Source organism: Amphiura filiformis, chromosome 3 (genome assembly GCF_039555335.1).
Source record: "Amphiura filiformis chromosome 3, Afil_fr2py, whole genome shotgun sequence".
Taxonomy (NCBI): Eukaryota; Metazoa; Echinodermata; class Ophiuroidea; order Amphilepidida; family Amphiuridae; genus Amphiura; species Amphiura filiformis.
Genome location: NC_092630.1, coordinates 65,630,550 through 65,768,951, shown reverse-complemented (window position 1 = coordinate 65,768,951; position 138,402 = coordinate 65,630,550). Strand labels below are relative to the sequence as shown.

The 138,402-nt window shown below is 33.9% G+C and overlaps 3 protein-coding genes across 4 annotated transcripts in view; 2 read left to right on the top strand and 1 right to left on the bottom strand.

Moving 5' to 3' along the window:
- The window catches only part of LOC140148987 (ribitol-5-phosphate xylosyltransferase 1-like), an 11,254-nt gene extending 24 nt beyond the window's left edge, over nt 1-11,230 (top strand). The window contains 7 exon segments of the mRNA XM_072171114.1: nt 1-117; nt 6,377-6,691; nt 7,490-7,589; nt 8,177-8,482; nt 9,261-9,431; nt 10,177-10,376; nt 10,379-11,230. The exon segment at nt 1-117 is cut by the window's left edge and continues 24 nt beyond it. Coding sequence (XP_072027215.1) covers nt 3-117; nt 6,377-6,691; nt 7,490-7,589; nt 8,177-8,482; nt 9,261-9,431; nt 10,177-10,376; nt 10,379-10,566 — 1,395 coding nt within the window. The 5' untranslated portion in view covers nt 1-2 and the 3' untranslated portion in view covers nt 10,567-11,230.
- A 48,094-nt stretch (nt 11,231-59,324) lies between these two features.
- LOC140148983 (protein FAM72B-like) lies at nt 59,325-65,707 on the bottom strand. The gene is given in 5 exon segments (XM_072171109.1): nt 59,325-60,078; nt 60,422-60,546; nt 60,996-61,073; nt 65,448-65,520; nt 65,523-65,707. Coding segments are annotated over 5 exon segments (441 nt in total). The 5' UTR covers nt 65,590-65,707; the 3' UTR covers nt 59,325-59,980.
- A 23,688-nt stretch (nt 65,708-89,395) lies between these two features.
- LOC140148982 (SLIT-ROBO Rho GTPase-activating protein 3-like) lies at nt 89,396-138,048 on the top strand. 2 transcript variants are annotated; one of them, XM_072171108.1, is made up of 21 exons: nt 89,396-89,582; nt 91,508-91,691; nt 98,878-99,052; nt 107,011-107,073; nt 109,263-109,400; nt 110,505-110,633; nt 112,291-112,512; nt 117,341-117,442; nt 122,036-122,239; nt 123,074-123,158; nt 123,815-123,868; nt 126,615-126,636; nt 127,291-127,387; nt 128,150-128,210; nt 129,053-129,130; nt 129,761-129,895; nt 130,301-130,406; nt 131,120-131,344; nt 131,847-131,875; nt 133,327-133,489; nt 137,105-137,712. In XM_072171108.1, exons 1-21 carry the CDS (start codon nt 89,516-89,518, stop codon nt 137,499-137,501), a joined length of 2,736 nt encoding a protein of 911 aa, XP_072027209.1. In that variant the 5' UTR covers nt 89,396-89,515; the 3' UTR covers nt 137,502-137,712. The 2 variants fall into 2 exon arrangements, with proteins under 2 accessions (XP_072027209.1, XP_072027208.1); XM_072171107.1 differs by having other exon boundaries at nt 89,398-89,582; nt 137,571-138,048.
- Nucleotides 138,049-138,402: the final 354 nt, after the last annotated feature.

The window sequence follows — 138,402 nt, the reverse complement described above, 5'->3', positions numbered from 1 at the left end:
ACATGCGGGTGACATTGAAGAAGGTCGCGTTATTTGTGATGGTTGTTTATCTTATTTTAACCTGTTATGCAGCGTATTTTTTATTCTCGGATAAACTTGGTAAAATCAAACCAACTGGTAAGAGAACAGATTTTGAAAATATGACTTGTTGTAATATTCAAGACTCTGAATATCTGAATTATTAATTTAAGTTAATTTTAAGCTTACTTGATTTATGAATCAATTCAAGCATTGTCCTTGATTCTGTTACGTTCACTTTAGTCTCAGCTAGCTCGAGATACTCTAGCTAAAATACAGGTTTACATTTACTATCTTACATTATCTTGCTGTATTTCAGCTAGAGCTCCAAACGCACAAGCTTCCGGGTTTTTTGGAGAACAATACTGTTACTTAAGATGAAGAAGAAACCCGCCTCGGAGCCCGCCCTACTCATTATTTCATTGTACTTATTGCAATTTGCCTCACACATTACGTAATCAACACAAAGCTTTTGTGAGGATTAGTGAGTGGATAAGAAATTGACAGTGGAGGATACGAAGGACACGCCGATTGTTAGTTGTCAATCATGAATTGCCGCACCGTATTAATATTTTACTGCATGGCATTCCGCAAACACCAAGACAAATTATGCCGTATTTTTCCAAAGATCATCTCATATGAAGTAAGCTGAATGCGATCTGTACTTTTGTAACATTCCGATCGCTTTTGATCACCTATTATCGGCGAATTTGCTTGAAAACACGTGAGTTCATGTTGTGTAAACATATTGCATAGACACAAATGAAATTACGATGCAATACAATGCAATTTGAATGCGCAGCAGATCTATAGAAATAACGTTGCCCGGTTTTATGCAGAATTAGACCCTGTCTGGTCTCAGCCTCAGGATCATCAATAACTCATTAAGTCCGATTCAGACTCCACATCGCAGTGTGATGCGATGCTTTTAAAACATTGAAGTATCGCGCGATTAAATTAAAATGTACACTTTAATTTCAGTGTGCGATGCACAGCCACAGGCTAACACCCTATATTATAAATATTTGTTTCATACAGCTCCATACTCTGTTGGTGAAATCAATATTCTATTATTGACATAGATAAAGAAAGTTTACATATGCATTGTGATATACACGTGTGATCGAATATTTATATAATACAAACACCTGGATCTTAGGTAGTCCTGCCAGCAAGACTTCAGTCTTTATCATAAACATAATGACATCTACTGACCTGAAGTCTTGCAGCGGTACATAGGGATGCACTGTACGTTTAAGAAATCCAAACTTCAACTTCAAGCATCAAGAAATATACCTTGTATCAGAGATGTAGACTTGAGTTGTGTGACTATTTTTGGGACTTGTGACTTGACTTGCAACTTTTGCAAAATGACTTCATTGACTTGACTTACTTGTGACTTAGACAAAATGACTTGGACTTGGACTTGGACTTGAAAAAATTGACTTGTTACCAACGCAAGTCTGAGGTTACTTTCCTGTAAATTGAAATTTATGGATAGAATTTATGAATATTAATAGGCCTACAATTACATTAATGAATTATCCGCTGGCGAGCCTCGCCTCGTGTCCGGCATAACCTGAACTGGAAATAAATAAATACATAAATATATAGTGCCCTCAATCAGCGACACGGGCTCGGCGTGTGGCGTGGGAAGTAAAAGTATGTCGGGTTGAAAACTCGGGAGTCCTGTCCCAGCAAACACAAAACTGGTGAATAGACTTGTAGTGACTTGTGACAAGTTGTGACTTACTTGCGACTTGACTTGTGATTTGATGACTTGTGACTTGACTTGACTTGCAACTTTTTCAAAATGACTTGACTTACTTGGGACTTGGACAAAAGGACTTGTGACTTGGACTTGACTTGCAAAAAAGGACTTGTTGACATCTCTGCCTTGTATTTGTCAGTTTTACCTCAGAGATGCTGTAGACCCTCTCTACACAGTGTAGAAACATCACAAGTAGAATGCTGCTCAATATGATAAATCCAAATCATGAAAATCAAGACATTTTGCAGAGCAATATTTTGACCACTTTTGCACTAAGTAAATTACTCCCATGAAGATTGCAGGTTTTGCCAACCCTGGGAATTTTGAACCCACCCAAAAGATGAGATCAATGTTGATCAATTACCTCAACTTTGGGAGTATAGACTAGTACAGTGGGATTAAAATCATCCAAGCACGCCCAAACCCTGGTACAATGGGATTAAAATCGTCAGTGCATGCCCAAACTGTCCTTGAGAGAGTTCCTCAGCTGCATCCTTAGAGCCCAAAATGAGCCCACATATTGTGATGTTTCTTATTTGTGGAAAAGATAATAATAGAGTGAACTGTAACTCTAGGTACGACGAGTTACAGTTACTGGAACTAGGATCTTAGGTGGTGAATGGGCTAAATGTGTTCCTTTATATACCGTATTCATTCCAATAAGCGCCCATGCCCCAATAAGCGCCCACCCAGGGTATATTCAATTTGAAGTGACAGATAGATGTTGATATAGTGAAATAGCTGGAGGACTACACATTCGGTGTAAACTTGCAATACATTTTCTACATGGCCATGTGTCTTGAACTCGCCCCATTTTGCGTTGCGCAGCCTTTTTGAGCTTATTTACGTCTTCCGAGGTTTAAATTGACATAAAATTTTAAATATGCACTCCACCCTATACAAACTATACATTTCCTGAAAGGAAATTGCATGGGCAATCCAAATATGCCATTAAAAAAATTGTAGGGGGTATTGTTAAGTTGTCCAGACTGAAATTGTCAGCTAAAATTTAACTTTTTCATTTTTTTTTTTTCAAGACATATTTTTTTAACCTCTGCCCCTATCTTTAATTGCTCATCATATTTGAACTCCCCATGAAATTTCCCTTCAGAAAATGTATACTTGTATAGGGGTTGGGCATATATACCTATTTTCTTACTCTTTTGGAAAATGACCTTAAATGACCTTTGACCTGTGACCTTTGACCCCGCCTTTGACCTAAAACATAGTTTATCTAGTACCTCTTTACTTATGGACACTTGGGTCCAAGTTACATGGAGAGGGGCCTAATAATTTGCAAATGGGAGCAATTTAAAAATATAACTGACAATGCTCATGATGCTGTGCCTTCCATAGGAATTGTACAGCCCGCTTCCTCAGCCACCGCTTCCTCAGCCACCGCCACCCTAAATAATCCAAAAACTTATGGACATATCTCCAACACCCTAAAACACACATTAATGAATTTCGCACAGCATGTAGTATGGAGTTTCAGCTAATAAATTGACACCAAACTTATGTCTATAACTCATGTGGTTGTCAAGTTATAAACATTTTTAGCGAAAGGATCTGGAAAAATGCAACGTCGCCACCTTTTTTGCGTGGCGAGTTCAAAACACATGGCCACATCAGAAAAGCCACTAGAACGTCTCAGGACCCTTTTATAACATACATAAATTCATCTCTAATAATCGCCCCTCACAAAAAAATAGGTAAACCAGGTAAAAAAATAAGCGCCCACCCAAAATGACTTTGTTAAGCGCCCTGGGCGCTTATTGGAATGAATACGGTAATTGTAATTCTCAAAATTAAATCACAATTTTAACTTACGATTTAAAAATCGTTACGCCAAAAATGCAGTAAAAATGTATCCAGAGCAAACAGCAATGGCCGCTAATTAGTGTATTTAATTTCAAGTTAGTGTATTAAAAACAAAACCAAAAAACAAATTTCCTTTAGCAACACCATGTATGGGATACTAGAGCATGCGCAAATCGTAATAACGTGTAGAATAGAACTTGGTGGTATCTCATATGATAGTCGTACTATGCTTAGCCTGAGTCGCTCGGCCTATCTCGAACAAAATCACCATGCGTAGCTATTGAAAAACGAGAGGATTCGCCGTACTATCACGGCAATTTTTGACACGAAGATATAGGGATGATGACGCTGTGCGATGCTACATGTAGTTGCTACATGGATTGAATCCATGGGTTCCTACAGTCTGAGGGCCGATGACACACATGGGTGTAGTGCGATGCTGTGATTAGTGAGGAACACCCCACCTTTACATCCTTTATGGGTGTTCTATTGCGCTACCTACAGGCAATGGTTTTGTTTGTGTGGAGGGAGCGGAACCAAACTGACAGCTGCGGAGAGACTACTTTGACCCATCTGTGTGAAAATTGTAATTTTGCTTGAGCCGGAGACTTCATAGGGCCGTATTTCTTTTCAAAATATCTCATTTGCAAGGATTTTTTAAACAAATGGAATCGGATGATGACGTTTACAATGTAGTAAAGGATTATTACATGGGACCTGAAATTCATCTTGTGCATTTGCCCAAGAGAATTTACGGCAGGTTATTATACAACTTTGTGGAGAGCAGTATTTGTTTTAAGAAATGTCAGTAATACAGTCAATGTCTGTGCTGACGAAACAAAGTTGGATGTGGGCAATTAGCTGTGATGTTTTAAAAGCAAGTGGGGTCTGCATCTCCTTTTATGGTCATTCTGCCACCTTGATTATCCCGCAGCCAATCACAAGCTTGCACGGTCGCGCAGCGCGATGCAAAGAAATTTCCACATACAGTGCGATGAGAATTTTCACTGAGCTTGTAATTGTAAAAACCTGGCTCAGATTTCAGTTTTCAAAGCATCGCATTGCGCTGCGATGTGGAGTCTGAGTCGGACTTTACTCATAGTCCATTTGTTGGCTTCCTCGACTTGAGGCAGCAGTGCATGAGTGGCAGAGTGCATTGGCTCACCATTAAAAATTATGTTGTTAAAATTGCATTTCAATTGAATTTTAGACTCTTCATAATTAAAATAAGCAACCTTTGCTCTGAAAGGCTTTTAGTCAACTCATCAAAATACATTTTAAACAACACATGCATTGCAAAAAATATCAATGTCGATCTATGTTGTTCAGGTATGTGAGGGTGCTTGACCAGATATAATACAAAAAAAGCCCCAAAACGATAGCTTATAGTTTGATCAGCTCGTAATCAGCTCATAATTTACCACTATGCCGAAAAGTAGACCTACGTTAAGATAGAGTGATAGAGTTGATAAGAGTCGAAATAAAATATATTGATATCAATCTGTGATGTTACTAGGCCCGCCCATTACGAGCTGCTCAAACTATAGGCTAAAGGCAGGATTCTAGACTAGAATTTGGGTTCTCGAATATTAAACCAATGCCTGATGGCACAAGGGCTTGTATTCAAAAAGTGTAAATTAGGATCCTATGGTCTAAAGTACATGTAAATGATCAAAGAAATACATAATTAACTTGCAGTAAGGGATTATCATTTGTATGTGTACATAGGAGCAAAAGCCTTGGTGTGCTAATTAACCTGAATGACCAAATTACAGTATTTAATCATGCACATATTTACTAAATATGCATGCAAAAAAAAAAGCCTCAATCCATTGACGTTACTGACAAGGGCCAAGAGTAAAAATAAGACTACCGGTATATAGAGTTTTCTTATAGCTTAATTCCAGCTGCTGATGACATTTTGGTTCTCCAATATCAGGCCAGAAGTATAGTGAAGCCGAAAACTGAAAGCAAGGATGATTGTGTAGCTGGGTACACAATGATCATCGCTGTCTGCATTCCGCTTCACCAATTCCGGCCTGATTGGAGTAAGACGAGCCAAAATGCCATCAACGGTTGAGGGGCCACTTTCTATCTTTGCATCTAGAAAGGAAGGAAGTGTGTAGTGGATGATGCCATTCACATCACTCCAGCTCAGGTTTGAATTTTGATTCCTTGCAGTGCTAGGTACAATTTATACCAAATAGGGTGCAACTTGCTAGACTTGAGTCCAGTCCTCGTTTACGGAGTTTAGGGTTAGGGTTTAGGGTTGGGGTAGGGCAGTCTTGTAATAAGACTAGTAGAGTTGCACCCTATTCGGCAATCGCTCCCAGTGCTATATATAGCCTTAGTGACTGAAGGAAGATGGTTGCTGATCCACAACAATTATCACAGGTTTTTGTGCATGTACTCCCTCAGAAAGTGCATTGTAAAATCTAACTTTTTCTCATAATCCTGTTCTGTTTTTCATTGTGTTGTAGCTGCATTAAAGCTTTTACATAAATCTGACATCACAGTTGGATTTGTAAAGTTTTTCTATTCTTATTTCTAAATATTACATGTATTACTTTTATGTTAGACCCACAATTTAGCAGTAATGAGTCCCAAAAGTTTCATAATTCTAGTCTTTATACCAACCTTAAATTGTGCTCCACCGCAGTACCTTTAACCCAGTTGCTGAACAGGCTCTTACTGAGATATATTGGAAGTAGAAAATCCATTTGTTTTACAATAAGTTCCCAATTTATATTTCCACTTGAAATTCAGGTGCACAGCAAGATAAAGATAGACCAGTGAAGAAATTCAGACAAAGACCATCCCACCATGCTATGACACCTAGGGTACAAGTGAAAGACACACCCATCATCAATAAGCCACCAGAACAGGTAGCTAAAAACAATACACTTATTCAACCACCACCTCCAGCAGAACAGCAGCTTGTAAATTTTCAACCCGTAAGAGAAGAACAACCTGAAGTAGTGGGAGCAAGAGGAAAGGGAGACATAGGATTAAGGCTAGATCAGTTACGACCTGTGAAGGAGAATTTGATAGATATTGAAATATGGAGCAGAGCTGGTGTAGGTATGTATTAAATATCATTGCATTTAAAAAGCAGCTTACATGGAAGCGCATTTGTTTGGAATGAAGTTAATTGGTGCCTATACCCAATTTATGAGCCAGTCTAATTGGTAACAAATTATATATGGATCTGTTTTATGCTGTCCAGGGCCAGGTGTATAAACTTGCAAATGATGTACTTCGAGCCCTTTTACCCATAGGGGGCGATTGCACGAAGTCGAAAGGTCATTAGTTCAAATTGTCTCCCAGAAGACATGCAAATGCATGGAGTACAATTATTATACCAGTCACCTGTTAAAGTGGTATTGATTCTTTTGTACTCCCATGGATTTGCATGTCTTCTGGAGGACAGATTTGAACTAATGACCTTCCGTGCAACCACCCTATTGAAAAACATTAAGTCATCGAACAGTAAACATCTCTTGAAAATTAAGGTATGGATAAATAACCACATATGTTAAAAATATATACCCTGATGCTGTCATGACATTATTTTTTTCAAAATTTGTCAAAATATGGGTGTTATTTCCATGGAATTGAGGATTTACTTACCCTCTGAACCACTATTGGTGGCTTGGAACCACACCTTGGCTAGAAAGTTGAACATGGAGATTTATGTGATGGGTAGGTGCTGGAACACATGATCTCAATTGATACATGTAGCAGAGTGTGCTGGTCAAATTTTAATTAACCAAGTACATCATTTGTTGTTTTTGTTATTGTTGTTATTGACATCGCATTATGTAACTTGTTTCTTTGACTCACCTCAAACCCATTTTTTCATTATATCATTACATTAAGGTCAATACACGTGGCAGCACCTACTTGGGGGATCTCTAGAGTCCAGACTTGGTGGAATATGGAGCTATGGTGTAAAGAAAGAAAGGAATATGAAATTTCAGTAAGTACAAAGACTCTTGCATTATTTAGTTGTTTGCATTTCCTATAACTTCTTTAGGATTCTAAATGTTTCTTTATTTTGCTCTAGCCCTTTTGTTTATTTCTCCAAGTAAAATTTTGTAAATGATTCTCTTTTGTATAACAATATATGTCTTAAATGGCATCAAATGTGTGCTTTTAGCATACCAAAATGCAAATGAATTAAAAACTTGCATGATATTTTGACTGAATCTTTGTTTTTATATACACCACATTTTGCTGTTGTTACGATACAGCAAATACAACTGATTGTGAGTTGCCCCTATGTGCATGTTTGCCCAGCGTCATGCAACATGAATTGCACATTCTGGAAACGTATTGTCCCACCATTTTGCTATAGCTGTCTTGAGCCGTGTGACCTTTTCCCCCTCAAAAGGCCATAAGTGGGAGAAAATATTGAGTTACCAGAAATCACTCAAACTGAAAAAACTCCACATATTTATGTACTAATAATTATTCTTAAAATGCAGATTTCTCCTGATATAAAAATAATGTCTTTGATTTACACCACCCTTAAAGCAAAATGTTCACCACACTTTCTAATTGTAGATTCCGTATGGGCCCAGGTGTACATCAAAGCAAGACGCCACATGATGTTGAAAATCTAATCTTAGTTCTCAATGGAAGAGCTCCTGACAAAGTGGATTTTGCAAGATCTTGGCTGGACTATTTAGATAACTACAAAAATTTGCAAAATGTAGCTCTTATGATTATAGGCAGTGAAATTTGTGACAATGACTGGGTGCTTCCTTATATGACAAGTCATGGTGGACCTGTGAAAATACTTTTCATTGTGTATGATGGTACCATTGTCAATGGCAAGGATATACTACAATGGCCTCTGGGTGTTGCTACGTAAGTCATACTTAATACTTTGTATTGTATACATGTTATATTAACTTTTACCCTGTTCATGCTATTCAAATTGCTTCAATTCAATGAATCAGATCTACCTTACGTGGATGCACCCCTCTTCATTTGACAAAGATTAAAATTTCTTCATTGGACAAAGCTAAACAGGTTCTTTCCATTTTAAAACATTTTCTTATTTTGACAAAGCATCTTTCATATTGTTAATGCATGCTTTGTTTGATGAAGCAAAGTGCTACATAATGATTGACCTGCTGGCTGTGTGTTTTCAGTTGGAGTACTCTTATCACTAGGCATTTGCACAAGAACACTGTTTTCATCATTGTCAATTTGTCTTTCAATTAATTCTCTGATAATTGAAAGGAAATATAGGTATCATCATAATTTTGTAATTTGCTAACAGCTCCTTTCAATGGTTTTAAATTATCCTGAAATGGAACAAAACAGCAAACAAAAACAAAAAAAGTAAAATGTGGAAACAAAACAAAGATAATCATGATAATGAAAAAGTGCAAAAATAATCTGGGGGTAAATTAAAACTATTTCGTAGCAGTGTATAACTCCCTGGTCTAACTCTATGGATTTTCGTTACACATGCTGGAAGTTGATGTATCCTAAAATGAATTTCCATCACTAGATAAAAACGTAACATTTACTTAGTAAAGTGTGTTGACAAAGTAGACAAATGCAGTGGCTCATTAAGATTCACAATTGCATTTTGAAGTTCTTTTATTTCAAATACACATACTATTTGATGTTTTAGGTATCGAGGGTTCCCAGTGGTTGAGAGCAGCACCCTGGCATTACACATGCCTAGACCATATCGATGTAACTTCCTGGGTACAGTCTACCAGAATTCTACCAGAGAAGATTTGCTGAGAGTAATATGGCAGAACCATCTCATTGATGTGTGTTATGTGAAAACAAGAGCAAGGTAACACTTTCATCATTATTAATGTTATAGAATTATAAAGGAAGACATTTCAAGATTGATTTTCTGTAAATATGTTATTTCCATTAGAGTAAAATCATCAATCATGGAAACATCTTTTGGTGTCTTTCCATTTTGATAAACTAATTGTCAGTAAAGTTCAGGAAAGATTGAAACTTCAAAATTATGTAAGACAAAACCACACATAAAATTAATGTAGCAATTTGAACACCAACTGGTAAATGAGTGTACTGTATTCATTCCAATAAGCGCCCAGGGCGCTTAACAAAGTCATTTTGCGTGGGCGCTTATTTTAACCTGGTTTACCTAATTTTTTCGTAAGGGGCGTTTATTAGAGACAAATTGATGTAGGTTATAAAAGGGTCCTGAGACGTTCTAGTAGCTTTTCTGATGCAGAAAATGTTTTACAAGTTTACACAGGACTTGTAGTCCTCCAGCTATTTCACTGTATCGACGTCTATCTGTCACTTTAACATTAATGGTACCCTTTAGCAATTTATACCCTGGGTGGGTGCTTATTGGGGCATGGGCGCTTATTGGAATGAATACGGTACATCTGCAGAGTTAAATGCATGCTCAAATACTTCAAATTATGAACTTTTACTGTTTGCTGTACATGTATATTAAACAGCCAAAATTAATTCCATTTATTCATGATGTCAAATATTAATAATAATATTAATTCTGATAGAATAAGCTTTGCTTGATTTTGTTTCTTCTTCCATAGTTGGGAGCCATCAGAAAAGACTGAAACTCGTGAGGAATACCAGCGCATTCTGTCTCAAAGTGACTTAACTCTGAGCCCCATTGGGACCAACACAGAATGTTACAGGTTGTATGAGGCATGTGCATATGGATCCATACCTGTTATAGAAGATGTCAGAACTCCAGGCAATTGTGCTAAAGAGCCTCTTAGATTACTCAAACAAATGGGGCACCATTTATATATGTCAAGGACTGGAGTGAATTACCAAAGATTTTAGAAACTGAGGCTAAGAAAACGCCAGGGGAACTTGTGCAAAGGAGAACAGAATTGGTGTTATGGTACGATAAGTTTAAAAGCCAATTGAAGGAAATATTTTTGGACAAAGTTCAAGGAACATTTTTCCCTAAATAGTGAGAGCTTGGCTTCATTTTGATAATCTGATAGATTTGTGTATTCTTCTTACTGCTCAGATATGCTATAACCTATCACCTATGCTAATTTCTGTTGGGTTTACAGATCTCCACACTTGCTGATGTACGCTTTTGATTATCAACAACTTTGGTCAACCAAAGGAATACCAAATATGCTAATATAATTGGCCACATACACTTTTTTGCAAAGACCTTTTGCAGTGGCCAATACATGTAGATCGTGTAATTTCATGCCTGCGTCACACGATGATATGCAGATTCTTTAGTGATTGAGACGTGCTGATATGATTGATGACATGATTCAATTAGCTAATCAGAACCCGTAAACTGTGCCAAATCTGACAGTGCGAAAGGTCTTTGCAAATACGTGTAAGACCCCATCTGTTTTTATTACTGAAGCACTATGTCTACAAAATAGTGCAAAGACAGTAAGTGAAACTGAACTTTCTGTATTCTGAGTTTGCTATTGTAAGAATTTCTCTGTATACCTCTTGGCCAATGTTCCTCATGGAAGAACATTTATACTGCTCCCTGTAAGGAAATATTATACTATTATAAAAAAAAATAGTCTGTCCACATAGAAGTACAAAGTAAATAGACCTCGGAAACTGGAGGTATGAGCATAATTATTTCAGCACAATGCTTCTTTGCGCGCCAACTGCTGCTGTGATTTGTACACCACGCTCTTTACGCGTCGCGTCGCGTGTGACGCAAAGCATCGACCCCCAATGCCACAGATTTGGTTTGTACTGTACATTATAGTGGAAATAGGGCAAACTTTTTTTCCTGAGGTACTGGCTATACAGGCCTATCAACTCCATTCCCGGATATTGTTTGGGAGCATGTGTGGCAGAGTGGATAAGGCGCCCGACTCATAATCCATAGGTTGTGAGTTGAGCCCGCTTGTGCCAACGTGTTGTGTGCTTGGGCAAGGCACTTTATCCTCATTGCCTACTGGGGGATGTGGTTGAGTTGGATTGGATGTTTGTATAGTTGTTTGTTTCAATGTTGCAATATTGGCGCTGATTAAGCTGCTGCCTGCAAATTGCATTGTGTCTTGTTTAGGTGTGTTTAATGTACAATTCTAGCAATTCGACCTGTAGGTCACCATTAGAGTTTGAAATAAAAACCTTCCTTTTTTATATTGAGGGGTGATCAGTACTGAGGAAAAATAGTTGCTCTATTTCCTGATATAAACCATGTAGTATTTGTTTTTATATCACTCATACATAAATTCTACACACTTCATTGGTTGATTGCCATTTATCATTTTTACTATCAGCCTCTCCGTGTGATAGTATTTACCATCATCGTGCTGTGCCGTAGTGCGCCTGCGCCAAGCCGTGCGCTGACTCTTAGACTCGCCGATTTAGTTATGGGGTGGACCCCAAAATGTGAAGTATATCACGGCAAAACATGGTATTATGTTGATGAAAAAATGTATTTCCGACCTTAAATAGTATTTTAGTAATAGAATTTATGTACGAGTGATATAAAACAAATATTAACTGTCTTACATTCATGTAATGGTTGAAAATATAATAACTTGGTGAAAGATGTATTGTTCCATTCCACTCGCCGTTCCGGCTCGTGCAATGGAACAATCCATCTTTCACCTCGTGATTATATTTCGACCATCACACTCATAGACAGTTAATATTTGTATAATTACACCTCATTGTGATCGCGATACTCTGTGGTAGTAGGGGTGTGGAAGATTTTACTACTTCCCTGCTTCTGCATGATTATGTGCATGCGGGAAGTAGTCAAAATACATAATTGACCAATTCAATTTCAGGATTATCTAATTAATATTTATGAGGTATAATAATTGAGGTTATCACACAATAGCTATGACAGGACCAAATATGTAGGTATTGATAAAAATAGAAAAAAAGCAATAGTGCAATGTCTATGGGCATTTAAAGTAGAAGAGTCCTATTTTGTACCTGCCTATATTGATGATGTAATACATGTTCAAGTGTACATAAAGTAAATTTTGTTTTTGAAACATATTTCGAAGCTTTCGTATGAACCTTAAGTTAAGACATTTTAGGCAGAATTAAACTTTTGTTCTTGGTGCTGATTTACACTAGATATTTTATTTACTCAATTAGTCTTTGATGCATTGAATGCCATTTTATGTACATGTGTAATATTTATTAGAATTAATTTTACATTTCAAATGTATTTATTGAGGATGACAGTTAGGAATGGTTTTGTGTTCTCCATTTTTCAAAATGTGAAATGTGACTGAAGGTACTTTGTGCAGGTGTAAGATCTTTAAGTAATAGATGTTAACTTGTGTCCCTATAGAAATATGTGACACGATCTGGTCCATTGAGGCCAAAGGAGGTATTTTTGACAATTGAGTTACTATAATTATTACCTTATACAAACGATAGGTTATCTAATACTGAAAACATCCAAGGTCTAGCATACTTGGTTCTAAAGTTATGAAGTTTTGTGATGTCATGTCTATTTTCTTATGTATATTATTGTTTTTAATCCATATTTTTGCCTCTATCTCAATTTCAAATTTGCCGACTTGACCTCCATGGACCAGATTGTGTCACATAATAGCTATTACATATTGCTTATATATACCGTAACCAACCGGGTATAAGCCCACCTTCCGCTATAAGCCCACCCCCTATTTTTCAAAGCATTCTATGAACAAGGGTGCACTCAGGTATTTATAAGCCAAGTACTAAATTTTGGCCAAGTTCTTAAATCAAATCAATGCTTTGCTCTCATATTTAAGAACAAATATAAAAAAATGTCCGTTGATAATTAACATTCCACACCTATAATTTTTAGAAATTGACATAGATGATAGAAATAACTGGTACATTGGGCATTTACAAATGCGGGGTGATTGTTCTTATTTTTAAATTCAAGCACTAGCCCTTCCCGGTTATAAGCCCACCCCCATTTTTGAAGTGAAATCTGCCATCTAGGGGGTGGGCTTATACCGAGTGGTTACTGGTATTTGTTAATTTCAAATAGCTACTACTAGTATTTAATTAATATATGTCTTGAATAATGTAAGCATTATACTAACTGACTGAAATGGTGATTGTAAATGTATCCTTATGATACATTGTAGCTGTATTTCTTTTTCAATGTTTTGGCATTTGTAATGTTTTGTAATTTGTAATTTTTAACAGATGAATATGCAATGCAGTGATATGTATCCAGCTTTGTATTAATTATAATAAAAATAAAATAATTATGATCATGAAAGGTGATTAAACCCCAAAACAAACACACATCCAACATACCACCATTACTAACAAACAAGCATTACATAAAATCAAAGTTTGCTGAGTGCACAATGAAACACTTACATGTAGGTATCTCTTCTTTAACAAAAATCAAATTAGTTAATTTGCACAATTGGTATAGAACTGGGAAGTGAACTCAACACAGCTTTATTCTAAAGCAAATCTGTTACCATTACACTAGCGAGGGATGGGTGGCTAAGGTTGCAATTGAATTTACCTACATGTAAGAGGAAGAAGGGCCCAACTCCATCAAAACTGAGATATTAAGAAAAAATCCATGGAGTTGGGCCTTTCTTTGCAAACCATGATTTAAATGTGCTTGGAATACTATTTAGAGAGTGGATTTTGGGCTCTTCTTTCACACACAATAAAGAACAGTCTGCTGGCGATAATATATGCTGGGTCTAACTCATTTTTGTATGAAAGTGGAGTTGTGTCCTTCTTCCACTCAGGCATTCATTTTAAATAGCATACATGTATGTATGTTATCTGTATTATTATAGAAACACTGCATGTGACATCATATCCTGGGCTTCATATTCAGTATACAATGGCACAGGCTAAATGATTCTACAACAGAGCATGTAATTAAAGGCCCACTCAGTGATTTGCTCATCTGGACGATTGTAAAAATCATCAAAATTCAGATTTTGGTACCTTTGTCATTGTCATAGATGTGCTAACATAGCCTGTTAGTGATTCAGCTGAAAGTTGAGATAAAATAAGGCATTTTACATGAATCTGTAATTTTCTTCTTCAATACTGTTGTTTTCTTCGTTTTTTGCCAAATTTTTCATTTCAAAATACCAAATGACAATTTGAATGACTTACCTTCACTTTTATGCAATTTATAAACAATTCTATTTTTTTTTACACTTTCGCTGGGATCACTGAATGGGACTTTAAATCGGTTCCCACGATAATGACCACCTCACTATACTCTTACTGCCCTTCCATGAGCTCACCTTCCATGAAACCATGGTGGAGAGTTATGGTTAATTTTATAGAGTGATTGGGTGTCTGTTTTTAACAATTAGGGCAATTAGATTTATCCTGTGCCATAACCTATTTCTCACTAGTTTCCAGTAATACATAATTCCATCTAGTATAAATGGTGCTGTCATTAATGTTTTAGTGTATAGCTTTTTTATGTATGTACATTCTGCATTAACTATTTTTGAATAAGTGTTTTGTAACAAACTCTACCAAACAGTATTTTAGTGGATGTAATTGAATCATGACTAAAAAGTGTAAATTGTAATGTAAATAAATGACTCAGTAATGTCAGTTTACAACTTTCAAAATCTATGTCTTTTTTATCTAGATTAACACGATTGTCTCCCCTCCCCATTCCCCCAAGATATATTATTGGTTATAATTAAAGAACTCCAAGACTTACAGAAATATAAATTGTGATTATTGGCTTCCATGACTTATTTCCTATAAGATAATGTAGTAATATTAAGAATTAAAGGCACATTAGGGACTACAAATTTCACTAAACCAATGTATCAAAAAGTCAATAAACCAAAAATAGGGACTACAAATTTCACTAAACCAAAAATATGAATAAAAAAGTCAATAAACCAAAAATAGGGACTACAAATTTCACTAAACCAAAAATATGCATCAAAAAGTCAATAAACCAAAAATAGGGACTACAAATTTCACTAAACCAAAAATATGAATAAAAAAGTCAATAAACCAAAAATAGGGACTACAAATTTCACTAAACCAAAAATATGCATCAAAAAGTCAATAAATCAAAAATAGGGACTACAAATTTCACTATATGTTTCTCTTATCAAGTGTAATTGCTTTATAATGTTTCTAATGTGTTTTCTATAATTAATTTGTATTGGTTGTATTATGCCTTATAGAATATGTACTTTTGTAGTTTTTGCATAATGTATTAGTAAGTTTAGTTCTCTGTTCAGCGCATTGAGGCCTGGCATAATGCGCTTTATAAATTTCTTTATTTATTTATTTATTTATATCAAATATAGGGACTACAAATTTCACTAAATCAAAATTATGCATCAAAAAGTCAATAAATCCAAAATAGGGACTAAAAATTTCACTATATCAAAAATAGGGACTCCAAATTTCACTAAATCAAAAATATGCATCAAAAAGTCAATAAATCCAAAATAGGGACTACAAATTTCACTAAATCAAAAATATGCATCAAAAAGTCAATAAATCCAAAATAGGGCCTACAAATTTCACTAAATCAAAAATATGCATCAAAAAGTCAATAACTCCAAAATAGGGACTAAAAATTTCACTATATCAAAAATATGAATCAAAAAGTCAATAAATCCAAAATAGGGACTAAAATTTCACCAAATCAAAAATACGGACTAAAAAGTTCACTAAATCAAAAATAGGGCTAAAAATTTCAATAAACCAAAAATAGGAACTACAAATTTCACTAAACCAAAAAAAAACTTGACTACAAATTTCACTAAATAAATCAAAAATAGGGACTACAAATTTCACTAAATCCAAAATAGGGACTACAAATTTCACTAAATCAAAAATATGTATCAAAAGTAATAAATCCAAAATAGGGACTACAAATTTCACTAAATCAAAAATATGCATCAAAAAGTCAATAAATCCAAAATAGGGACTACAAATTTCACTAAATCAAAAATATGTATCAAAAAGTCAATAAATCCAAAACAGGGACTAAAAATTTCACTATATCAAAAATATGCATCAAAAAGTCAATAAATCCAAAATAGGGCCTACAAATTTCACTAAATCAAAAATATGCATCAAAAAGTCAATAAATCCAAAATAGGGACTAAAAATGTCACTATATCAAAAATAGTTTTGAATTATTGACTTTCACTAAATCAAAAATATGCATCAAAAAGTCAATAAATCCAAAATAGGGACTAAAAATTTCACTATTCTGTCGGTCCGTGCCACGTCACTTCCGGTTGATGATGCGACTCACGGTCGAGTGAAAACATTCGATTTTTGTTGATGATTTCTGTCATTGGTGTTATGTAAATTTCGATCGCAAATAGTCAGTGGAATCAAACAACCGTTTCTAAGTCTTCAGAGTGGAAGAAACTTACTTGATTTACCGTTTATATACTGACAGACTTAAAATTAAATTCAATGGTCGAGTGTCGTTTTCTCCTAAATTGAGGGTCACTCCAGCAACATCGCTATGTAGCCTCCTTCACAGCCGGTTTCTGTTGTTCACAACAAACCGTGAGCCACATGCAGTTTGGGCCCGAGACTACCCTTACCAAAGGTCGAGGCCTTATCTAAGCCTCGACTTAGCCTCAGAAAATAAGCCTCATGAATAGCCTCATATCCTTAGCCTCGTCTTAGCCTTACCTTAGCCTCACCTTAGCCTGAAAATTAGCCTAATTATGCAAATTAGATAAGCCTCAAATAATTAGCCTCAAATAATTAGCCTCAAATAATTAGCCTCAAATCATTAGCCTCAAATCATTAGCCTCGCATTATTAGCCTCGTAATATTAGCCTCGTAAATAACTAGCCTCGTCTTAGCCTTACCTTAGCCTCACCTTAGCCTTAAAATTAGCCTAATTATGCAAATTAGATAAGCCTCAAATAATTAGCCTCAAATAATTAGCCTCGTAATATTAGCCTCGTAAATAACTAGCCTCGTCTTAGCCTTATCTTAGCCTCGTCTTAGCCTGAAAATTAGCCTAATTATTTAAATTAGTTAAGCCTTAATATTTAGAGGCTAAGCTAAGACAAGGCTAATAATTTGAGGCTATTTTACGAGGCTAAACATTACATGCATGCAGGGACGGTTGGGCTATTTATTGATCCAGCTAGGTGATAAGTGATTACTGATATTTTTGGGGTGTTATGAAGTGGGAGTAGGGTTATTTGGTGAGTTGCATTTGGAGAGTTCCAATATGGTGAGTCGTCAATTGGAAAATCCAACTATGGTGAGTTGTCATTTGGTAAGAGTTCCAATATGGTGCAAGTTGTCACCTTGAGCATACTAGTATTGGAAAGTTTTGTTTGTAAAGTTGGGATATGGTGTGCTGTCAATGTTACGGGACAGTTGTATTTTGAAGTGGGGAGGGGGTAATTTGTAGAGTTGTCACCTTTAGCGTATTGGAAGAGTTTATCTTTATGACACGTACACCATATCCCAATGTCACCAAACAACTCTTTTAATATGCTGAAGGTGACAACTCACCATAAGAACTCTCAAAATGACCATCCCCACTTAAAAGTACAAACATCCCCATATACCACATGTCCACATCTCAACTTTTACCAAATAGAACTCCCAAGATATAACTCTTTCAAATCGGGTGTAGGTGAAAACTCACCACACTTGAACTCTCCAGATGACCCTCCCCACTTCAAAGTAGAAACATCTCCAATACATTGACTATATTGCATGCACACCACTTCATCCCAACTTAACATAACACTTCCAATATGACAACCTATCATATTTCATTATTTGAACTTTCCCAACAACATTAACTCACCATATTTGAACTCTCTAAATAACCCACCCCCAATTTAAAGTACAAACATCCCCAAACATCAATTAACATAACACCCTAAGAACATCAGTGCAGTAACACGTTTTCACCAGGGTCAGCCAGCATCAAACTGCAGTATACATGTCTGCAGACTACAATACATGCATGTCTGCTGAAAAAAAAAAAAACAAAAAGGCCATATTTCCTGATGAAAAAGAAGCAATAAAATACATACTTTGAAACTTACGAAAAGCTGATTTTTCTTCCAGAGACATGGTTGCCATGCTCCCCATGAACTAGGCACCAGTAAAAAGCCTAAAATACCCTTTAAACTGTTAATTTTTCAAAATTATTGGCAATTCTGAGCAGCATACAGTAGTCTGCTCCTGACAGTTGGTGACCTCTGACCTATCATGTGACCATATTTTTGAGGCTAATAATAGCCTCAAAAAGTTGAGGTTAATTTTAGCCTCAAAATTAAAGCAGGCCAAGACGAGGTTAATTTTTTAGCCTCAAAAACATTTCAGGCTAAGACGAGGTTAATTTCTTAGCCTTGTCACCGATAAGGTTAATTTCTTAGCCTCGATGGCTAAGTTGAGGTTAATTTTTAGCCTCAAAAGATATCGAGGCCAAGTTGAGGCTAAGGTAAGGCTTATTTAGCCTCGACTTATGGTAAGGGTAGAGATAGCCCGGATTACAAATTTCACTAAATCAAAAATATGCATCAAAAAGTCAATAAATCCAAAAATAGGGACTACAAATTTCACTAAATCAAAAATATGCATCAAAAAGTCAATAAATCCAAAATAGGGCCTACAAATTTCACTAAATCAAAAATATGCATCAAAAAGTCAATAAATCCAAAATAGGGAATACAAATTTCACTAAATCAAAAATATGTATCAAAAGTCAATAAATTCAAAATAGGGACTACAAATTTCACTATACCAAAAATATGCATCAAAAAGTCAATAAATCCAAAATAGGAACTACAAATTTCACTAAATCAAAAATATGCATCAAAAAGTCAATAAATCCAAAATAGGGACTAAAAATTTCATTATATCAAAAATAGGGACTACAAATTTCACTAAATCAAAAATATGAATCAAAAAGTCAATAAATCCAAAATAGGGACTAAAAATGTCAATAAATCCAAAATAGGGACTAAAAATTTCACTAAATCAAAAATATGAATCAAAAAGTCAATAAATGCAAAATAGGGACTACAAATTTCACTAAATCAAAAATATGCATCAAAAAGTCAATAAATCCAAAATAGGGAATACAAATTTCACTAAATCAAAAATATGCATCAAAAAGTCAATAAATCCAAAATAGGGACTAAAAATTTCATTATATCAAAAATAGGGACTACAAATTTCTAAAAAAATATGAATCAAAAAGTCAATAAATCCAAAATAGGGACTACAAATTTCACTAAATCAAAAATATGCATCAAAAGTCAATAAATCCAAAATAGGGACTAAAAATGTCAATAAATCCAAAATAGGGACTAAAAATTTCACTATCAAAAATAGGGACTACAAATTTCACTAAATCAAAATTATGCATCAAAAAGTCAATAAATCCAAAATAGGGATTACAAATTTCAGTATTATTTCACTAAACCAAAAATATATATCAAAAACTCAATAAATCCAAAATAGGACCTACAAATTTCACTAAACCAAAAAAGGGACTACAAATTTCACTAAATCAAAAATTTGCATCAAAAAGTCAATAAATCCAAAATAGGGACTAAAAATTTCACCAAATCAAAAATACGGACTAAAAAGTTCACTAAATCAAAAATAGGGCTAAAAATTTCAATAAACCAAAAATAGGAACTACAAATTTCATTAAACCAAAAAAAAAAGGACTACAAATTTCACTAAATCAAAAATAGGGACTACAAATTTCACTAAATCCAAAATAGGGACTACAAATTTCACTAAATCAAAAATATGCATCAAAAAGTCAATAAATCCAAAAATAGGGACTACAAATTTCACTAAATCAAAAATATGCATCAAAAAGTCAATAAATCCAAAATAGGGCCTACAAATTTCACTAAATCAAAAATATGTATCAAAAGTAATAAATCCAAAATAGGGACTACAAATTTCACTAAACCAAAAATATGCATCAAAAAGTCAATAAATCCAAAATAGGAACTACAAATTTCACTAAATCAAAAATATGCATCAAAAAGTCCAATAAATCCAAAATAGGGACTAAAAATGTCATTATATCAAAAATAGGGACTACAAATTTCACTAAATCAAAAATATGAATCAAAAAGTCAATAAATCCAAAATAGGGACTACAAATTTCACTAAATCAAAAATATGCATCAAAAAGTCAATAAATCCAAAATAGGGACTACAAATTTCACTATATCAAAAATATGAATCAAAAAGTCAATAAATCAAAAATAGGGACTACAAATTTCACTAAACCAAAAATAGGGACTACTGACAAATTCCACTAAACATGCTAAACCAAAATATGCATCAAAAAGTCAATAAATCCAAAATAGGGCCTACAAATTTCACTAAATCAAAAATATGCATCAAAAAGTCAATAAATCCAAAATAGGGACTACAAATTTCACTAAACCAAAAATATGTATCAAAAAGTCAATAAATCAAAAATAGGGAATACAAATTTCACTAAATCAAAAATATGTATCAAAAAGTCAATAAACCAAAAATAGGGACTACAAATTTCACTAAATCAAAAATTTGAATAAAAAAGTCAATAAATCCAAAATAGGGAATACAAATTTCACTAAATCCAAAATATGCATCAAAAAGTCAATAAATCCAAAATAGGGACTACAAATTTCACTAAACCAAAAATATGCATCAAAAAGTCAATAAATCCAAAATAGGAACTACAAATTTCACTAAATCAAAAATATGCATCAAAAAGTCAATAAATCCAAAATAGGGACTAAAAATTTCATTATATCAAAAATAGGGACTACAAATTTCACTAAATCAAAAATATGAATCAAAAAGTCAATAAATCCAAAATAGGGCCTACAAATTTCACTAAATCAAAAATATGCATCAAAAAGTCAATAAATCCAAAATAGGGACTACAAATTTCACTAAACCAAAAATATGCATCAAAAAGTCAATAAATCCAAAATAGGGCCTACAAATTTCACTAAATCAAAAATATGCATCAAAAAGTCAATAAATCCAAAATAGGGACTAAAAATTTCACTAAATCAAAAATATGCATCAAAAAGTCAATAAATCCAAAATAGGGCCTACAAATTTCACTAAATCAAAAATATGAATCAAAAAGTCAATAAATCCAAAATAGGGCCTACAAATTTCACTAAATCAAAAATATGCATCAAAAAGTCAATAAATCCAAAATAGGGACTACAAATTTCACTAAATCAAAAATATGAATCAAAAAGTCAATAAATCCAAAATAGGGCCTACAAATTTCACTAAATCAAAAATATGCATCAAAAAGTCAATAAATCCAAAATAGGGACTACAAATTTCACTAAACCAAAAATATGCATCAAAAAGTCAATAAATCCAAAATAGGGCCTACAAATTTCACTAAATCAAAAATATGCATCAAAAAGTCAATAAATCCAAAATAGGGACTACAAATTTCACTAAATCAAAAATATGCATCAAAAAGTCAATAAATCCAAAATAGGGACTACAAATTTCACTATATCAAAAATATGAATCAAAAAGTCAATAAATCAAAAATAGGGACAACAAATTTCACTATATCAAAAATATGCATCAAAAAGTCAATAAATCAGAAATAGGGACTACAAATTTCACTAAACCAAAAATATGCATCAAAAAGTCAATAAATCAAAAATAGGGACTACAAATTTCACTAAATCAAAAATAGCGACTGCAAATTTCACTAAATCAAAAATATGGATCAAAAAGTCAATAAACCAAAAAAAGGGACTACAAATTTTACTAAACCAAAATATGCATCAAAAAGTCAATAAATCCAAAATAGGGACTACAAATTTCACTAAATCAAAAATATGCATCAAAAAGTCAATAAATCCAAAATAGGGACTAAAAATTTCACTAAATCAAAAATATGAATCAAAAAGTCAATAAATCAAAAATAGGGACTACAAATTTCACTAAATCAAAAATATGCATCAAAAAGTCAATAAATCCAAAATAGGGCCTACAAATTTCACTAAATCAAAATATGCATCAAAAAGTCAATAAATCCAAAATAGGGACTAAAAATTTCACTAAATCAAAAATATGCATCAAAAAGTCAATAAATCCAAAATAGGGCCTACAAATTTCACTAAATCAAAAATATGAATCAAAAAGTCAATAAATCCAAAATAGGGCCTACAAATTTCACTAAATCAAAAATATGCATCAAAAAGTCAATAAATCCAAAATAGGGACTACAAATTTCACTAAATCAAAAATATGAATCAAAAAGTCAATAAATCCAAAATAGGGCCTACAAATTTCACTAAATCAAAAATATGCATCAAAAAGTCAATAAATCCAAAATAGGGACTACAAATTTCACTAAACCAAAAATATGCATCAAAAGTCAATAAATCCAAAATAGGGCCTACAAATTTCACTAAATCAAAAATATGCATCAAAAAGTCAATAAATCCAAAATAGGGACTACAAATTTCACTAAATCAAAAATATGCATCAAAAAGTCAATAAATCCAAAATAGGGACTACAAATTTCACTATATCAAAAATATGAATCAAAAAGTCAATAAATCAAAAATAGGGACAACAAATTTCACTATATCAAAAATATGCATCAAAAAGTCAATAAATCAGAAATAGGGACTACAAATTTCACTAAACCAAAAATATGCATCAAAAAGTCAATAAATCAAAAATAGGGACTACAAATTTCACTAAATCAAAAATAGCGACTGCAAATTTCATTAAATCAAAAATATGGATCAAAAAGTCAATAAAAAAAAAAAAGGGACTACAAATTTTACTAAACCAAAAATATGCATCAAAAAGTCAATAAATCCAAAATAGGGACTACAAATTTCACTAAATCAAAAATATGCATCAAAAAGTCAATAAATCCAAAATAGGGACTAAAAATTTCACTAAATCAAAAATATGAATCAAAAAGTCAATAAATCAAAAATAGGGACTACAAATTTCACTAAACCAAAAATAAGGAACAATAAATTTCACTAAACATGCTAAACCAAAATATGCATCAAAAAGTCAATAAACCAAAAATAGGGACTACAAATTTCACTAAATCAAAAATTTGAATAAAAAAGTCAATAAATCCAAAATAGGGAATACAAATTTCACTAAATCCAAAATATGCATCAAAAAGTCAATAAATCCAAAATAGGGACTACAAATTTCACTAAACCAAAAATATGCATCAAAAAGTCAATAAATCCAAAATAGGAACTACAAATTTCACTAAATCAAAAATATGCATCAAAAAGTCAATAAATCCAAAATAGGGACTAAAAATTTCATTATATCAAAAATAGGGACTACAAATTTCACTAAATCAAAAATATGAATCAAAAAGTCAATAAATCCAAAATAGGGCCTACAAATTTCACTAAATCAAAAATATGCATCAAAAAGTCAATAAATCCAAAATAGGGACTACAAATTTCACTAAACCAAAAATATGCATCAAAAAGTCAATAAATCCAAAATAGGGCCTACAAATTTCACTAAATCAAAAATATGCATCAAAAAGTCAATAAATCCAAAATAGGGACTAAAAATTTCACTAAATCAAAAATATGCATCAAAAAGTCAATAAATCCAAAATAGGGCCTACAAATTTCACTAAATCAAAAATATGAATCAAAAAGTCAATAAATCCAAAATAGGGCCTACAAATTTCACTAAATCAAAAATATGCATCAAAAAGTCAATAAATCCAAAATAGGGACTACAAATTTCACTAAATCAAAAATATGAATCAAAAAGTCAATAAATCCAAAATAGGGCCTACAAATTTCACTAAATCAAAAATATGCATCAAAAAGTCAATAAATCCAAAATAGGGACTACAAATTTCACTAAACCAAAAATATGCATCAAAAGTCAATAAATCCAAAATAGGGCCTACAAATTTCACTAAATCAAAAATATGCATCAAAAAGTCAATAAATCCAAAATAGGGACTACAAATTTCACTAAATCAAAAATATGCATCAAAAAGTCAATAAATCCAAAATAGGGACTACAAATTTCACTATATCAAAAATATGAATCAAAAAGTCAATAAATCAAAAATAGGGACAACAAATTTCACTATATCAAAAATATGCATCAAAAAGTCAATAAATCAGAAATAGGGACTACAAATTTCACTAAACCAAAAATATGCATCAAAAAGTCAATAAATCAAAAATAGGGACTACAAATTTCACTAAATCAAAAATAGCGACTGCAAATTTCACTAAATCAAAATATGGATCAAAAAGTCAATAAATCAAAAAAAGGGACTACAAATTTTACTAAACCAAAAATATGCATCAAAAAGTCAATAAATCCAAAATAGGGACTACAAATTTCACTAAATCAAAAATATGCATCAAAAAGTCAATAAATCCAAAATAGGGACTAAAAATTTCACTAAATCAAAAATATGAATCAAAAAGTCAATAAATCAAAAATAGGGACTACAAATTTCACTAAATCAAAAATATGCATCAAAAAGTCAATAAATCCAAAATAGGGACTACAAATTTCACTAAATCAAAAATATGCATCAAAAAGTCAATAAATCCAAAATAGGGACTAAAAATTTCACTAAATCAAAAATATGCATCAAAAAGTCAATAAATCCAAAATAGGGCCTACAAATTTCACTAAATCAAAAATATGAATCAAAAAGTCAATAAATCCAAAATAGGGCCTACAAATTTCACTAAATCAAAAATATGCATCAAAAAGTCAATAAATCCAAAATAGGGACTACAAATTTCACTAAATCAAAAATATGAATCAAAAAGTCAATAAATCCAAAATAGGGCCTACAAATTTCACTAAATCAAAAATATGCATCAAAAAGTCAATAAATCCAAAATAGGGACTACAAATTTCACTAAACCAAAAATATGCATCAAAAAGTCAATAAATCCAAAATAGGGCCTACAAATTTCACTAAATCAAAAATATGCATCAAAAAGTCAATAAATCCAAAATAGGGACTACAAATTTCACTAAATCAAAAATATGCATCAAAAAGTCAATAAATCCAAAATAGGGACTACAAATTTCACTAAATCAAAAATATGAATCAAAAAGTCAATAAATCAAAAATAGGGACAACAAATTTCACTAAATCAAAAATATGCATCAAAAAGTCAATAAATCAAAAATAGGGACTACAAATTTCACTAAACCAAAAATATGCATCAAAAAGTCAATAAATCAAAACTAGGGACTACAAATTTCACTAAATCAAAAATAGCGACTGCAAATTTCATTAAATCAAAAATATGGATCAAAAAGTCAATAAACCAAAAAAGGGACTACAAATTTTACTAAACCAAAAATATGCATCAAAAAGTCAATAAATCCAAAATAGGGACTACAAATTTCACTAAATCAAAAATATGCATCAAAAAGTCAATAAATCCAAAATAGGGACTAAAAATTTCACTAAATCAAAAATATGAATCAAAAAGTCAATAAATCAAAAATAGGGACTACAAATTTCACTAAACCAAAAATAAGGAACAATAAATTTCACTAAACATGCTAAACCAAAATATGCATCAAAAAGTCAATAAATCCAAAATAGGGCCTACAAATTTCACTAAATCAAAAATATGCATCAAAAAGTCAATAAATCCAAAATAGGGACTAAAAATGTCAATAAATCAAAAATATGGACTAAAAATTTCACTAAATCAAAAATATGAATAAAAAAGTCAATAAATCCAAAATAGGAATACAAATTGCACTAAATCCAAAATATGCATCAAAAAGTCAATAAATCCAAAATAGGGACTACAAATTTCACTAAATCAAAAATATGCATCAAAAAGTCAATAAATCCAAAATAGGGACTACAAATTTCACTAAACCAAAAATATGTATCAAAAAGTCAATAAATCCAAAATAGGGACTACAAATTTCACTATATCAAAAATATGCATCAAAAAGTCAATAAATCCAAAATAGGAATACAAATTTCACTAAACCAAAAATATGTATCAAAAGTCAATAAATCCAAAATAGGGACTACAAATTTCACTATATCAAAAATATGCATCAAAAAGTCAATAAATCCAAAATAGGAATACAAATTTCACTAAATCAAAAATATGCATCAAAAAGTCAATAAATCCAAAACTAGGGCCTACAAATTAAATCAAAAATACTAAATCAAAAATATGAATACAAATTTCACTAAATCAAAAATATGTATCAAAAAGTCAATAAATCCAAAATAGGGACTACAAATTTCACTAAATCAAAAATATGCATCAAAAAGTCAATAAATCCAAAATAGGGACTACAAATTTCACTAAATCAAAAATATACATCAAAAAGTCAATAAATCCAAAATAGGGACTACAAATTTCACTTAATCAAAAATATGTATCAAAAAGTCAATAAATCCAAAATAGGGACTAAAAATTTCACTATATCAAAAATATACATCAAAAAGTCAATAAATCCAAAATAGGGCCTACAAATTTCACTAAATCAAAAATATGCATCAAAAAGTCAATAAATCCAAAATAGGGACTAAAAATTTCACTAAATCAAAAATATGCATCAAAAAGTCAATAAATCCAAAATAGGGACTACAAATTTCACTAAACCAAAAATATGCATCAACTCAGTCAATAAATCCAAAATAGGGCCTACAAATTTCACTAAATCAAAAATATGCATCAAAAAGTCAATAAATCCAAAATAGGGACTACAAATTTCACTAAATCAAAAATATGTATCAAAAAGTCAATAAATCAAAAATAGGAATATAAATTTCACTATATCAAAAATATGCATCAAAAAGTCAATAAATCCAAAATAGGGACTACAAATTTCACTATATCAAAAATATGAATCAAAAAGTCAATAAATCAAAAATAGGGACAACAAATTTCACTATATCAAAAATATGCATCAAAAAGTCAATAAATCAAAAATAGGGACTACAAATTTCACTAAACCAAAAATATGCATCAAAAAGTCAATAAATCAAAAACAGGGACTACAAATTTCACTAAATCAAAAATAGCGACTGCAAATTTCACTAAATCAAAAATATGGATCAAAAAGTCAATAAACCAAAAAAGGGACTACAAATTTTACTAAACCAAAAATATGCATCAAAAAGTCAATAAATCCAAAATAGGGACTACAAATTTCACTAAATCAAAAATATGCATCAAAAAGTCAATAAATCCAAAATAGGGACCAAAAATTTCACTAAATCAAAAATATGAATCAAAAAGTCAATAAATCAAAAATAGGGACTACAAATTTCACTAAACCAAAAATAAGGAACAATAAATTTCACTAAACATGCTAAACCAAAATATGCATCAAAAAGTCAATAAATCCAAAATAGGGCCTACAAATTTCACTAAATCAAAAATATGCATCAAAAAGTCAATAAATCCAAAATAGGGACTACAAATTTCACTAAACCAAAAATATGTATCAAAAAGTCAATAAACCAAAAATAGGGACTACAAATTTCACTAAATCAAAAATATGAATAAAAAAGTCAATAAATCCAAAATAGGAATACAAATTGCACTAAATCCAAAATATGCATCAAAAAGTCAATAAATCCAAAATAGGGACTACAAATTTCACTAAATCAAAAATATGCATCAAAAAGTCAATAAATCCAAAATAGGGACTACAAATTTCACTAAACCAAAAATATGTATCAAAAAGTCAATAAATCCAAAATAGGGACTACAAATTTCACTAAACCAAAAATATGTACAAATCAAAACCAAAAATATGCATCAAAAAGTCAATAAATCCAAAATAGGGACTACAAATTTCACTATATCAAAAATATGCATCAAAAAGTCAATAAATCCAAAATAGGAATACAAATTTCACTAAATCAAAAATATGCATCAAAAAGTCAATAAATCCAAAATAGGGCCTACAAATTTCACTAAATCAAAAATATGCATCAAAAAGTCAATAAATCCAAAATAGGGAATACAAATGTCACTAAATCAAAAATATGTATCAAAAAGTCAATAAATCCAAAATAGGGACTACAAATTTCACTAAATCAAAAATATGCATCAAAAAGTCAATAAATCCAAAATAGGGACTACAAATTTCACTAAATCAAAAATATGCATCAAAAAGTCAATAAATCCAAAATAGGGACTAAAAATTTCATTATATCAAAAATAGGGACTACAAATTTCACTAAATCAAAAATATGAATCAAAAAGTCAATAAATCCAAAATAGGGACTAAAAATGTCAATAAATCCAAAATAGGGACTAAAAATTTCACTAAATCAAAAATATGAATCAAAAAGTCAATAAATGCAAAATAGGGACTACAAATTTCACTAAATCAAAAATATGCATCAAAAAGTCAATAAATCCAAAATAGGGCCTACAAATTTCACTAAATCAAAAATATGCATCAAAAAGTCAATAAATCCAAAATAGGGACTAAAAATTTCATTATATCAAAAATAGGGACTACAAATTTCACTAAATCAAAAATATGAATCAAAAAGTCAATAAATCCAAAATAGGGACTACAAATTTCACTAAATCAAAAATATGCATCAAAAAGTCAATAAATCCAAAATAGGGACTAAAAATGTCAATAAATCCAAAATAGGGACTAAAAATTTCACTATCAAAAATAGGGACTACAAATTTCACTAAATCAAAATTATGCATCAAAAAGTCAATAAATCCAAAATAGGGATTACAAATTTCAGTATTATTTCACTAAACCAAAAATATATATCAAAAACTCAATAAATCCAAAATAGGACCTACAAAACTAGGGACTACAAATTTCACTAAATCAAAAATATGCATCAAAAAGTCAATAAATCCAAAATAGGGACTAAAAATTTCACCAAATCAAAAATACGGACTAAAAAGTTCACTAAATCAAAAATAGGGCTAAAAATTTCAATAAACCAAAAATAGGAACTACAAATTTCATTAAACCAAAAAAAAAAGGACTACAAATTTCACTAAATCAAAAATAGGGACTACAAATTTCACTAAATCCAAAATAGGGACTACAAATTTCACTAAATCAAAAATATGCATCAAAAAGTCAATAAATCCAAAAATAGGGACTACAAATTTCACTAAATCAAAAATATGCATCAAAAAGTCAATAAATCCAAAATAGGGCCTACAAATTTCACTAAATCAAAAATATGTATCAAAAGTAATAAATCCAAAATAGGGACTACAAATTTCACTAAACCAAAAATATGCATCAAAAAGTCAATAAATCCAAAATAGGAACTACAAATTTCACTAAATCAAAAATATGCATCAAAAAGTCAATAAATCCAAAATAGGGACTAAAAATGTCATTATATCAAAAATAGGGACTACAAATTTCACTAAATCAAAAATATGAATCAAAAAGTCAATAAATCCAAAATAGGGACTACAAATTTCACTAAATCAAAAATATGCATCAAAAAGTCAATAAATCCAAAATAGGGACTACAAATTTCACTATATCAAAAATATGAATCAAAAAGTCAATAAATCAAAAATAGGGACTACAAATTTCACTAAACCAAAAATAGGGACTACTGACAAATTCCACTAAACATGCTAAACCAAAATATGCATCAAAAAGTCAATAAATCCAAAATAGGGCCTACAAATTTCACTAAATCAAAAATATGCATCAAAAAGTCAATAAATCCAAAATAGGGACTACAAATTTCACTAAATCAAAAATAATCAAAAAGGGAATACAAATTTCACTAAATCAAAAAATATGTATCAAAAAGTCAATAAACCAAAAATAGGGACTACAAATTTCACTAAATCAAAAATTTGAATAAAAAAGTCAATAAATCCAAAATAGGGAATACAAATTTCACTAAATCCAAAATATGCATCAAAAAGTCAATAAATCCAAAATAGGGACTACAAATTTCACTAAACCAAAAATATGCATCAAAAAGTCAATAAATCCAAAATAGGAACTACAAATTTCACTAAATCAAAAATATGCATCAAAAAGTCAATAAATCCAAAATAGGGACTAAAAATTTCATTATATCAAAAATAGGGACTACAAATTTCACTAAATCAAAAATATGAATCAAAAAGTCAATAAATCCAAAATAGGGCCTACAACAAATTTCACTAAATCAAAAATATGCATCAAAAAGTCAATAAATCCAAAATAGGGACTACAAATTTCACTAAACCAAAAATATGCATCAAAAAGTCAATAAATCCAAAATAGGGCCTACAAATTTCACTAAATCAAAAATATGCATCAAAAAGTCAATAAATCCAAAATAGGGACTAAAAATTTCACTAAATCAAAAATATGCATCAAAAAGTCAATAAATCCAAAATAGGGCCTACAAATTTCACTAAATCAAAAATATGAATCAAAAAGTCAATAAATCAAAATAGGGCCTACAAATTTCACTAAATCAAAAATATGCATCAAAAAGTCAATAAATCCAAAATAGGGACTACAAATTTCACTAAATCAAAAATATGAATCAAAAAGTCAATAAATCCAAAATAGGGCCTACAAATTTCACTAAATCAAAAATATGCATCAAAAAGTCAATAAATCCAAAATAGGGACTACAAATTTCACTAAACCAAAAATATGCATCAAAAAGTCAATAAATCCAAAATAGGGCCTACAAATTTCACTAAATCAAAATATGCATCAAAAAGTCAATAAATCCAAAATAGGGACTACAAATTTCACTAAATCAAAAATATGCATCAAAAAGTCAATAAATCCAAAATAGGGACAACAAATTTCACTATATCAAAAATATGCATCAAAAAGTCAATAAATCAGAAATAGGGACTACAAATTTCACTAAACCAAAAATATGCATCAAAAAGTCAATAAATCAAAAAATAGGGACTACAAATTTCACTAAATCAAAAATAGCGACTGCAAATTTCACTAAATCAAAAATATGGATCAAAAAGTCAATAAACCAAAAAAAGGGACTACAAATTTTACTAAACCAAAAATATGCATCAAAAAGTCAATAAATCCAAAATAGGGACTACAAATTTCACTAAATCAAAAATATGCATCAAAAAGTCAATAAATCCAAAATAGGGACTAAAAATTTCACTAAATCAAAAATATGAATCAAAAAGTCAATAAATCAAAAATAGGGACTACAAATTTCACTAAATCAAAATATGCATCAAAAAGTCAATAAATCCAAAATAGGGCCTACAAATTTCACTAAATCAAAAATATGCATCAAAAAGTCAATAAATCCAAAATAGGGACTAAAAATTTCACTAAATCAAAAATATGCATCAAAAAGTCAATAAATCCAAAATAGGGCCTACAAATTTCACTAAATCAAAAATATGAATCAAAAAGTCAATAAATCCAAAATAGGGCCTACAAATTTCACTAAATCAAAAATATGCATCAAAAAGTCAATAAATCCAAAATAGGGACTACAAATTTCACTAAATCAAAAATATGCATTAAAAATTTCACTAAATCAAAAATATGCATCAAAAAGTCAATAAATCCAAAATAGGGACTACAAATTTCACTAAACCAAAAATATGCATCAAAAAGTCAATAAATCCAAAATAGGGCCTACAAATTTCACTAAATCAAAAATATGCATCAAAAAGTCAATAAATCCAAAATAGGGACTACAAATTTCACATCAAAATATGCATCAAAAATAATTCAAAATAGGGACTACAAATTTCACTATATCAAAAATATGAATCAAAAAGTCAATAAATCAAAAATAGGGACAACAAATTTCACTATATCAAAAATATGCATCAAAAAGTCAATAAATCAGAAATAGGGACTACAAATTTCACTAAACCAAAAATATGCATCAAAAAGTCAATAAATCAAAAATAGGGACTACAAATTTCACTAAATCAAAAATAGCGACTGCAAATTTCACTAAATCAAAAATATGGATCAAAAAGTCAATAAAACAAAAAAAGGGACTACAAATTTTACTAAACCAAAAATATGCATCAAAAAGTCAATAAATCCAAAATAGGGACTACAAATTTCACTAAATCAAAAATATGCATCAAAAAGTCAATAAATCCAAAATAGGGACTAAAAATTTCACTAAATCAAAAATATGAATCAAAAAGTCAATAAATCAAAAATAGGGACTACAAATTTCACTAAACCAAAAATAAGGAACAATAAATTTCACTAAACATGCTAAACCAAAATATGCATCAAAAAGTCAATAAATCCAAAATAGGGCCTACAAATTTCACTAAATCAAAAATATGCATCAAAAAGTCAATAAATCCAAAATAGGGACTACAAATTTCACTAAACCAAAAATATGTATCAAAAAGTCAATAAACCAAAAATAGGGACTACAAATTTCACTAAATCAAAAATATGAATAAAAAAGTCAATAAATCCAAAATAGGAATACAAATTGCACTAAATCCAAAATATGCATCAAAAAGTCAATAAATCCAAAATAGGGACTACAAATTTCACTAAATCAAAAATATGCATCAAAAAGTCAATAAATCCAAAATAGGGACTACAAATTTCACTAAACCAAAAATATGTATCAAAAAGTCAATAAATCCAAAATAGGGACTACAAATTTCACTATATCAAAAATATGCATCAAAAAGTCAATAAATCCAAAATAGGGAATACAAATTTCACTAAACCAAAAATATGTATCAAAAAGTCAATAAATCCAAAATAGGGACTACAAATTTCACTATATCAAAAATATGCATCAAAAAGTCAATAAATCCTACAAATTTCACTAAATCAAAAATATGCATCAAAAAGTCAATAAATCCAAAATAGGGCCTACAAATTTCACTAAATCAAAAATATGCATCAAAAAGTCAATAAATCCAAAATAGGGAATACAAATTTCACTAAATCAAAAATATGTATCAAAAAGTCAATAAATCCAAAATAGGGACTACAAATTTCACTAAATCAAAAATATGCATCAAAAAGTCAATAAATCCAAAATAGGGACTACAAATTTCACTAAATCAAAAATATGCATCAAAAAGTCAATAAATCCAAAATAGGGACTACAAATTTCACTATATCAAAAATATGCATCAAAAAGTCAATAAATCCAAAATAGGGAATAAAAATTTCACTATATCAAAAATATACATCAAAAAGTCAATAAATCCAAAATAGGGACTACAAATTTCACTAAATCAAAAATATGCATCAAAAAGTCAATAAATCCAAAATAGGGACTAAAAATTTCACTAAATCAAAAATATGCATCAAAAAGTCAATAAATCCAAAATAGGGACTACAAATTTCACTAAACCAAAAATATGCATCAAAAAGTCAATAAATCCAAAATAGGGCCTACAAATTTCACTAAATCAAAAATATGCATCAAAAAGTCAATAAATCCAAAATAGGGACTACAAATTTCACTAAATCAAAAATATGTATCAAAAAGTCAATAAATCAAAAATAGGAATATAAATTTCACTATATCAAAAATATGCATCAAAAAGTCAATAAATCCAAAATAGGGACTACAAATTTCACTATATCAAAAATATGAATCAAAAAGTCAATAAATCAAAAATAGGGACAACAAATTTCACTATATCAAAAATATGCATCAAAAAGTCAATAAATCAGAAATAGGGACTACAAATTTCACTAAACCAAAAATATGCATCAAAAAGTCAATAAATCAAAAACAGGGACTACAAATTTCACTAAATCAAAAATAGCGACTGCAAATTTCACTAAATCAAAAATATGGATCAAAAAGTCAATAAACCAAAAAAAGGGACTACAAATTTTACTAAACCAAAAATATGCATCAAAAAGTCAATAAATCCAAAATAGGGACTACAAATTTCACTAAATCAAAAATATGCATCAAAAAGTCAATAAATCCAAAATAGGGACCAAAAATTTCACTAAATCAAAAATATGAATCAAAAAGTCAATAAATCAAAAATAGGGACTACAAATTTCACTAAACCAAAAATAAGGAACAATAAATTTCACTAAACATGCTAAACCAAAATATGCATCAAAAAGTCAATAAATCCAAAATAGGGCCTACAAATTTCACTAAATCAAAAATATGCATCAAAAAGTCAATAAATCCAAAATAGGGACTACAAATTTCACTAAACCAAAAATATGTATCAAAAAGTCAATAAACCAAAAATAGGGACTACAAATTTCACTAAATCAAAAATATGAATAAAAAGTCAATAAATCCAAAATAGGAATACAAATTGCACTAAATCCAAAATATGCATCAAAAAGTCAATAAATCCAAAATAGGGACTACAAATTTCACTAAATCAAAAATATGCATCAAAAAGTCAATAAATCCAAAATAGGGACTACAAATTTCACTAAACCAAAAATATGTATCAAAAAGTCAATAAATCCAAAATAGGGACTACAAATTTCACTATATCAAAAATATGCATCAAAAAGTCAATAAATCCAAAATAGGAATACAAATTTCACTAAACCAAAAATATGTATCAAAAAGTCAATAAATCCAAAATAGGGACTACAAATTTCACTATATCAAAAATATGCATCAAAAAGTCAATAAATCCAAAATAGGAACTACAAATTTCACTAAATCAAAAATATGCATCAAAAAGTCAATAAATCCAAAATAGGGCCTACAAATTTCACTAAATCAAAAATATGCATCAAAAAGTCAATAAATCCAAAATAGGGAATACAAATGTCACTAAATCAAAAATATGTATCAAAAAGTCAATAAATCCAAAATAGGGACTACAAATTTCACTAAATCAAAAATATGCATCAAAAAGTCAATAAATCCAAAATAGGGACTACAAATTTCACTAAATCAAAAATATACATCAAAAAGTCAATAAATCCAAAATAGGGACTACAAATTTCACTTAATCAAAAATATGTATCAAAAAGTCAATAAATCCAAAATAGGGACTAAAAATTTCACTATATCAAAAATATACATCAAAAAGTCAATAAATCCAAAATAGGGCCTACAAATTTCACTAAATCAAAAATATGCATCAAAAAGTCAATAAATCCAAAATAGGGACTACAAATTTCACTAAATCAAAAATATGCATCAAAAAGTCAATAAATCCAAAATAGGGACTACAAATTTCACTAAACCAAAAATATGCATCAAAAAGTCAATAAATCAAAAATAGGGACTACAAATTTCACTAAATCAAAAATATGCATCAAAAAGTCAATAAATCCAAAATAGGGACTACAAATTTCACTAAACCAAAAATATGCATCAAAAAGTCAATAAATCCAAAATAGGGCCTACAAATTTCACTAAATCAAAAATATGCATCAAAAAGTCAATAAATCCAAAATAGGGACTAAAAATTTCACTAAATCAAAAATATGCATCAAAAAGTCAATAAATCCAAAATAGGGCCTACAAATTTCACTAAATCAAAAATATGAATCAAAAAGTCAATAAATCCAAAATAGGGCCTACAAATTTCACTAAATCAAAAATATGCATCAAAAAGTCAATAAATCCAAAATAGGGACTACAAATTTCACTAAATCAAAAATATGAATCAAAAAGTCAATAAATCCAAAATAGGGCCTACAAATTTCACTAAATCAAAAATATGCATCAAAAAGTCAATAAATCCAAAATAGGGACTACAAATTTCACTAAACCAAAAATATGCATCAAAAAGTCAATAAATCCAAAATAGGGCCTACAAATTTCACTAAATCAAAAATATGCATCAAAAAGTCAATAAATCCAAAATAGGGACTACAAATTTCACTAAATCAAAAATATGCATCAAAAAGTCAATAAATCCAAAATAGGGACAACAAATTTCACTATATCAAAAATATGCATCAAAAAGTCAATAAATCAGAAATAGGGACTACAAATTTCACTAAACCAAAAATATGCATCAAAAAGTCAATAAATCAAAAATAGGGACTACAAATTTCACTAAATCAAAAATAGCGACTGCAAATTTCACTAAATCAAAAATATGGATCAAAAAGTCAATAAACCAAAAAAAGGGACTACAAATTTTACTAAACCAAAAATATGCATCAAAAGTCAATTTACTAAACCAAAAATATGCATCAAAAAGTCAATAAATCCAAAATAGGGACTAAAAATTTCACTAAATCAAAAATATGAATCAAAAAGTCAATAAATCAAAAATAGGGACTACAAATTTCACTAAATCAAAAATATGCATCAAAAAGTCAATAAATCCAAAATAGGGCCTACAAATTTCACTAAATCAAAAATATGCATCAAAAAGTCAATAAATCCAAAATAGGGACTAAAAATTTCACTAAACAAAAATGTGCATCAAAAAGTCAATAAATCCAAAATAGGGCCTACAAATTTCACTAAATCAAAAATATGAATCAAAAAGTCAATAAATCCAAAATAGGGCCTACAAATTTCACTAAATCAAAAATATGCATCAAAAAGTCAATAAATCCAAAATAGGGACTACAAATTTCACTAAATCAAAAATATGAATCAAAAAGTCAATAAATCCAAAATAGGGCCTACAAATTTCACTAAATCAAAAATATGCATCAAAAAGTCAATAAATCCAAAATAGGGACTACAAATTTCACTAAACCAAAAATATGCATCAAAAAGTCAATAAATCCAAAATAGGGCCTACAAATTTCACTAAATCAAAAATATGCATCAAAAAGTCAATAAATCCAAAATAGGGACTACAAATTTCACTAAATCAAAAATATGCATCAAAAAGTCAATAAATCCAAAATAGGGACTACAAATTTCACTATATCAAAAATATGAATCAAAAAGTCAATAAATCAAAAATAGGGACAACAAATTTCACTATATCAAAAATATGCATCAAAAAGTCAATAAATCAGAAATAGGGACTACAAATTTCACTAAACCAAAAATATGCATCAAAAAGTCAATAAATCAAAAATAGGGACTACAAATTTCACTAAATCAAAAATAGCGACTGCAAATTTCACTAAATCAAAAATATGGATCAAAAAGTCAATAAACCAAAAAAAGGGACTACAAATTTTACTAAACCAAAAATATGCATCAAAAAGTCAATAAATCCAAAATAGGGACTACAAATTTCACTAAATCAAAAATATGCATCAAAAAGTCAATAAATCCAAAATAGGGACTAAAAATTTCACTAAATCAAAAATATGAATCAAAAAGTCAATAAATCAAAAATAGGGACTACAAATTTCACTAAACCAAAAATAAGGAACAATAAATTTCACTAAACATGCTAAACCAAAATATGCATCAAAAAGTCAATAAATCCAAAATAGGGCCTACAAATTTCACTAAATCAAAAATATGCATCAAAAAGTCAATAAATCCAAAATAGGGACTACAAATTTCAAAAATAGGGACTACAAATTTCACTAAATCAAAAATATGAATAAAAAAGTCAATAAATCCAAAATAGGGAATACAAATTGCACTAAATCCAAAATATGCATCAAAAAGTCAATAAATCCAAAATAGGGACTACAAATTTCACTAAATCAAAAATATGCATCAAAAAGTCAATAAATCCAAAATAGGGACTACAAATTTCACTAAACCAAAAATATGCATCAAAAAAGTCAATAAATCCAAAATAGGGACTACAAATTTCACTATATCAAAAATATGCATCAAAAAGTCAATAAATCCAAAATAGGAATACAAATTTCACTAAACCAAAAATATGTATCAAAAAGTCAATAAATCCAAAATAGGGACTACAAATTTCACTATATCAAAAATATGCATCAAAAAGTCAATAAATCCAAAATAGGGAATACAAATTTCACTAAATCAAAAATATGCATCAAAAAGTCAATAAATCCAAAATAGGGCCTACAAATTTCACTAAATCAAAAATATGCATCAAAAAGTCAATAAATCCAAAATAGGAATACAAATTTCACTAAATCAAAAATATGTATCAAAAAGTCAATAAATCCAAAATAGGGACTACAAATTTCACTAAATCAAAAATATGCATCAAAAAGTCAATAAATCCAAAATAGGGACTACAAATTTCACTAAATCAAAAATATACATCAAAAAGTCAATAAATCCAAAATAGGGACTACAAATTTCACTTAATCAAAAATATGTATCAAAAAGTCAATAAATCCAAAATAGGGACTAAAAATTTCACTATACCAAAAATATACATCAAAAAGTCAATAAATCCAAAATAGGGCCTACAAATTTCACTAAATCAAAAATATGCATCAAAAAGTCAATAAATCCAAAAATAGGGACTAAAAATTTCACTAAATCAAAAATATGCATCAAAAAGTCAATAAATCCAAAATAGGGACTACAAATTTCACTAAACCAAAATATGCATCAAAAAGTCAATAAATCCAAAATAGGGCCTACAAATTTCACTAAATCAAAAATATGCATCAAAAAGTCAATAAATCCAAAATAGGGACTACAAATTTCACTAAATCAAAAATATGTATCAAAAAGTCAATAAATCAAAAATAGGGAATATAAATTTCACTATATCAAAAATATGCATCAAAAAGTCAATAAATCCAAAATAGGGACTACAAATTTCACTATATCAAAAATATGAATCAAAAAGTCAATAAATCAAAAATAGGGACAACAAATTTCACTATATCAAAAATATGCATCAAAAAGTCAATAAATCAGAAATAGGGACTACAAATTTCACTAAACCAAAAATATGCATCAAAAAGTCAATAAATCAAAAATAGGGACTACAAATTTCACTAAATCAAAAATAGCGACTGCAAATTTCACTAAATCAAAAATATGGATCAAAAAGTCAATAAACCAAAAAAAGGGACTACAAATTTTACTAAACCAAAAATATGCATCAAAAAGTCAATAAATCCAAAATAGGGACTACAAATTTCACTAAATCAAAAATATGCATCAAAAAGTCAATAAATCCAAAATAGGGACCAAAAATTTCACTAAATCAAAAATATGAATCAAAAAGTCAATAAATCAAAAATAGGGACTACAAATTTCACTAAACCAAAAATAAGGAACAATAAATTTCACTAAACATGCTAAACCAAAATATGCATCAAAAAGTCAATAAATCCAAAATAGGGCCTACAAATTTCACTAAATCAAAAATATGCATCAAAAAGTCAATAAATCCAAAATAGGGACTACAAATTTCACTAAACCAAAAATATGTATCAAAAAGTCAATAAACCAAAAATAGGGACTACAAATTTCACTAAATCAAAAATATGAATAAAAAAGTCAATAAATCCAAAAAAGGGAATACAAATTGCACTAAATCCAAAATATGCATCAAAAAGTCAATAATCCAAAATAGGGACTACAAATTTCACTAAATCAAAAATATGCATCAAAAAGTCAATAAATCCAAAATAGGGACTACAAATTTCACTAAACCAAAAATATGTATCAAAAAGTCAATAAATCCAAAATAGGGACTACAAATTTCACTATATCAAAAATATGCATCAAAAAGTCAATAAATCCAAAATAGGAATACAAATTTCACTAAACCAAAAATATGTATCAAAAAGTCAATAAATCCAAAATAGGGAATACAAATTTCACTAAATCAAAAATATGCATCAAAAAGTCAATAAATCCAAAATAGAGACTACAAATTTCACTAAATCAAAAATATGCATCAAAAAGTCAATAATTCAAAACTAGGGACTACAAATTTCTCTATATCAAAAATATGCATCAAAAAGTCAATAATCCAAAATAGGGACTACAAATTTCACTAAATCAAAAAATATGCATCAAAAAGTCAATAAATCCAAAATAGGGACTACAAATTTCACTAAATCAAAAATATACATCAAAAAGTCAATAAATCCAAAATAGGGACTACAAATTTCACTTAATCAAAAAATATGTATCAAAAAGTCAATAAATCCAAAATAGGGACTAAAAATTTCACTATATCAAAATATACATCAAAAAGTCAATAATTCAAAACTAGGGACTACAAATTTCACTAAATCAAAAATATGCATCAAAAAGTCAATAAATCCAAAATAGGGACTAAAAATTTCACTAAATCAAAAATATGCATCAAAAAGTCAATAAATCCAAAATAGGGACTACAAATTTCACTAAACCAAAAATATGCATCAAAAAGTCAATAAATCAAAAATAGGGACTACAAATTTCACTAAATCAAAAATATGCATCAAAAAGTCAATAAATCCAAAATAGGGACTACAAATTTCACTAAACCAAAAATATGCATCAAAAAGTCAATAAATCAAAAATAGGGACTACAAATTTCACTAAACCAAAAATATGCATCAAAAAGTCAATAAATCAAAAATAAGGACTACAAATTTCAATAAATCAAAAAAGGACTACAAATTTCACTAAACCGAAAATAGGGTTAATAAATATTTTGAACATGTTAGAATGCCATAAGGATCATTCCTGTTGAATTTGAGCTCGATTGGAACAAATTAAAAATTTTAAGCCTACTTAATTGGGTTGTCCTTGAAAGTTTGCCTGGTCAACTGGATCCCCTGTCATTTTCTTCGGAAGGGGGTCCCAAATATATGGGGGGTCATAAATTTTTGATGACCAAAATGTAGGGATAGTCACAAGATTTTTATTTTATTCAAAGACTGATTTCAATTCAATTTTAGCCTGTTTAGGGGGTAAGGTGTATCAGTGGGGGTCATAAAATGTTTGTAGCCGAAATAGGGGGGGGGGTGCAATTTTATTGGCGCCAACTTTTTGTAAATTTGGCCCCCTAACCAACTTGCCCTACTCTACCCCTACCCAACCCTCCCACCACACCAAGCGGCATGATGGGTGGAGAGAGACGGCAAAACTGCTCAGCCGTATGGCATTTTCCATACACTCGGTAATTTTGTGGGATTCATTTATATCGAACCCCAACCGTTTTAGCTTGTATTAGTATTATTTATCAACATAGGCCTACTTGTTTGTGATATTTTAAGCGTTTTAAAATGTCAAGATAATCCCATTCAATTACACGGTTGACAATGGAAATGTTTTGAATTTAGAGAATTTGTGGCACTCAACCCTGCACCACACCATACACCATACACCCGGACCATACCCCATCCCTAAGTACCTCACCTAATATACCCCTACCTACCTCGGCCCAGAACCCACTATGATGCTAATTACAAATAACTTTCCACATGCACTACCATGTGTCATATGAGATAGAGAGATGTGGGCATATATTATGCAAATAAAAATCTAAGCAAGTGTGCATCTAGTTGATATCCTTTCTTTGACCAGGTTTTGCTAGTCCATACAGGACCAACGGAATATTTAGCACCATAATCAACGCCGTCAGGCGTTGGTCCTTACACATTGGGTCGCTACCCCCAGCAGTGCACCCTCATTATAATAAACAGTGACCAAAACCAAACCAGTCGATGAGTTACGTCATGAATCCAAATATGGAAAATAGCCCCGCCCACCATTCGGGCCATCATTCAACCGCATCTATTACATAACTGGGACTCTCAAGTCATCTCTAGTACTTGGTATCTCAATCGATTGATTTTGATAATGCAATAAAAGCAATACAAACTTTTGAGGTCGCTTACCAGTGCATAGTAGATATCTACTATTTCCATGACCAGTGTAAATCGGGCTAGTATGAATTAAATGAAAGTTTTTTGTTGCTATATCAGTGCAGAGATAATGTAGGCATAATCAGTGTTAACAAAAAGTCATTTATATGATTCTAGGTTTGTTTTCTTTTTTATTTAAAATTGTCACATTTGTCGATAGGCCTAACCGTGATACAATAAAAAAAGCTAAAAGAACATTAATTCTACACACCGTTTATTTGGAACTGGACTTTGATTTATTAAAGTAGTCATAATGTACGATCTTATATAAATATGAATTTGGTTATTTTTTTTCAAACCTTATTTTTTGGCATATTTGTAATGTATACACATGTCACAACTTCCACCTGAATGGAATCAGCCAAATTTGTTGTGTTTGTATGTAAACAGAGCAAAGTTTGACATAAAGTCATAATTCAAGAATTATGACTTTATGTCCTCCTATAGAACTGCGTGTTAAACGGCCAAAATAACAAGCAGTGTTTACCTCGTTATTTCCGCTCAAAATGGACAGAAACCATTCCCGATAATTAGGGCCTATTACTGGTATTATTTCAGCATTTTGAATATATAATGACAAATTTAAAATTTGAAGGAAATCGTACATTAAGCCTTTAACACCTAACTGGAAATAATAGAGTGAGTAAAATAAAACAAAAGGCGATACAACTCGCAAGTACTGTTGATATTTCAAATGCATGTGAAGAAAAAAAGGAACGGAAAAATTACAGTATATTTCTTTAATCCCGAAGGCATGAAAGGGCCTGTGATTACTATTTGAATTTAGGGTTTTGATTTAAACTATTTTAATATCAACTCTTTAAAAAACAACATGGTCCTCTCGTTTTAACCGAGGGCATGGGATTCACCACTTTTAATTGATCAATCGAAAAATGAATTGATGATTTAATAAGATAATATAAATTTAATGTAAATAAATAAATATTTTCTTTCTATAAATAAATGGATAAATAAATCAACAAATAATTCGAATAAAATAAATAACAACCATAAGCCTGATAAATGGCAATATATAAATCAATAAATGAATAGAAAATAAATAAATGAATAATAAAACCAATACTGATGAATAGAAATAAATATATATATTAACGAATAATTAATGAATACACATTAGGTTAATTCCTTTTCTTGAAAATAATAAGTTCAGCAAGTTCTTTCTTTCTTTCCTTCCTTCCTTTTTTTTTCTTTCTTTCTTTCTTTACTTCCTTCCTTCCTTCCTTCTTTCTTTCTTTCTTTCTTTCTTTCCTTCTTTCCTTCTTTCTTTCTTTCTTTCTTTCTTTTATGAGTGAAACCCAAAGTTTTTATGAAGCGTGTGTCCTCCAATTCTATATTTTTCTTAAACATGTTAAACGAATAGGCCAACTATCACAGTTAATAGAGGTTGTGCATATGACGTATCATATACCGTAAATATGGCGGACTACTCAAATCCATTCAACAAAAGCATGAGTGCAATCTACCGAGACAGTTCGTCTCACATACATAACAAATGCACTACGATCAAATAGGTTGATTACAACATTTGATTAAATGGACTGCACTGGCCCATGATTACGGTGAAGGACACCGGTTCAAATCCTTTGTTTGTAGCCAATCACTAATTTCAAGCACAATCTCTATACAAAAATAGTAACGAATCGTGGTTAACCAGGACAATATTAAATGTAGTGATGACAAACAAAAGGAATTGATTGTGTGCAACCTACAGGTCAGTGAACTGAGGGTAAGAAGAAAACCGAGTATTATAATATCATTAACACATATCAACTGAAGAGGATTAATAATCAATTTCGTTACGCAATACTTGTGTCAATCCCAAGCTAGAAGCTAGTGTTCTGGTAGCAGGTAGGCAAGCCACACCTACTGACAGCTATTGATGATATTCAGTCAATCGGATTGGCTGAATATCACTAGTAGCTAATCAGTAGGCGTGGTTAATCAGTTTGACATTTCCCCCGACTTTCCGGGAAGGATATGTCTAATGTAGAAGGACCCACGCCTGACGGCGTGGACTATCGTACTAAATGGAGCGTGGTCCTCCTTGAAGGACTAGGTTTTGCTACCATACACCAATCAGTTTGTCCACAAGGTTGATTTGAACACAAAAGCCAAAAATTAATCAGGTGATCAGCAGGTGTATCGTTTCTGCCAGCAGGTCAGGCCTGTATGCAGGATTTTTTGGGGTGGTGCTGATTTTGAAAAAGTGGTCTTTTTTTCCGCAAGGGGGGGCAATTTCGTGAAAAGTGGACTTTCCTTCCAAAATTTGTGACAAATTTTGACCAAAAAAGCGTAAAAAACCTTTTGTGATATTTTGGGGACTTTTTGTATACTTTTGCAAATTAGGGGGTGTGACGCATCATGTATCGCTCCCATAGGCCCGACGGATCTTGAGGTAGTCAGTCCACAAACACCGCTATCAATTTATGCCAATTTTTGCATAAATTATGTTAATTTGAATATTTTTTACCGTTGGATAGCCTTCCTCCCAGCAAGTAGCATCCCGTAGGTCTTACAGATCTCTACATACAGCTCCGGATGGAACCCCCCCCCCAATACACACACAGATAGACAGAAATAGTGATTACTAAGTCCCATCCTGAACACAGTTCAGGCGAGACAGTAAGGATCGATCAAGTCTTGATCAATTGAATGATCAAACTAATTTGACTCAATTGTCTAACACAGCACAACTTGTATCTGCTTTCTTGCCAAATATTTCTTGAGCAAATGCAATTTTGCTTTTAAAATTGGTTGAGCATTATATTATTATAAACTTTATGCCCATTTCTAGGATGCCAATCATTTGAAAAACTACCTCGGCTGTAAAAACAAATCCGCTGCAGGTATAATTATAATTTGGTCCTAAATGAGACAATCCAACTGCAAATTTTCCTATATTAAAGCATGCATATAATGGCTATGTGGGGCTCACCTTACTACCTAAATAGGGTGAAGTTGGAATCTGAATCCTTTTTTCAATCATTCCCAATCAATGGTACAAGGTTTGGGAAAGGATACTGAAATGTTTGTATGTCCAAATGACTACTTAATTTGTTCAAGCATAATAACACAAAAGACAACAATATAGCACACTTTTGTATTTGAAACTTGGAAAAGTATTCAATGCTTTTCCATTTTAATTACATTAAGTTACAAGTAGGTTACAATGGTTTGGAAGGCACAATATTAATTCACAAAAATTAAACTATAAGCTTGAAATGTGTGGAGCTCAATCACAGAGAGAAATTTCAAAATATACAGTTTTGATATAACCGTTGAAAATATTCCTGTCATTTGATTGGTGGATACTATGAAATATTTGTACTATTTCCTGATACGTTATGGTAGGAAAAAAGTTCCATAAAAAGTACTGTTGACTGACGATGTCATAGCCAGTCAATAGCATTTTTTTATAGGAACTTTTCTCCCTTACATCGCATCACAGTGTAATGATTCAAGCTAGCAAATCTTCAATTCAGTTATATTTAAAGGAGGATGTGATTCCATATAAGTTTTGAAACTATTCAAGGAAACCCTCACACATTCAGTGAATTAACACTTCTCTTTCACATAGCACTAACATCATAGACACGTGCCTTGACCAAGTTCAGATGTGGCCTAGCCTAGGTTATAAGTTCATTAAACCAAGTTTATGATGACAGGATCCATAAATATTTTTAAGTGTTATAAAAACAAATAATACATTAGTTATAAAACAAATATCAACTGCTCTTTATTTGTGCAAGAAATGCTGCAAAATACCTACCCTCCTTGACTGGGGACCATGGCTCTACTATTTTATAGTACCCTCAGGTAGGTCTTTTGCGCCATTTCCCTCATGAGCAGTCAATATTTGTATACATGTATTATTTCTCGTATTTTGACTAATAATTTCCAAACCCTGTTAAGATTGAGCTTAGTTTTCAAGTTCCCTAACAGGAATATCCATTACACAAGTGTTGTAAAATCAGTTTATTGTATAAAAGTTGCATTTATTTCATGTGGTGGGCAAAGTAACTGGCAAACAATGGAAGTCACAGGATGAGTAGAAAACAAAACTATACATTGCAACAATGGTTGACAAAATTGTGATAAAAAAAAAAAAATGGCTAGATTAAATTTCACACACAAATTGGTTTTTTCACTGGAGTGGACCAATTATGAAACATAACTTATTCTCTTGCCATTGTGATTGTTTGCCAAACTTAGAACTCTTACCACCACAATACAGGCACACATAAAATACATTTAGGCCAAAAAAAAAAAAGTTGTTTGTTTGTCCTCCACCGCCCGCTCCTCAGATGAAGGCCTGACCAATATTTTTTTTTTCAATTTTTTTTTTTTTAATAAAAATAAGATTTGGAGTATCTCTGGACCTCTTTCATGGTTGAAAATTAAAAAAAAGTCCACCAAATCATTAAAAGACTATGACATGAACACAAATTATAACTTTAACTGCATATTAAAGAAACAAAATGGTTTTTTTTTTTTTTTCTTGAATGATTATAGCATTTAGCTCTAGCAAGGTCCAGAAATAAAATGTTAAATAAATAAATGTTGGTATTTATACAGCGCCTTTCACATGTGAACATGTACCAAAGCGCTTTACATTTATTCCGCCGTCATTAGAATATGTCAGCTGCCATACAATGCCCACGGCATGCTCATACCTTTGGGCGGCGCTCAATGGACAGTATTCATGACAGCTCCCCATTTCACACCTGGGTGGAGAGGAGTAATCGAGATAAAGTGCCTTACTCAAGGGCACAACACGATGGCGTCGCCCGGGCTCGAACCCGCAACATTCCGATTATGAGTCCTAGCCCGTTCCGCTCGGCCACCGTGCTCCGTAGAAACAAAATACGCCAAATCCGAAAAAAAAAATTAAAAAAAAAAAAAAAATCCGCCCGCCCGCACGTCTTCTTTCAAAGCTGTGGAGGACAAACAAACAATTATTTTTTTTTTGGCCTTATAACAAATGTGTGGTTCATTCTTAAAAAGTTGTAACTTACTAGCAGTATAGAAGTAAAACGTGCCCCTTTCCATTCATTTGAATTATTGTTGTTCATGAATTCTTCTATTTTGTAAGTAGTATACTTGTAAAGGATTTAAACAATATTGTTAATAAAGAATATTCTAAAGTTACAAGATATTATTGAACCAGAACCAATGCATAAAGCACCACATCTGTTAAATCTAAGTGACAACCTAAAATTCCCTTTACCAAGGTAATAAGTTGAGGGTAATAAGCATTCCATATTCTGTTAATACTTAACTGGTCAGAGCTTCTTGTAAAGGATTCAGGTTCTTGTGATTTTGTTTGTTTTTTATGAAAACTTGACATTGTTAATGACTCATCAAAAGTGTGCCTCAGTGGGCCACCAGCCTTAAAGAAAATATAAAGTACCTTCACTCCAAAAATGCATATTGGAAAAGATTACACATGAAGTTGCGAATGTCAATTTAAACATTTAATTAATTGTTATGGTCATTTAAGTAAGGAATGTTTGTATACATATATATACATATATACATAATACTAATTAATATAGCTAAGCTGCTCAAAGAGCAAAAGATCTTTTTGCATACTGAGTAAGTGTGAAAATCCTGGAAGAATTATGATTAATCACATAAGGTGGGTAGAGTTTTAATGTGATCGGTTGTAGCCACACATAGTATGAATGTAGGCTGTTTTGGCATGATACTGAAAAATAGCTTGAAACATCCCCCGATCTTTTACTCTGATAACAGCCTTTATCATAATATGTGACACGATCTGGTCAATGGGGGCCAAAGGCGGCAAATTTGAAATGAGATAAAGGTAAAAATATGGAATAAAAAAACAATCAAATGCATAAGAAAATAGACATCAAAAAACATAACTTTAGAACCAAGTACCTTTGGTGTTTGCAGTAAATGATAGCCTATTTTATGTAAAATGTAGTAATTACAGTAACTCGATTTTCAAACATGCCTCCTTTGGCACCATGGACCAGATCAGATATATTATCTATGACTAGTCTATGTCATTCTAACTATACAAATGTACAAGATATTAGTATCTCCATCCAATTTACAATATTTACAACTTTTTAAATTGCACCATATTTTCATGCTAAAAAACATGTTCTTATTTACAGCATGAGGTTTTTCAAAAGTGAAGTTTCAATTAAAACATCTCATGAAATGAGTTGTGAAACAGTTCAGCTGCCACTTGTTATCACACAAATATGAATACTTCAGTGATGGCAGCATGATCAGGATTTGTCAGCCTGCTCAGTGAATGATTGCCTATAAAATGAAATCAAGTGGTTACTATAAAGCTATCTACATGACTGATCCAGTATTAATTAAACCATGTTAAACAGCTGCTTAATACATTACTAGTGCTGATAACATGTTTACAATGTTAAAGAGATAAACCTGTAAATCCAAAATAGGGACTACAAATTTCACTAAACCAAAAATATGCATCAAAAAGTCAATAAATCAAAAATAGGGACTACAAATTTCACTAAATCAAAAATATGCATCAAAAAGTCAATAAATCCAAAATAGGGACTACAAATTTCACTAAACCAAAAATATGCATCAAAAAGTCAATAAATCAAAAATAGGGACTACAAATTTCACTAAACCAAAAATATGCATCAAAAAGTCAATAAATCAAAAATAAGGACTACAAATTTCAATAAATCAAAAAAGGACTACAAATTTCACTAAACCGAAAATAGGGTTAATAAATATTTTGAACATGTTAGAATGCCATAAGGATCATTCCTGTTGAATTTGAGCTCGATTGGAACAAATTAAAAATTTTAAGCCTACTTAATTGGGTTGTCCTTGAAAGTTTGCCTGGTCAACTGGATCCCCTGTCATTTTCTTCGGAAGGGGGTCCCAAATATATGGGGGTCATAAATTTTGATGACCAAAATGTAGGGATAGTCACAAGATTTTTATTTTATTCAAAGACTGATTTCAATTCAATTTTAGCCTGTTTAGGGGGTAAGGTGTATCAGTGGGGGTCATAAAATGTTTGTAGCCGAAATAGGGGGGGGGGGGTGCAATTTTATTGGCGCCAACTTTTTGTAAATTTGGCCCCCTAACCAACTTGCCCTACTCTACCCCTACCCAACCCTCCCACCACACCAAGCGGCATGATGGGTGGAGAGAGACGGCAAAACTGCTCAGCCGTATGGCATTTTCCATACACTCGGTAATTTTGTGGGATTCATTTATATCGAACCCCAACCGTTTTAGCTTGTATTAGTATTATTTATCAACATAGGCCTACTTGTTTGTGATATTTTAAGCGTTTTAAAATGTCAAGATAATCCCATTCAATTACACGGTTGGACAATGGAAATGTTTTGAATTTAGAGAATTTGTGGCACTCAACCCCTGCACCACACCATACACCATACACCCGGACCATACCCCATCCCTAAGTACCTCACCTAATATACCCCTACCTACCTCGGCCCAGAACCCACTATGATGCTAATTACAAATAACTTTCCACATGCACTACCATGTGTCATATGAGATAGAGAGATGTGGGCATATATTATGCAAATTACCAACTTCATTACCATATTTTGCGATAAAAATCTAAGCAAGTGTGCATCTAGTTGATATCCTTTCTTTGACCAGGTTTTGCTACCATACACCAATCAGATCTGGCAAGAATTTGTCCACAAGGTTGATTTGAACACAAAGCCAAAAATTAATCAGGTGATCAGCAGGTGTATCGTTTCTGCCAGCAGGTCAGGCCTGTATGCAGGATTTTTTGGGGTGGTGCTGATTTTGAAAAAGTGGTCTTTTTTCCACAAGGGGGGGGGGGGGCAATTTCGTGAAAAGTGGACTTTCCTTCCAAAATTTGTGACAAATTTTGACCAAAAAAGCGTAAAAAACCTTTTGTGATATTTTGGGGACTTTTTGTATACTTTTGCAAATTAGGGGGGTGCGACGCATCATGTATCGCTCCCATAGGCCCGACGGATCTTGAGGTAGTCAGTCCACAAACACCGCTATCAATTTATGCCAATTTTTGCATAAATTATGTTAATTTGAATATTTTTTACCGTTGGATAGCCTTCCTCCCAGCAAGTAGCATCCCGTAGGTCTTACAGATCTCTACATACAGCTCCGGATGGACCCCCCCCCCAATACACACACAGATAGACAGAAATAGTGATTACCAAGTCCCATCCTGAACACAGTTCAGGCGAGACAGTAAGGATCGATCAAGTCTTGATCAATTGAATGATCAAACTAATTTGACTCAATTGTCTAACACAGCACAACTTGTATCTGCTTTCTTGCCAAATATTTCTTGAGCAAATGCAATTTTGCTTTTAAAATTGGTTGAGCATTATATTATTATAAACTTTATGCCCATTTCTAGGATGCCAATCATTTGAAAAACTACCTCGGCTGTAAAAACAAATCCGCTGCAGGTATAATTATAATTTGGTCCTAAATGAGACAATCCAACTGCAAATTTTCCTATATTAAAGCATGCATATAATGGCTATGTGGGGCTCACCTTACTACCTAAATAGGGTGAAGTTGGAATCTGAATCCTTTTTCAATCATTCCCAATCAATGGTACAAGGTTTGGGAAAGGATACTGAAATGTTTGTATGTCCAAATGACTACTTAATTTGTTCAAGCATAATAACACAAAAGACAACAATATAGCACACTTTTGTATTTGAAACTTGGAAAAGTATTCAATGCTTTTCCATTTTAATTACATTAAGTTACAAGTAGGTTACAATGGTTTGGAAGGCACAATATTAATTCTCAAAAATTAAACTATAAGCTTGAAATGTGTGGAGCTCAATCACAGAGAGAAATTTCAAAATATACAGTTTTGATATAACCCATGAAAATATTCCTGTCATTTGATTGGTGGATACTATGAAATATTTGTACTATTTCCCTGATACGTTATGGTAGGGAAAAAAGTTCCATAAAAAAGTACTGTTGACTGACGATGTCATAGCCAGTCAATAGCATTTTTTTATAGGAACTTTTCTCCCTTACATCGCATCACAGTGTAATGATTCAAGCTAGCAAATCTTCAATTCAGTTATATTTAAAGGAGGATGTGATTCCATATAAGTTTTGAAACTATTCAAGGAAACCCTCACACATTCAGTGAATTAACACTTCTCTTTCACATAGCACTAACATCATAGACACGTGCCTTGACCAAGTTCAGATGTGGCCTAGCCTAGGTTATAAGTTCATTAAACCAAGTTTATGATGACAGGATCCATAAATATTTTTAAGTTTTATAAAAACAAATAATACATTAGTTATAAAACAAATATCAACTGCTCTTTATTTGTGCAAGAAATGCTGCAAAATACCTACCCTCCTTGACTGGGGACCATGGCTCTACTATTTTATAGTACCCTCAGGTAGGTCTTTTGCGCCATTTCCCTCATGAGCAGTCAATATTTGTATACATGTATTATTTCTCGTATTTTGACTAATAATTTCCAAACCCTGTTAAGATTGAGCTTAGTTTTCAAGTTCCCTAACAGGAATATCCATTACACAAGTGTTGTAAAATCAGTTTATTGTATAAAAGTTGCATTTATTTCATGTGGTGGGCAAAGTAACTGGCAAACAATGGAAGTCACAGGATGAGTAGAAAACAAAACTATACATTGCAACAATGGTTGACAAAATTGTGATTTAGGTCATAAAAATGGCTAGATTAAATTTCACACACAAATTGGTTTTTTCACTGGATTGGACCAATTATGAAACATAACTTATTCTCTTGCCATTGTGATTGTTTGCCAAACTTAGAACTCTTACCACCACAATACAGGCACACATAAAATACATTTAGGCCAAAAAAAAAAAAGTTGTTTGTTTGTCCTCCACCGCCCGCTCCTCAGATGAAGGCCTGACCAATATTTTTTTTTTTCAATTTTTTTTTTTTTTTTTTATAAAAATAAGATTTGGAGTATCTCTGGACCTCTTTCATGGTTGAAAATTAAAAAAAAGTCCACCAAATCATTAAAAGACTATGACATGAACACAAATTATAACTTTAACTGCATATTAAAGAAACAAAATGGTTTTTTTAAAGTCACCATGAATGATTGTAGCATTTAGCTCTAGCAAGGTCCAGAAATAAAATGTTAAATAAATAAATGTTGGTATTTATACAGCGCCTTTCACATGTGAACATGTACCAAAGCGCTTTTACATTTATTCCGCCGTCATTAGAATATGTCAGCTGCCATACAATGCCCACGGGATGCTCATACCTTTGGGCGGCGCTCAATGGACAGTATTCATAACAGCTCCCCATTTCACACCTGGGTGGAGAGGAGTAATCGAGATAAAGTGCCTTACTCAAGGGCACAACACGATGGCGTCGCCGGGGCTCGAACCCGCAACATTCCGATTATGAGTCCTAGCCCGTTCCGCCGCCACCGTGCTCGTAGAAACAAAATACGCCAAATCCGAAAAAAAAAAAAAAAAAAAAAAAAAAAAATCCGCCCGCCCGCACGTCTTCTTTCAAAGCTGTGGAGGACAAACAAACAATTATTTTTTTTTGGCCTTATAACAAATGTGTGGTTCATTCTTAAAAAGTTGTAACTTACTAGCAGTATAGAAGTAAAAAGTGCCCCTTTCCATTCATTTGAATTATTGTTGTTCATGAATTCTTCTATTTTGTAAGTAGTATACTTGTAAAGGATTTAAACAATATTGTTAATAAAGAATATTCTAAAGTTACAAGATATTATTGAACCAGAACCAATGCATAAAGCACCACATCTGTTAAATCTAAGTGACAACCTAAAATTCCCTTTACCATCTCATGAAATGAGTTGTGAAACAGTTCAGCTGCCACTTGTTATCACACAAATATGAATACTTCAGTGATGGCAGCATGATCAGGATTTGTCAGCCTGCTCAGTGAATGATTGCCTATAAAATGAAATCAAGTGGTTACTATAAAGCTATCTACATGACTGATCCAGTATTAATTAAACCATGTTAAACAGCTGCTTAATACATTACTAGTGCTGATAACATGTTTACAATGTTAAAGAGATAAACCTGTAAATCCAAAATAGGGACTACAAATTTCACTAAACCAAAAATATGCATCAAAAAGTCAATAAATCAAAAATAGGGACTACAAATTTCACTAAATCAAAAATATGCATCAAAAAGTCAATAAATCCAAAATAGGGACTACAAATTTCACTAAACCAAAAATATGCATCAAAAAGTCAATAAATCAAAAATAGGGACTACAAATTTCACTAAACCAAAAATATGCATCAAAAAGTCAATAAATCCAAAATAGGGACTACAAATTTCACTAAACCAAAAATATGCATCAAAAAGTCAATAAATCAAAAATAGGGACTACAAATTTCACTAAACCAAAAATATGCATCAAAAAGTCAATAAATCAAAAATAAGGACTACAAATTTCAATAAATCAAAAAAGGACTACAAATTTCACTAAACCGAAAATAGGGTTAATAAATATTTTGAACATGTTAGAATGCCATAAGGATCATTCCTGTTGAATTTGAGCTCGATTGGAACAAATTAAAAATTTTAAGCCTACTTAATTGGGTTGTCCTTGAAAGTTTGCCTGGTCAACTGGATCCCCTGTCATTTTCTTCGGAAGGGGTCCCAAATATATGGGGGTCATAAATTTTGATGACCAAAATGTAGGGATAGTCACAAGATTTTTATTTTATTCAAAGACTGATTTCAATTCAATTTTAGCCTGTTTAGGGGGTAAGGTGTATCAGTGGGGGTCATAAAATGTTTGTAGCCGAAATAGGGGGTGCAATTTTATTGGCGCCAACTTTTTGTAAATTTGGCCCCTAACCAACTTGCCCTACTCTACCCCTACCCAACCCTCCCACCACACCAAGCGGCATGATGGGTGGAGAGAGACGGCAAAACTGCTCAGCCGTATGGCATTTTCCATACACTCGGTAATTTTGTGGGATTCATTTATATCGAACCCCAACCGTTTTAGCTTGTATTAGTATTATTTATCAACATAGGCCTACTTGTTTGTGATATTTTAAGCGTTTTAAAATGTCAAGATAATCCCATTCAATTACACGGTTGACAATGGAAATGTTTTGAATTTAGAGAATTTGTGGCACTCAACCCCTGCACCACACCATACACCATACACCCGGACCATACCCCATCCCTAAGTACCTCACCTAATATACCCCTACCTACCTCGGCCCAGAACCCACTATGATGCTAATTACAAATAACTTTCCACATGCACTACCATGTGTCATATGAGATATAGAGATGTGGGCATATATTATGCAAATTACCAACTTCATTACCATATTTTGCGATAAAAATCTAAGCAAGTGTGCATCTAGTTGATATCCTTTCTTTGACCAGGTTTTGCTACCATACACCAATCAGATCTGGCAAGAATTTGTCCACAAGGTTGATTTGAACACAAAGCCAAAAATTAATCAGGTGATCAGCAGGTGTATCGTTTCTGCCAGCAGGTCAGGCCTGTATGCAGGATTTTTTTGGGGTGGTGCTGATTTTGAAAAAGTGGTCTTTTTTCCGCAAGGGGGGGGGGCAATTTCGTGAAAAGTGGACTTTCCTTCCAAAATTTGTGACAAATTTTGACCAAAAAAGCGTAAAAACCTTTTGTGATATTTTGGGGACTTTTGTATACTTTTGCAAATTAGGGGGGGGGGGGGTGCGACGCATCATGTATCGCTCCCATAGGCCCGACGGATCTTGAGGTAGTCAGTCCACAAACACCGCTATCAATTTATGCCAATTTTGCATAAATTATGTTAATTTGAATATTTTTTACCGTTGGATAGCCTTCCTCCCAGCAAGTAGCATCCCGTAGGTCTTACAGATCTCTACATACAGCTCCGGATGGAACCCCCCCCCCCAATACACACACAGATAGACAGAAATAGTTATTATCAAGTCCCATCCTGAACACAGTTCAGGCGAGACAGTAAGGATCGATCAAGTCTTGATCAATTGAATGATCAAACTAATTTGACTCAATTGTCTAACACAGCACAACTTGTATCTGCTTTCTTGCCAAATATTTCTTGAGCAAATGCAATTTTGCTTTTAAAATTGGTTGAGCATTATATTATTATAAACTTTATGCCCATTTCTAGGATGCCAATCATTTGAAAAACTACCTCGGCTGTAAAAACAAATCCGCTGCAGGTATAATTATAATTTGGTCCTAAATGAGACAATCCAACTGCAAATTTTCCTATATTAAAGCATGCATATAATGGCTATGTGGGGCTCACCTTACTACCTAAATAGGGTGAAGTTGGAATCTGAATCCTTTTTCAATCATTCCCAATCAATGGTACAAGGTTTGGGAAAGGATACTGAAATGTTTGTATGTCCAAATGACTACTTAATTTGTTCAAGCATAATAACACAAAAGACAACAATATAGCACACTTTTGTATTTGAAACTTGGAAAAGTATTCAATGCTTTTCCATTTTAATTACATTAAGTTACAAGTAGGTTACAATGGTTTGGAAGGCACAATATTAATTCTCAAAAATTAAACTATAAGCTTGAAATGTGTGGAGCTCAATCACAGAGAGAAATTTCAAAATATACAGTTTTGATATAACCCATGAAAATATTCCTGTCATTTGATTGGTGGATACTATGAAATATTTGTACTATTTCCCTGATACGTTATGGTAGGGAAAAAAGTTCCATAAAAAAGTACTGTTGACTGACGATGTCATAGCCAGTCAATAGCATTTTTTTATAGGAACTTTTCTCCCTTACATCGCATCACAGTGTAATGATTCAAGCTAGCAAATCTTCAATTCAGTTATATTTAAAGGAGGATGTGATTCCATATAAGTTTTGAAACTATTCAAGGAAACCCTCACACATTCAGTGAATTAACACTTCTCTTTCACATAGCACTAACATCATAGACACGTGCCTTGACCAAGTTCAGATGTGGCCTAGCCTAGGTTATAAGTTCATTAAACCAAGTTTATGATGACAGGATCCATAAATATTTTTAAGTGTTATAAAAACAAATAATACATTAGTTATAAAACAAATATCAACTGCTCTTTATTTGTGCAAGAAATGCTGCAAAATACCTACCCTCCTTGACTGGGGACCATGGCTCTACTATTTTATAGTACCCTCAGGTAGGTCTTTTGCGCCATTTCCCTCATGAGCAGTCAATATTTGTATACATGTATTATTTCTCGTATTTTGACTAATAATTTCCAAACCCTGTTAAGATTGAGCTTAGTTTTCAAGTTCCCTAACAGGAATATCCATTACACAAGTGTTGTAAAATCAGTTTATTGTATAAAAGTTGCATTTATTTCATGTGGTGGGCAAAGTAACTGGCAAACAATGGAAGTCACAGGATGAGTAGAAAACAAAACTATACATTGCAACAATGGTTGACAAAATTGTGATTTAGGTCATAAAATGGCTAGATTAAATTTCACACACAAATTGGTTTTTTCACTGGAGTGGACCAATTATGAAACATAACTTATTCTCTTGCCATTGTGATTGTTTGCCAAACTTAGAACTCTTACCACCACAATACAGGCACACATAAAATACATTTAGGCCAAAAAAAAAAAAAAAGTTGTTTGTTTGTCCTCCACCGCCCGCTCCTCAGATGAAGGCCTGACCAATATTTTTTTTTTTTCAATTTTTTTTTTTATAAAAATAAGATTTGGAGTATCTCTGGACCTCTTTCATGGTTGAAAATAAAAAAAAGTCCACCAAATCATTAAAAGACTATGACATGAACACAAATTATAACTTTAACTGCATATTAAAGAAACAAAATGGTTTTTTAAAGTCACCATGAATGATTGTAGCATTTAGCTCTAGCAAGGTCCAGAAATAAAATGTTAAATAAATAAATGTTGGTATTTATACAGCGCCTTTCACATGTGAACATGTACCAAAGCGCTTTACATTTATTCCGCCGTCATTAGAATATGTCAGCTGCCATACAATGCCCACGGCATGCTCATACCTTTGGGCGGCGCTCAATGGACAGTATTCATAACAGCTCCCCATTTCACACCTGGGTGGAGAGGAGTAATCGAGATAAAGTGCCTTACTCAAGGGCACAACACGATGGCGTCTCCCGGGCTCGAACCCGCAACATTCCGATTATGAGTCCTAGCCGTTCCGCTCGCCACCGTGCTCGTAGAAACAAAATACGCCAAATTCGATAGAAAAAAAATTAAAAAAAAAAAAAATCCGCTACCGCACGCGTCTTCTTTCAAAGCTGTGGAGGACAAACAAACAATTATTTTTTTTGGCCTTATATCAAATGTGTGGTTCATTCTTAAAAATGTTGTCTCTTACTAGCAGTATAGAAGTAAAAAGTGCCCCTTTCCATTCATTTGAATTATTGTTGTTCATGAATTCTTCTATTTTGTAAGTAGTATACTTGTAAAGGATTTAAACAATATTGTTAATAAAGAATATTCTAAAGTTACAAGATATTATTGAACCAGAACCAATGCATAAAGCACCACATCTGTTAAATCTAAGTGACAACCTAAAATTCCCTTTACCAAGGTAATAAGTTGAGGGTAATAAGCATTCCATATTCTGTTAATACTTAACTGGTCAGAGCTTCTTGTAAAGGATTCAGGTTCTTGTGATTTTGTTTGTTTTTTATGAAAACTTGACATTGTTAATGACTCATCAAAAGTGTGCCTCAGTGGGCCACCAGCCTTAAAGAAAATGTAAAGTACCTTCACTCCAAAAATGCATATTGGAAAAGATTACACATGAAGTTGCGAATGTCAATTTAAACATTTAATTAATTGTTATGGTCATTTAAGTAAGGAATGTTTGTATACATATATACATATATACATAATACTAATTAATATAGCTAAGCTGCTCAAAGAGCAAAAGATCTTTTTGCATACTGAGTAAGTGTGAAAATCCTGGAAGAATTATGATTAATCACATAAGGTGGGTAGAGTTTTAATGTGATCGGTTGTAGCCACACATAGTATGAATGTAGGCTGTTTTGGCATGATACTGAAAAATAGCTTGAAACATCCCCGATCTTTTACTCTGATAACAGCCTTTATCATAATATGTGACACGATCTGGTCAATGGGGGCCAAAGGCGGCAAATTTGAAATGAGATAAAGGTAAAAATATGGAGTAAAAAAACAATCAAATGCATAAGAAAATAGACATCAAAAAAACATAACTTTAGAACCAAGTACCTTTGGTGTTTGCAGTAAATGATAGCCTATTTTATGTAAAATGTAGTAATTACAGTAACTCGATTTTCAAACATGCCTCCTTTGGCACCATGGACCAGATCAGATATATTATCTATGACTAGTCTATGTCATTCTAACTATACAAATGTACAAGATATTAGTATCTCCATCCAATTTACAATATTTACAACTTTTTAAATTGCACCATATTTTCATGCTAAAAAACATGTTCTTATTTACAGCATGAGGTTTTTCAAAAGTGAAGTTTCAATTAAAAACATCTCATGAAATGAGTTGTGAAACAGTTCAGCTGCCACTTGTTATCACACAAATATGAATACTTCAGTGATGGCAGCATGATCAGGATTTGTCAGCCTGCTCAGTGAATGATTGCCTATAAAATGAAATCAAGTGGTTACTATAAAGCTATCTACATGACTGATCCAGTATTAATTAAACCATGTTAAACAGCTGCTTAATACATTACTAGTGCTGATAACATGTTTACAATGTTAAAGAGATAAACCTGTAGTTTTAAATATCTCATCATACAATTATTTATTTTGATGAACATTAAGCTGAGAACTGCTCATGAATGTTTGCTAATTTGGAAGCATAACTGCATGAAATAAAATATTATTTAAATGTTATGAAGCAATTAAGGTGGCAATAAACCTACCGATCATAACAATTGAATACCTGAGTGGAAGAAGGGTCCAACTCCATCAACACTTTTTTTTGATATATTGATATATTAACCAAAAACAAAATATTTGGAAAAGTTTTGAGAGACAGACTGTTTTCATCTTCAGGGGACCTTAAGTTCTGGTACATGACATACATTATAACACACATGTGAAATGATATGTTGCAAGCAACGGTACAGGTCTTTTAAAATATGATAAACTCATTTTTGTAACATGGGAGTTGGGCCCTTCTTCCACTCAGGTATTCAATTGATTGCAAATTATGTATGCACAATTTATTCATGGAATTGACATATCCCTATATAAACAGGAACATCAAATTCTAATTGCATGTTTAATATGACTGTCCTGGATTCATGTTATACAAACATTTTCAGAAATTGAATCGACAAATCAGAAATTGTAACCCTTCAGCATGCAGAGAGAAAACACCATACATTGTATTGTTTTCTATGTCTGTACATGCTTGTTCCATACAACAAAATTTGTCCATTTAATTTCAGAAACAACTTTAAAGTATTTCTTCTTTTTAAAATGCTTTCAATCTTTGCATTAATTAAGGAACTTAACAGCAGTACACATTTACAAGTATCTGTAAAAGCCAGACCTTGTAAATGTTGTCCTGCATATTGTTAGGATGGATTCATGTTGCATTTAGTAGCAACAAGGGTAGATCTTCAGTTTATGATTGATAACATCATCGGCAGCATTCAATCTCCCAGAAGTCATCATCCTCTGCCTCACAAATATCATCAGGAAGCTCTGGCAAACTATCCCACCTCATCACCTCATTACCTGTAAATTTATGGTAAAAATGAAAATAAATTATTACTTGAACCTCAAAAATACATTTAACTGCAACAACACAAAAGTATGTAATTGGTTTGCTGTAACCTCCAAGCAATACATGGATCCTGAGTTTCTCTACCGGAAGACAGTTTGACCGAAATTCCTTCCAACAATACAATATGCGTAATTTTGAAATTAAGTTCACAAAAGGTGCAAGTGAAACCTTTTAATAACCTATTGAGATGAATACATTATCTCCTATCCCATATAGTTCACTTTTTTACGTCAACATTTTTTAATTCCAAGTCCTGTCTACAGCCACAAAAATAAAGATAAGAATAGCACAAACCTGAAATATTAATTCTCTCCTGAGCATATATGGCACTACTTTGGAAAATGAACAAATGTCCATTGTTGCATGAGTCAAGGCACGGCCTACATGGTACAATCACTTGATATCCAACTACATTGCCACTGTATACAAAAACAACAACGCAAACAACAATATATGTTAAAAGCATTTTACATCTATAAATTTATACAAAAAACAGAACTTAAATAAAGTTAAAAACAAACATCAACACCACATACAGCAATGACACCATAATATAAAGTTAAGAATTTTACACATGAGGGCTTAGTAAGGCATTGCGCTGCTGGTCAAGAGAATACGATCTGCAAGAGTTTGAGCCTTTTACTTGCCTTAGGTGAGAATGTTTGGAAAGTTTGTTACCGTACCACAGGAATCTAAATATGAAGTTTTAAAAGTAAATATATTTCAGGAAAGAAAATATTTTCAAAAATGTAACAAACATTTGGTGCCTAAACTTATTTTTTCACACCCTGTATCACACTACGGTCAGCTTTAAAATTCTACAACCCAGTTTAATGATGTCCGTGTGAAAGTAATGAATTGTACTTACCATGTAGTACAAGCAATGTCACAAATCCTACACTTGCATGTTTTGGTTGAGTATGATTTCCCAATTGGGCTGACTCGCCTGTAGAGAATAGAGGGATAAATTTGACATTCAATAATTCAACTCAGGTGCCTAAATAAGTGATCTGCTACAACCGCTGAGATCGAATCTGCACAATCCACAATGCCAATCAAAAATTAAATTGATGGATTACTTACTGCAACCTAGGCTACTGTATTGAGTTGCTTGAGAAGTCTAGCTTCAAATTTGCGCACCGTGCACCGATAGCTTCATTCGAGGTTAGAGTACAGTACCCAGCTATTTGCCGTTGGCTGGGATTATGCACTTTCAGTTTCCCACGCATTTGAATGAGAAATGGATTGCATACTTTCCCAATGTTTGGTGAACATATTTCTCCAATATTTGGCATCAAATGTTCTATTCTATATTGTCCGGCAATAATGTCTTTTGCCAAAGCAATAGTATGTTTTAAGTTGTAATTTTGTGTTTTTGATCGCAAAGATCGGATATTTTTATTCCCGATTCTAATTCTGAACCCTTCGCAAGGGTGCAGAACTTTGCGCGGTCATTAATAACTCACAATGACTCCTTAGGCTAATGAAAGTCGATTCCTTGTTTCCCGTTACCCTACTCCGCTCAAAACCAATTGCTGGCCAAATATTTCATTATTTTGAATAAAATGTTGATTTCTAACAAACATACAAAAAAAATGTGGTTTTAAATATATCATAAATCTCTTTCTGTTGATTTTCAGGGATTTTCTTTGCAGTAGGAGCATGGTACATGGTTAATAATGAATTAATAATGAATACCTACTCACTTCTCTCTGTCCCGCACTTTTTGATCTGCTCTGATCTCATCCCGTAAAAAATATTGTTAAACTTTTGATATAGTTGTACAATTACCTTCATGTGGTTGTAAACTACAGGGTGTCCCAAAAAAAAGAGGCCCCACATTGCGCCCTCTTTTTCTCCTATTTCTGAAAAGTTGATCAAATATATTTTGGTATGTAAAGAAACTTTCAATCGTTAGCTTTAATAAACCAAAACAATTATTTCAATCAGCTCATAACTTTTGAAGATATGTCCTTTTAAAGAAATGTATCCATTTTTCATTCTGTCCACGGAAGAGGTTTGGCTACTTCAAAGATTGAAAAGTGCATATATACCATGCATGAATATAAAACATTACTCGATGATAACTTTATAAAATAACAACTTTATTTAAGGGAATGGGCTTTACCGGTGGGCTTATGGGTTATGGATTTTGTTAAGTGTCATTATTTTGGGCGAAATTGATGTGGGATGGGACTTCTTTTGCTATACTTGCAATTACTTATGTTTTTCTCGTTTCTTGCTTTCTTTTTATTGACAACATAAGTCATTTCTCTTTTTGGAATAAAAGGTAGACCTGAAAAGGGCTGTTTAGTTTGTCTTTGGTTCTTTTGAAGTGAGTTTACTGTGCTGCTCTGCCCTCTACCTGGTTGCCTCCGTGACGAATACAGGTTTCAGCCCTAGTTCTCATTGCATTAATTATGCTATGCACATCCTTAAGGCCTTGTGCACCGGATACTTCATGTAATGCAGCAGTAATACAGGGTTGCGAAGATGTTTGAAGCTAGCTGGTGATCCTCGCTTATAGTGAATGCTTTCCCAAGACTAATGCCATTATCTATCCATGTCATTAACGTGTGTTTCGTTTAAATCTTAATGTAGCCAAACCTCATCCGTGGACAGAGTGAAAAACGGGTACATTTCTTAAAGTGGGCATATCTTCAAAAATTATGAGCCGATTGAAAGAATTGTTTTGGTTTATTAAAGCTAACGATTTAGGGTTTCTTTACATACCAAAATATATTTGATCAACGTTTCAGAAATAGGAGAAAAAGAGGGCGCAATGTGGGGCCTCTTTTTTTTGGGACACCCTGTACATCTGTAAACTACAAACTGTGATTTATCACATACATGTATACATAGGTAGTTATTGGTTTACACCTGTAACAGATGCAATAATGAAATGGTATGAAATAATGAATAATGAAAATGAAATGGTCACCTACACAGTCATGAAAAATTGTGTAACGGGAAACAAGGAATTGACTTTCATTGCCCCTATCCCATACCATTGTGCTACTACGGTATGGGTTCCCTGTACTGTAGCTAAAATAATAGTTTCTCGATCATGAGAGCTCAATAGGCATGTCGGCGTACAACGCCTACCACACACACTCTGCATTTCCTGTGCGAGGACAATCTATCGCGCTATTGTGTCATTCCACTAAACTTGCGACATTACGCAGTGCACGCAGTACATTCATTCTCGCATGATCGAGAAACTATTATTTTAGCTATACAGATCCTCCTCATCAATAATCCTACTATACAGTTATACTCAAGACCTCTAGCTTCGAATTTGCACATGATAGTTGCGCATTCGATGCTAGAGTGTGTTGGTATCATTTTTCGGTCGGACAGCGGTGCAATTTTTTGCACCGGAGGTTATTTATTCTGTTAATGTTGAAATTTGGATGAAAGTTATTTCGATGAGTCAACTGTATCTTTTGAGCAAGATTTGCCTATTCTCTTGGGTCGGGGCCACGCCACATCCATTCATGCATTGGAGTGAAAACAACTTATCGCATATTTTTTTATTTGCAGAGAGTCAAACCTGGGAGAATAGTGTGATATCTTGTGATACACTCCGAAGTTCAGTGAATGCGAATGTTGTTTTCACTCCAGTGCTATTTAGCTCGAGATACTCTAGCTAAAATACAGGTTTACATTTACTATCTTACATTATCTTGCTGTATTTCAGCTAGAGCTCCAAACGACAAGCTTCCGGTTTTTTTGGAGAACAATACTGTTACGTAAGATGAAGAAGAAACCCGCCTCGGAGCCCGCCTCTACTCATTATTTCATTGTACTTATTGCAATTTGCCTCCACACATTACGTAATCAACACAAAGCTTTTGTGAGGATTAGTGAGTGGATAAGAAATTGACAGTGGATGATACGAAGGACACACCGATTGTTAGTTGTCAATCATGAATTGCCGCAACGTACTAATATTTTACTGCATGGCATTCCGCAAACACCAAGACAAATTATGCCGTATTTTTCCAAAGATCATCTCATATGAAGTAGGCCCTAAGCTGAATGCGATCTGTACTTTTGTAACATTCCGATCGCTTTTGATCACCTATTATCGGCGAATTTGCTTGAAAACACGTGAGTTCATGTTGTGTAAACATAATTAGCATAAACACAAATGAAATTACGATGCAATACAATGCAATTTGAATGCGCAGCAGATCTAGATAGAAATAACGTTGCCCGGTTTCATGCAGAATTAGACCCTGTCTGGTGCTATTGTCAGCCGGTTCATGCCCGGACAGTCTACAATTTTGCTACAGTCACCTATGCCTCTATGTAGGTATCCTAGGTGAATTCAAATTTGCCATCAAATTGCATCGTTTTATATATCAAATTAAGCCCTTGAGTAAACTAAGCCAAAACTGAAAACCTTTTTTTCATAGCACTTTCCGTAGCAAAGTTACATCTTGTCAAAGATGGATTTTCATCAAAAAGATTCAGCTAGCAAAATTCCCCAAAACGGCATTTCGGGGTGTTTCTAGATCTTAGTCTCATGGCGATGGCAGCTTTTTTTAATGGAACTGCTATCAAAATCCCTCTAAAGTTCCACGTGCGACGTGATAATCAAAATAAAAAATCATATATTTGGGTCAACCGTCAAGTGAAGTAGAAAACATATTTATGTAGGTTTCCTTCACCCACCTATTCTCGAAAAAAATTCAAATTTCTATGTAAATATGCATTGTGTTGGGGCCCCGGTCTCGGCGAATTCGCTGACTAGTAAATGTGTTAACTAAGGTTTGCCTAGGTTACCTACTCTATGCCTGTATGTGTGTGTCTGAGGGCCGATCTAAGGGCTGATGACACACATTCGATGGGTGTACAATTTTGCTGAAGTGTAATTTTAGTAACATTTTTGATAGTAGTGATCGGCTGTGTTTAATTCTGAACTTCCATTGCTTATGTTATGCTTCAGCGAATCCGACTAGATTTTGACTGCAAATGGTCTCTAGCCTAGAATGTGAAGCCATCGGTGAGCAAATTCTTGGCTAGACTTCTCGAAAGCAAATACCGCTCCCTGCACTAAAAAAATACAATGTCCAAAGAATGATTTGCCCGCCCCAACCCCTCTTCTGGTCTTGTCCAGCCCGCGCCCGGTACACTTTGCAGTTTTGCACCACACCCCCTAACATGCCTAATTAATAATTATAATATTTTAACAAATAATCTAACTCTCGGAGTTTGACTGCACCTACATGACCTAATTCATACTATAAAGGCCTTTGTTATTTGGTTTGTTCTAGTACATGTTTTTTATAATTTAATTAAGCTTACGCCTTACCCCTGACTCGGTGCATCGGTTGAAAACAACTGGACAGCAGTATCGGCCAACAACACCGCTTTCATTCCTCTTTACAGACACATAGATCGCAGAATTTGCAAGAGAGCTGAATAACTTGTTTCTTTCTGAAGTTGGGGTGCATGTTTATTACGAATAATAGATGGTGAAAGACAAATTCCGTTCACTTTTAAGTATTTATTTATGGAACTTCGTAGTACGTCTGCACAGCACAGCTGATTAATGATTATTGTCAAGTCCCTTTAAATCACGTGATCATAATTGATTGCTTCAAAATGAGACAGTCATTTCGATTGGACAATTTTGTTGTGCAGCCAAATTTTCTAACCAATCCGATTTGTTGATCTAAAAAAAGAGATTTACCCATAAGCCATTTGGGTACCCGGAAGTTCACAGACTCTGCGGTGAAAATGGCGACGGGCTGAGTTCAGAAACTTCGTAGCTTTCACAACTTCGGACTAAAGTTTCCTCTGTGTTTTCAGAGGTGTAAAATCGCATTATTTTCCAGCTTAGAATACGGAACTAATTAAGGATAGTTATGGCGGGTCAAGTGAAAAGACAAGAGCGGGAGATACTATCAGACTTTGATGTCCAGTTCAAAGGTAAGTAGCTAAAGTATTGCAAGTAAAAAAAGCAGCCGCCCGTTTCATGGACATGGTTTTGCATTCACAACACAGTGAGTGTGCCAGTGAGCAGTGAGTGCTGCTTTAAACTTCTCATGATATACAAGGATGGCCGGATAGTGATACTGCTAGAATTGTAGACAAGTGTCCGAAATAAGGAAAAAATGTAGGAACCTTGTCCTTGTCCAGAGGCTGAGACATTTGCTTGGCTTTCCTCTACATTATTTAATTTTAACTCATCATAGTTTTTACAATATAAACAAACAAATTGAAACATAAACAAAAGCCTAAAAGGCAAATTGACTAGTTATAGGTAACCTAGGCAAACCTTAGTTAACACATTTACTAGTCAGCGAATTCGCCGAGACCGGAGGCCCCAACACAATGCATATTTACATAGAAATTTGAATTTTTTTCGAGAATAGGTGGGTGAAGGAAACCTACATAAATATGTTTTCTATACTTCACTTGACCCAAATATATGATTTTTTATGGTGATAATCAAGTCGCACATGGAATTTTAGAGGGATTTTGATAGCAGTTTTCAGTTTTGGCTTAGTTTACTCAAGGGCTTTAATTTGATATATAAAACGATGCAATTTGATGGCAAATTTGAATTCACCTAGGATACCTACTAGTTAATTTCTCTGGCACTGCTCCAGGTATCATGGTCAGGGACAGGCGATTTGCGCGGAACTTTTTTTCCGTGCAATTGGCTATTTTTTTTTCCTATTCTGTCGGTCCGTGCCAGCCGCGCCACGTCCCTTCCGGTTGACGATGCGACTCAAATTTGATTGAAAACAAGTCGTCGGTTTTTGTTGATGATTTCTGTCATTTGTGTTGTGTATATTTCGATCGCAAATAGTCAGTGGAATCAAACAAGTTACTTACTTGATTTATCGTTTTATTATATTATGACAAACCGACAATTAAATTCCATGGGGCATGGTCGAGTGTTGGTTTTTCCGAAATTGACGATGTTGTGATTGTTGTCACTCCACTCCAGTCTGGAGTATACCTGGTCCCATGTACCCATACCTAGTGTATGGGTACATGGTATAACCAGGCATTCAAACAGCCACGGAGAGAGCTGTCAAAGAGTGTATATTTCAAAACATGATAACTGCACCAGTTATAAAAATTCCCACACACATACCACTTTTAAAATGCACTCAAAGTCCTTATTCCATATCTGAAAAATATGATCCCCAATTTGTACTTACTTTATTGATAAAAGTCTAAATATCCACATGACAAATTCAGCTGTACATGTCCATTGTATATGTTCACAACATGACCCAAAATCATAACCTTTCAGACCTTAGACACATGCACAAGGCCTTGTCCTTGATAGCACTGCCATGTGCAGTCAATAGCCCAACATGCTGAACAAGAGACTGGTTGAGAGTCCATGTGTTCATTGACCTGCACATGTCAGCACATGCTTCAACTGCTGATGTGTCATATTTAGCAAGTCATGATATCAACCTCATAGTCACAGTCTCTGTTCTGTGGGGTATTGGTAGAATAACACATGTCTTTATGAAAGGTCAAAAGTTAGGGATTGTTTTGTCAGACATTTTGAGAGCTAGATTTGATCAACACCATTTGAAGCATGTTGTAGCTTACAAGCAGGACACATAATTTCAGGATATTGACCAAAAATTTGGACCAATAAATTTCCAGAGACATAATACAACCAAGGAAGCTTACTTCAAAGATGTAAAGGGCAACAGTGACGCCAAATTGGTCAAGCTGGGAGATTCCACGTTTGTTGATAGAAAGACAGCCTAGGCTAATAGAAATTGGTACTCCATTCGTGGTGGATAATAATTAAGTTTAAAACATGTAGGCCTAGCCTATGTGCGGCACTTAGGCAGGGTGATTCTTTGTTGGATTATTTTATTTGATCCTATTTGTGACCTCTTCTCATAATTTATTACTTTCTTTTTTCTCACAAGTAAAGTCTGAAACATCGAAGTCGTAGTACCGTCCGACCATGCGAACTTGGATGCCCGGCTTGGATGTAAGCTTAAAAGCGCTTTATAGGCCTACATGTTGACGCAAATTCCAGAAAGTAGAAAACTTGGAAGTATGACTATATCCTGGGACTATATCTGCCTCTGTATTTTGCAAAATAAAACAAGAATAGGGCCTAAATAAGTACGAAAATGAGAGTAGGCCTATGACTGAATTAATTTAGATGCCAAGACACTGAAACTGATATCGTAAAAGTCACACCGGGCGCTTGTACAACGGTTTAGGCCTATATGAATCATGCCGTAGGCCTACAATGGTTTATACTCATCACATGTATATATCGCCATGGTCGGGCACGTATGTCAGTATGTAGGGCTATTTGCATGCTTGTCATGGGTCGACCTGGCTAAAAATCCTGCCGCTTAGGGCCGAATGTGGCAACCCAAAATTTACGGTCGACCTGGGAGAAACCGATTTATTTATAACTTAGGTGGTCTATCGTAGGCGATACGCTATTTTTGGTCGACCTGGGATTTTTTTCTCCCAGCTTGACCCAAAACGCAACAGTGACATGGTAAGTGAAATAGTTAGGGAAGAATACCTTGGTGTACATTTGAAATGTAATTTCTGGTTTTTGTACATGGACTTCATGTCTCCCTATTCCACACATATAAGTCTGGAGTGGCAACATCGATAGTCTCCTTCACAGCCGGTTTCTGTCATTGATTACAAACTGTGAGGCACGTGAAGGGCACCAAGGCAATTTCTCCAAAGTGAAGAAAAGACACACAAACATAAATAGATGATTTTATAATGAAGGGGCAGGGCTGGGGCACCGACAGCAGTGGGGATGGGCACCCACGGCAGAATGCCATGGGTGCCGTGTGTTAATTCGAGGGCTGCACAGATCTGGTTCAATTAGAGTGAGCACTAAAAAATCCACAGCTCCTGTAGTGTAAATAGTTGTATGTTTGTCGTACATTACACAGGTTGTTGTACACACTTCTTACCTATTGTAAATACTCATTTATTAATTGAAAATGCTAATTGTGGGATTTTAAATTGATTTATCAATTAAAACATAACACTCCATATCATCTTTGATCTTGCATAAATCAGTCCTCGAAATCAGAATTTGAAATGGCAGTCAATAATTTTGAAAAGGGCACCAAAAAGGCAATGGGTTTCAATGGCTTGAAACAGACAGAAATGCAGGCCACCAAGGCAACACTACCTTGTATATATAGGGCATCAAAGGCAATTGCCTTCGATGCCTTTGATTAATTTGAGGGCTGGCATAAATAAAATTCAAAGTGTGTTTTGATTATAATTTTTCAATGTCATTATCTCAATGGGTGTGTTCAAATGTCAGTAATTAACTGATTGTGAGTTGTTGTGTTTCAGCCTGTTATTCTATGGGTTTAAGTTATACGGTATAGCCCCACTTCTTAATTTGGTGAAAATGATCAAAATTGGGGGGGGGGGGGTGAGGACTACTCATATTTAAAAAAAATATATTAATCATGATTTCAAATTAATGTAGACAAATTATATATTGAAAACACACAAAAAAATTCTTGAGCCCACACTCAATTCTTGTCAGAGGTGTCTTCCGAAAATTCCTGGAATTCAGGAAATGTGGCCAAAAGAAAATCCGAAATGTAAACAACAAAAAAAAAAACCAATTTTTTTTTTTTTAATTTAATTTTTTTTTTTTACATTTCGGGATTGATGATGATAATTCGTCATAAAAAGAGCCAAATATATTTTTTTTAGGGGGGTTGATGCCCTGCAGCCTATTCCCCAGACAAGCCCCCTTGCACTTCTGGAAATTTGGCGAGGTGCTTGCATGTTTTTCAGGGAGTGGATCGTTACCTCACTTACACCTCTGTCTTGTAAAATGCTGTTTGCTGGAAACCAAATGGATTCTCGCAAGGTGAAAGGAAATTCTATCCCTGATGTTATTTGCAAATTGCAGGGGAAATCTTCCTTGAGCACCTTACACAACATTTTCCCCTTATGTGCAGGTGCTACTTAACTTAGTATGTAATGTTTGTCCTCATCTAGATCAGGTAGCATTGACAGCAAATTAAAGGTAAGGTTACTTCAGGGTTTGTAATGACTGGTCTATCAATAGCCTTATTGCCCTTTATCTGATTCAGCCTGGAGCAGTAGTCCTCAACAGAACAGGATGTGCACACATATCAGGCAAGGAACAATGGTAACTGGCAACAAACGTTTTGGTACATGACATACATATAATGAAAAATTCAAGTTATTCTTGACTGATAAACTAGAATAAGACCCATCTACATACTTTTTGAAATTTTTCAATGATAGATCAAAAACATTTTAAATTGAGCAATACCCAATGGTCATACATACACATTACACAGATTAAGGCTGAACCAATCATTGGAATGGATATGCTGTCTAGAGTGAACAATAGCCCGTCAGAAGTGATACAAGTTAAGAACTTATTAGGCCTGGCATTTTCGGGTAATTTTGTACCGGGTACCCGCCGCAATTTTCGGGCGGGTAACCGGGTACCCGAAATTGCAAAAAAAAAAAAAAAAAAAAAAAAAAAAAACATTTTTTTTTTTTTTTTTTTTTTTTTTTTATTTTTTTTCGGTTTTAGTAGTCTCTGGACCTAGACCTAAATGCCAGGATCATTCATGGTTGACCTAAAAAAAAAAAAAAAAAAAAATTTCAAGATATTTTGTTATTTTTTATATGAAAATTGATAATTTGTATTCATGTCATAGTCTATTAATGATTTCAAAATGTATTGAATTTGAATGCATTTTGAAATCATTAATAGACTATGACATGAATACAAATTATCAATTTTCATATTAAAAATAACAAAATATCTTGAATTTTTTTTTTTTTTATTATTTGAAATACATTTTGTATGTAAATAATTAAGTGTTTTTAATTAAGAGTATTTTTAAGTATACATTCTTTTTTTTTTTTTTTTTTTTTTTTGAATTTCGGTACCGGGGAGGGTATTTCCTACCCGGTAATGTAATCTCGGCGGGTACCCGTTTACCCGACCGAAAATGCCAGCCTTAGAACTTATATTAGTTGTGTTCATATTGTTGGACGTACGCCCGGCGGAACTTGATCGGCATAAGTTGCTAGGAGTAGCGGTAGATGCTGCCAGGAGTAGGTGCAGTGTGAACGATGGTCAGCGTAAGTTCCGCCAGCAGTATGTCCAACGATTTACTCCTGTCAAATGTCTGGAGTAGCGAGCTGGGTGTAACCTCCGCCAGTCGTAAGTTGCAATGTGAACGCTGCTATACTCCTGGCACCCAGTGTAAGTATGACCTTTTAGTCGGAACTAAGAAATTACATATCGCACGGTTGATAAAGGTCACAGAAACACCGGAAGTGGTAGCCAATGTTTACGCAGACCAGAAGTGAATGCTTGGTAGAACTAATTGGCGTAGTGCTAAGAGTAGGCTAGGTGTGGACACGCGGTAGGAGTAGGGAAAATATTTGTGGAATTTTGATCAATGTTAGCGTAAGTTTACGCCAGGTGTAAATCAAAATGTGAACACAACTATAGGCACCATGAAAGACAAACAACCACATGGGCTGGTCAGTGGTTCACAGTATCTTAGCTAAATTATGCATTGTGAAATCAGAAATTCTGTAAGTTTTTCTTACTTTTGTTTTTTGGGCCAATTTTACTAGCCTATCTGAAAAAGCTCTATGCAATATATGTGCATCCACACACTTTTATTTACATTTAGTGACCTTGGATATATTGGAAATTTCCTTATGAGTTTACAATAATATATTTATATACAAAAAACTTGTTTATGAATGAGTGAACAATGTGTAAGCTAGCAAGTAGTTTTTATTCAGTGCAATACTTCCTGAATTTTGAATCCTCAATGATGGCTGTCCCTCACCTTTCACATTTTGTTTCCGTATATGGTGATTCTTTTATGCATTATATACAAAACAAATAAAATATGAATGTCAAGGACTGATAAACTAACTTTTACTTAGTTTTCAACTTTAGGTTGGCAAGAATCCATTCTTGCAGAGATTTTCCTGAACTAATTTGCATTAGTAATTTGTGTGAATCTAAAAAGATTAAAAAAAGATTCTCATACATGTAGATGTTTTGAACCTACACACTAACAAATAATAAAGATTCTCACAAAATGCTGTTGCCAGAATCAAAGTGAATTCTCTCAAGGTGAAACAAAATTGAAAATTCTACCCCGATTTTTTCCCATGGATGTTTTGCTTTATTTTACTTGCCTCATCTGAAATTATGAATGATATCAACAGAATCCTAACATTCACAAGCCCTCAAACTACTACCTAACCTTACAAGTCTCCGCCAAGCACAGCATCATGCCTTACATGTATGTTAGGAAAATAATTATCAAGCACAAATCACATGGTTTTGACCATAAAAATTACTAAAACAGCCATTTCTCAACACGCGATATATTAAAAATTACGGTGCTACCGGGCGGTCTGATGCAATGACGCCATGGTTTGTGCTCAATTCATTTGTCGTCGGCCTTCATTGTATACTGGGACATCATTGCACTGGACAATTTTGGCACCCGCAATTTTTAATATCGCATGTTGAGAGACGGATGTTATTATTCGCTTTTTTATGGTCAATATAATATATTTGTGCTTGATCATTATTTTTCTTACATATATAAGGCATAATGTTGTGTTTGCCAGAGACTTCTTTTAAAACACTTCCAATCATTTAAGGTATCAAATTTCCAGCCAAATTGACACATAAAACAATAGCCTTGGACCCTGTGCCGTGACCAGTACCTGCTGGAAGTAGTCCTCTCAAGTGGCGACGCTTCGCGGCCTCACCGGGCGCACTTCGCACGGCCTCGTAGTACGAGGAACTGAGCCAGTTCCAATAAAACAATTAAAACATTAACAACACATTGTATCTGAATTAAAAAAACCCATTATAATGCTAAGGCAGAAGGGTTAGATGGTAATTTTATTGAGACATGATATCAAATTAATCGGGCATTCATGAGTAATGAACAATAATGTTCTGGTACCAGAAGTAATTTTCATAAAGATGATTGAGACTTAATTATTCAAGGGGTACTTTGTGATCCACATCCAGCATGCTGTTAGTGTTAGACTGCTTTGCATTCCCCTTTTGGTAAACAATTTACACCAGGTATACCACAACAGGCTAGGTGGTGTTTCCATGCTAGAGGGAAAACAGGGATGATTAAAATAAAAAGGGACTACTAAAGTAGACTAACATACCGTGCACAGCCTCATCCCATAATTAAAAAAAGTTAATGAATGTGTGCATCTGCATACTCTTTTTTGCAGATTGGTTCATCGATTGACAAAGATATCCTGCAATTTTTATTGTTGGGCTGTCGACAACTTAGAATTACAACATAGAAGCTTACATGAGCTGCAATGTAATTATGCGTTTAAACTCAAGTGTCCAAATCAACTGACATTTAGGAAGTAAGCTTTTTTTGTTGATATCTTTTGAACCTTTACATACATCAGAAAAAGAAGATGCTATAATCACAAAATACCTGTTTACGTTCATGAAACCAATTAACTGCATCAATATCATAACTTTCATCTTTCACTTATCATTACACCAGGATCCAATCACAGATATTGGAATCAATTAGATATTTCACTAGCACATTTTCAATCACCTTTAATGCCAGCCTCACACAATCCATGTTCTTGCCATAATAATGATGTCATCTTTTTTTATAAGTCCCTCCACCCATCCATCCAGTATGAATCATTCTTTCATTAATTCATGAGAAATATTTTAGATTTGAGGCAATTACACCAGTGCCAGTATACTTTACACACATTGTGACATTTGGCTATAGGCTGAGTGAGTAGCAGCAGGTCAATATATACATTGTGTGAATTATTACTACTGCCAGTTGTTGCTGCTTTGAGCGTTAAATTGTCACGATGGTAGTAATGCGCCGAATTATGGGTGAGTAACGTGCAGAACATTAGGCATGTCTACACATGCTGATTTCTCGCTAACATTTAAAGCTGCTCCCATTAAACTGTTCTTGATAAAGGAAATAAAGAAGAAAGTCCATGACTTCTTAGAATTAGACTGCATGTATTGGGAATTGATTTTTGAAGCTTGGATAGCACCGTTAGATAGAACAATTTGTGATTGCAGGATTGTCTGTAGATTGAGTGTGTGTGATTCTGTGGATGGTGTGCATGGATGTGATGACGAAGTTTTTATTTTGAATTAAAAATGTTTACAGATACTAGTATAAATACATTGAGAAGAAAGGATATAGGCCTATGTAAGGAAGACACATGTGTAATTTAAACAAATACGATAATTGCCCCTCACAGACTGTCACTTTTAAATATGATAATTGCACCTCATAGAATGTCGCTATTTTCAATGACTCAGGATACTTCATTTACCATCATTTAGAAGTGTCATTGATTAGCAGGGAGGCCATTTTACTTCTTTGACAGAATTCATTTTTTAAAGTACAAATTTTTGTTATTTTAAGCCCGTTTTGAAACTTTTTACTGCAAATGTTTGCACTGTTTCTGGCTTTTCATAAGTTTCAGGCTTTTTGAGTGGCACTTTAGAAATGGCATCTCTGGGTGTACACACCTCTATTTTTCATCTTGGCAATCAGTGATGTTAACACGTTACGCGCATCTGTACATCTGAGCAAACAATCCCAATTTGACATCACTGACTCGCCAAGACAACAAAATAGTATGGAGCTGGTGCATAATGTCCAGGGTTCAGTGGGACTTTACAGGGGTATACATGTAAGTACTAGTAACCTCTGGGGAAAAAATAACTTCTACATAAGAGGTTACATTATTCAAACATGATTTTGTTCTGATTTTGCCATTAAATCTGTAAAAGCCTTATCGATTTGTCTTGTCTTGTCTTGTCTTGTAGGTATACTGTCCCACGCCCCAAAGTCAGAGCTAAGTGGACAGGATCGGTGGTAGCGCGATGAAATTTCTGTGTTTACTTGAGGTAGTGCTTGGTGATTGTTGCCTTGAATAGCTTGTTGCTGGTAATATTTGTCGTTTCTTCCGGTAGTGAGTTCCAGTTTCTAATAGTGAGTGGGATGAATGAGTTCTTGTAGCAGTCTTTGCTGGTTTGAATGGGGATATAGCAGTTCTTATGAGAATGACGAGATATACGCTTGACCGGGTGCAGCAGGTTTTGTATCGGGATTGCTAGGAGACCCTCCCGTGCCTTATGGAAGTTTGTGAGTCTGATGATTTTCCTACGAGTAGCGAGGGGTTCGATACCCAGTTCAGACATCATGTCTGTCACGCTACTGTAACGACCGTAGTCGCTCATGATGAATCTAACAGATCTTCTTTGAACAGCTTCCAATTTGTGTATGAAATGTAACCAACTTGACAATTTTGATATGAATTCTTAGCTACATGTAGGCTGTACATTCCGGGTGTGGCATCCAATAGTTTTTGCAGAATTGGGTGTTACCTAAACTGTCATGTTTTTCTTTTATTGATGTTATACCAAGGTTGTTTGAAATATTTTTAATATTGAGACTATTAATATTGCATTTCACCAGCCTCATTTTGCAATATTTTCCCCCTACCTGAGTGATAGCCTGCATTGCCCTGCAATTGAATGTCTGACAGTATTAAACCATGGAAAACTTTGAGCAAATTTCAAATCCCAAAATTCAGTGCAATATATGTGATTCACATAATATTTTGACATTTTAGTGCAAGAAGACTCACACTAAATGTACCTCCTCTAGCAAGATCTGTTTATTTTCAATGTTCAAGCTCAAATCTTAATCCCTTGCAGCAAATCAAGCTTGTTCTACACTTCCACGCATACAAAGTAAAATAATTGTGCTGTACATGCGGAGTGAAAGCATCTAGACCCTTTAAGGATAAAATGAAACACTACTTGATAGTCTTTGTTTTATTACCCAAATAGTCAGGAATAATTAATTGAAAATATTCCTTACTTAGAAAGATGCCCTGTGAAAGATCATCACGTCTCCATGCAGCGCTTTTTCTGGAAATTTAAAATTGAAATTGATGAATCGTGATGGTTGATATGCATGCTTTTGAATGATTTTTATCACTTGCATTAATTTGCATAATTGTGTGATCATGTTCACTGTATAAGAATAGGTAAGCATTTGGCCTCCAGCATGAATGAAGTGCATGGTTCAGAATTGGCTGCGTGATAATTAGATTTACCTGGTATGCATGCAAAGTAGATGATTATTTTGTAGTTAAAAATTGGAAAATTATAAACACAGTAATTATTCTTTACATTGTTTGTTTGTTTGCTTTGTCTTACCAATTCAAATGTCATTTTTTTCAAATGGTTGAAATTGAACCGACACAAATTGGGGGAAAATGAAGCCTAAAACTTTGATTACAAAATGCTCAAAACAAAGTAAACGCAACAGTGCACGGTGGTGAACATCAAAGACAATGTGAAAATAGAGCTTTGAAATATATGTATACCTCAGGCCTTGTATTATATAATGCAAATCTGACATGATTAGGCTAGATCTATATATAGGTTATTTGATGTTAATAAAAAACATTTCACATGCCATTGTATCCATTGTTTTCAGTAACATGAAAGTTATTATCTCTCTGGAACAGGAAGTCCAATTTGTTGGGATTTTCAGCATAGAATATCCTCTAGTGTGCAATGAATTGAAATTGAAAATTTATTTTGCTCACAAAAATGGCTTACTTTGCCAGATCATGTTGTTACAAATGATTTGGGTACAGATGTATATTATGTACAGTATAACCTGTTTTGCTCGTCTTTGTTCATTTTATACCATGAGATTTCTATAAAGTCCGGTTCTTACTCCACATCGCAGCGCGATGCGATGCTGCAATGCTATAAAACTGTAATCTGAGCCAGGTTTGTACGAGCTCAGCGGTGAAAATTCTCATCGTATGGCGATGGAAATTTCGGTCCGCGATGGAGTTGGATTTTGTTCAACTTTATAGCATCGCGCTGCGATATCGCAGCCGTGCACGCTTGTGATTGGCTGCTGGAAAATCAAGGGACGGCAGAATGACCATAAAAGGAGATGCAGACCCCACATGCTTTTAAAACATGGCAGCATCATGCGATGAAATTAAATTGTACATTTTAATTTCATCGCACAATGATGCGATGTTCTAAAAGCATCGCAGCCTTGCACCGCGCTGCGATGTGGAGTACGAATCGGACTTAAGACCCAGCAAAAGCTAGTAAAAGACCTTAATTTTGCTTCTCTTGCATGAGATTAGAACTTGCTCAGTTCCCTGAACAATGCTCCAGCTGGCTTGTGGATAAGATACAAATGTAGTACTGTGGCTCTATGTATACTAGAGCTACAAGGAGAAGGATATGGTACCATTTGTGTTAGTAAAATAACGGTCTACAATTTTTATGGATAATGACTATAGCTTTACTTTATACATTACTTAAGGGTCTTAAATGTTACCCATCCAGTGATACCCATACAGCCTGTTTCTACTGAGCAAACGAATGCGGGTGAATGCGAGTGAATTCGGGGTGATGCGAGCCTTTGCGAGGGAATACGAGGTAACGGCCCCAGCAGAAACAGTACGGGTGAAGGCGAATGTGCGGTGATGCGAGTGAATCCGTCAACCACCTTTTGAGGTGGTTAATAGCGGTAATATCTGAGGTAACGCGTTTGCAGTGGAAACAGATCGGGTGACGATTTGCAGTGATACCGGAAGTCTCGTAAGCAAGGTCATACCAGATCGAATATTTATTGTGGAGTTCATGTGGTGTGTGTGGTTCATTCTCACGATCTGACACCGATAATATATTTTAAATTGCTATAATTTCATCTTTCTATAATTGCTATAATTTCTACTTGACCGTGGTAGCTCCTAAATCATGTCTGAAAAGGAAAAGGGGTCTGATACAGCGTCTATTATTTGGTCGAACGATATGGTTGTGTTTCTAATTTTATTAGTGGCAAGACATGGTCGTGAGGAAGGTTTTAGATGGGAAGACTAGACGCAATGCTGATGCTAATAAAAATATGACGGAAGCTGTAATGCAACAATTCAGCTCAGAAGCCACCACACCATGCAGCAACTGCAAAAATCCCTAAAGAACAACATGAAATATCTCCATGAAAGTGACCTGAATCTGACCCTAAGGTTACGTAAAAGTTTTTCGAGACTTCCGCCTTCCCTCGTATTAACGCATGTATAGAGAATCGTTACCCTGCATTTTCAGCCCAGTAGAAACGACCCGGTGAATGCGAGAGGATTGAAATGCTGGTGAAGGTGAATTCGCGGTAATGCGAGGTGCTCAGTATAAACACGCTGTTTGTGTGGGTCAGTTTAACCAGCTGAGCTGGCCTTATGCCATCCCAAGGGCGGACATGGTGGGCTGAGAAAGAATAGCTGTTAATTGAAGAAAGTGGACACACAAGTGTAAGGTCAATGTAAGTTAGTGTTGACACCCACAGCCTTCAGGGTAGAAAATGTCAATACATACAATGTAACAGCATTGAGCTAGTCACCACTTTCAACTATGACCTGATGATAGTCAACCATCAGTGTCCTTATGTAAGGCCCTTCAGAATTGATTTTGAGTTTACTCTTTCCTGCCTGCATCCAAAATAGAGAATTGTAAAATATCTAGTTATTTTATTTTATTTGTCATTCTCTCTATTAAATGACATTTTAATTTGCTAATTTCTTACTTTGATCATTTACATTTAAGGCTAATTTTACCTGAAAAAATATCCATGTATAGGTAAATATTATCTAAATTGATCTTTATTTAATATGGTTTATAAATTTACAGTTGATTTGTGTCTTGTGCTTGGATATTTGTATGTTTTTTTACACCATCCATTCTTCTGCCCATACTACTTTTTGTAAACCCCTAATTTTATGTTATAAATGTCATATATACTAAACATTATATTTGGTACCAAAAAAACCCAACCCCAAACTGACCAATGATAGCAAGCTTGGATGGGTCTTCTTTATCCAGTGATGCCAAACTAAACATTCCCCACATATTCGCTAGGACATCATAATATGAGCGCACACTCGCAAAATTGATAAATTCTGTGAGTTAAAGGAAAATCATGGATTTCACTGTAGAAACCTATGGTGGGCTCCCCCCCCCCCCCCCCCCAATTTATGGTCATTTTTGATCATGGTCCTAACCCTGGGATAAGGTGCTGCGGTAAAGATTTTATCACTATATTGAACGCAATAGGATGGATCTATGATTAGCTTAAGGTGGTATTGGATGCATTTTCTAGAAATAAGGAAATGCTTTGAGCATGTTTTAAACAGATTAATTGAGTAGGGTAAAGTACACTGATCAATATGCCTTTTGTTTGAAGCAAATCGGACATACGGTTTCTATACTACATCAAATTATATTTTCTTTGTATCTTATTGTTTTTATCAATAATCAATATAGTTAATGAGCCAAAAGGACTGTAAAGGCTCATTAATATGTAATTTTTGCCAATATTTTGCTAAAAATCAATGCATAAATGTTCATGGTACTTTTATTTTGCATACTTTTGCCCTGAAACTTGGTCAAAGTGTTTCTAATATGTTCTAATGTATTATATAGTGAAGCCGCCCCTCATTTGCATATTTGCATAATTAATGAGCTAATTTGCATAAATGCTAATTAATTATGCAAATTAGGGCTGCTAGCTCATTAATTATGCATAAATTATCTGGAAGTCATTAGGAACACTTTGACCAAGTTTGAAACCAATATTCTGTTAAATAAAAATGTTATGAACATTTATGCATTGATTTTAGCAAAATATTGGCAAAATTACATATTAATGAGCACTTTCAAGTCATATTAGCTCATTAACTGTATTGATTATTGATAAAAACAATACAATACAAAGACATTTAAAATGTATGTATTATGAAAACCGTATGTCCGATTAGCTTCAAACAAAAGGCATATGGATCAGTGTTCTCTGCCCTACTCAATTAATATGTTTAAAACATAAATAGAGCACTTCCAAAATGGGTCCAGAACCACCTTAATTTAAGAAGTTACGTTGTTTAGGTATAAACATATTTTTTTTGTGCCAGATGAAAAACTTCGGGTGTTGACCACTGATCAGTTGATTTGTACTGCACTTTATGATCCATAATCAACTATTAGAAGGAATTGGTCAATTTCTGTATTTCATTATGGTTTATGGAATTGGATTTTAATTGGTTATTACTAGTAGTGTAAACTTTTGTTAAAACATTTGTTTTAGGCTTCAACCTCATTTACTTACAGAGCTTTATTGGTCAACATATTTTGTTTGCTGTGAAGTAGGACCCATATTGTATAGTGCAGTTAGTCTCAGGTCAGGAAAACTGGTACAAGAAAAAGGTTAACTCTGCTGTTAGTGTATTATGCTAATTTAGCGTGAAAGCACACAATGTTATCATTTAAAGATCAGAATTCAGAACTTAACATGCTGAACAAACACTGCTACCTTGTACAATCAAAAGGTACAATAGCTGGTGGTCAAAATATGATACGCATTCAATTTGTATAGCTTTCAGTTCAATACTAAAATTGATTAGTGCAGTGCTGTGGTTTGAAAAGTATTATGTCAACCATACTTCCATACTGTTCAATCCATGATAACGTATATGTTTACAAAATATGTGCAATAAAAGCATACCAATCAATACTAGACGAAGAAGAAGATTCAAGTTTTACTGTTTGAAAACATCCTAGAAAACATGGAAAAACAGGCTGACTTTTCTTTATTAAACATGAATCTTGTCGGTCATACTGTTTCATGCTCATAGTGCTCCATGTACATTAGTCACTAAGGCCGTCAATATTAAATGTTTTGAAACATTTTAAAGATATTTAGACATTTAGAAAATTCGCTAAATGTGTAAACAAAAAAAAAATGGGGGGGGGGGGCAAAACAAACTGTTAGAGTTCTAAAACAAGTATTTTCACTGAACTGTCCATACTTTCATGATGTTCATATTCTATGGTAAATTCAATGCGTATTGAAGTACTGGCAGTCCAGAGGTGAAAATATGGTGTCCACTTTTTCAAATTGTTTTGAAGGATCTAGCTTATTGTGGACTTAATTTGGAACTCGTACTCTATTAATGATTTCAAAATGGATACAAATTCAATGCATTTTGAAATCATCCCAGGGTCTGCGATGACGCAATCACCTGAAGTTTTAAATGCTCATGGAATTGCTGCCCGGGGCAGCGTTACCCGTGTACATGTAGCTACCGGTCTGTGATCGTGTGCTTGGCATGCAGGGGGTCAAGTGACTTCTTTGTTCACCTTCTCTCCTTTTTCGTATCTTCTTTAACTTCCAATATCAAAAAGCAGGGTTTGGTGTTATGGTTAATAGAGTATGACATGAATACAAATTATCACTTTTCATATTAAAAACACGAACAATCATGCAATTTTGTTTTAATTTTTTTGTTTTTTTTCACAATTTCTGGAATTTTTTGAAAAATGGGTGGGGGTGGGAACGTGGGACTATACTCGGACGAATACGGTAGTAGGCAGGTGGACAAGGTAGATCTTAGTTGTAGGACCTCAATATTAGGATGGAGGTCTGCAATCCTGCTGGAAATTTGTTGGCTCACTTAACATTTCGAATCAATGCTTGTAAGTTGTAGATGAGAAATTCACATCTGCTTCAGCATTCACAGTACTCTCCCTCTAAGCAATGTTGTGGTTGATTGCAAGTATCTAGTGCAATTATCATGATAATCTTTCACATACTTGAACAATGCTTTCTGCAGTCAAAATTGATTGCAGGGGAGGAAGAATGCAAAAACAGTAGTATGCAGGGTTGCAGATGGTATGAAAGCGAATTGGAATTTATTTGAATTTACTCTACCATTAATGTATGTTTTCAAAGAATGGTGTACATTTGTTGTGAATATCAAACTGATATGAATGAATGGTAAAAAAGAATATTCTAAAAGGTAGCCAAAATATGTAGTTGTAAAAGATGTAGGTAAGGTGTATACAAAATTGGGGAAAAAATATGCCTGCAAGGCAATTAATCTTAAAATAACACTCAAAATAAACTGTCTCATTTCAACTAACATACCTCATGAAATGATGGGTCCCATTGTCTTATTCTTACAATCATATTTTTTACAACGCATACGGGGTGTTCATAATTATGTTGTTAAATGTTTATAACACATCCAAGCCTACCAATCTCGGTCATGATCGACATCGTAACACACATTGGTAACATTGGCATAGCAATTTTCTTTTTTAACTTTATTTGTTCGGCACAGAATTAAAAGGGGACATATCTGGCAGTGAAAACTATCATTTTGATGTTCAATTCATTGTTTTAATAAGCAGGGCTCCCCCCCGGGCTCCCCCTTGAATGTGACTACCGGGTCGTTAAAAGGGGACATATCTGGCAATGAAAACTATCATTTTGATGTTCAATTCATTGTAAAATAAGCACCCCCTTGAAAGTAACTCCCGGGTCAAATATTGAATTATTTCTACTTCTTCAAAATGTGTGCCTCAATATTTGTCTGCATGGTTCAACTTATCAGTTTGGGTCTATGCCTGAGCACAATAAAATCGGCAACAAGGAAGCTCCAGCAGATGTGTGTGCATAAAGACAGAAGGGGAAGTATGTTGGGAACAATTGGGACTGGATAAGTGGATTTACATTCATTTATATCAATTGTAGTGTTTAGCTAGCAATGATGACTGTGAATATTTATGGAGTACCTCAGACCACAGATGGACTTATTGATTGTGTTACAGAGAATACAAATGAGAGATTTCACACTTTACCTTATTGAAATCAGGATTTAATGTGCTGTATGTACATATTTTACTTACCTTCAATTGGGGGTCTCAAATGGGTAGCCCTTGTTTAGTGTATTGAATTTATTGAAGGAGGTGTTGCAACTGCCTTGCCTCATTGGTTCCATTAGATAACACATTAGGCTGGCAGAGAATGGAAACATCATACATCGTTAAGTTACCAGGTGGAATTCTACATTGTAAGAGTGCTAATTGTCTCATTGATCATAATTAACACAATTTAATGTACATTCAAAGAGACAGGCCAGGAGGATTGATGAGCATTATTTTTGTTGACTGTTTTTTTAAATTTTGTGTTGGGAAGCCTTTAAATTCTTATTTTTCCTTTTTTTTCATTTTTCATTATTTTTGAGCTTGATTTTCATTGACAATGACATGGTTCGATCTATGGGTAAGTGCCCTACATCAATGAGAGAATAAAAATGAGGCCTATTTGTTATGTGACTGCCACTTCAGATTAATTACATGTAGACTTTTTGACAGCTAAAAAATTGGTAAGAATTTAATAAAATTGCTACATGCATCCCGAGTGGAGTCTGTCATGGAAAATATTGCCCTCTGTTCTGTAGTGTACAGTGTCTGTGCTGAAACCCTAACTCTAACAGGGCTTTATAGTACTGGGAAAGGAAAGAAGGATATTTCAAAGGAAGAAAACAAGCAAAGAAGTTTGTTTGTTTCCCTAGGGAATTAAACTCTAGGTCGCTCAAGTGCTTTTCGGCGACTGGTAGCCATGGTTATTTCGCTGGCATAGCCAATGAAACTGCAAAACCTGAAGAACTAAAAGTGCAATATTTTAATTTCTTGAATCTATGCAAGAAAAACCACACTATCAACTTGTGTTACTTTTCACTGGGAATTTTGAAAAAGGTAATAAAATCTGTCAAAAATGAGGTACATGTATGGTGCACTTGTCACCTTGAAATGTTGGCTTGCAAGAAATAAAAATATCAAAAACAAAAAAAAAAAAAAAAAAGAAAGTGGGGAAAAAAATACTCCTGCAAAGCATGATCAATTTGATCCCATATGTATGGTCCTATAAAATTTCTCTCCAGAATCTGTGATAATATGCCTGACTTCATCTCAATGCAACCTTGACATTGCATCCTCAATAGTAGTAAATCAAGTGAGATGTAATTTCTGGACCATCTAACCCAAATTTTACACTCCAATGAATGTTTTTTAATGCCTGACACTCATGTCCATCACCACATAATTTGTGTGCTCCAAGGCTATTATCTTATGAACTACACTTGTCAAGGTCTGCTGAAGTTCATCTTGAGGTCACTGAACAGTGATCAGACCATAGGCATCATGAAGAAGATTTGGTGATTTGGCTATGGAAATGGTTTATATAAAAATTCCCTTTAAAAGGGAAAGCCAGCCTCAATGTAGAAGAGGTCTTGTAATTAGTTTTGGTCAATGTGAAAGGCATTTTTAGGATCACGCTTACATCTACATGACAGTCCACCAAACCATCAACGATGAGAACATGCACACTGAAACAGCAGAAAACATTAATTCCTAATCTCATGTCAACTCTTTTAATTCATTACATGTACTCCAAATTGTTCTGGTCTGTTTGTTTTGTTGTTGTTGTTGTTGTTGTTGTTGTCGTTGGTTTTTTTGTCTTTTCAGCTTTTTACCCACGATATCTCAATTTCCAATTTTGTAATACCAGAACTTACGAACTCAAAATCTTCGCTTAGGAATGTCCGATTTCACTGCTTTCGATATATACACTGCGGTTTGAGTTAACTTACATGTACATTTTATTTTAAAATAACTTAATTAATTCGCAATGTATAGTTTAAGCCTACTATATTATAATAGATAGTGGCCAGCACATTTATAAAGGACTGGTTACTCACTACAATCTTCACTCTTAAACTGTGTTTTTCTGAATGTGCTGATCATGTTGATTGCTAGTCGGAAACTCCTGCATGAAGCTATGGACATGGCATCTTACATACTCCATTCTATAACAGTCTGCCTAGTGCCTTGTGTGTTTTCTCTTCAATCATTTTGTTGAATGTAATTTTATGAATCAAATAGTTATGTGTCATTTTATTTATAATAAAGAAGTTATTAAATTAATAAAGTAAGACAATTTATTTATCTATAAGTGCATGTCAAATGGGGTACATTGTTCAATACTATATGCATAAATTATGCCCATATTATAGCTAGGCCCTAAAAACTTTATTTTGCATCGGATTTTTTCCGTTGAAAAGACAAAACTGATGTTTATGATATTTCATCAATAACATTTTGAGTCATTTTTATCCATAAAACGACACAGGATATGATAGATAACTACTTTCACATCAATATGGTCCATATGATCACAGATTGTTGAGAATCTGTGATATGATCCAGGGATATGATTCTATAGATCTCTTATCAACATGATATCACGCTGTTCAGTGGTCAAGGAGTAAGGACCCCGGTCAAGGACACTGATATGACATCATAGGTGATGTCAGATTTTCTTCTGCTGACCATATGATGCTATATATATTAACTATTATTGTTACATTTAGGCCTTTAAACTTTTAAAGTCATAATTAATTAGTTCAAACATAACTTTGGTAATACTCACTGTTTTGTTCGTTGAAACGGCAAAACATACTTACTTTTCCTAACAAATCGAATTAAAATATTTAAAAAAAATTTAACCACAAAAAGTAAAAAAAAAAATCATTCCAATACCACTAAAATATAATCTCTTGAGTAAACTGACCCCAAACCTGAAACAGGTACCAGCCCCTGAATGGGCTGGCGAAAAATGTAATAAAATCCGGAGGTTTATGTTTGTATGGATGGTATGTGGTGCCAAATTTAAAAAAGAGAAGAATAAAAATTCCTTTAAAAAAGGAATGGGGCGCCCAAATTATGTGAGCTTGGACGTGATATGGTGAATTCCATGGCATGGTGTTTAGATTTGGTCCCGGGGATTTGGTATCATAATGATTTTTTCTAGGGAAGAGTAGAAGATGATCAAATGCAAGACAAATGTGTTTGATTGGAGAAGATGTATCACAGGACCGTTTTGGATGAAATAAATTGAATTGGAATGAAGCTGTCGTGTCAATTTGCGATTATGTGGGGTGGGGAGTTCAATTTTGGGGCATATTGTAGTGATGATATTGCTTTGGATATTGAATATTGTTGAATTTCGTTATGCAGGGGGGTATATGATGGATAGTATAGAAGAGGATCTACCCCTATGTTGACCAAAAGAAAAGTTTTTATGAATGTATAACGTCTGTGATACATATACATCATAACGTCTGTGATACATATACATCATCTACTTGCTAATACACTGAAAATCTAATAGAGATGAAGGATAAAAGACAATTACAGAACATTCATTCTTCAAAAGTAGCTATATGGGTATACAATGTTTACAAGATAAGAACGTTAATGTTTTGTACATGAACGTAACATCTTTGATACATAGTTGTTAACACACTGAAAATCTGACTAGAGATTTACAATTTGATGATATCCAAAAGAATACTTACTAACTTAGCATTGAAGAATTAAAATAATTACAGAACTTTCATTTGTTAACATACACGTAGCAATGATTAACAATGTTGAAAATACAAACGTAACGTTTTGTTCATAAACATAACATCCTCGACACATCTAGGATCCGCATAATTTGTTGATTAATGTCATAAACAGTCACAAAAGATTTATGGTCTGATCATTTTATCATTTTAAGGGGAACCCGATATTGCATTTGGAAGAACCAGGCTTTTCAATTACTATCAAAACTGCTGGGTACCAAACTTTTGATACAGCTTGTATAGTAATTTGTTCTAATTTCCATGCAAAAGGAGCCAGTTGTTTCATCCTTAAAACAAATAGGCTACACCATAATTTCCAATTACCCCATGCAGATAGATAAGACCTTGGTAAGATAAGCGTGTTAATTGTTATGTCACTATCACTATCTTGATCTTGATAAGATGCCTGACTTTGAAACTTTGGGTACAAAAACTCATACTCTGCAAGTTAGGTCAAATTTTGCACTATGATTGTTTATTTGAGCTTATTGGACTATGCCATTCAGATTAGGCTATTGTAATCCATAGTGTTGGTCACCGTCTCATCGGGTTCTAAGAGGCGGTAAACTGGTTACAAAGGTCAAAGTGGGTACAAAGGTCAAAGGTCTCGATTTATCTGGTGTTTTTACAAATCCATTAATTTTGTCTTTTAAACAAAGAATATACGCACACCATTTTATCCTGTGCATAACAGAAAACAATAATAAAATCAAATCCAAGCATATTGTGGATTTATTTCTGAGCAAGGGCATAATTTTAGCAAAATAGCACAACAAGTGCGGAGTAAATCTAGTAAGACTGAAATTAGAAGCTACTCACAAGTACATGCCAATATTGTGGGACGCCTCCGTAGAGGGCGCCCCAAAAATAGAAAAAGAATGAATCCTTTCCACCTGGACTATGAAATGAGACCATCAATATACTGTCTAGTCTAGCAAGTTGCAGCACAGCTTTTCAGTATAACATTTTTGGTACTACATACTGTAAAACACTTTAATTTTATGGTACTTTATTTCGCTGAATCGCTTATACTCGCCATTTTCGCAAGTACTTAATTTCGCGAATCCAGGATTTTGTATTTCACGTCAAAGTTTCCAAACTCTTATTCTCTGCATGGCCAGAAGCTGAAGTGAAAATTAGCCTTACTTTGTTGGGTATTTCCACTTTACCTTCCCTAAATTGAATGTTGGGATATCTCTCAAATGAAATATGGCCATTTTTTGCAGGAAATAACATGCAAGTTATGATAAAATTACGAAATACTTTTGCTCAATCAACCAACGCCATGGCCCATCATGGGGGCGGCCATTTTGTTTCACAAACTTTCATTTCTGTTTCATAATATTTTATTAAAATTACTTCTAAACAATTTAAAATATCTTTTTAAATCACAGAAACAAATGAACATAATATTTTGGAGCGTTGTTTAGAGTGTTATAACGTGAGAAAACAAAGTTCAAAACAAAAATAAAATAATCTGATTGAACGAGGACGGGCATAATTGATTGATTGATTGATAATTGGTTATTATTTTCTATGCAGCAAATGGATAAACAAATATCAATTTCGCGATTTTCTAGCGAGTTTCATGTGGAGGTTCAATGCTTTGTGGAATTTACATGATCCTTATAATAAATTACATGAGGCTATTTTGATGATGTTTCAAGGTAAATAAATAATCTACTAATGAAAATTATGTCACATAGTCACTCAAAAAAAACTTCAAGGTGAATTCTGTAATGGAAGTTGCTCGAGTTGGGTTGTCAAATTCGGAACCAGTGTGCAATTTGTTCTGTGATAAATTAGCAGTATTTAATTTCATGAATCAAAAGCATTCAGCGAAATTAAATACCTCGCTAAATTAAGTGGTTTTACAGCAACCATTCAACATACATGACTGAGTCAGATACCAATGTGGAATAAAAGAACTGCACCTTCTGTGGATAAAAAAACACACCAAAAACACATTATACAAAACCATCTGAAACCTTCAGTCATAATGACAAATTTTAAGAGGAGTCCAGAAATGATAGCATGATACTGATACATGTAGGGTAGGTCATACATCAGAATTATAAGTACTTCACTTTTTAAAAGGATGAGCATTTACATCCTGGGCATTTATCTAACAAGACAGGCCCATGAAAGTGAAAGAGAATTTCCATAGGACATCTGTGCACTTATTAGATTACTTGAAAAAGCATATTTTATTTAGGTCAGACAGTCATGCTTATCTGATGGGTCATAAGCTGGTTTATACTGATATATCTCTGTCTGAGATGAACCCAATGTTGTTTTATTTGATTTGATCAGAGGGAAAATAGTCTCATATTTACATGCACTATGTGTAGTATTTCAATTTTCAACCCGTGGAATAATAACTTAATTTATTTTGCATTCAACTACTCCGTATCAGTTTCATGGTACTGAAGTAGGATGATACTATAAATCATAACGAATGACTGACTCAAGATTCACAGGACCATTGCTTAAAATTGATTGAACTCATTTGATTAACAATTTTTTTTACTTAACATAATTAAAGTATATAATTAATTGCGCATCGAAAATTGTGTGATTTTCAGGGGAAGAAATTGGCAGGGACGTCATTTACACGGTTGCACCTGGCAATTATAACAGTGTGAAAAGAATAGGAAGTTATTATTTATGTGCTAAGTAGTTAGGTAGGCTAAAGCTGGGCCTCTACTCGCACATATAGGATTACATTAATTCACACATACATGTATAATTCACACTTGGTGCCATTTTTATACCGAGCTTGTGCAGGAATACCTTCAAATGTTAATCCAATTTACTTTTGGGGTAGGGTGGCACTCTTCATGAGGGGTAGTGCACAAGACACCTTTTAAAGATACGGAATAACACGATTATCAATATAAGAGACTTGTTTCAAAGTAGCAAGAACCAGTATTTGTCTGATAGTCACATACGGTGGAAACATATAGTGCGGACAAGATGAATTCTCGTCGACATAGCCGTCTTTTTAAGCTAAATGCCGGTATAGTGCTCCAAAAAGCTGAAGGTATTTTTCGCCAATGTAGTCTTGTGTTTATGTGTAGTATTGTCTGGTAATTTGTGTTGCGTGGCAGTGATGAGTATTTCGTGTAGCCGTATGAGTTAGGTAGGTGCCTGTGTGGTTTGACTATTTGTCATTTTGACTGTCTAGCTAGCTGGCTAGAGTAACAGGAAACATAAAATAGATAGTGGTTTGAGGGAATGTCTCATTTGCCATTAGCTTGTTTTGATAGAGAACATACATGTATACAGACTTTAGCAAGCATATTATTTTACTCAGAAAAGAAAATATGAAAGCTGAGTTTGTTTCCTGTAGATGGCTATTAAAATGTTTAGCTTCAATGTTGGTATTGACTATTATCTATAAATGGAAATTTCGAAGTGATTCTTTAATTTAATCAGCATGACATTGACATATAAAATACACATTTATATAATAATGGTATCATAGGCATATATTGCCATTTTAAAATTCCAGGATTTGATATGAATTACATGTAGTCCAAAGACCCTGGAAACCATTTAAACAACAGATAAATTATATTTTATATCACTATGAAAGAGCCAACAGTGACTGAATTTCACGGAATGGCATGATCACCTCTAGGGCAGATAAGGTAGCTCTGTTAGCTGTTCGTATCTGCCTAATTTTGAAGTGATTATGGCACTGTCCCCATGGGCAGCTTTAAATCAGTGTCACATTTCACTCCATATATGCGCATCAAATCAATCGGGTTTTGTGTGTCCTTTCAATGGGTACATGATTCAGGCATTAACAAAACAACTAGTAAGATCGGTATTATCTGATAATCCTGTTTTATTGCAATTTAGAATATTAATCTCATTTGATGAGTAATGATTTATGTGTATAAAGCTGATCCTTTGCACAATTAATATGTGATAACTTGCTCACATTTCTGGATGATTTGTAAGTTGACCTGTTTTCTTTCCTAGCAAATATAGAAATGTTTAAATGTGTTATAAACACGTTGGTTTTGGTCAAAACATTTTTAATAAGATTTAAATGTCAGGTTATCTAAAGGTCATGAAAACATTTTTAAAATGCCTTTAAGTGTGAAAAAACACTGCATCAACATTTTAAAATTGGTTGTCAAAACGTTATTGTAATAATGTTTTTGGCAAGCATTTTGACAAAATATTAGTCAACACTTCTAAAAATGTTTTCGAAATGTTTTTAAAACATGTTATACCCATTATATAACCTGACCTTTTTAAACATTTTGTGTTTTACTGGGTTATTGCTTCTTGAACTAAAGAATTAAGAAAAGTGCTTTAATTTGCTGCCAGTGCAAATTATGCAGGTAAGTATGGGACGAGCAGGTAACATTAAATGTTGATGGAAGCTTGTGAAATCAAATTGGTGAGGATCCAGGAATTGATATGCTGTCAATGCTACATGTATCAACTAATGAAGCCACAATACATGAATTACATCAAATTTTAATATTGTTTTTCTACAAAAATATTGAAATTTAATGTTACTTTACCAGATTCCTAGTATTGCTGCTGCCCCAGAGGTATGCTGTTGTGGCTATTCTAGTTTGTGTAATAAACCCCACTGGCTATCTTGGCTATGTGATCAAACTGGATATTGCACCTATAAGAAATTGTTGTATGTATGTAACTGTAAAGGGGATTTATTGTCGAACTTACAAGTTACAACATTAATTCAAATTTGCTCTGTTGTCCTAATAACACTAATTTGAATTTGACTGATTCCAATTAGGTGTAAGTTGGGACATAAACGTTACACATATTTGCCAAAATATCAAACATTACACATATTTGCCAAAATATCAGGCTTAAAAAAAAATTGTATTCTAAAAGAATGTACATAATTTAACGCTTGGGAAGAACTCTCATTATTGTTAATGTTATTTTCTTCTTCTTGTTTATTTGTCTCATTTACAGATATTCGTAATTGCCTAAATGATCAGCTCAAGACCCTTGACAGCAGACAAGAATCCCAGCAGAAACTCCTTGAGGATTTCCAAGAGTTATTCAAGCAACTTGCTGAAGCTGAATCGGAGTATAGCAAAAAGTTGGATAAAATATACGATTCTTTCCACCGAAGACAGAGCACCCATAGAGTACAGTAAGTTGTGATTTTAGTGCAGTAAACAACGGTACCGCCCTTCTGTGAAATTATATTTCAGGAGGAGACATATTGTAGCAGTCCCATATCTGCGCACATTGCCCCTTTTGCTCATAATTTCAGGCAGCGCAAACACATCACTACCATGGTGGCAAATGGGACACACAGCCAAATTGCATAATGTGCACACACCTCGACACAGCACACTGGGTTTTCAGAATTGTTGTTTACTCCCCTTTGTGTGACTGACGTCAGCTGGACCAAGAGAATATTAAAGCCACAATGTGTGATTTACTCCACAACGATGCCCGAATGTCTCTTTTTGCATGATTTTAATGCCCAATACTAAAATACCATGTAAAAGACTAAGCCTGAATTGCATTGATTACAGTAAAATTTAAGGGTTTTATTCACCAATTCCCACATAGAGCAATGTGCCAATGAAAGTGTAATCCGGGCATCCTGACGTCCAGATTTACCGTCGGATGTCCAGAAATTCACTGCGGGTTATCCGTCGGATGCCCATGTATAGTTTAAAAAATATATGAATAAATAAATAAATTTTAAGTTATTTATTTTTTCGGTTTTGGAGTGTCACTGGCCCTAGAGCTATTTACTAGGATCATTCATGGTTGTGAAATTACACACCAGAATCGTATAATCGCCTACAAAATGTGTGTGGGGGTGTGTGTGTGTTGGGCAGTTACTTACCATAATTTGGGTATTGGGCAGCGCAGGTAGAGCTTCATACAAATTGAACTTGAAGTACTGGTCTGCAGGCTAGGACCTGTGTGTAATTTCTTGTTGATTTGACCATAGATGGCAATCAATCTCAATCTGTTTTCAGCATGTATGCTACTTTTCAGCAAAGATGCCTCAATTTCAGCTCTGAGTGATTGGAGTCAATGACACGCATAATCGGATTCATACTGTGACAGAACCTTTTACTCTTAAAGGGGTATTAAATCTCTTGAGTGGAACCGTTGATAATCAGTTTTCATTATGATCCAACCTTCTTCCCTTTTTATGTTGAACAGTTTCGAATTTATGTAGAAAGTATTAGAGAAATATTTGCATGCATGAATCGCCTTGCATAAATCTGAATTGCAAAAGATGGGGCCAAACCTGTCTGTTCCTGTTGTCTGTGTTAAAACTACACTGGCCTTTCCTGTTTATTACAACTATCTGCCCATTCATGTATGCTTGCTTATTCAGGTTTTGCCTTTTGCAATAGGAAGAAAGTTACGTAACTTCATTTACTGAAAACAAAATGTATAGCATATTAACAGTTTAAAAGCTTTGAAGTTGATTGTTCAAATCTTCTTATGTTTAGATTGAAGTCAGCAGATACTGGAATAGTGACCATTTTTTGCGGAACATTAATTTTTATGTTTTTGTTCAATACAGCTACCGTAAAAATGAAAATGTGCAAAAAATATATGTTCTTTTATTATATACATAGGTCTATCTTAGAAAACACAAAATCTCAAATTTGAAATGAAAGCAAATGAAATTTTCCCAAATCAGTAAAGGGCAAAAATTACACATGCAAAAATTACCACTTTTGGAGGAGATAAGAAGGTTGTAAACATAAAATACTGGGTGGATGAATATAGGTGTACCTTGAACCAACAGGTAAATGGCGACAGTATACAAATGTATTACCGGGTAAATAGAAAAATAAGGAATGTCTAACAAACTATTTATATTCAAATTTGACTTACTGTGCTTCTTTATCAGATTCCTTCAGTTGAAATTTAAGTGAAATGTTAAAAGTTCAATCATGAGGAGATTTTGAACAATAGCCACAATGCTAGCTCATTCATGAATGAAAGACATGAATGTATGATTACATTGAATTTTTTATATTATTATGGTGATATTTTTAAAAGCAGTGAGTGGACGCTCTACATGTCAGCCCCTGGCTAACTTTTAGCATATATTTTAATCCGGCGACATATCGCTGCAAATTTGCTGCCTGTGTTTGACGTCTTAAGTAGCCTGATAGCTTCCTATGTGAATGTGATTGATTCAAGCTTGATTTAGAAATTGTCTATGAAATATTTTAACCTCTAATAGTAATATAGTGTCAATCACACAAATAATTATATGCATGAAAATTAATTGTTTGCTTCCTGATAGTGACCTGCTATTTTAAGCATATAACTTCTTCAAAGCGAATATACACTGTGTGCTCAAGTGTGCTGCAAATATTAGAGCTGAAAATAAAACATTAAACTTTCAAATTTAAGACTCAAATTTGATGTGGTATGTCAAAAGGAGGCACTTTTGAGTTTATCGCAAATTATTATAGAGTTAACCTTTTCAACACTGCTTTTTTCGTTGAAATTGAATATTCTAAAGCAAAGTTACAGAATTCTAAAGTTGGAGGGTCTTTTAAATTGTCAAAAATAAGTTATTATCTAAAAGTGTAAAAAATTCAAGTTGCAGATGAAATTTAGGTAAAAACTTGCAGACAACATTTTTAAAATTATTTGATTATTTGCATCACAAATTTGCTAAAAATTGCCCCTTTTTTCTTCCATATTTGCCTGGCTGTTTCTCCATTTATGGTCGTGCCCAGAAGTGCCTCCTTTTGACACACCACGTCACAAATTGTCATCAGCTTTCTTGGAATCCTATGCAATAGAGTATGCACTATGTTGTCGTATCTGATGATTGTTTTAATACTCGGAAAGAAATGAAGCCTTCTTTCACATTTTCCATTTCGTCAACATGGCTCATAAACGTTCAGACATGAGCAATGATAAATGTTTAAAATGCACTTGAACAGGCAGACTTTTGTATTGGTGGGTAAATATTATTTAAAGCCAACTCTTCGCAGAAACTGCCAAATACGGTAGAGACATTGACGCAATTGAATTTGAATAAAAAAAATCACAATTGAGGGGTTGCCCAAGGCATCCTACTGAGACCAACAGTTGTATTTAACTGATTTCAATTCAGCGCTAGAATTACATGCATTGGTGACTCACTTAGTGCTACGATTTGATCTCAGGTTCACATTCTTTCATGTACAGCAATTTTGGGTGAAATTAACAACATTTTGTGTGAATTTCTTAATCGGGTACATTTGAAATTTCTTAATCGGGTACATTTGAAATCTTCAACTTGTGTCTGTCGGTTTTACAAGGGTGCATTTATCTCTTAAAAATCAATTTTGTAGTTTGTAACCTCTTTCTGTCTCTGATGAATAACAAGTCTTTGTTCTTTTTTATTATTTTGTGAAACATTTCTGTTACATATAATATGTTGTGGTATTGGTAATATTATTATTTCCCCATTATCATTATGAGGAAATAGAATAATGTTAATCTACTATGATTACTTGTTTTTAAAGTAAGGACATTGTGATGACAGTGCAGTGTATAATAACTCTATGATGATCCTAAATGCTAATACAACTGAACATGATCAATAAGAAAATATGCCGGCAGTATGCTCTGTTGACAAGGACAGGTGTTCAGTTCAATAAAGCTAGGTAATGATCATGGTAATGTAGCATCCCAAATAAAATCAAATAAACCACACTAAATGATCTATTATAGGTCATGGCTTGGTATTGATATCCTTTAATTGATATCAATTTATCAATAATTAATATGGCATTTGTAACAACAATGGTGATTGTGATAACTTAAGCTATTCTATATTGTATGTATGCATAGAATTTTTTTTTATATCTGCATTCGCAGGTGCCGTTGACTTGTTTCTCTACCGTGAAGAAAAAGGTGTAAAATGTGTGCTAAAACCTGAGAGAAAACTACATTCTTAAAATTTAAATTTGAGATAAATTAAAATAGATAAATTTAAATCAATAAATTTAGGCACCAACCCTAAAAAAAGGAGAAAACTAATAATAATAGTAATAATCTTTGTTAATCATATCTTAATACTAATTATAGAGAGTTTGTCCGTCTGTCCATGGCTTATCGCGTTTCATGATTCGCGTTCGTCGGTGCACTATCGCGTGCTATGGTGCGCTATCGCTGAGTATCAACGGGATTGTTCATGAATACAGTGCATGCACGCATCGGAAAGCATTACAGTGTGACTAACAGGTGCATCTCAACGGACCAATAGGCCTATTTTCAATACATATATTTCGATATGTATGGAACATGTGCATATAGGCCTAGGCCTATTTCAGCAGAACATGACTATTTCCGGGGTCCTCCAGAATGGTTAACATAAAAATAATCAGTTATGGTAAGGGCTATAACCGCGTTTGCGTACACAATCACGCTTTCTCCCGATTGATTTTATTACTTTAGTAACAGCCTCCAATGGACAGGGCTTGGAAGAGGCGAATGGCAGATTTCCAGATTATGGGTAGGCCTACCGAACTACCTAAGTAATTAAGCATCACAGCTAAGTTGTGTCAAGTTGGGTCTTGATCATTGAGAGACGCATTTCAAAGTAGTTTGAAAGGTCAGGGCAGCTATATTGGTAACGGGTTTTGGATATTGTGAAAGAGGCCTATCACGAGAACCGCCCGACCGAGAACCGCGAAATCTAGTTTAATAATAATAATGATAATAATAATGATAATGATAATAATATAAATAATGTTGATTATAATAATAATAATAACAACTTGTATGAAAGTATGATTTACATATGCACATATTTAAAAGCTGTTGAAATTACAATTTTGATAAAACCAACATAAAGGGGGAAATTGGTAATATTCAATTTTCACAGTGAAAAACAAGTGTAAATTGTAATTTCAGAACCCCATTGTACAACATACAAATTTGTGTTGGTGCGTTGTCTGGTCTGCTACTACCGACATACACTACAGTATGGTGATACTGACACTTGACTTGCAGCCACATTGTAGGTCAATTGCATAAACCTGTAGGCTTACATGGCTTGGGTGTTATGTTACCAATATCTAATCAAAATCTAAACACCTTTCTATCTAGTATATCTGGGTCAATTCATCCAGTGTCAGTAAATTGTTCTTGTTCCCCTTTATTTGGATGTTAGAAATAAATACAAATGTCCCTTTTGTATTTAATTTCAAGTATTCCAGAATTGATAAGTCCTACGACTTATTAAAGCCATAATGTATGATCTTTAAAAAAAGAAAAGTTAATTTTTTTCAAATCTATTTATTTTTCATTTGTAATGTCCCAGCTTACATAATTATAATCAGTGTGAGTGTTTGTAGGATAACCGAGCAGGTGGATTACATATTTTTATTTATCGAAAATCGACGATGGCATAGTCATTTATCTATTTATGACAATCCTTCTTCATACTGGATCATTCACTTATGTCAGGGATACACTAAATGTGAATAGAAGATCATATAAATGAAATTATGAATAATAATTGGTTTGAAAATGCAGCACACAGGCAGGCTAAGAGGCAGCTGAACTCTGATAGCCTACAGAAATAACATCAAAATGATGTTGGGAATTATGTTGATTGAATCTGTGAAAATCTATATTACAATATTAATGAATACCCATTCAACATGTTCGTTGAGTGTTGTTTTTGTTATGCTCATTTACTTACCATTCCCGCTTTGTGCTTCAAGCCTATAGGCCTTTGTGACTCAGAATCAAGTGCTGTTTGTACAAATTAAATGGAGATTATAGAATGGGTAATAATAATGGGAAGATTAAATGTAATTGACAAGAATAACATCTAGTGGGTGATATAGATGCTAGCTTGATCTGGAGTATCAGGGTGCATAAATAGTACAATGTTATTGTACTTCATGATCATGCTTGAAAATTTGATGCACCCTAGATGTTATAAAGTTCATGCACTTTCCACCACAAGCCCATCTGATTATGGCAATCCACAGGGAGTGTTTTTTGCATGAAGTATAGTAAGCAATAAAAATAGTGAATCTTCTACATCACTAGTTTTGCGATATTAAATTTGATGAAATGCTCCCCCAAAATGTTCATAATCAAACCAATGCTTGATATCTCTGAGTAGGCATAGCATGAGGCTAGTGATGGAGACACAGGAGAAAGAATTGTATTTGCATTGTCTAGCCTGCACCAAGAATCTTTGAGTACTACTAGATATATGAGCAATACAACATGTAAATTTTTTTTAAATGTGAAATTTGAGTCAAGACTTGTATCATCACAATGTCTGAAAGTGTTGAATTCTGGAATTTGAGATTATAATTTGCTCTTCTACTGTCTGGTCTGAATGGCCTAAACTATGCCATGTCAGTTGGAGCATGGTGATACTTTTCCTTGTGCCATAATATTCTTAAGACTGAAGTGTAAGTAAGGGACAGATTTTTAATTACAATGTGAAGAAAAAATTCTCTAATTTTAAAAGAAAAATGTATACTTTTAAGTGTTTGCTTTAAATACATCAATATGGCATTATTTCCTTGCAAAAAAGGTTATAGCGCTACCAGGGGGAGGGGGTCCTTAAAAAATTTGTATGGGGATGTGCCACACAGACTTTTGGATGCTAACTTTCTCTTTACCTACTTTTTGATGTGTTTGCCACCCATTCGTATACCAATTTTGCACAAAAAGAAACCAAATGTTCCCAAATTGGGTGCTTTTAAGGGTGCTTTTGGCCAAATGCGCCCCAAATCTGTGGCATCTCGCTCAGGATAGCGCCATTCCTCACTTGACATGAATAAGATTGATAGATTCTAATAAACTCATTGACACATCACGGATGAAATCACTATGCTAATAGGTCAATCAAGACCTAACAACAACAAGCCTGATCAAATAAACACAGCCCATCAGATATATCATCCAACTAGCATGATCCAATTCTCTTTTCCGTCAGTTCTCTTATTGGGATGGAGAAAGGAGAAAAAACTACACTAGTTGGACTAGGCAGATAATTAAATAACATACACCCTAGATATGAAGATAGGAAACAATCCCAGAAAGCAATATCAGTGTATGTTGTCAATATTTCTGTGACATAGTCCTCTTCAATTTATGCAAGTGCATCCTGTATCTTGTAATTTGAAAAAAATATAAAAGAAAAATGAAATCCTACATGAGATAATATGATACTAAATGATTTGATCAAATCCTGAGAGATATTTTTGTTAAGTGTGCCAGCAAAATGACACTAGAAATAGAATACTACATAGGTTCACACTTAGTTTTAAAAAAATGTTTATTTTGTATTCTATTTATTCATTTTTTTTACCCAGGAGAGACTATGCAGGTGACGGAGGAGTCCCTTCACCAGTCAGATGTTGGAATTTATTATTGGAAAACACAAGAAGCCAAAGTAAACAACACTCATCCCTTGGTCAGATGCACCAAAACAACTTCGCCAATAACTTAGTTCACATAAGAGAAGGACTTGAAAATGTACATAGAAGGGTAAGTTGAATACCACCTTTATTCAAGGTTTACATTTTATCATTTCTACCTGGCTTTTTGTGTCACATGAATGTAAATGAAGACACTAACCATAGACCCTTTCTTCCCGGGTTTAATTATCGACCCTATCTTCCAGGGTCTAAATGAGACATATCTGTGTGTGTTTTGCTATTGTCCGTTTTTATGTTTATTACATAGCGTAGTAATTTCTAAATGTATTCATTTCTATTTTATATTGTCTTACTTTTTTTTATTAACTTTATTAACTAAGATTTTTATTATATTTTAAATTTGATATTGGTTTTTAATTTGGACCTCATGTAGCCATAGACTTTGGATTCCAGCACAGACTCTAGCCCTTACAGGGTCTGTGATTCCAGTGTCTACTTTGTAACCAGGGATGTGAGAGACGCACATCTTGTTTACCTGATGAAACTTACTTGAAACACACAAGTCTGTTCCAGAAGTGCAAGCATGAAGCAGTTGTTGTGAACCACAGACCTTCATAATTGGTGAACCATGTCACTCAATGTTCTTGAAACTTGAGAATAAATGAGCATGTTTTCTCCATGGCTATTATCCTACGTTGCATGATACAACTTAGGAGATATGATTACATATGTGATGTTTTACATTTTGAAATACTTTTAAATATCAAATATTACATATCAAAAATTTTTAATAATATAAACAGTTGCCAGAAAATATCCCATGAACTGATTCAAAGTAAAGTTGTAATTAGCAACAGTTGTTTCAAGTAAATAAATGATTACATTTGACTGTTGATGCGTCAAATTTAATCTAATAGAGCTTGAATAGTATGGTTCATCAAAACTAATAAGCCAGTGGGATCCTCTTGTTAAAATGCTACTACTGTCCATGCTTAAATTGAAACCAGTTGGGTTTTTACCTCAACCTGTACTATTTAACAGACCTGCTATGTATCACTGATTCACTTTTAATAATAGTATTGAGCCAGTGCAAATGCAGCATATTATCCAATGATGTGCTCTTTTCATAATCAGAAGTTAATTTTAATAATGCATCACACAGCACACATGATGTATTAATTTAAATGTATAGCTATTTGACCAGTATAACTGTGATGTTTTTAAATGCATGTTCCTGGTTGGACAGAAGGTTTAAACCAACATAGGACACAAGTTTATTCGCTTTAGTTCATCCTCTTTAGGAGGATTCCAATAATGAAGTAATGGAGTTGTATGTATTTTTCTCAACCTTTGATGACCCAGATTCATATGGACCCCAGGCCACAACAGGGTGTATAGACCATGTGACATCATTGTTTATCAACAAAGGCAAGGGACTGGTCTATCGATATGTTTGAACAAATCGCTACACTGTTCAATGGCTTTATTATACCATACGAAATGTGGTGGGCATTTTAAAATGCATGTGCCCTGATCAAACCATGATGCGTACGCACACTGCAGGGCAAAGAACAATGGAAATTGCCAGAATTTGTGCGCATACTGTCGGGCAATGACGCCGTATGTCAAGTGGTCTATATCAGTGGTGATACTCCAAATAAAAAAACAAACCCTTTTTTTTTACAATTACTGGAATTTTTTGAGAAATTGGGGTGGGACTTAACTTGAAGGTAGGACTATACTCGCATCAGTACGGTAATGCCAGGTAAGACCAAATAAAAACCTAAATAGCTGATATTTTTTGTTTTAGAAACTATTAGAAAGCATGGGGCCTAAGGCCGCTCCCTGGACCCCGGCCACTGCCGCTCCATAGGCATTGTCACTGCCTTTTTTTAGGTTTCAGGTTTTTTGCCAATAAGGGACCGTTCAAAAATACTTTGGTTGGGGGCTGGGCAAAACATGGGGGGACACAAAAGTTTTGAGTTGCACAAAGGGGGGGGGGGGACAAAAAAGTTTTGGTTACTAAAGGAGGGGGTCAATAAAGTTTTAAACAAGGAAATACCAAAAGAACAAGAGCATACAAGAGCATATTGTACCATTAAAGCCCTTTTTTACCCTGCTTATGGCCTAAAATAATACAAAATACATTTTTGGCGCGCTTACGGAATCCCATTAAAGCCTTTTTGGATACTCAAAAACTTTAAATGTATTGTACAGTCTCTATAAGAAAAGGGTATGTATATATCCCAATGATAATACTGGGTCAAAATGATGCAAGTCATGCAACCAGCAATTTTTTTTGTCTTTGCCCCGAAATTTATATTTTGCCCCCCTGACCAAGAATGCTGGATATGCCCCTGATAAACAAGTCTTGAGTATGCAGGTGGGGGCATGTGCCCTGGGCTCCACTCTTAGGGGTTGCCAAATTGACCAATTCAGCATTGATTCTGCGCCCCTCTAAGTGATGAAAGTCAAAATTTTCGCGCACTTCATGCCCATTTCAGCACATCGTTTGAAAGATCAATTTAAGACCGATATTCAACTACATTATAACCAAAATTAATTATTGGTAGGCCCTATTTGTGCAAATTATCGCGCGCTCCAGGCGCCATAATTATTTCAAGAATCAGGGCCGACACCTATCCTGGGCGCCACAAGCCCTAGCTACGCCACTGTCAATTTCCCTTTTTTGTGTTACTTTTATTTATTTAATTATTGGTTATAAATAAGAATGAAACATGTATTTGAAATTGAAATTAAACTTCATACAAGTCACAGCATGTAAAAAACACTCATGTTTTTATGAAACAGGCCTATTATAAATAAATGTATAAACAATCATGTATGCCTATAATTGTGACAAATAGAGTAGTCCCCCTCTGACTGTTTTTTAACCTATTGGAAAGGGGGGGGGTCAAAAAGTTTTGTATGTCTAAAGAAGGGGGTCAAAAATGTTTCAGGTTATCTGGAGGAGGGGTCAAAAAAGTTTTGACAAAATTTCCAAGTGCCCAGTCCCCCCCCACCAAAGTATTTATGAACGGTCCCTAAGTGAGTGGCATCTCTGATGATGCAATTGTCACATTTTGTGACATTCCATAAAAATTTAGCTGGGAACGGACATACCTGTTCACATTATTTGCTCTAATTATAGCACATGAGATCAAGGTCCAAATAAATAAATGACAATTGCATTACCCATACAGATAACAGGCAAATAAATGGCTGGATCAAGTCCCAGTGCATGTAAGTTATTATGCCCTACATAATAATAACTTACAGATAACAGTCAAATAAATGAATAGGTCTGTGCATGTGAGCTATTAGGCCCTACTTGTATGAAGTTGGACAATGTACGTCATCAGTACTAACTAGCTAGCAGTAACAGTATGCTTCAAGTAGGGTGTGCTGGACTGCTGGTTAACAATCATCACTTGTAGTTTGCAAATACTGAAGTAGATGACACATTTTGATTGAACCATGTATCATCAGTTCTTGCCAGGACTAACACCCTATTTACACAGAGCATGAAGTCCACTTTAGTTGAATTTGAACTTGACTTCCCTTGTGTGTAAACAGGGTTGCCCCATTTTGAACTTCAGAAGTCGATTTCTATTATGATGACCTAGAGCAACTTTTGTTGATTTTCAAACTCAACTTCAACTTTTGCAGTGTAAATGAACATGCGATTAGAATTAATAATGATTATTTGAAGCATGAGCAAGTGATGATGTGAAAGTCAAATTCACAATTTTTATTGAAGTTGATGTAAATACCCTGACACCATCAACAAATAATATATACTAATCCTTAGTCGCAATCTGAATTCAATTTCGCAATTTGAAGTTGACTTCTCTTTATGTAAACAGGGTGCTAGTCTAGTAATAGAAGTTATCCTAGGCTCATATGGACCTTGCAGTCTGGATGTGAAATGCTAATTTTAAAGGAGCAGATGTTAAATGCATGATAAGGGAAGGAAGAAAAAAGAAAACGAGGTTTTAACCCTAACCGAACTGAAACTCGCTAAAGCTCACTATGAAAAGCACTGCATGCATGCATTCCATGTGATGCGATGACACAATCAGCCTAAGTCATATGTACCCAGGGAATCACTGGCCAGGCCAGCGAAACCCCTGTGGGTACAGGCCGGTTATCTTGTACGTGGTCTTCTCCCCTTTTTTGTTGTTTTTTCACTTCCGATAGCAAAAAACCCATGGGTTAGGGTTAAGGACAAGAAGTAAAAAAAAAATGGAGTGAGGGCCGGTCGCCCAAAAGGGCAGGAGAGTCTGGGTTCTTGGCTTTCTTGCTTTTATTTGTTTGACAAATTTGTTTGATTGCTTGTTTGTTTGTTTGTTTGTTTGTTTGTTTGTTTTGAAACCAGTACACTTTTGATGTCTTTGTCCTGTAATGTTTCTATTGCCCTTAGAGTTTTGTTTAAATGTTTTTAGTATTCCATTGAAATAACAACCAGGAATTAAACAAATGCACGCACAAAAATATCATAGAGAAAAAATGTAGTTGGCCGGAACTGAATATTTCAGTGGCTGACAGACAAGGAAGTACTGTATGGGAATAAGACAGAATTTCAAAAGGTGGTCTCACAGATACTATTGTTGTTCATAAGCCTAGCATGGATAGTCTAACATGAAGAGAATCAAGACTTCTCATTTTGATTTTTCACTTCATTATTGCCATCAACCATTATAGGTTTCAATGTCTGGCAACAGATTAATGTTTGAACAATTAGAGAATAAACGATAGGAATTTTTGTTTTTACTATCCTCTACCGTGTGATAGACGACAGACTACGATAAAAATATTGGACCTGCCTGTCATCTATCATAGGTAGAGGTTGGTAAAAACAAAAATTCCTATCGTTTATTCTCATTCTTAGTCAGTTAAATATTATTTTAATAACTGTAAACTATTTTTTTAAACAAAAACTAAGTTACGGTTACAAAAACTCCCCTTATTATAAAATGAACGAAACTTGTTTACAACTTCATGTATTCTGTTGCGCGTACTGCTAGGGCGTGGGCATATTCCACATATGACGCGATACATACGTGCAACTCTACAAGCGTGTGATGCGTTATCAACACTCCTGATGACGTGGGGTCGTCTACAGCCTGATAGACGGCACCCGAAATCATGCGATTGTCCAATCAGATTATGTGTCTACGAACTAGACCACTCCCACTGACTAAGAATAATTATTATTACCTTCCCCTTTACATGTATGGCATTAGGGTGCTTCACAAAAAGGGTAAGATGTTATACACGAGGAGTTCGGACATACAAAGAAATGTGCATCTGACCCCCATTTTTCTCACTAGTGGACTTTCATACTCTAAAAACAAATCAAGATTGCTTTGCATCCTACCAATGTAGTCATAAATATTTTCTACTTTGGTTATTAAAAAAAAAAATCATCAAAATTTAACTTTGTGGGGAACAGAAATATGCTGACAACTACCTGACCACAAATGAAAATCATGTACCTTTCAAAAGTTTACTGAGTCCGTATGCCTTCCTCTAGTCAGTAAAGTAAAATAATTTTTTGCAATTTTCTCAGAAACTGCTCATTTTTACAGGAATCTTTTTTTGCAAGTTGGATTCCTTGTATCATTTCCTTTCTGAAAATAAATACTTTTATATATGCTTATCATCATTATACATTGTACAATAAAAAGCAATATCTAAATTGCTCCTTCCACAGATCCTGGAAAAGTGGAATCTGCTACATCAAAAAATGCTCACATATGAAGTTGGGAAAAGCAAGTCCTACCAGGTTGGACTAGGACCCAGGCATATCATAATACACACTCTAAAGCACAAACTTATTTATTTTTAACACCCCATTATATGTATTATATAGTTTGTATGGTTTGTACATGTGCATTGACCTGCAGGCTAGCCTTTACTGTTTACTGTGTTTGTTGTTCTTTTCATTCAGCATCAATGCAATGTCAATGTTGCCTGAATAGCGATGAATCATGCAAGTACAGGTGCCATTTCATGTACAGCATAATGCTGACAAGAAAAACAAAACTCACTTTTACATGTTCCTTAAATTGATGGTGTATATAACCTGCCTCATTACCATTACCTTGTCAATCCTAGGGGGGGAGGCAGGGGAACATATCCCGCTTTCTTTTCAAAGAGGCTTTGAGCATTACAAACAATCACACACTTTGGATTGAAGTTTGCCAGGAACATACAAGTAAAATAACCTGAAAGTGCATAAAGTTGCCTCCATGAGCGACATACAAACAAACAGTACTCTTTAATTCCGTCTCATTAATATTACTGATCACATTTTGAGGTCTTGTGCTACTGTCACCAATAAAAGTGTAAAAATGTAGTGCACCAAATGGCTTCGATTGGGACTTCATTTTGAGGGGGCCACATTCCATCCCCCAATCCTACTTCACTTTAATGATTTATAGTGCGCTGTACACAGACACAATGCCTAGACGTTGCTCCACAAGCCTCCGCACATCTTACAGGTTGTCGCTAACCGCTACGGCCCCACATCATTCCATAAACCATCTAACAACAACACAGGGACTTTGCTGCTTTGAAGCACACATCCTAGTGACCCTAATCCATAATTGACCTTGCTTTGCAGCCAGGATCAGCTTCCCCCCGCAAAGTTTTGTATCGGTTACAAGAGACAATGAGCAGTAAGTACCGTCCAGGTGAATTTCCAGCTAACTAAGTTTTTTCACACGAATGTACTAAACCACCGCCAAGATTAGAACCCGCAACCTCTCGCACCATAGTCGAACACCTTATCAATTTTGCTATTTTGACTGCTTAGTCAACGAATTGTGCCCCCCCTCAAATTTTGATGACCCTGACCCTGACCCTGGCCATTATTTTTATTTTTCAAATTTACCCAAACATAATATAATTACAAATTGTAGCCTTCATTCCAAAATGTAATTGTAGCCGACTCAATAGCGGAAAATAAATAATTTGGATGAGCACATAATGCTTCACAGAGGAAGGAAACTCTTGTGCAAGTGATCTGACCAAAACCTGTATGTGTGGTATGGCATGACCATGTGGAAAGAAATAATGCCAATCAAAATTGCTTTCATTTAATTCTCTATCTGATTCTACTTATAGTTTTAAGTTGGGTAAACTGAAATTTATTGCATCTTTTCAAGGTAATTTGCACAGATTTGTTTCCTTAGCCAGAAATGATTAAATTCTAATAATAAAAAAAGATAGACAGAAACAAAAATAAATAACAAAACTGAACACAAATAAAGCACACATTTCCCTTGTTGGAGGTGAGCGTGGCCTAGCGGTTAAGGCGTTGGACTGTGAATCTAAGGGTCAAGGGTTCGAATCCCAGGTCCGCCTGAGCTCGGCTGGCTCTTTGTGTCCTTGAGCAAAGCACTTCACTCTACTTGCTTAGTGCTTCGGAGGGCACTTTAAGCTGTCGGTCCCGTGTACATGCATATTTTCTCACATTAATGTAGTGTGCACGTTAAAGAACGTCACAGGCTATTCGAAAAGAGCAGGGGATCATCCTGGTACTGTTGACTGTACACTCATCTACTCTAGGTTCCATAGTAAAAATAAGTACAGCTTGTCTGTACGCAGTGCGAAAATACTCATACATATGAGGGAGGCACTTTAAGGAAGAAGAAGACTATGCGAGAGGTTTACCTTCACAAGTTACATACACTTAAAATATTTATCAAATTTAATGCAAATAAAATTTGCTGATAAAAATCACAAAATTCACTGAAGTAAGTTACTTATACTATGCATTATTAGAAAATTCCTAACACCCTATGGCTCACAGACTGGAAATCTCTTAAGTGTGACGTCATATTCCCAGAAGGAAGATTGTACCCCACCACTAAGGACTCTTGTCCCTCAGATCAATGCTGGTTGTTTGTACAGAGTGATATTGTTTCCTTCTTCAGCCTTCCTCTACTGGACATGATAAGACAGACATGATTTCTTATTTTTATATTACGAAAGTTTCTTGTGAATATTCTTGATACTATCTTTTAACAATTGATTTTGTTCCTTTTGTTTTGATTTCAGAGTCGTGAAATGACTGTAGGTGTTCATGATGATTTAATAAGACAGCTCAATGAGTTATATTCTGTAAGTACAATGCTTGTCCTAATTAATTAGTGCCACATCCTACTGGGGTGCAGTTTTCATATATTTACTTATTGATTAGATTGAATTTGTTATTATTTGTCCATTTATATAGACTACAGTGCAAATTAATAAGGAGTAGGCACTTATTAGGATGAATCCCAAATCTAATGGAAGTCAGATCAAAATGATGAGTAGTTTGGTCACCTTACTTTTGACACACCATGTTTACTGCTTTATTTCATTAAGGGCTGGGGTATGAACGTTTGGACAGTATTTATTTTGGGACATTAGAGCACATCAGACATATCGAATTGCATTCTGAATATGAAGAATGTCATTCTGATATCAAATAATTTTGATTTTTGAAATTGCAATTTAATACACATTTTATGGCAAATCATTAAAATTGATATTTTGATATTTAACAGTACTTGAAGTAAACTTTATAAATCTGATGATTTATACTTAAAGTGTATGTAGGTGGGATGAAAAGCCGACGATCAATTGAAAATTTTGACCTTTCAGTATTGAAGATATGGATTTTTTTCCCAAAACACCAAAAAAATAGGTCTTTTTGGGAAAAAATCCATATCTTCAATATGAAAGGTCAAAATTTTCAATTGACCGTCGGCTTTTCCTCCTGCTACATACACTTTAAGAATATATCATTAGATTTATATAATTTACTTTCGAGGACTGTTATATATATCAAAAATTGAAAATATCAAATTTTTATAATTTGTCATAAAATTTGTATTATATTGTGATTTTAAAAAATGAAAATTATTTGATATCAGAAAGACATGCTTCAGATTCAGAATGCAATTCGATGGGTCTGAGGTGCTCTCATGTCCCACAAAAAATACTGTCGAAACGCAATAAACGCTCATTTTGGATCCCTTAAGAACTTGTAATTTTAACCATTGACAGACTTGTACTCAAAAGTCCAATTCAAAGATTTGTGTAATGATTTTCTTTCTAATGTCAGACTCTAGTCAATATATTCAACATTGCTGCTGATGTGAGAAATTAGAGATTCAAGATAGAGGTGTATGATGGTATCATATACCATCAATGTGTTCAAGCAAATTGACAAGGATAGTGCATAAATATATTTTGAGACACAGCCAAAACAAACCAGTACTTGAGGTAGTTTTCTTTTAGGAGACCAATTAGTGTCTACAATGTATAAATTATTTACGTGGGAAAGTCCGAAGTGAATGTCAGACATCTAACTAATTTAGCTTAATTACGGTAGTTGTACGAAAAGAATATATAAGAAAATATTTTTTACTATAAAATGGTAAAATCATGGTAGATAATTCATATATTTAGTCCTAGAAAACAGTACGCACCGTGGATGTTTTGCAGTCTACCAGACTCATTTTCTCACACTATTCTTCTTGTGTCTGTTTACCACAGAGGATGCTGGTTGCTTGACCACATGGTTACCAGTTCATTTACCTGAAATGACACCAACATTTCATTTTTCCAAGAACTGGCAACTGCATTGGGATTTCCTGTTTGCCATTTGTCCACTTCATTAGCACATCTGCAATTGTCCCAAAAATGCAATATCTGAATATCTGGGAATTTGAGTGTGATTTGGGTTTGATATTTACAAAATCCCTTTAAAGCCTCCCAATGACATTAAAGCATGGTTCATTTTAGACCGAGTGTTGTGCATTTTTATGCATCTAATTTTTGTGATAGGTGATGTTTTTATGCAGTGTATACGAGAACAACTTCAAAATTGTCTGCAAAAAGTTGATATTTCCTCATAAAATCTTGCTAATTTGGGATATTTGAATAGAAATGAAAGGTGAGAAGTATCGTTTGTGGATGATTAACCCTAATGCCCTAGCTGAGCTTTCTGTGACCATATGACTGTTGGCATGGTGGCGCTTAATTGCATCACACGGGATACCTGCCCGTGCATATGCTTTGTGAAGTATGGTTTTTGATGTTTGGTATGGTAGGGTTAATGTTGCCAGCTTGATAAAAATATGTTTACAAATTGGGCTGCGCTTGGCTATGTCGCACCACTATTTTCGCAACCTCGGAGTGCACATCCAAAAAGGATACCGCATTATCCTTAATTTCTTAAGTAGACAAGTACTCTTCCTCGTCCAGGGGACATCTGTGTATTTTCTTAGGTAATATTTTGTGCTAATTTTGTTTATTTGCAGGCTATCAAGTCTTATCACAATTCACACAGAGATTGTGCAGAAGCAGGAAGGAAGAAGAAAGAAACAGAAGATGAAGTCAGGAGAATACAAAATAAGAACAGAAAAGTAGACAAGAGATTAGAGAAGCAACTAGATAAGGTAATCTAATCAAATCAAATTAAATTGGATCAATTTATTTGTTTTTATATCATACAATGCATATGATATCTGTTTAGTTATGGCAAATGGTGATTAGATTTAAAGAACTGCTATAACATGAAACAAAGAGAATCAGGTTAGTTTATAAAAGATGAGGATGCCTAGCACTGGTTCAGTGATGGGTGTGACAAACTATCCCTGGCAATGACCAATTGCATTCCAGTCCTCGTCCTGGCAGGATCGGTGGCTGCCACGAGCGTAAATGAGGGCATCGCGATAAGAGGAACTGAGCCAGTTCGAAAGATGCTTTAATTGTTGGCGTCATTGATGATTATGTTGGCATGTTCTTTATAGTTGTAGTCCTGCTGGGTGTTGTTTATTACTTGTACTAAGTGCTGTTGTGTGGATTTATGATGAAAACAAATGAACATGTCACTAATGCAGTTTTGTGTTGCCAATAAGTTCTTGTCTTACTTTGAATTGAAGATGACTCAACAACAGGGGTTAGCCACTGTATTAAAGTTGCCTATCATCCTTGATTTGACAAATAATTGTGAATCACAGGAGAGAGAATCAGTGAATAGCCATAACACTGATGTTGCTGGCATAGTGATGAAAAGTACAATATTGCATCAAAATAATACCCTAGTATGACTATTCAAATTGTGGAATGAGAGTCTACATATCAAGGGCTCAGTGAAACAAAGACTCATCTCCATTAGCCCCTTTGAGTTTAGTTGTGCATAAATGCAACAATGCTAATGAATAACATTAACCAGGGGATTAAGGGAGATGAGCTTTTGTTGCACAGAGGCTTCAATATGCTATGAATGGGTTTGTGAATGAGTTGTGCATATTTGGGGCCAACTATATATGTTTTCTGCTAAAAATAGATGGACATGCTGGCCAATGCTTTGTCTGTTCACTAATGTATTTTCAAGGCTTACTGTATCAAAGGAGCTTTATTGAATTATTGTGTAATGTAGGATCATACATATGGACATTACTTTGACCTGAGACATGTGTAATATATCTATTGAATAATTAAGAAATGGTTAGGTTTTGAAATTATAAACTTTTTCTTTTTTTTCTTTTTTGCAACAGAATACAGATAAGTTCTATGAAGCCGAGTTAAAAGCAGCCAAAGCCAGAAATGATTACATTACCACTATAGGAGCAGTCAATTCTAGTCTTCAAAAGTACTTCAAAGAGGATGTTACCAATGTTATAGATGTAAGTGTTGTCAGGGTAGAGTTTGGTCAAAACAGTGGATTTATGTCTACATATTACCTGCAGTTTGATGCCATAGTAAGAGGTTGCTGATAGTTGTTATATGTATTAGCCAACAACCAGTTGATGCCTGTACTTTGTTCATTACCAATCCTTACAAGTATATGCCCCATCTTAAAATGCATCAAGTTTGATAAATAAGTTATTGAAGTAATTTTTGGTAATACCCACAGAATTAGAAAAGAAGAAACGGGACTCCCTATACCGCCACATACAATCGCACTGTCAGCTATGGGTTGAAAATTGGGGGCATTCGGGGTTCTTTGCCGACGGTGCGCAGAGACGGAACGAAAACGATTCTGCGTCTCATCTGAAGCGTCTTGGTACTCGCTTGCAGGTCCTATCATCCATGTTGTGTGTGCATGACAACGAGTGCCTCGAGCGCTTTCCGAGGGAAACCGAATACCCCAATTTTTGCTCATGCCTGTATCAAGATTGTGATCGAGTCTTGGTTCTCCTTCTTTAATTCTGTGGTAATACCTCAGATACACATCAGAGTGACCTTTTGATATCAAAGACAGGAAATAAGGAAGAACAAAAAGGGCAAGTTCAAGTGGTATCTGGAAAAAATCTTAATACTCATATTAAATACAACTTCATATTAAATCTAATTCCAGTACAATAAAGTCACATAATCAATTCAAGCCCTTGAATGCTGAACTTGGGAATGAAAGAGATGTTGTCCTTCCCTAAAAACTATAATTCATGTAGTAACTAGTATAAATCAAAGTGAGGCCAATCTAAACAGAAACCATATAAACCAGATAGAAACTCATGCTGAAATACCAATTGTTACTGTTATTATACTTCCTGGTTTATATAGAAAATTATACTCCTTGTTCAGTGTTGGAATTAAGGTGAATGGTTTTTGTTCAACTCTTCTGAACATTTATTTCAACAAATATTTATGAAAATTGTTACAATATTGATTTGATATAGTTAGTATGATGTTGTTTACGTAGTCAAAAGTTGCTATCAATTTTGACTTGGTTTCTGATTTTGACAGTGGATTATCATAAATCAATTTGAATTTGTGTTTGTTTACACTTTATAGTTGCAGTCCTCTTTGTTAAACTAGATTGTGATTATTTTCCATAAAATAAGTAATGCGTCATATCATACCCCTGAGCCTTTTGGGTACTTATTGGAACCAGTGTAACTTCTATTATGCCTACATTTATTGTTAAAGTCAATTTTCACAAAACAGAATTAGGCTACTTCATGAATATCAGCAATTTGAGAATATTTTTGCCAAGCTCATCATCTTCATCTTGTCCAGATGGTTAATAAAATGTATAGTTTACCCTATCGGCGATGGTTTTGACACTATGATGGGAAAACAAAAGGGTATGTGGGTGTGCGTGCAAGGAGTAAAAACAAATCAAGCGGCCATAGTAGGCGCTGAAGTTGATCAAGATCTTCTTTTTCAGTCTGCTGTTCAAAGAATTGCAGTAATCAGGGTGTGAGGAAACAAGAGCTCGCACAATACTGTGACAAGTGTCTACATCATTAAACTAATGTTATGTAGTTATTAATTCACAAAGTAATTTCACATTTGTGCTAAGTATTATTGAAATGAATGTCTTTGTTGTTTCTTCAGTGTCTAGATCTAGGATATATACGGTTACTAAAGAGAAATCTAATGGCAAAACAATCAGCTGAACAGCAAATGCACAAGATGAAAAGTGAGGAACTACAAAGATTGGAGCTAGCTATACGCAACATGCATGGTAGCAGTGATAAAGAGCTCTTCCTAGATGCCAATAAGAATGCCTTCACATTACCAGAGCTGTTTGATTTCCATCCTCATCCTGGAGACCAGGTAGGCACAACAAAATTGGGCTTTTAATTCTTCTTCATCGACTTAAATTGTTACCCTTATATCTTCCTTGTATATGACTTGGTATGTACGTTGCAAATATTGGTTTTTACTCACAGTACTTTTTACTCCATTCAAAAGATTTTGATTTATATGCATATATTTTTTTATTTGTATCGTATTGTGAATAAATATATGGTGATCACAGAGTACTGCGCACCACCATATAGTTCAATAAAATCTGTCAATCTTCTCCAATTGATTAAACTTTCAAAAAGAAAACAAAATTGTCATATTTTGACCATTTTCAATACACATATGACATCCCTATTTTGTAGCAGTAAAGGGTGTGGATATAGAAATTACCATGTGTTATACTGTTAATAGTATTATACATGTTTGGCCCATAGCAGACATTTAACCTAATATAGCTTGTATTGCAACTTACAAACTTTATGTATAATCAAAATCCAGGTGTATGACGAATCAATTCATTTGATTTCACACACTCTCTGTATTCAATAGGCAACAGGTATTATTATGTGTTATTTGATTCATGTCCATATCTATGCAGCACATATGTAGTCATAACTTGCTTGAGGTCATACTCTACCAGCCAAGCGTAACAGCAATTGGCCTGGCTGCTATCAGACTTCCCCTGTAAGTTGCTAAAGTAGGTTGTGTCCTGGGCATTGAAAAGAAGTGCTTGACATTTATATTAATTGACAGTATCAAAAGTATATTACCTTCCTCAAAATATTAGTTGTATGTTTGAGATGAGAAATGGCATTAATCATTTTTAATTGGTAATTTGTTGTCACGCAGCAACTTATTATTGATGCAACATTTTATTTTTAGTTCTAACAAATACCATTATACAAAGCTTGATGTCAGGTATACGTATATATCACTCCACAGAATCTGCACCTGTCAATATTCGGGCTACATTGATTTTCACAAATTTTGAACAAATCAAAAAGATAACAAAACCAGGACTGACAGGAAACATACAGTAATATATAGGTCAGTGCAAGAAAACCACAAATTAGCAAAGTTGTACATGTAAAACAAGTGAAATTGTTTGATGTTAATGAAGCACAAACAAATTATGAACACAAAATTTAGCACAAACAAATTATGAACACAAAATTTCGCACTGTTACCATACCACGCACACAAAAGGAAGAGTCGTCTTTGCCCTTGCCACACACTGGCAACTGTTTTCTACAGAGTCACTGACCTGTGTTAACATTTCTTTGATAAAAACACAAATTAAAAATTGTATGAAATGCCCAGAGATATTAAGGCTAGCCACTCTACCACTTTATTTATCAGGCTACTAATGGGAAAATTTGCCTCAGTCTTGTGTAGAGAGTACAAATTTGAAAGTGATTTCACTTCTAAAGGCAAATGTTCACGATAACAACTAATAGGGAAGAAGTATGTGTGAATGTGAACTAAAAGCCCCTTGTTTTGTCTTAGTACTGAAAACATTGTGAACCAGTTGAAACCAGCCATTTTGTTTGGGGAAATAAAGTTAACTATAAGTATTATACATAATTATGTTGGTTTTGTAAAACCATAATGAAGAAAGTAACATGCAAAACTCTGCCTCTGCAAAAAATGCCCAACTTGTTGAAATTAACAACATTGAAAATTGTTTGGAAAGTGAAGCAGTTGATGGATCTTAAGTATAGGAATGTATCATAGCTATCCTGGGCCATTGTTTACTTTCAGTTGAGCTTCATCCTGGTACAATGTACATTTAATCACACCCTGAATCTAGGTTTGAGTGGCATTGTGCTCTAGAAACAACAATTTGCAACTGCAAAATATTATTTTTGGCATGATAACTTTACAGAATTCAGAAATGAAATAGAATTTAATAGGAAATAACATGGGTGACATGCACATCTAGTTCTAGATAATGTTTTGTTGTAAAACAAAAGTGACAGATTTTCCTCATATTAAAGTGTCTGCATGTAACTATACACATGTGAGACTGTCAATAGTTTCAGACCATTTGATTTATTTCATAGTAAATCAAAATTATATTATGGAACTCATTTGATTTATATTTTTTTACTATACTATGATCAGCTCATAATAGGCAAGAATTATTCGGTTTTTGTTACTCACTGGCGTAGCTAGGGTTGTGGTCCCCGGGCCAAGGATACTTAATGGTGCCTCCCTTCTTGAAACAATAACGCTCTGAATGTGCAAAAATTTGCACAAATACCACTTAATAATTTTGGTTATAATGAAGTTCAGTGAATAATGAAGTTCTTTGAAATAAGTATTTGTGCTGAAATGCGCGATACTGAATTGGTCAATTCGGTGCTAATTAGATTGGAGGAACTTTCGTAAGTGTTTAAGAATAATAATTCTGTTCTTCACATTGTGGTATATCTCTGGGGAAACTGTATTCAGGTAGTTTTACATGTTACAATACTCACATATTGATTTGATTCATAGTCAAAGTGTACAAGTTACAGATTTAAAAATGCACTTCATCTATTTATGCTCGATATCACACATGAAGGGTAATACAGGGTGAGTCAAAAAAAGTGCAATAGAGAAAAGAATCCATTTTTATTTAAGAACCAAGTTGAAACTTTTAGGTTTTAAAACATTTTATAAGTGATATATCCATTAATTATCTTGTGTGAAAAAATCAAGGAGTTAGCATTTACCGTTTTGTTTTTATGGCACATTTTATAGCGATACCCAATTTTAATATTTGTCCAAGAGACATCTAAAATTTGAATGTCAACCCACTCTGTGTAAGGTAGATTTGGAACAACTGCCATTTTCTTAACCTCATTGGCATTGAAATAAAATGGAGCACCCAAATTGTTAGTGCCCTTGGTCTTGTTTAAGGAGAAGAAACATTATTTATTTTTCCTTTACTTTAAAGATGTTTATTCTCTATCAAAATATACAAATTTGTAGGCGGATTTTTTCAAATGTCGAAATGAAATGCGCGCAAATTGAAGTGGAGTGAGTTATAAAATATCCAGTAAATTGGACATATTGGGGTTTTAAAAAAACTGTTGGATTCGAGTGAAGTCTGAAAGACTTAAAGGAATGTTAGAAAGTTTGTTTGACAAAAAGCTAGGAAAAAAACTAGGAATATTGTAATTGGATTACTCCTTGATGAATCAATTTTTCTTCTTTTTCTCTCATTCTCTTCTCCATATTTCAATCTCTTCCACCTGAATGTGTGTGCATTTATTTTATTTGTTTGTGTGAATTGCAATTCTGACATCATCATCATGCCGCTCCACCTCGCCATGCAACTGTGGTATGATATGTTCCTTTTCAACTCCAACAATTACTTTGGGCTGACTGGTTTGTTGTGTAATGCCTTCATGTAATGTACACATCAAATAATGCCTACCTTATGAACACAAAATTTCGCACTGTTACCATACCACGCACACAAAAGGAAGAGTCGTCTTTGCCTGCCTACTGCCGTCTGCCTGCCTACCTACCTACCTGCCTGTTATTTTATGTCTGGTTCCATGCACTGCCACATCTGTGTGGTCTGGGTGTTATCTGCACTGCTGCCGTTCATCAATTACAGAAAAAAGAAATTAAAATAACGCAAAAATCAAGTTAAAAAGTTAAAGTCAGTTTTAGAGCTGGTGCCTTTATCGTGCATTGTGTGCTCTCATTTATAATACATGGTACCTCGTGGACAAATAATGAAATTGGGTATCGCAGCAAAAGGACTCATAAAAATTAAACGGTAGTTGTGATTCACTTCATTTTTTCATAGAAGGTGGCTATTGAGTGTTGCATTTATAGAAAATTTCAATAATGGGAAAGTTCAACGTGGTTCTTACATAAATATTGATTCTTTGCTCTATTGCACTCTTTTTGACTCACCCTGTAATAGACCCAAAATCAACAATAAAAATCAAACTGAACATTTCATATTTTACCCAAGTCCAAATCTTTGTATATGCAAATCTGGCAAAATAAAGTCTGTGTTTGTTCTTAGACTTGAGAAATGCAGTTTAATAAATTGCATTTGTCTAATTTATACAACCCTTGCAATTTTGTTAGGGATGCACACATAAAAACAAGTTCTCATGTGTACAATAAAACATTGCGGTCAGCATGTTTTAACATGCTGACCGCAATGTTTTATTGTACACTTAAAAGTACGTCATTTCACTTTGTTTTAGAAATTAAATAAATGAAGAGTGCATGCAAATGCAGATATATCAATTTCTCAATTTGAGATATGAGCAAATATTTATAACTGGTCAAATAAAAGAAAATGATAAGAAATATGTGCTATTTAAATATTCTAACCAATTTAAATCAATATAAAGCCAGCATTATAGAGATAGGATAGGGCACAAGTTGGTGGTCTTATTTGAATTTCTAAATGTTTGAAAATACCATTTATTGTGGTCATTGTACTTGAACTCTTCAAATGCTTCTGGGCAGAGAAATTGTTGTGACCTGTTGTTTCCAAGTGTAGCATTTTTACTTATGACAGTGATCAATTAAATACAAGACAAGGTTACACAATTTTAATTATTTTCATGACATTTTGTGGTGTTTTTGATCAATTTCACATGCTATTTCAGGTTTCTTATCAGTTTCATTTTTTCCATGCAAGTTTATTCTCATGCCTGGTTAATGCATCATCAGATTTTTTTTTTGTGCATCATATAGTCATAACAACTATTGTACTAAAATATGATTCTCTGTAAAGTGTAAGGATAAAACACCTCAGTGCCCTAAATGGATATGTTAGTTGCAATAATTGTTACTCTTGTTGATCTCACATTTAATACATATTTCCTTTCACCAGACCCATGAGATGACAGCACCTTATTCATTCATGAGCGACATGGAGCAGACATACCACCGACTCAACACCAAAATTGATGACCTGCAGCTTAAAGTAGATGAGGTATGATTATTGAAAGCGACAAATGGGCTCAAATTGAAATGTCGCTTTGCATCATTACTCAACATGAATTACCATTTGTTATCTTGTGGCTAGTCCCACTGTAGTTAGACAATTTTCCATTCTTTTGCTTGTACTTCTATGAGGGCACATTAGTGGAACCATTCAACAATGAGAACATGTAGCGATGATTCTAAAGGAATTCTAGACTAATTCCAATCAGCCGTCTACACTTCGCATGTACTGTGTATGCTTCATAGTGACGACTGATTATCTTACAGCCAATATCATGACGGACTTCTGAAAACTATTCAATGCGATTTTGGTTTGCGCCGAAGGCGACTGACTAGCGGCGCCCGTGTACCACGTCGCTGTACCGCTACCGCTGTGACAAGATCGCGCTCTGAACTTCTAAAAACAACAAACTCGGTCAAAAGGTCAATTTGGACACAACTTGCGATGCTCTATGCCACAGGAATCCTGTTGCAAAATCCGTCACTTTTTTCCACGTAGTTTTCTCAGTCGTCAATCCAGACGGTTGACGACTGAGGGCAGCAGTCTAAAGGAATTCTTGTTTTCTGTGTTGATGGTTCCCCTACTGTACCTGTGGGTATTAGAAGAAAGGGCTAAACTTGTATCTAACAAGTTGGACTTTTCCAAGACTCTCGCCATCATGGCATTATTTTGCTAATGTAGAAGCTGAAATATTTTTGTGAGATGAAATCTTTATAATTCAACACAATATTGTTTATGCATTTCTCGGTGATAGCTGTTTGCTGAAATATTTGATGTAAATTTAAATACAGTGATCTTTTGTTGAGTCATATATGCATGAAAATGTTGGTTCTTAGCAAAAGTTAACTACAAACATATGTCAGTGCTTATTAGGCTGGCTATGAATCTTTTGGTTAACAAAATTCAAGAGGATAATGGTAATGCCATGAACAAGTGCAGAGAGTCCATCAACAGCAACCTGTGTTTGTTTCAATTTGAGTGCATTAGTTATATGGTGTTGTGCTTTTAGCTTGTAAGTAGATCTAGCATGAATGAAAGCATTTTGATTCCATTATCATTAATAGGTGAATGCAGATTTTATAAGACAAAAATGTCTGGTCTTAATCATGAATTTGTGTAGCAGCTCAGTTACTTTTCATTGCGAACAGAAAGGCAGTCATTATTTTCCAAATTGTCTACAAGATGGATAAGTTTTGATTACTATCCATTGCAATATGCTGCACAATTCATGGTGAATGAACTCAAAGTATATCACATATTTGTTGTGTAGTATTGCATGCCGTATTGCATGAAAAGAAACAGACTCAGAAACACACCCACCCCTATGTGTAGACACTGGCACCCAAGGGCATCAATCCACCTTACTATCACACTGCAGACACAACAGTTTGATTTTCTTGCCATAAGGTGGATGTGGTTAATTTGTCGCTATCTGTGAGCATACTGACCAGAAATTGTGGTCAATGGTTATAAATGCGGACATCTGCAGTGCCTGTGTGTCCACAGTTATGCAGAGAATTGTCATGTGTTTGTTCTTGTTTGCCAGTGTTTACAAATGAGCACTCTCCCTCATCCACGCACGTGTCAATTGCTTTTGGGTTTTGATAGAATGATAAACTTCATATGGAACACAAGAAATCAAGTTATGTAAATTCCACTTTGGATTTCCAATAGGGTTAAGCTAATATACTGTGGAAGTGAACAGCAAAATATAATATGTGCTGTATTTATTCAAAGAATTTCATACAAAGTCATATGAGAATATACTTTGTTTTGCATAAATTGAATCTCCTCAGTTGAGAATTATTTTAAAGCATCAGAAGTGAAAGACTATTCATTTCAGATTGAATTAATTTTTTTCACTGTCATTCACCATGTATAGTGTTTGCAAGTTTTAAACACATTTTACTGTGTATTATGAATTTTAAAAAGTAACCTGGCCTTTTACTGTTCATACTTGATATTTCATACTAATTACTTTTCACAGTTTATAATTGAATTAATCATCAAAATTTTCAACTGATGCCGTTTGTATGTTTTGGATTTTTCTTTTGAATAACACCTTTCTGTAGGCATGTTACCATTACTGGTTTTAAAAATAACAAGTCTTAACACAATAACATCTTCAAAAATGTGTGCAGGGTCCATTTAATGAACTGATCTTGTACACAAACTATGCTATTCTCCAACCATCTTATTTACAGGGGTGTATCCATTATACCCCATGTTCAAAAATAAAATGTCAATTTCATGCCAACAAAAGTCCACTTCTTTCAGCTAACATGCAAATGGGCTGCTGAGAAAACTCTCCAAAATCAGCACCTCCCAAAACTGTCTCCTGACGAAAATAGTCATGCCAGGCAAATGGTGAAAATGTGTAGATGGTTGCCACAATTATAGGTTAATAAATAATACTTGATAAATAAACTTGTTGGGAGTGAAATTGTACAGAGATGTTGATGTGTCTAATGCATGAGCCCTGAAGGCGGGAGTGTATTAGACGCATCAACATCTCAGTACAAGTGCATTATTTTGTACAATTTCTCAAGCAACAAGTGATATGCATTTATTAACCTATTTCATACCTTATCTCCAGTGATTTTTGTTATTTTTATAACAAAATTGTCACTAAAATTTTGGAAAATGCAAGCAAATATAAATGCATCCATCTGCAAGAAAAATGAATGCGTCCGAAACCACTGTGCGTAGTACGCGTTGGGCAATTATACAATATTTATGCATGGCTAGTAATTTACCTACATTTGCTCTGATTGGTTCTCACTATCTAGGAGCGTATGAATGGTGTATATTACATGGGATTCGTTTATGGCATGATCTCAAAAAGAGCTAGGAAGAAGCTAGGAATATTGTAATTGGATTACTTCTTGATGAATCAATTTTTCTTCTTTTTTCTCTCTCATTATTTCCTCCATATTTCAATCTCTTCCACCTGAATGTGTGTGCATTTATTTTATTTGTTTGTGTGAATTGCAATTCTGACATCATCATCATGCCGCTCCACCTCGCCATGCAACTGTGGTATGATATGTTCCTTTTCAACTCCACCAATTACTTGGGGCTGACTGGTGTGTTGTGTAATGCCTTCATGTAATGTACACATCAAATAATGCCTACCTTATGTACCTGCCTGCCTGCCTGCCTGTGTGCCTGCCTACTGCCGTCTGCCTGCCTACCTACCTACCTGCCTGTTATTTTATGTCTGGTTCCATGCACTACCACATCTGTGTGGTCTGGGTGTTATCTGCACTGCTGCCGTTCATCAATTACATGTCAGTAGCTTGATTTATCACTAATTACCAACTTATAATAGAAAAATTAAGATTATAGGGAGACTATAGCTTACACATATGCCAACATTTCCATTGAATACATCCAATTATGAGAACTACTAGTGGTTGGCAAAAAAGAATTTGAAAAAATTCAATTCCACCCACCCTTCTTTGTGTTATATTTTTGTGCATGTAAATCTTTGAGGGAGTAACAAGTGATTGGTGTGCACCATCCAATTGTGTCCACAAATGTCCAAATAGCAAAACCATATTTCCTCAATAATTTAGCCAATATCAAGCAACACATTTTGCAAAAGGTGGGTGTTGATAGCATTAGCTATGAAATAAAAAAGAAACCCTTTCAATGCAAGATTTAAACATTAAAATGATTTAATATCAGCATTGCTGTTTTTACAGGTATTTTGATATGCTAATTAATAATATGGAAATATATTCAAATTTATCGAATAACTATCCAAGAAATAATTATGTTAGTGTGAAAAGCAGTTTTTACCACTTCCACAATTATGGCATGAAAAACACACCCTAACATACATTCTAAGCTAATCATGATAAAGTCAAATAAAATAAAAGTGTGTCAGAAGACTGAATGCATAGCTTTAAAAATTTGAATTGTAGCACATTAGTATTTCTTCCCTGAGTTTTGATGGTTTTATTTCTTATTTGTTTTACATTAAAAAAGGGCCCCAAAATATAACTTAATATTAATGAGGAGTTGGCATGTAGCACATAGCATTTTCTAAAAAAGTGTACTGCATAGTGATTTTCCCATTTTCTTCTTAATCAAATTTTTGTTTTGTGCCTAATAATAATAGAGTTGAAAGGGAAATGAGATGGTGTGCTATTTTGATTGGAAAAAGTGTTAAACTTGATGTGTCCTTTCCATTTTGGACATACTTAATTTCATGCACTTCAAGAATATATTATACAATGTTTTCTATTTCAAAGTGTAAGGTATAGTCTCCCCTTAAGTATAGGTTTCGTCTCCATAAATTTGTTGTCAATATATTTGAAATAAATGTGTTGTATGTTTCAGTTTCAACTAACAGTTGCAGAGTAAGTTGTGTTTAAACTTTTGTTTGTGATCGATTAAAGATGTATTGAGGCATAGCAATAATCTCATAAATAGGTATACATTTTTATAGGTAAATTCCTCTAGTGGCAAACTTAAGTGCATGTTTACAGCCTACACTTTTGTAAATGAAGAGAACTTCCAAGTTCAGTACAGCATTGTAATGGAGTATTTCAACATTTTATCACATTTTTACAGAATCACAAGTCGATGCGAGAAGTGAATCGTGGGTGGGAGGACGACAAAAGCAACTCCCTGGAAGAGGAGGTTGTTACACACTTCCAGAGCCTGCGGGAAAGGTTGGTCAGTTCGCCTTCTGTAGCTAGTGGATTGAATAGGACGCCTTCAGCTCGTAGATCTGGCAAACACCTACAACAGGAAACAGAGTTCTACTATTTGTCTGTGAGTTCATACCATTATTATGTTGAAAGAGTACCCATCTAGGTTATTCAAGGTGGAAAGTTTCATTATTAGGCTTGATAGTGTCAAAACCAAGTGAAAACTTGACTTGTTTTTGCAGCCAGCCGCTGAGTGGCAGGAAGTAGTGTCATGTATGGTAGTGATATCAGACTTTGTTATAATCTCAAGTGCATCATAGATGTGACACAGATTGTAGACGCCTTCATCTCTGTTCATGATTGCTCATCCTCGTTAAATAAATAAATATCGGGCTAATCATTTATTGAATTAATCGGGCAGTCTAAGTTTAGGTATATATTGTTGTATAATTGATGATAGATGCATACATACATACATACATACATACAAACGACGCTTAATATAGCGCATTTCCAAAATTGAGCAATGCGCTTTACATGCAACAAAAATAAATAAAACAGAAACTAGTGCTTAAATAACTAAGGACAATGTCAATTTTACTCTTGGGATTGTTGTGCCACATGTTATTATCTTCAGTCACATTACAAAAGAATTGTTAAACAACATGGTTACCTTTTTATGAGTGATACTTTTAAAATGCTTGTATCTCAGAAATAATTCTCAAGGTTCATTATTCCAAAACATGCTTAGGAATTATAATTATGAAAGTTTGTGATATGGAAGTCAGTGGAAATTTTTTGAATGATAAACCTTGGGTTATGAACCTACATGTATTGTACTTCCCGAATTATATGAGTATTCATAATTGTGAGAAAATGAATTACCAGTGTGAAAGTTTCCCACTATCATTGAGGTTAAATAGTATCATTGAGTGCATTATAATGTTGTTGTTTGCAGAAATACAAAGAATACCTGGAGAAGAGCAATCAGCTAACACGAACAAAGTCAAAGAGAGACCTTCTGAAAACAGCACTTGGGTTTGGTAAGTAAAACATTTGCAGATCAGTTTCTTTTGGGTGTCTTGATATAAAGATATAAATGTTGATAACAGAGAGGAGAATTTTGAATAATAAAGGTAATTAAATTTACAGCAGTGTTTCTTTAGGTTATTCTACAGGTGTCAGGCTGACAGGTGTGTCAAGTTAAATCCTATAATTATTTTTTTACCTCCAAGGCTAATACTGTTTTTATTTACACCTTCAGTCTGCAGGTGTAGCCATTAAAGCATCATATCTATAACATACAATAAAATCGGTTTTTAACTTAAGTCAGTTTTATTACGATAAAAGATATGAGCTTTTCTACTTAGGTAACACAGTACAATTAATTTTGGTCACCTATAGTAAATCACACATATCATGAAAGCATTAAGATCAACATCACCTAATTTATTTTTGCAAGTCAAGAGAAATAAATATGAATTTAGAGATAGAGAATTAAATATAGATTTGGAGATGTTATAACCACATGTGTTCATGACATTACTCCTTTACACAAAAACAGCTCAAGATGGCTAAAACATAAATCTTTTCAATCTATTATTGTTAAATCCCATTTTTACACTGCTTTTCAAAAGGCTCAAGTTGTGTGATTTTGTTAAAGAAAATGTCACCAAGCTACTATTGCTTTCAATTCCAGACAAAATAACAGATGAAGGATCACAAGAACAACATGAATATAGTATAGAAACCGGCAAGTTTGTGTTGTTACTTAGCAACCATTTAATATGCCCTCACTCACCTGCTACGATTTTGCCTGTCCGTCCGTTGCCTCCTCAATGGTCATATTTCTTTGCATTTTGTCATGAAACACTACACTTCATTCCTTATTATTTCTGTTTGACTTTGAATTGATTTGCATTATGCAGCTTTTGCATTTTCCCATTCCAATACATACATGACTTACATAACCATGTTAGTGACTTTGGTGAATGAGGAAAGTCAAAACCTTACAGCATTGACCATGGTGAATCTTGTCTGTCATTTATTCCAGGATATACCTGTATCTACTCATTGTGTGTTAAACATGCCTGTATGAACATTAACAAATCTAATATAGGCATGTGTGTGTTTATAATAATCAATCAACCTTTTGGGGTCATCTTGGTGTACTTGACTCATGATATAAATTTTAACTGATATTAGATAAAGAACAATGTTCTTAACAGTAATAAGAACAAGAATTAGAGAAAGAAATAATTTAGTAATAATAATGATAATAAATGTCATTATTGGCACTCTTTTATAACATTATGTAATCTCTCTTCTGAACTAAGTTTATTATATAACATTTAATCTCTCTTCTATTTTCTGAATAAAAATCAGTCAGTTCTGAGCTACTTATCAAGGGAATATTAGTGCATTGGACTCTTCCAAGTGAAATCTATACACCCCCATAGAAGACATGTCGCCCATTCATTAAACCCCATTTGAAATTCATGCTCCCTGTGTGGAAGATTTAGGTCACATCTTCCATAGGGAGTGTATGGATTTCAACTAGAATACCTCATTTTTTCAGGCTGTAAAGACATATTTGGCTTCACGTGCCACCTAAGTAGATCCTTGTCATTGGATTAGAGGATTTCAATAAATGATCCATTGCGCTACTTTCGTTCGTCTCACACCATTCATTTTTGTTTCATTCAGTATGCATTTTTGTACCGTTCATTTGCCAATGCCGTTCTTTGATCAAACATGGCAGGTGTTGATTTGTGGTATATCAGGCCTCGATATGAGACTTTATTTTGTTCTTTGAGGATGATTTTGGGCCCATTTTAGGAAATATTGAAGTGATGCAGTGGATCATAAGAGAATCAAAGTCACATAGTGAGCGTTATGACAACAAATGAAGTTGTATATATGATGATTAATGAATGTTTTTCATTTGTGCTGTGGAAAGAAAAGTGGTTTCTGTGAAAGATGAAATGTCCCATTCAACTCTGCTTCATTTTTGTTGAATGCATCATCTGGTCTTTCACCTCACAAAAATATTCTTACCAATGCACATTCATTATTAATAGTCAACAAAATTTTTTGGATAGAACTACAAATTTAGAGTCAAAATGATAGAAGCAGTGAAGGGCAGTAAATGTGCTTTTTTTTAATTTAAATATCAAGCTAGTTTTATCATTTTATGTCTTGTTTTTAGAGAAAATTCAAAATTTGCTTTTGTAGTTGGCAGAGGAGGTAAGGGCAAAGCAAAATAAAGCAAAATCTTGATCTGCAGACACCAAGCTGATATCAAATTGCCCATAAATTAGTATTAGTGTAGTATAGATTGGTACAAATTTGGCTTTAGTTTAAGGATTTATTTCAGTTGTGAACCCTAAGCGCAAATGTGTTTAAACCAAACTAGTATAGATAAAACTCATCCTTTACTATTATAACATCATCACTATTTGATAACATGTATTGCTTCTTGCCAGTTGCTTCATTGACCTCCCATATTATCATGATAGTTTATTTCTTTGTCAATTATAACTAGTCAGGATATGAGGAGTGTGTTTATGAGGAAACACCCACTGTATGGAATCTCAGTACTAATTTTCAATATTAAAGACTTGCCCACATTATACCTGGGTGAAATAGAATGGTGCATGCCCTCAAAGATGTCCTATTTGCTACTTACATTGTAAATTGAGCAATCAAGTGAAAAGAACAAATAATGGACAACAAGAAAGAAGACCCAAGTTCTAGTCAGATATAAAAACTTGCAATTAATTGAGTATAGGTGTAGATTACAAGACAACATTATATTCACCCATTGCATGGTTCCGCCATGTGCGACGAGAGCCTTGATCTGGCAGTATGCATAAATGGGAATTGAACCAGTCATATGACATTACGTTAAGTTATGTAATTTTTCCATTCATGTCATGCCTGTTCGAGGCTCTGCTTGCATCGTGGCGGAGCCATGCAATAGGCGAATGATCTACAATCAGGCCATCATCCGTCACAGAAAATGTTTAGGGCTCCTGAAAAGGAGTAGCGGTTATGTATCCTCTTTAAAAGATAAACAGCAATGAACATTGGTATTTGAGAATTATACCTTCATCTCTCATATGGATTAAAGAGTTGGGCATCAGCCATGCATGACATACCATAAGTGTGTGGACTTTGCATGGTGTGCATCTTACAAAGGAAAATAAACTTACTGGGGCATTTTGTGATCTGTAGTATCCAGGTAAACCTATCACGAGGGTGTATATAATATATGAATGCGTCTTAGAAAGTACTCCCTTCTTTGTACACAGATATTCTTGATTTCTTTAAAAAAAATTTGGTACTCAAATCACAGAAGCTCCTTTAAGCTATTTAAATGTGACAAACCAAAAGGTCATTCATCACTAGAAGTCATTCATGAGGTGTGAGGCTTGTCCTATTTAGGAATGTTTTAACAAGTCATATTCATTTATCCTTATCTCTTATTTGGATTTCAGATAAAGCAGGTGTTCAACACAGGTATGTAAATTTCTATTTTCATATTTAGTTTTCATTATTTTTATTTTTGAAGTTCAAGTGTATACCTTGCTATCATTCCTTGAAACCTGTTCTTTGGATTGTTGCTTATCACAGAGTTATATTGAACACATTTAGGCCCATTAACTCTTCATGTCATGTGCTACTGAACCTTATGTAATGATGAACTTGGAAAGAAGCAGATCAGTTCGCTATACTGCTAAGATTGATGAACTAGTGGACAAAGCTAATTCATTCAGTATAATTCTATTTAATTTAATTTTGTGATTACATTGTAGTTATAAGATTATTAAGGAGAATAATTGTAGACTTAAAACAAGGATGCAACAACTAATAAACAGCCCTAACTCATAATACTGAATTTTATGAAATTAAACTTTAAAAAAGTTCTATCCAAACTGCAAATTTAGTTTGCAAGAAAGACTTATAATGCATAGGAGCACCATTTTATTTCAATGTGCCTTGTTGACAGGAGACACATTCCTGATACAAAAATAAGATGCTATCAAGGAGGCAACACTCTGTGATGAATGTTAAAATTATTTGGTGGAGACCTCATCACATACATCAATGTAAGGATTTGCATATGTTTGGTTAATAATAACACCATTTTATTTCAATTTGTTTTGCTAATAGGAGACACATTCCTGATAATAAAAAGACGCTATCAAGGAGGCCGCACTCTGTGGTGAATGCTAAGCTCTTCGGTGGAGACCTCATCACATACATCAATGTAAGTCTATATATTTTTGGTTTACTATTAGAGCCATAGAAAAAGATGTTGAACTCAAATTCTGAAAAACACCTATATTGCAATGAAAGTTTTTCACATAGATTTTGTGATTACTTTCAATTTGTTAGATGTGCATTGCCTTTACCAAAGTAAAACGTTGAGATTTTTACAATACCTGACATAAAATGAGGTAAACTTATTAACCTAAATATTCATAACCGCCACTTCTGGAAGCATCCTCATTTTCCAAAATAACAAGACCTTATTCTCTTGCACAGGGTAAATAGGGTTTGTTGTGTATGCATGAATTGTTGTCACATAGAATACACACATGTGAAGTTATTGTGCCTTGTGATCCTTCGGCATGTCACATTTGCAGGTAATTGATGGATCTGTTTGATTGGGATGCATGTATGGCATCATACACTGAGGTTATGAATCATGATTAATTTATCAGGGGGTTTAATTTTGTTGCACTTTGCTTGAATTAAAATTGATTCACACAAACTTGTGTGGCAAGAATAATGTGAGAATCGACTGATCACCATAACTTACAGCATACAGAATGGATACGATTTGGTAACAATTGATTATCTGATTCTTGCCAAATTTTAGGCCTTGTATAATTATTATTGTACAAAAAGTACATATAGACTAGCAGTGTCCCTCTTATGAGAATAATAATCTAGTCTTGTCTTTATATTATATGTATATTCACTTGTCCCAAATTGACACCATCGATGTATATTTCAATGATTTCAGGCCAGTCGTCGTGACATTCCTCTTGTTGTAGAAAGGTGTGTGGAATACATTACACTCTATGGTAAGTAACATAACATGTTCTTTTTGTGTCACGCAAAAAATATTATGCTGACTGCAAGAAATGAATCACACAAATATTGAAGATAGAAAAACTACTGCATAGCTATGTTTCTGTATGTTCATTTGATGTTTTAGTGATTTGCTGAGGATAATGATAATGTTATTGCTACATGTGCTGTCCCTGCCAAAAAAGAGGAATATAAAATTGGCTCTGTTGCCTGTGTATAATTGTTAACTATGTTAACCTTGGACTTCTTTTGACAATTTGATGCTTTAATGGATTTCAATGGACTTGAGACACAATGCCCCATGGCACATGTGTGATGACAACAAATGTGAGGTAAATTATCATTTGAAGTCATTTTACAAATTGTTTTCAAAATGCTGTACCATCTCCATAGATGAATTTTCATGTTACAGGAGTAATTTAGAATGGTAAAGAATATGTGGTCAAAGGTCATCTAAGGGTCAAATTAGGTCATAGTTGATTTAGGACACCAAAGATTAACATTTGGTCTTTACTCCCATATGCTGTGATGATTTCAATGGGACTTGGACACACTGACCCTTGGTACAATGACATGTGTGATATCTACAGCAGATGTAAGGTCAAAGATCATTAAAGGGTCATTTTACAAATATTTTCAAATTTATTCACTATGTTGATAACTTTGATGGTACCTGCATGGAATAATCCACATGTGGTGAGTCTAATGTGCCTAAACATTTACTCTATGCAGGGACCATCCCTCTCATATCAATGTATGTAAGTTGAAAATGAAAAAATCATCAATAAAGACATGAATTTGTTAATTATGATAATTTTTTTTCACTGTTACCCAGGACTGAGTCACCAAGGTATATTCCGTACCCCAGGATCACAGCAGGATGTTGATGAGTACATGAGAGCATTTGAAAAAGGTAATTAAATCAACTAATGGGAAAAGAATGAAAGTTCACCACTTTGTATCTCACCATGCGCGAGTGCCTGTTAGTGAAAGCATTTTTCACAATTTGATTCCAGTCAGGCTGGTCCATTTTGTAAACTAACTTGACTTTACTCTTAACATCTATGTAGTTCTTTTTGTACAATTCCAAGAAAAATGAAGGTGTTCTAAGACTCACATTTTTAGTGACATAAGACATAGCTCAATTGTTATTCAAATGTAGTGTGTGCTTTTGTGTGGGGGTGGGTGTGAGAGGTGGGTGTGCATCTAGGTTTGTAATCACCCACCCACCTTCCAATTGGAAATGTCCCTGGGTGACAACACTTCACCCCTCTCAAATCCCATAGATACCCTAAAAATGCATAGTACTAACCGGGGACCATACAGGGGTCATGCACAGTGACCTCATGGGGCTGATAGTATTTGCTTTTGTAAGTTTATGTGAAATATCCATTTTGTTCCCACTTACATAATTAAAAGCACATACACAACACACATGTCCCTGGTTTTCACACAATTCAAGTAAGGTTGGTTATTTGAGTTCATGTTAAAAAGATAATAACTTGGCAATTTACTGAGCTTCTTTTTGTTTTGCTGTTTCCAGGTCGTGATGTCTTGTATGAACTAGGGCCAAAAGGAGACATCAACCTAATAGCAAGTCTACTGAAAAAGTATTTCCGAGACCTTCCCGAACCACTCTTCCCTCTTGCCATGTTTGATCAATTTCTTGATAGCACAAGTAAGTTACCATTTATAATGAAAGACAGAGATAAAAAGACTAGTTCGCGTCAGATATTCTGACAACTAGACAGAAAATGCCGTACTGCGCAGGACGGCAACCAATCACAGCCTGCCTTTGCCCTGACGTCAGATGCGATTTAGTCTTTTTTTTATCTCTATTTTAGTATTCATTGTTCTCTCTTTCTCTCCCTCCCGTTTTATCTGTCTGGCTGTCTGGCTATTTCACTCTTTGTCACAGGTTGTATGTCTCTCTCTTTCTCATTGTCTCTTTTAATCTTGGTCTATTTCGCTTGCTGTGTCTCTCCATCTTTCTCCATTTTCCAAATAATTCTGGGTTATCTACCAATCTTCTTTTTGTTTATTATCGTAACATTTTGTTTCCCTTTTTCTGTTCCTGCCCTAGAAATCCAGCAAGGTCAAGATCGCATTCCATGTCTAGCTCAATTAGTGGAGAATCTTCAAAAGCCGGTCATGGTTGTCATGCGTTATCTCTTCCAGTTCCTCAAAGTGTAAGTGTCATATATTCTGGTCAGCTGGGAAGTAGGTTTCCTGTTACAAAATTAGGAAGGGATTTAATGGAACTATTAATGTGGCAGGCAGTCTGTCAATAATCACTGAAAACTGGTCGATACCAATTATTTGAACAGCTGAAAGAGGTATTCAGCTTTTCAATTTTGTTGTTCTGCTAAATGACAATATTCTTATCTGAGGAATGGTGAGCCTAATTTTGATGGAAATTACAGCATATTGTAGTTTGTCGACAAGAATAAAATGATGTAATGAAAATAGCTTTTATGTATGATATGACACATTTTGTATACAACTGGATATTGACTGTGATGCCTACATACATTGTGTTTTTAATCTTTTCTTTCCATACATTGTGTTTTTAATCTGCCAATTTTTTTGGATGACATATTTGGGACTGCCATTCCTATTTTTTTGTATTTTTGAATTTTCAAAAAATGTTATGTAACATGAAAATTCCAAAATATAATTATCTACAAACCTGATGAATCGCTTCATGACTCATTTTGGTTTTATAAGATCCTTTTTGGGTGCCACTCTAACTAAACTTCGTTTGATACCATATGGCGCAAGAAAATCCACTTGCTTTCATTTTGTTGTCATGAATGAAAATACAAACAGCTTGGCATTATTAAAGCAATATTATGTGATTAGCATAAAGAATAAAGAACAATATTTTACTTAATCCATACAGATTATCTCAGCGTAGTGATGAAACTTACATGGATTCCCGCAACCTAGCCACATGTTTAGGTCCCACCCTGATGTGGGGACCAAATGCTGCTGATGCCCTTCAGTATGCTAGCAATGTCAACGAGGTTGTTGAGACCATGATTCTGTTCCAAGAAGACATATTTCCCAAAGCTGAAGGAAACGAGACAGAATACAGTTTCATTTCTATCACAGAGGGCAAAGATGGGTAAGTTTTAGAATTGCAAAAGAAAATGAATTGCAGATTAGTAAAAGAAGAGCAGACCTTTTTAGTTGGCCTATTTAAAGTTCAGAGAAACTAAGATAATTAGATTATGTGTAGCAAGTCTGTGGTTTATAAAGCATACAAATTACACATATATTTCAATATAATTATTTGAAACTTTGAAACTAATTCACACAAGCAAAATGAAAACTCATTCAGAAATTTTCAATATGTTATTTTATGTGGACATATGAATTGATATCTCTGTGTTAACAAGAAAACATTTTTCTATCAATGTTATATTAATAAAGTAAAAAGCACAATCCATACGAAACAATCTGTGTTGGTATACTATACAAACATCTGCTATTCCCAGTTCAAGAGTATTGTATGTAATATTTTAAAAATTTGTTTTACAAACCTCTTGGTATTTTCCCTACTAGCCTCTTAAGTAATAATGGAACAAAAATGAATAAGTGTCTTTTTCCCCCTCTTTTCTCTTCAGCCTTGATGATATAGATGAAGAAAAAACAGGTGAGTTTTTTTCTTTGGCCTTTTTGTGTGTGGATATATCGTCAGCTACATTCCATAGTGGCGTAATGTGATTTTTGGTCTTTTTTTTTTTAATTGGCACATTATGTTTTCAATGATGTTCTCTTTCATTGTTCTAAGTCTCAGCAGTCAAAATTACCTAATTAATTAATTCATAATTAAATTGAGTGTATCCTTACAAAATCAAATTTTGTGTTTTCCATAGTGGCGTATCGACCATACGCCACTTTTCATGTACATTAATAATAGTAAATAAACTAAGAAATATCGGCAGAATGAAAAACATTGTATGTCATAGTGGCGTATCACCTCGCTACATTCTATAGTGGTGTATTGAATCAATATGCCACTATGGAATGAAGCCAACGAAAAGTAACGCCATAGGGATTACACTGCAACCGAGATGGTGTATGCTTAGGATAAGGATAGGGTATTGCATTTTGCATGTTTTCCATAGTGATGTATCGTTTTGTACTTAAACATAAACATAAACAATGCGATTTATAAAGCGCCTTTTACAAAAGTAGGCAAAGCGCTAAAAGAGAGAAAGACAAGAAAGGAAAAAGAGCTAATCAGTGGGAAAGAGGTGGGTTTTAAGGAGATTCTTGAACGTGGTAATATTTTCTTGACCTCGGACAGTGGTGGGCAACTCGTTCCAAAGGCGCAGCCCCACTGTTGAAAAGGCGCGATCGCCAGCTTGTTTCTTGGAACGAGGCACTTCAAATGTAACAGCAGCGTCAGATCGAAGCGCATAAGATGTTTTGTGGGTCCGAGGTTGAAGATAAGAAGAGATGTAATCAGGTGATTGAGTGTGAAATGCTTTGAATGTCTGGAGAAGACTCTTGAACTGTATTCTTTGGGCAACAGGCAACCAGTGGAGAGATTGGAGAATTATTGTTTTCAATTTGGCAGTATAAATAATGTGTCTATTTCTTTTGAAACTTATATAAAAATAAAATCTATTTAGTTTACTACAGAAATTTCACATCAATTACAAAATAGAATGAATGTCTGATTTACACAACTCGATTTATATTTTTTCAAACTTGATTTTCTCGAAAAGTTGTTTATTCGCAGTGCCCCACGATATGCCACTATGGAATACAGCCGACGATATGTGTGTGTGTGTGGGGGGGGGGGTTGTTTGTGTGTACACTTTTAAAAATGCCATCAATTGAAGACTTCATGAGCAGTGTTGATAGATCAGAAAACAGCATAAAGATGCATTATAAATAATGTCCTAAGTTGAAGGTGTTGGATGAGTCTCTGTACAGTCTGCAATAAGGCATCTGAAACAAAAAAAACTTAGTGAGTCTGCAGTGAGACAAATGAAACTCAAAAGTGGTGTCTCACTGCCCATGTTTGCCAGTGGTTACAAGTATGTGTGTGCACAGCCCCTTACATGTGAATATATTCTTATTATTATTTTCAAGATATAAGTGCTGTTGCAAATGCTGACTATGAGGGTCAGTCAGCAGATCAGCTGAGCTTCAAGAAAGGGGATGAGATTACCTTGATTAAACAAATAGAGGGTAGCCTGTGGGAGGCTAGAATGGGTGAGCAGAAAGGAATTGTACCAGATAGCTTCATGGAATAGTAAGTATACTGCATCATATATGTTAGGTGTAGTAGTTGAAGGAGAATGGTCTGCTTTCAATGTATATGATTTCCACCTTGATTGAAACACATTTGACCCCATTTCTACCTGTAGAATTCAGGCTGATATTACTTAAAAGAGTGGCAACAAAAGGTCTTATCTTTTCGGTAAAATATATAGGAAACATATTTTGGTCATTACCTTTTATACGGTAAATAAGAAATGGAATGTGGAAGTGAGGTTGCGAATTGGATCATTCTCCTTGAACAAATTGAAGAAGTTCATATCTGTTGCACTTGCCATTGAATTTTCCAGTGACATCAATGCACCAAGGGGTCTAAATTGATCAAGAACCAAACATTCTGAGACCCATCTGGTCTTCTTGTGAGCTGGTAGATAGTGGCAAATGCAACACTTGCATAATTTGTTAGCTTGTAGATGATTGAATGGGACAATAATAGTTGACATATTGCTAAAATGATTGTAGTTTGAGTGATCTCAAATTTAGATGATTTCACCGATGTCTGGTCCTGCAGAGTAATAGTGTTACCTATTACATAGTTATTGCCTCAAGTTTTGTAGTGACGTCATTACATGTTTTAGGTTACTTACACTTTAAATTTGTGTGCAGTTCTCGGAATCACAGCATAATACGCCTGCATGTAAAGGCGGCACAATTGGAATGCTCTCTTGCATCCAGAGAAACATCATGATGTCCCTACCAATCTTGAGGTGACAAGCAGTATAATCAGTATGCACTCTGACCACAGTAGTATGGACTGAAAATTGAATTCTTGATTCCTTCTATAAATATAGATTCAGAACAAATTCTAATTTTTGTGTCGTAAAAATTATATCAACTATTATATCCTACTCAAAAAAATGATACATTTATGGCAGTAAATAGTGCTCAAATGGAGATACTTATCTGACAAAATATTTGACAATATACAGCTTCAAGTTACATTCTTTGAGACACTTAGATAAAAAGTAAATTTGATTTGAGCTCTTTTATTACCATAAAAACTTTGTTATTCATCATTCAGCAGTTTACTCTATTTGACACAAGTTACAATGGCAATAAAAAGTATGAGTGAGAAGTCAACAGTGATGTTGTTTGATCTTTTGACTTGCAAGCATTGAATCTACCACTGATTGCCAGTCAAATTGTAGTAATTGTAGTCAAACAGGGTAAATGGTATGGTGTTTATCATGGGTATGCATATACAGGGACTGTGAAATCCTGTTTCATTCAGAATCGATGGTTCACATTTCTTGTACCTTTTTATACATATTCATGGAAACATGTAGATATATTTTCAACATATGCATGGGTGATTTTGGATTGTCTAACTCATTTTGGTGTACATAACCAGTTTAACCGCACTTAAGCATCAACTAACTAAGGCACCAGAAACAAATTAGTTTGATCTTTCGATCGACCATCAATGCTTGATCGATCCGTATTATTTATGAAATCAATTAATTTACTATTGTTAACTGTGATAATATAGTAATTTTTGCCTGTAGCGATATTGACAATATAAATTTAGCATTAATTCTGATTAATTAGTTGATAGTTCATTTATAACAAGCATCGAAGCAGTATCGATGGTTGATCCAAAGATTGAACAAATTTGTTTCTGGTGCCTAATTCACTTGCCTGCATGGTTGTATTCCCTTCCCTTGTCCTTCATTAATAGTATTACCATATGTTTTTATGTATTGTTGTTGGATGTATTGCCTGTCTGTAAATATTGATTGTGGTATTGGGAAAAATTGAGGTATGAATCAGGATCAACTAAAGAATACTGAAAGTACTGTTTGCTCAGTTTGCCACCATGTGTATGTAACACATCTCCCATCATGGCAATCACCAAAGATATATTGCCTTCAAAATTCAAAAATAAAGAGTCACATTGAGTGGTCTTACTCCCCATTCCAGAAAAATACAGCACTAATTTTTTGATATTAAAAAATATTATCAACTTCTGCCAAATGAAACACAGCTCAATCCTAACTAACTGGCAATAAAAGTTAAATTTCACTATTTGGCCTAATTTATGAATTGTACGACGTCTAATTTCAATTTATTTTCAATCTATTTTTTGGAAAAGGCATGTTTCAGTCTTATAACCAATCATTTAATTTAAGTAACACAAAAAAGTGAAAATTAAGCAAAATTGCAGCATATACTCAAGATTTTGAATGCTTGGAACACCAAGTCTTTGATTTTTATGACTTGATTATCAGAAAACATGTCAAAAATGCACCTTTTTGGCTCTTTTTTCAAGATATTAGTAAAATATTGAACTTTTTCTATTATATACAGTTAGCACTAAATGAATGATAGGATTGCGCTATGTTTCATTTGGCAGAACTTGATATTTTTAATCCCATAAAATTAGTGCTGTATTTTTCTGGAATGGGGAGTAATTATGCCATTCTCTAATTATTGTATTCTTTAGGCCCTACTGATTGATTCCTGATTCATCCATATATATGGGCTTTTTATTTTGCAACACCAAGATTTTTTTTCTTTTCTTTTCAACATGTTGTATATTAAAAACTGCACTCTTGCTAATATCCTGTGTATCTTATTAAACACTTATGCTTTATTTATTAACTTCAGCCTATGTACCTGTCATTTATGTTTTCAATGAAATCAATATTATTTGTCCATTTATCTTCTTGAGTTTACACTTCTTACCTGATAACTACTTGCCTTTTCTACTGCTCTTCTGGTTTGGTGGTGTTGGTGTCTTTTGTTTGAATAATACATTTTCTGATATTGCTATTATGGTTTGTCATTTTACCTGTTTTGGTGATGGTTCTTGTCATGTTTTTAATTTCTTTCTGCCTGTCAAGTTTATGTATCTTGTGTCTTGTGGGAATGGTGCATTGCTAAAGACTTTCATGTTGCAACTTTGTGAAGATTTTCAGCAGTATTTCTGTTGTCTGAATGATGCATGCCATTTAAATGATATCTGCTATGTAAATGTTGCCTGTTGTGTAAATATTGTGTGCTGTTTATTCTGTGTTTGTTCTGTGTGCTATTGATATGTTGTATGCTTTCTAAATATTGTTTGCTATTATTGTCTTCTTTTACTTAAACCCTTGTCTGCTGTTTGTATTTTCATTTTGTGTTCCATATGTGTTGTCTTATGAAGGGAAACACACTCACACTAACCAGCATGCAATGGATAGTTTTAGCGGTGGCTCTGGTTGTTTAATAATCAGTCAGTCAGCATGAGAGGTTTTCATTAATCAATCATCTTACCAGATAAAAGGGTTTGATTATGACAAAATGCAGGCATTCAACCAGACCAACCAGTATAAAACCATTGTTGTGAGTTTGATTTCTTGTGTCACACTGGAGTCTTATATGTGAGGTAGACTTCCATCAGTGGCTTTCTTCTCATCTCGTCCATCTTCCTGTGCCCTCCTGCTACTCCCATTCCTGTCCTGCCATAATGTGAAACCTATCCCGATTGAGCGTACATCTATCCAGCATCCTCCTATGTTGTTGTGCTATTCTTGTGCTGTGGATTTTTCAAGGAAACAATGAGTTTCTAAGGTGGTGATGTTGCTTTTTGGACTTTGCCTTTTCACAGTGAGGAGAAAGAAGAACAAGCCAAGACACCTGATGAGACTCTGGAACCACCACAGTTGTCCCCTCTTGAAAGAAACAGTAGCACAATGAGACTTGTAAATGATATTGACTCCACTATGCAGTCGGCTTTGTCGTCTTTAGATGAACTCAGTAAATTATCAAGTTCCACGCATCATCAGCCACCACCAGATTTGCTTCGAGATACACACCCACCACTAAGTCGCAGTAGACCAGCCTCAGTTCCCAGTAGACCAGCTTCAGTTGGAAGTCCTTCCACAAGATCATCCAAAGGACCACCGCCATTAATCAAGCCTAAACCAAAGAGACCTATAAGACCTGCACCTAACAGTTCCTTTAAACCTAATCCTGGGTTTTCAATCAAAACAAAAACATTATGAGCATATTTAATCTAATCTGCATGTGAGTTTTGATTGCCATGTTGATTGTATTTAGTATTTGTTTAACAGTGTACCCCTACGGACGGATTTCCCACCACCACCGCCTCCAGATTCACCATTATTCATGGAGACGCCAGAAATAGAAGCATCCGCTTATCTTCATCCATCAATGCAAGAGAGGAAATACAGTGCAAATAAGCTAGCATCAGAGCTCAACACCATCATCAAAGGCAACCAAAAAGCCAATGAATCAGATGAAAACGGCATAGAGAGTTCCATAAATACTGTTCCAAGCCAGCAACTTCCAGATGTCCTACAAAATTCACCAGTCAGTAGCCGACCAGGATCGGGAGTACTCCCAATGGTGAACATTTCTGTGACACCTCCAAGTGATGGGGGTTCTTCTCCGCAAACAGTGAAGAAAGGACCACCGCCACCTGTTAGACCCAGATCAGTGAGAAGACCTAAGGTGGTAGCGAGGCCGGGACCACCAGCCTCCAGTGCCAATGGTGGAAAAGGTGGTGGTGCTAATAGTAACACACTATAAACAGTGTTTGTGATGTATGTGGCATTGTGATGTATGTGGCATTGTGGGGAAATTCTTGTGCAAGATGATGTATTTGATTAATAGTTACTTAGCTGTCATGGTTAATTTATCATCCTTGACCATGATTTGAGCCTGGACAACTGGGTATTGATGAATGTATACAACACTTCAAACAATTTGATGTGTGAAATGTTTGAAATTGGGACAATGAACATGTTCTCATTTTTATGCAATGTTTTGAAAAGGGAAACATCACCATTATATCTCAGTCATGGGAAAAACCCATGCATTTGAATATAATTTGGAAGATCTAGTGCCAACTTAGTGATCAATTATATGTACAGAATAAATCTT

Bases quoted from the DNA above. Each gene is read 5' to 3' on its own strand.
- LOC140148982 (XM_072171107.1), top strand. From the start codon at position 89,516: ATGAATTCTCGTCGACATAGCCGTCTTTTTAAGCTAAATGCCGGTATA. The intron at 91,692-98,877 runs GTAAGTTGTGAT...TTTTTTACCCAG, and splicing joins CAGAGCACCCATAGAGTACA to GAGAGACTATGCAGGTGACG. The intron at 126,637-127,290 runs GTATGTAAATTT...TTTTGCTAATAG, and splicing joins AAAGCAGGTGTTCAACACAG to GAGACACATTCCTGATAATA.